Here is a 121,896-nt window from a genome sequence, read left to right on the forward strand (position 1 = left end):
TCTAAAGTCTCCCCAGGGCCTTCTTTTCTCCAAGCTGAACAGCCCAAGCTCTTTCAGCCTGTCCTCATAGGGGAGGTTCTCCAGCCTTCTCATCATCTTTGTGGCCTCCTCTGGACCTGCTCCAGCAGTTCAGTGTCTGTCTTATGCTGAGGGCACCAGACTGGACACAGTACTCCAGGTGGGGTCTCATGAGAGCAGAAAAGAGAGGGAGGATCACCTCTCTCATCCTGCTGGTCATACCTCTTCACCCATTACCTAGAAGGCCACCTACATTTTTTGCACAATCCCTCATCTCCCCCAGTCAGTTCCACTCTTAGGCACCCTGTACTTATTTGGATGATTCTATTTTTATTTCTAGTTATTGACACCAAAAAGTTGTGGTGTGTTGTTCTTTTTTCTTAATATTATTCCAATGGTTTATAACTCAATGGGAACTGTTCTCAGAGCACCTCCATGCAATATGTGCAAGCTTGGTTATCAGGTGTTTAAGGCCAGGGTGGATGAGGCTCTGGCCAGCCTGATCTAGGGTAGGGTGCCCCTGTCCATGGCAGGGGGTTTGGCACTAGGTGATCCTTGTGGTCCCTTCCAACCCTGACTGATTCTATGGTTTGTCCCTGCTCTGTCCCCTGGTGTCTGTGATGTCCCAAATTGTTTTAAAAAGCATTTACATTACATGTTTTGTAATGTTTACATTTGTTCTGACATCCTTCAGATGTGCTTTCCTGCCTGCCTTCCTTTTCCCTGCCCATCCCTCTGCCTGCAGCCTACACTTTCTGCCAGCTATAAAAGGATTCCAGAACTTTAAATATAGCTACTTAAAAGCAACAAACCAAAGCTGAAATGAAATACAGCAAGGAAGAACTGCTCTAGAGAAACTCAGTAAGCTGGAATACACCAGGGCTTTCCTGCAGGGTTTTAATGGTGATTTTCTGCAGTTGCATAGACTTAATTCTGTGTATTTCACAAGCTGAACCATCACTTTGAGAAGTTGGTTCTTTATCTGAGTATAGCTAACTGTAGATTCATTTTGGGAAGAGGAATTCCTGGTATAAGTTTTATTGTTATAGTTTTCTTTTTCCTTGAAATCTTACTCTTCCATCCTGAGTGTTTACAAGTGAAATCTGGATTTAGATGCCTCTGTTCAAAGAAACAAGATGAACAGATTTTAGCCCATGGTATTTAATGAAAAAAAAAAAAGAGAGAGAAAATGCCATGAGGCCTTTCCCTTTAGAAATAATCAGCTGAGAAAAGATTAGTGAAGAGATATTTATGTTCAGACTGTCCCCTGTGGTGAGGTTAGGGAGTATATTCATCACATAGATCAGGATTAACTCCATTTCTGCTGTAGCAGTTCTCTTCAAAATGTATAGCCACTGACCTACTTTGCGGGTGGCTTGGTGGAAGTCACTCCAAATCCCTCTGGCGTTTCAGCACCATCACACTGTAATGTTTGACTGGGATGGAGCATCTTGAAATGGCAAATAATACAAAGGTGAGTCACAAAATGGAATGTGGCACTTTAACAGTGGGAAAACAATCACTTTTGTATCAAACACACTCCAGGAGCGAGCTGACATGGAAGGCCCCTACTAAAGTGCCCTAGAGTTGGTATCAAAGGGAAGTCTCTGTGACATCCTTCTGCTCTTCCCCTTTTGTAAGAAGGTTACTGGAAGACTCACTTTATTTCCTCTTCCCCTCCCCCCTCCAGGGTTTTATTTTTTCTCCATGTAAAACAGTATCTTTACTAACCCTGACATGTGTAGGTACAATTACACCAGCAACATGCTGCACAGCACAGTTTGTCTCAGTTAAATATACTGATTCTGGAGGCTGAAATAACACCAGATTCCTCCAAAGCCCTTGCACCCAGCTAAGGCACAGTTTCTCAGGAAGGTGGTGTTGGAATACTTCCCAGGCCAAGAAGGTCGTGGTGAAAGCCCAGCAGAGGCATGTTCAGCATTCATGCTCCTCAAGCTGTGCACGTAGTAGATGAATGCTGTCAATTGAGGTGGCATAGAGCAGCAGGCCTGGAGACATGGATTTTTCACCCTAAAACAAAGGAATAGCCAACTCCAAAGCCAGCAGAGATGTATGAGCTTATATGGAGCAAATCCTTAATCACTCTCTTAAATGCAAGAAAGACTTCTCATAAATTTAAACCCAAACAGATTATTATCTTAAAGCTCTTTAAGGATTTGCTTCTGATTTTACAATATCAGCCTCAGTGAAAAGTGGAGCAGCATCTTCTGCAATTCATTCCCAACATTTTCGTTAGGAACTCCTAACATAAGTTATTTTATAGCAGACAAAGTAACTGCTGTATCACTACTGCTATAATGGTAAAATGATCTCCCGTGTCCCTTTAGCCTTTCTGAGGATTTGGTGAGGTTATTAGTGAGCATTTTTCTGCCTCCCTGTCTGGCTGTACAAAGGCTGCCCCAGAAAAGAGGGCATAAACCTATCACCCAGGCAGTTCCAAACCCACATTGATTTGTCTTGCCCAGTAACTACATTAATATCTCTGTGGTATGGTTGCAGAGCATAGCCAGTGGGGAAGAGAAGAAAAAGGATCTGGTGAAGGGAAAAAGAGGGCACAAGTCAGCAAACGAGCTGTTACATTGGAGCTTGGAGATGTGCCGGGAATTGCATATTGCTTCTCCATCAGCTCTTCAGTCCTGGTCACCAGTTCAAGGAACTGAGAACAGTATTGAATGTAATCAGCATTTTAATGGAAAATGCTGGAGGATAATTGACATAAAGGCTAGAAGTCAAAAAGTAGTGGCACCAGCACAGCACTGAATGAGGGAGCTGAATGCTTCTGCACTGCTGTGCCTTGCTGAAGCCAAAAGGAAAGCCTCTGTGTCTCTCCTGCTGTGCATTACCAAGTACGTGGAGGGAAAGCTTTCTACACTATGTGCCCCTCTCTCCTCTCCGTCATTTCCAGGCCTTATCCAGGCTAATGCTGGGTATTCATCTGCTGGCATAGCAGTGTTAGGCAGATGAGTCACCAAAGGACAACCACATCAGATACCAAGCAGATCCCCTAGTTTTAGGAGCAGGGAGAATTTCCCTCCTACTAGCCTACCATGTAAATTAGAGATGGGAAGATTAGCTTTTACTGGAGTTGAAACACTCAGCTGACACCCCACAGAAATATCCCAGAAGACAACTCACCATGGAGCCTACAAGGTTGTAAAGGCAGGAGCAGGCTGTGCTACCTACAGCTTGTGATACCTGGAGGAAAATAATGTTTCAAGATGTCTAAAAGGTTTTTGTGACAGTTTGTTACTTTTGCCACCCCCCTCTCCCCCATGAAATCACCCAGACTAGACTCAGCCATGTTAGAAATTAAGATTGAAGCTTTATATTTACAGCTTAGCACAATATACAAGCAGGTATTTACAATATATATACAGAAATGTGTTAAAAAGTAATAAACACAGCAGCCCTCTCAGAAACCAGAGTCCCCAGGAGGGGCTCCCAACCACCCTTCCACCTCCTTTCCACCCCTCTACCTTATCCCAGACTTTGCCTTATACTGAAGGTGAATTTGGAAGATTGTCCAAGAGGGCTGGAAAGCAGGATTAGTTAGACAGCAGGTTAGGGAGAAAAGTGCAGGCAGCCAGAGACACGCATCAGTTGCACTATCTGTGTTTGTGTTCTAGTTTCTATACAGCTCAGCAAGCCTATGAGTGAAGCAGACATCATCATTGTTTCCTTTTCACAGCCTGTAATCTAATTTCTCTCACTAAAATATCCCAGCTAGGCTCAAACTAGCACAGGTTTGCATCCCAAAATTGTTCCAGCTGACACAGGATGACTGCCTCCTCTCTAACAGGTCCCTTGGAAGTAATCCAGTGCTTCCATTGGTGCATTTTCCTTTACACCTGTCCTGTTAGAAAAACATAGAAGGAAAAAGAAAGTAGCAGACGTTTGAGTGTCATGGTGATACAGAGTAGTATCTGCCAGTAGCTTAAAGAGACTTCAGAAAATTGAGGAGTAAATGTCTTTCCTTACAGTAACACTGTGCTAAATCAAAAGCTTTCCTTTCACTGACTTCGAGATAGGTTTAGCTATATAACTGAACAGATAGCCTTTGAGACAGAAAGGCTTTTCTATCAAAAAGGACATAGTTACTGAGTTTGCCTGAGGCATGCTTCCTTCCTCCAGATTGGAAAAGGTGGGAAAAGCAAGTGGAAAAAATCTTTTGTCTGACTTATTTTAAAATACATGCATTACATTGTTTTTGTTTTGCATTGTGAATAATGGTTTGTTTAAATTCTATTCTGGCTGTAAGTTGGTTTTTTTTTTCTGGGGTAATGGATTTGATTTGCTTCTCACTTTACATATACCCCTGTCTTGAGGCACCTGAAGTATGCTTTTCACTCAAAATTAAGCTCTGCCATTTTGATGAATTATGTCTGTATTAAAACTGAACTTCAAGGGTTTGTTTTTTTTTTTATTTTAACTCCTTTTTTTTTCCTTACTTGTAAGATGCCAACAGCGAGGGGAGTTATACTTAGCTATAAAAATAATTGTTGAAGTTCAAAATATATTCCTTTCCCCCCCCCTCCAGGTCTTTCAGGCTTCCCTTCGGATTGACTGGCAATTCAAAGTCATCCAGAGAAGCCTGAAAGAAAAACTATTACAGAAGTAAAAGATGAGGACTATGGGAGCTGGACTCCTGGGTGTCATAGCTGTGCACCAAGTTTGGCTCAGCTCAGCTCTCCTCCTCTTGGGCTGCTGCTGCTTTCAAAGCAGCTGATGCCTCCGTGGGCATTCCTCCTACCTGTAGTTAGGCCTTGTGATGTCTCTTCATGCAAGACAGCCAGCCACAAGCCTGACCCCGTGTGCAGTGTGTAGCCTGCCATGGAACTCTGAACCTTTCATTTGACCTCCAGCTTTCTGGTAAGGAAGGTGGAAAAGGTCAGCCACTTTAGGCTGTAATTCTGCAAACCTCTTCCTAAACGCAGTCAACTGTGAAAAGAAGTCACACATTTCTGAAGCATTTGTCATTCAAATTGAGCATTTGCCTGGACTCCTACCACCCCTCAGGCCCTGAGCCCTCCTTCACCAAGAATGTGAAGCAGTGAGACAGACCCTGTACTTCCCTATTTTTGGTGGAAATGGGCTGCAGTGCCTCATCCACTGATTTCTGAGCAAAGAGCAGGGCATTCTTCACCTGGAGAAGTGTAATTCATCTCCTGCGTCAACAGAGCTCTTGCTCTGGACTAGAACTTCAACCCTTCTCCTTCCTACTCTTTGTATTTTTGTGGTGTCTTTGTGACTAATAATTAATCACTCTTAGCCTAAAGGTGAATAAATTTTTCTAGCCTTTGCAAGGATCAACCTTTTACCTCAGTGTGTGACAGAGGCACTGATTTTCCTTTCAATAATTTGTCTGTCTTTTTTTTTGCAAAAAGCTACTTTTGAGTGTTAATGGCCACAATATGTTCAAGTTCATTACACTTGGCAGGTGGACTATTAATTGAAATGAGCATTACTGAATCCAGAAAAATCTTTCTCAGTTCCTCAGGTAGGTTTTGATTTGCTTCCAAATACTTGCTCTGTGATCAAGCTAGACATTTATAATGGGCCTCTCTGTGGTCATGGCTTGGAATGCTTAGCTGGGGGGTTTGGGTCAGATTTTCAGAAGCACTGCAGCCTCTTACACGTGAGGCAGCAGCAGATCTCTGTCCATATTTAGCAACAGGAAATTGGTCCTTTATTGCCCAAAGCCAGCAGCGTGTCCTGAACTTCTCTGCAGCAGACTGAAATTGTGAGGTTATCACATTTTTAATACAGAATGGGAGCTCAGAGAGACAAAGTAATTTGTAGGTTCAAGCTTGTGACTGTTATTAGAAGTCAGTTTGCCATCCTAGTAATTGCACTCAGATGGGTTTGGATCAAACTCACTTATATTGTTTCTCCTAGAAAATGAATGCTATGGTCCTACATGTCTTGAGTGGCAATTTTAAAATATTGATGGAATTATCACAGTCTTAAAGGTTTTATTTAAGGTAGTGATGAAAAAAAATTACTGAAAATAGTTTAACTGTGAAAGTCATTATTTTTAATACCAGCAACCAATTCTCTTACTGCAGATTTCTAATACTAATCACAGAATCAACCAGGTTGGAAAAGACCTCCAAGCTCATCCAGTCCAGCCTAGCACCCAGCCCTAACCAGTCAACTAGATCATGGCACTAAGTGCCTCATCCAGGCTTTTCTTGAACGCCTCCAGGGATGGTGACTCCGCCACCTCCCTGGGCAGCCCATTCCAATGCCAATCACTCTCTCTGTGAAGAACTTCCTCCTAACATCCAGCCTACTCCTCCCCTGGCACAACTTGAGACTGTGTCCCCTTGTTCTGTTGCTGGTTGCCTGGGAGAAGAGACCAACCCCCACTTGGCTACAGCCTCCCTTCAGGTAGTTGTGGAAAAAGAGAACACCTGATTTTGATGTGGTTTTTCTCAACCAAAATATTTTCTCAATCAGTTACAGTCATTAATTTTCATTTATTATTTTCATTCTCTTTCCCAACCATCATCTGCAATCAATGCTGCAGACAGATCTTTCATGCCACTTCTCCAGCTTCCTATCAGCATGCTGAAAGTCTGATGGATGAAAGTCAGCTAAGGGTGCAAGTGTTTTCCTCTGTCTCACTCAGGCCATTCCTAAAGCTAAAACTAAGTGCAGCAGTAGAAAAGAATGATTTTTTTCCACTAACAACCCAAGATACAAAGAACCACCAAGTGTTCCTGGACAGCAATACTGCAGCACTGTCAGCTGTAGCACTGCCATGCACACCTGCTCACTCTCTAAAAATACATTGCTTGGATTGTGTCACCAGGATTGATGACCTTAAAAAACTGTCATGTCTCATAACAATGAGACTCCTGGCTGGAAAGCTGGGTGTGGAAAAGTACGGGCAGATGTACTGCAGACCTCATTTGGCTCCCTTGTAGCTGTGGTGATAAGGTCCAGTCAAGGTGCTCCAAGGCCGGCAGAGCAAGTCAGAACCAGACCCACAAAGGCCAGCCTGTGGCAGCAAAGACCAGTCATTTGCTAAGGCTGATGGTGGGCCCAGGTGCTGCTGGGCAGGTACAGCAGACCCTTTAACTCCTCTCTCTTTCCTCCTTGAGCAGAATCCTGAAAGTGAGCTTCTCGAGTGGTGCTGTCCAAAGGCCTGGCTTTGCCCGTTCACTAAATGTCTCTCCTCTGGAGAAAGCCCAGGCCACGGCAGTTGTCAGGAGGTAGTGCGCTTGCCCGCAAGGCCTCGGCACTAGCCAGGAGGCAGAACTAACAATGCCTGCTTTGCAGTGATTTGCCACGCTAGGAGCCCTTTCTTTGACAGCATTATTCTATGCACCTCAACTGTAATGCGATTTGTCACCAACTTCAGAGACGTGGCATGTAGCTATCCAGGCTCCTGCAGGATTTCTTTTGGCCTGTAAGGTAGTTCTATTAGATTATTTATTCTGTGCCCTTCCTGACCGAAGCTTCTTACTGATGTGCTCTTTGAATGGAAGCAATGCTTTCCTACCGGCCCCTCCATGCCTCCTTTTAAGCCCCCTTCCAATTTCTAATGGCTTCATGTTCCAGAGGTGACAATACCCTTGGGTCTTTTTGCTCCTTAAGGAAGTAGGACTGCCCAGACCTCTTGAGAACCAGGCTGGCAATGTGCATATAGAAAGGCAATTGTCCTCTCTGCAGGCAGCTCTGGGCAATGTCACAATGCGCTCTGTTAGGTGAGGACACCCTCTCCATCTCTTGTGTTCACAAAAGATGGAAGGGGTGGATGAGAGGCTAGGAGTGAGGCAGGACTGGCATGAAGAAAGAAACTCACATCAGCCTATTCCACTGCCTTTTCCAGTGTGCAGGAAGAGTAAGCTGAGTAAGGATGAGTCTCTCTCCTGTTGCAAAGCAGATGAAGCACAATAAACCACATGAAGTGGTAAGGGTGAAGAACACTGGAAATGGCTTGCTTTAGCCCGTGATATTTCTCTGTGTGGGTCACTCAGGGGAACTTTACACACCTGTGTAGTTTAAAGTTGCATTCTCTTTATAAAAGGTTTGTTTGCGCTGTACACAAATGATAATTAGGGGATATACCTCAACACATCTTCAAAAGATACTTCAGTTGCCCCAAACCATAGAATCCTGCAGGTTGAAAACTCAGATTTTCCCCCAGTTACTTCCTAAACTTCTTTAATGAGTATTTCTACATGAATAAGAGAGATGGAATTAGGATCATGGTATCTGCTATACAAAACAAGTGCGAATTTGAGGATTGCAGCAAACTGCAGTTGCCTGCTCCTGCACAGTATGTGCATTCCTGGGTTAACATGCACCGATTGACCTCTATAGCTGCATCTACAAGCACCTAAGCATATCCAATGGCTTGGTCTTGCCATAAGGGGGAAGTCTTGTTCCTTCTCCTCCTTTCCTTTCTCCTCTAACCCAGATCTATTCCCAGCCAAAGATCTACCTCCTCATCTGTGATGGCTCTGGAGCTTATTTGACTTGCCTGTAGGCTTCAACTCACTGAGCCAGCACAACACTAGGCAGCTGTTTTTTTTTCTGGGTCACGTTTCTGCTTGGTTAGTGACCAGCACTGGTGACTGAAGGACTTCATTCATTCACTGGTAGCAGAGCTGATGAACGGGAGATGGGCATGGCTGAGAACAGAGCCTCCTTGGTTTGTTGGAGGTGAGCTGCTGCCTTAGTGCAAGCCATCCTATGAACCCAAAACCTGAGGCTGTCTAAATATGAGCACTTTGGGTATCTGAAATTGCAGTTCAATAAAACCACCTGCTTTGCACAAGTTCGGCTGAGGCCAATGCAGTGAATCTGGAGCAAAAGGCCGCCAGCAGTGGGGGAAACCTTGCTGCCTGCTCCCTCTGCTCCTCCCCACACTGGCCAGCTGGGCAGTCAGGGCATATGTGTGCCTTCACTGGGAGCTAGGCTGGAACTGATCCAGCTGGAAAATAACTTCTGCACCCAGCTCACTTACCAAGAGTTGCACCAGTACAATGTGAAGCAGCAGAGGGGCTGAACTAGGGACAGAGATGGATGATTCCAGTCCAGACCAAAGCCAAGCTTGTATGTGTCCATCTGCTCCTTGCTGCTGCTCTCCCAAATTCTTTCGAGTCAAGGGCTGTGACCTCCAGCAGTTCATATGCCTTTTCCTTCAGCAAGTACTGTTAGCCTGCTGCCTTAGCTGCACCAACAACAGCTGTTTGGGCAGAGGTTAAATCAGGTGCTTGGTTCTCTCTGGTTCTTGAATGGGAAAAAAGAAAGTCACAGAAGTGCCTCAGATGGAGTATGGGTGAGTCTTACATGTGTAGATTACTCTTGTATGTTTTACACGTGATTATAACCATGAAGATGTGTAACTGGCTGCAATGCAGGCTTGCAAGGCTTCAGCTGTCCTTCCTCTCCTGGTCCCTTAATGCTGGTTTTTGCATTCCTTTGTTGCATTTTTGGCTCGTGCTAAACTGTAGGGCTCTTGTGGCAGTGCCCACGTCATCGGTGTATCAGCACAGTGCCTTGGATAATGGAGCTCTAGCAGTGATGAGGACCTTTGGGAGCACCTGTCACACAAATGGCAGAAGGGAATAGTTTCACTCTTATGGAGTACAGAATTAATTGTGTCTAAGAGTGCCTGATTTTTGCCAGCCTTTTGGAAGGACTTCATCTTTACCTCTTTACCCGGCTCCTTTCCCTACGTCTCTCCTAGCTATCCACTGTCTTTATGCCATGCACCCCCTACTGCCCCATGACTGATGCTTTAGCTTTTGTCAGGAGATTGTGGCAGGTGGCCTCCTTTCAGCCTCTGCATCTCCCTTTCCTTTCCTGATCACTGCCTGTATGCTGAGTAGGGGTCAGTTAATGAGCAAACCCCATTTCCAGAGATTTAGAAGAGAAACATGCAATAACTGTTTTCATCCTAAATACAGAGGAAGATAAATTGAACCAAATGGTATTTGGAGGGCAAAGAGGAGAGAAGAGGTGGGAGAAAAGAAAGAGAGAAGCAAAGAAGAGCCACTTTGCTCCTTTGGAGCTGGCTTTGGCTTTGTTTACATTTGAACAGGAGGACAGGTCAGAATGAGAATATAAATCTTTATGATAATACCCTTTTTATACTGTATGTTACCACTCTTCTTCAAAGGCAAGTATTCGGTTTTGCTTTAGCTCATGTTTTCTGGAAGTTTTTTCAGCTAATTAAATCCAAATAAACTGGAGAATCTGGATGGAGGGCCAAGAATGTCTACAGTAGGTTTAAAGGAATGGAAAGTTCTTGTGTGTTTCAGTACTGGCATGGTTTATGTGTCCCTTGTGAACTCTCGAGGAAAACTACATCTTGCTGATGACACCAAGCTGTGCCAAAAGACATAGCTGAAGGGTTATAGCTGCTAGAACATCAGTTTCCAGTCTTTTTGGTCCTACATGATATTGTTGCTCTCCAAAATTTCCTGCAAAATAGAATGTGATTTCACACTTTAAACTGAAAACTCTGTGAGGCACCAAATGGCTATGTTAGCCTACCAGGGCTTTATAGGACATCTCAGATCTTTGAGCAAAGCCACTGGTCTAAAATGAGGGAGGACAGAGGTAGACAAGTGCTCCATGTGTGCAAACCTTCACTGGCTACAATGACAAGAAACACAATTGGAGGGGAAGAAAGAGTTAAAAGTAATTCAGATAGTTGGTTTCATTGCAGAATCACCATGTGGGATATGAATGCAGATGTGAGTGGTTTCACAAAGCTTGATCTTTACTAATGGAAGGGTTTGATGGGGACTCTGCAAGAACAGGCAAAGGAATCCACAGAATGAAGTCCGAGAAAAACATCATTAGATCAGCTATAATGTGCCAGTATAGTGGCATGTCATGAGCAGAGAAGAAAAGCCACACCAGACTGCTAAAACCACAGTCATAGAACAACAGAGGTTGGAAGGGACTCCCTACCAAAGCAGGATCACCTAGAGAGGCCACACAGGACCATGTTCAGGTGGGTTTTGGAAGTCCTCAGAGGAGCCTCCACAATTTCTCTGGGCAGTCTGGTCCACTGCTCCATCATCCTTGAAATGAAGAGGTTTTTTCCTTAAGTTGAGGTGGAACCTCCCACGTGCCAGTTTGCACCTATTGCCCTTTGCCCTATCACAGGGCACCACTAAAAAGAGACTGGCCTCTTTTTGACACCCATCCTTCAGATATTTGTAAACTTTAATCAGATCCCCTCACAGTCTTCTGAAACTAAAGAGCTCCCAAGTCTCTCAGTCTCTCCTCATAAGAGAGGTGCTCCAGTCTCTTCAGCATCTTTGTGGCCCTCCATTGGACATTCTCTAGTATATTCCTGTTGCTCACGAACTGAGGAGCCCAGAATTGGACACAGTGCTCCAGATATGGTCTCATCAGGGAAGAGTAGAGGGGGGAGGAGAACCTCCCTTGACCTGCTGGACACACTCTTCTTAATGCACCAACAATCAGCTGGATATTACAAAATCTGTTGGGCTACATGATAGAATAACACACACTTTCTTCTAAGAGCCATGTGGGCAAACCAAGGTGGGCTGGACTCAGACATGGACTGTGTCACCCATTGAGGACAGATGTTGTTGGACAAAAAGCTTAAAGAAGACTCAGACAAAGCCAAACAAAACAAAACCCAACCAACCACACAAAACCAAAGACAAGCAAATCACTGGGAAAACTCAACAGCTGGCAATACTGAAAGATGATGTGAAGAGAGGATGAGCTCTGAGGATTCATCAGATGGATGTGCATGGAAATAATAAGCTGAGCCAAATCTTGCCAATGATGAAGTGAAGATGAAAACATTGATGATACTGTTTTGTTGGATTATTAAAAACACAAGCAAGCAAACAAACCTCTCCCTAGTATTTCCCTGCAGAGGTAAATCCTTCTTTGGTAAGCATCAAATGTTGAACCAGTTCTGCTGAGGAGAAGATGAGGGAACTGGAGCTATGTAGTCTGGAGGAAAGGAGGCTGAGAGGATACCTACTCACTCTCTCTGACTCCCTGAAAGGAGACTGGAGCCTGGGTGATGGTTTCTTCTCCCTAGTAACAAGGAAGAGGAAGAGAGCAAATGGCCTCCATTTTCACCAGGGGAGGTTTAGGTTGGATGCAATAAGAAAATTCTTCACTGAAGGGGTTGTCAAAGACTGGAACAGGCTCCCCAGGGAGGTCACTGAATCCCCATCTGTGCAGGTGTTGAAATCAGGCAGAGATGCGGTGCTGGGAAACATGCTTTAGCTACCAGCCGTGGCAGAGAATGGTTGGACTTGATGAGCTTAAAAGGTCTTTTCCAACCAAAAGGATTCTATGGTTTAGGCTCAAACCTTGAGCCAGCCACATATGTGACATTTGTGCTACTGCAGAATGGAGCACGGAGTTTGAATTTGTTCCCAGGAAGTAAGAAACTCAGTGGGTGTTAGGTCAGTCCTTACATCTGGGGGGAAGCTTTAGTAATTATGCAATTTCCCTAAGAAAAAAATCCCCAGAGGTCTAAGTCAGCCGTTTTGCCTTTGCAGTCTTTCCTGCTTGTGGTCTCGCAGTGCTTTTCACCCGCGGTCCTTGCACTTGGCTACATCATGTACAAGACAGTAATTTCTTACAGTAAGTACCACCCGTAACTACGCGGAGGTCCGTTTTGTCGCAATACGAGTCTTCCTCAGTCATGCCCACTTAACCGGGGCGCGGGGCGGAATGACAGGCTGCCTGGATTCATCCTTTCCCCTCTCCTTTTCCAAGCTGCCACCGCAGTGCCCTCCAGCCCCAAATGCAGTAGCCGGGGGGAAAGAGGGGGCTGGGAGGGTGGGAACGGCTACATCGAACCGCTGCAGCCGCGGCCTGCCGCCAGCTTTCCTCGCTGCTCCGCGGGGGGCCCGAGCCCAGGGAAGATCTCCCCGGGGCCACCGACACTGCCGCACGATGCTCAGCGTACCCCTCGCCCCAGCGGAGTTGAGCGATGCGGCGGCAGCCGCGACCCCGCGCAGGCTCCGCCGAGGCGGGAGGGTGTGAGGGGGGCAGCGGGACAGTGCTGCCCACCCCGGCTCCGCCGCCGCCGCATCGCTCCGCACTCGGTGCTGGCTGCGGGGACATGCGCACTGCCTGCGCCGCGCTCCGCGGCCGCGCTGCGGCCCTCCCCTCCGCCTCCCCCCGGCCCTCCCGCCGGGCGGAGGAGGAGGGAGAGAAGGAGGAGGAGAGACACACGCCGCAACTTGCTGCTGCTCCACGTCCCCTCCCCTCGCCGCTGCCCGGCCCCTGCGGGCTGCGCTCGGCGGGAGGCGGCATCCCCGGGCGCGCCGCTCCGCGGGGCCGGCGCCTCCCGGTGAGTTGAGGGCGGTACGTGAAGTTGCGGTGTCCACGGGGATGGGGGGGGGGTCTGGGGGTACGAGTGAGGGGATGCGGCGGTGCTGCGGTGCTGCGCGGCTGCTGGGATGGGGGGGCTGCGGGGCTCGGCGCGGTGCACAGGGCAGGGCAGCTCCGGCAGCCCGCGTTCCATGCTGTGGAGCGGCGGCCATTTAGCTGTTGGACGCTAATATGGCCTGGAGAGGGCACAGGTGCAGGGCAGAGGCTGAGCCGTGCGGAGTCCGGCCCACGGCGGGGGGGTTGGGGGAGGTTATCGTGCTGTTCTCCGGGCGCAGCGCATCCCAAGGCGGCGGGAGCCTCCGCGCATCCCAGATCTGACTGCTGCCAGCCAGTCCCGCAGCTGCGTTCCCATTCAGGTGGTGACAGAGTCCAGCTTGTTTCGCGGAGGCATCTGTGCTTGGTCTTGAGAACTCTTGAAGGAGGAAGAGCTCACCAGGGAGACGTAACGCAGGGCAAAGCAGCGGGCACAGGTTAGCCCTAACGCAGTCTTTGCCGGGCGAGCTGACTGGAGCCTTGTTTTCCCTTCGTGCGTCCAAGGGGAAAAGGGAAAACGGCGTATCAAAAAGTTGAGAGGCTTGAAACGCTGCATGGCTAATGGAGCCAATTAGCTAAACAAACAAACGTAGTGATTTATAGGCGTCTGAACTATGCTGCTTTGAACGATGGAGGTCTTTAACCTTGCCTTCTAATCTGTTCCCCAGAGATTTGGTTTTAAGGAGAGTAATGCATCATCTGTAGTGCTGAATGCTGGAGTTGATTACATTTGTAAAAGGAATGGCCTTTGAAATAGCAGGTTGAGCAATAAACGCAGGAAAAGAGTGAGAGAGAAAAAGAGCACAGAATTGTAGCAGAAAATATTCTGCCTTCCTAGGAGCCATGTTTGATTAACTTTTATCCTAAGTTCTCATTTTCTTGAATTGAGCTTAAAAACAAGTGCACCGTGTGAAGCAAACCCTCCTTGGTCCTCTCGAAGCCTGTCTGCGTTGCAGGGAGTTGATGATCGGGGCAGCATCAGTTAGAAGAATTTGCAGAAGCAGGCACTGCCAAATGGTATGCAGTAGGTAAATGGAAGCATGTCGTTACTCTGTGCGTGTCTCTTAGATGATACAGAAGCAGAAATTTATGATCCCAGAGTTTCTTAATTTACATCTTGAAAAATTTTGCCTTGCTAAATATAATTTAATGTGAGGTGCACAGCTTCAGTGTAGCAGAAGTGCCTCCCTGTACTGGAAAAGTGATTAATTAATTTGTTAGCTTATTTAATGAGGGCCAGATTTGGCAGCCTGTGGAACATGTCCTGGAAGGGGGGGGTGTCTTCTGCCCTCATTGAAAATAGTGATTACAGTACATGCAATGTTGTGCAGGCCAGAAGCACAAGAGCAGTTTTAGCTTTAACCAGTATTTCAGCACAGGATTCTATTAGCATAAAAACAGTATTCAGGTCAGCAGTGGGGATGTGCAATTTTCAAATGAGAAGCTAACCTGAAGGCAACACATTGTTAATGTAAGGGTTGTGGGATCTGACACTTGGCAAGCTCACCCAGCTTTTGTTGAGTTTCTTTTATGGAATGTCATTTAAGGAGGAAAAGAAAACAGGTAATCCATTGCATTTTAAAGCACAGGGCTCCTCATAAGCCTCATTGCCAGACATTTGAGCGTGAGTGTGGCTGTAGCTCATGTATTGTGTACAGATGACTGCTACTAGATAACTTAAGCTCTAAATTTATCCGACTATTAAAGTTATATTGATCAGAAAGTGGCAGCTGGATTTCAAGTCCTAAATAAGAAATGCTCAATAATCTGGAGCTAATGTATATTTTAAGAAGCACTGTTCTGAGAAATCCACAAGAAATGCAGTCAAGTTGTTCTTACTGGCTGTGTGGTGGCATAGAATTAAGGAACTCTCTTTCTGGAGCAGTGAGGGCTATGCTGACATGCCAAGGAGTTAAACCTGTTCATCGTTTAATTGACACTGATGGTAAAGTGATGCAGTGATCAATGTCTGCAACAGGACCCAAGTGTTTTTCCTTCTGCTAAGGATGGGGATGGAGAACAGAGGGACTACTTCAAAGCAGTTCCAACACCTGATCATTTGTAACTGCACAATATAGTGTAAGAATAAGATTAACAGAACACAAACGGCTTGAAAATATTGTTTAACTGAAACAGTACATCACTCAAATAATGTCACTCAGATTCTTAGAGTGATGCCTCTGTTTCCAGATGTTGAGAATGGAGCAAATACTGGGTGCAGGGTGCAAGGGTGTCTCAGCTCCAGAGCGACAGCAGAAAAGCAGGTGTACTGCAACCCAGTGGCTGTGCTGTGGCCAGGAGGGAGCCTGGGAGGGAGTCCAGCTGGGGTAAAGGGACAGATCATGCTGAGAGACATCCTTGCCCATCCTCCTATCCCACCCCCCCCCCCCTCCAGTCTGCTGAATGAGTGGCATCTGCTGGTCCAGGTACTCTGTGAAGCTGGCAGGGGTAACACACTGGATTGTGCAAGCCTATAGCTTGCAGGCAGGCTGTCCTGGGTGCTCGCTGCCTTCATCCCAAGGATGCTATCAGTTGTAGGTGTACTGTGTATAATGATACCAAAGAACTTCTGACATGGGAAGAAGTTCAGGATAGCTTTTCCCTTGGGTAAGTGGTGTGTTTCTAGTTGTTCTTATGACTAAAGCATGGAGAGGACAAGCAATGCAGACTCATTTGTGTAGTAGTGCTACAATGAACTCTGGACCTTGAATGTCTGTACATTCGTACAGGCTCTTGAGGCTCTGAAAATCCTGCTCTGCAGGTGGCAAAACTGAAACCTAAAGACTTGGCTGTACATTTACTGAAGGGAGTTGAGATGCCCTTGATTGCTGTTTCCCCATCTCCATCCTGATGTGCCTCGTGCTCTGAATTGCTGTGCTGCAGCTTCTCATAGGTCTCTTATGGGCAAGTGTGCTGCATCCATCTTGCCTTCTCCCTAGCCCTTCACAACTCCAGAACCCAGTGTGCTGCACAGGCAGTGCCACCCTGCTTGTGGAACAGGATGAACACCAACCAGCACCTGCTTGGTGACTCACTGGGGACCGTGAGGTGCAAACCCCTCTGCAGTTTCACCCTGCTTTTCTTTGGTGGTGAAGCAATCATTTTACAATGCTGTGCCCACAGTTACCTGAGCTAAGGAGGGTGCACTGTGGGAGTTGGGACCTCCAAAGCTTACTCCTGCAAAGGTGCACCCAGCACAGCTGTCAGATGAAACTGATGAGTGACAGGGGGTGTTCCATCACTTGGTGGATGTGATAGAATGAAGTTTTAATTAAAGCAGTGATGGTAGATTATTAGGACAGATAAATACTGCCTTGTTACAGCCCTCTTGGGTCATATGTAAGCAGTATTCATTTCAGAAAGGGTGAATGAATGAATGAATGAATGAATGGGCAATGTGAAGAATAAAGATCAGCATTGTCAATCGCTCTGCAAGTCTTCCGTGGGAAAGTGGAAACTTATGAGGGAAGATGCTCCATAAATGCATTTAAGTATTTGCATAACTTAGGGATGAAATTTTACTATTAAAGGCACACCAGTACCAAGCCACGTTTGGGTTGCTGTCAGCAGTAACTAGGACTTGTACAGCTGGGGTTGGTCAATAATAGGCTGCATTTCTATGTAATACTTTGCTAACTGTTAGGAAGTTCTTCCACACCACTATAAAAAAATTTGATTGTGTTTGTCAAAATGCAGGTACAAAAATCAGAAACTTGTGAAGCTACATTCTTGTGCTACAGGTGGAGTTAACTCTTCACTTCTAGTGTCCCTGGGTAATCCATCTGCCAGTCACTGTTACCTAGAAGGACAGGGAACTACCGGAGAGAGTCCAACAGAGTGCCACAGAGGCTGAGCAGACTGCATTATGTCTGACAAGGAAAAGCTGAAAGATCTTGGGGTTGTTCAGCCTGGAAAAGTGCAGCCTGAGAGGGGATCTTCTCAATGCATGTAAATATCTGAAAGTGGAGGTCAAAAGGATGGGGCTGGGCTCTTTTTAGTGGTGCCTAGTGATAGGACCAATGGGCACAAACTGGGAAACAGTAAGGAAGAACTTTTCTGTGAGAGTGCCAGAGTATTGAACCAGAGAGGTTGCAGAGTCTCCTTCCCTGGAGGCTTTCAAAATCTGCCTGGATGTGTTCCTATGCAACCTGATCTAGGTGAACCTGCTCTGGCAGGAGGGTTGGACTAGATGATCTCTAGAGGTCCCTTCCAACCTCTTCAATTCTGTGATCTAGACTAGGGGTGTGTTCATCAGCTCAGTTTATAGCTGTTGATACATCTTAAGGGTGGTAAGGAATGACTCCAGGTGGGAAGGGGTGATGGTTTTTCTCCTTCCCACAAGTGCCTGGCAATAGTAGGGTATTTTCCTGTGCTGATCCTGGAATTTGTAATCCTCTCAAAAGTTTCTTTTGTCCTTTTCCAGCTCTCAGAATGCAGTACAACCCTTGAAGGAAAATCTGTGTGCTTTCATGTAAATGCAGTGAGGATGAGCCTTTGAAAACGTATCTTAGCTGATGCTGATGAATAAACAAACTTGGCCGGAGTAAATCTTTTCATCTAACTTCAAGAGCCATGCTGTAATGAAGTAAATATAGATGTACTTAATGGGCTTCTTTCATCCAAATACATAACAAACCCTCCAGAGAAATGCAAACAAATCTAAAATGGATTTCTAAGTGGCTTTTTTGTTTGGCGGGTTGGGTTTTTTTTTGGTACTGGAGCAGTTTTGTCTAGCCAGACTACGGTAGGAGTGGATCTTGTTCCTGGAGTTATAGAGCTGCTGAGGCCAGGCTGGACTAAGAAAGCCTGTGCAAGGGCAGGGTAGCTGTCAGTCATCTTTGGAGTGGCCTCTGCATGGCCTGCCACCACTTGGCCAGATGCTGACATGCCAAGGGCACTTGCTCTAGAGGGCACATCCTGTCTGTGCCTCAGCCTGGTTCCTGGGTTCACAGCATATCAGATTTGGTGTTAAAGGTGGCTTTGGGGCCATCATGACAGCTGCTATAGGCACAATCATTGAAGTATGACTGCGGTGGTGGTGTTAACTTTGGCAGCATCTTGTTGGTTGGTAGCTGTGGGAAAGAGGAGCGCAAAGAACAGTTCTGCAAATCTGAATGCTGCCTGCATGACAGTGGGTTTGGTTTCATTTTGAGATTTGCAGGATGCCTGCTTTCAGTGGCAGCATTTGTAAATTTGCACACTTCCACTTGTGGACAGTGTGCCTAGCAAATACAGCTGCTTGGTTTCACTGGCCTTGCTTCATGAAAAAGACCAGTGTGCAGTGTTTGTATTTCCCATGTCACAGAAAGAGCCTTTGTTGGTTTATTTCTTTGAAAAATGCACTTATAAACCAATTTTACTCTGAAGACAAATGCTTTGTTTTGAAAAGGATAAACTCTGTTTGGGAGAAACACTCTAAGTTGGTCTTTTCTTAATAGGAAAATTTCAGATCTGTTTCATTCCATTATGGAAAAAAAAGTCCATTCAAAACTAAGCAATAAGCTCACAAGAGTTTGAATATTAGGCTGTTTAGACAACTCCATCACCATAATTACAGAAATTCTTCAGTATGAGCAATTTCTTTGCTGAGATCTTGATGATTTGGAAGTACTGCAAAGAATAACGTCTGTAAGTGTTGGAGGAATTTTGGGAAAGAGCTTTCAGTCTAGCATGCTGCTGTACTTTAAAAAACCCAGGAGTGATTTACTGAGGTCTGGATTCAACTCACCGTTTGCCACCTTGAATAGCCAGACATCCAATTTAGCGTGTGTCTGGTTGTGTTGTGCCGTGTGTACGGGAGTGAAACGTATTAAAAACTGTTCAGCTGCGGATGTGTTCGTCTGGGGATTTACTCATACATAATTGAAAACCCTCTGAAACAAAATCTCTTCATTACTCCGTGGATTGCTCACCTCTTCCCTCCCACGCTCATTGTTCTCGCGGGGGGTGGGGGCAGCTTTAGTGAAGGTGGATGTTGCTTTCAGGCAGCTACCCAGCATCAGAGTGGCAATGCAATGCATGACAGAAGATAAACATTGTATTGTACCACAGAGATATGTGGCATCAGAGTGGTTTAGAGGAACCACTTAGCTGCTGTATTTAAGACTTCTTTTCATCCTAGTGCAGAAGCAGTGCTTTTGCTGAGTTTACTAAATCAATGAAATGTTTGCATCTGGTGCACTGCAGGATAGGATGTCAAATTAAGGGCCTTTTGATGTGCAGCACAGATTGCAACAGGAATATTTGGGCTTCATCTCTCTCATGATTTTGCTGCAATTAAGTATCCTTGCTCAGGCAGTTGACTGCAGTAGGACCAGTCTTTGTGAGCAGTGGTTTCCCGTTTGAGCAAGGGTTTGATTGAGCTTCTGTTTAGCAGACATGGAAGTGTAGTGATGGAAAAAAAAGAGCCACCATTCTGTCACCACTGACTTAGTGTATCTGAATTGATCTAACAAAATCATTTTAGTGGAAAATATGTCTTAATGTAAGGTCAGTTCATCTTGCTGATGATCTGATTGCTTAAGAGTTATTGGCCAGGTTCTGTAACGGTCTTTAAAGGTGTTAATACTTGCCTCGAGCTTAGTAGCCCTGACTATTGCTAATGTGCAGGAAATGCTCGGATCACATTGTGAAGAGAAACCCCTGAAATATCTTAGAGCTATTTTAATGTGAAGTTTCAGATGTTATTCTTGTTTAATTGAAAGGTGAATGCAATTAAAGTTGTCAGTCTGCTGTTTGCAGATGATACCACTTTGTATGGAGTAACAAAGTGGATCTGGAAGTCTTAGAGTGCTGATTCCAGCTTTCAGCTTCAGGAATCACAACTCAAACTCTTCCTCTTTTACCTTGCAGAAGTCTACATCTGTAGTGTTGTCTGGATTTGTGTCTTAAAAAACAAACAAACAAACCAACAACAAAAAAGAAACCCAAAAACTGATTTCCATCAAATAAAATGAGAACACAAATTCTGAAATAATATTCATATTCTGTCTGATATTGGAGAAAAGGGAACCTTTGCTCCTACTTCTACAAACCAAAAGATTAAGCTTGCTTATAAAGGATTAACAGAGCTCTCTTCTGTTAATTCATAGTGGTGTAGTCGAACTGCCTGATTCTACATCAGTGGAAAATCCATTATCAATCAATGGGAATTTTGCAGCTGAAGCCAAAGGGATTAGACACTCATCATTCAGAAGTGACTGAAAGAGAGAAAGACTTGAACATGCTTTTTGCCACATGGCTGTGAGCTGCCACTGGGACATGGCCGCAAAAGTAAGGGAAGTTACTGGTTGCTTCAGGCAGGCTGTTTCCAGAGACCTATGAAAGGGCTGTTGCCACTGCACAGGGCTGCTGAGAAACATACCTGGGGTGCTGTTGATGGTGAGTTGTTACTCTCATCCAAGCAAGAGGATTTCGAAGTGCAGGAGGTGCACACGGAAAGATGACCTGAAATCCTCTTTTAGGGGTTGTTCCATGGTGGGGGAGAGTTAATAAGGTAATATGTGTGATGAGACTGGGACACTTAGGAGGAGCAGTTTTGGGGGATGAGATGTGCAGAGGAGCACTGGTGCCTATACCAGGCTCTCTATCTGCTCCCACTTAGGCTGCCACCCAGGCATGTTGGTTTAAGAGACTGCAGTATAAGGTAGATGCTAAAGAATTTGCTACTGATGATGTTGAGGGTGATATGCGAATAAATTGCATTACCTGCACAAGTTTCTTCTTTAATATATAATAGGTATTTGTGCTTCTAGTGGAGAGCACAGACCAACATTCAGACTGCTAGAGCCTGCAAGCTATAAGAAAACTAGCAGGTCTGGAGCCTTAATTTAGTAATGGCAATTCACCAAGCACCTTCCAAAATACAATTTAGCTTTCTCCAGAAATGCTGTCATAGAGCTTAGCTTAAAAGCAGCTCTGATCCAGAGCCTACTTGTGGAGAAAATCGTGATCCCCATGACCTCTGTTGCAACATTTGGTAGGTCCTTTCCTGAGATAGAAGCTAATACATCACAAATAGCTATTTGGAGCAAAAATGACACTTTTTTTTTACAAGGATTTGATAAATGCACATGTATTGTTTTAATCTGTTGTAATAGGCAAAATTGTGTCATTTAGTTTTGCAGTTACAGAGATTAATTTCTCTTTCCTTTACTCATGTTAAATAGAAGATAATCGAGCACACACCACAGAACTTTGGGACTCTTGTTTGTAGCTTCATCATTTATTAATCTAAGACATTAGATGAGAGTCTTTTTAGATTTGCTTGCCTAAGGAGAAAGAAGTAAACATTGAAAGGCCAAACCAGATGTGTGTGTTTTGAGGTGCTGCCAAATTCTGGCTCATTTCTAGTATGTTTGGTAGGAGAGACCACTGCTTTTTTTTTTCTTCCCCAGAACGGTCAATTGTGTGCTCTGATGCTTAAATTTTGGGAATGAGCTTGTGTTTGGATAGACACAGTAGCTTGTGCAGTTCCTGCCTTTCATGCTCTATAGAGATATAACATTGTAAGTGGGCAGGCAAAATAAATTCAGATAAGCATGCCATAGGAAGCTACGTTTTGGCACTCTCTTGGCCCCCTTAATTGGCTGTCCTAGTTACAGGAGGGAGCCATTTGTGATCTGCCTTCCTCTGATTCAGGCTTTTCAGAATAGACTGTTGGGCTAATACAGGCAGCAGTGCAGTAACAGCTTGGTGGTGGCAGAAGGGCTTCTTTTTCTTACATTTATGTAGCTGGAGGGGATTTGAAAATTGGATATTTCTCTCCATCTCTGCAGCTCCAAGTAGCCCTGACACTGTCAGTCGTGGATTAGTGAAATAAATCCCTCGTGTTCATAGTGGAGTGGAAAGTATAAAGAGCATTTTCTGCCTTTTTTTCCTCCTTTTTAATGTGTCATTTGCTAGCTGGCACAGTGACCTCCATTTCATGACTCTTGTGATGTGACTTGTCACAGAGCTTTTCTGTATGGATTAATTCATCACTCAAGGGAGTAGTAGCATGTGACATAATGCATGTGGACCTGAGCAAACAGTTACCTCTAGACAACCTATAATTAATCTATATTTCAAATATAATCTGTTAAAGCAGTTTAATTTATTTTTATAATGTGGTTTTCCTTCCTTTTTCATAGAATCATAGAATTGCTTCAGGTGAAAAAGGCATTTAAACTCATCAAGTCCAAACATTCTCAAACTCTACCAAGGCTGATGCTAAACCGTGTGTCTCAGTACCACATCTCTGCCTCTTTTCAACACCTTCAGGAATGGAGATTCAGCCACATCCCTGGGGAGCTTGTTCCAGTGGGCAAGAACCTTTTCAGTGAAGAATTTTCTTCTAATATCCAACCTAAACCTCCCCTGGTGCAACTTGAGGCCATTTCCTCTCATTCTATCACTTGTTACTAGGGAGAAGAGACCAAACCCTGCCTCACTACAACCTTGTTTCAGGCAATTGTAGAGAATGAGAAGGTCTCCCTTCAACTTCCTTTTCTCCAGATTAAACAACCCCAGTTCCTTCAGTCACTCCTCACCAGATCCTCCAGACCCTTCATCATCTTTGTTCCCCTTCTCTGGACCCACTCCAGCATCTCAATATCTTTCTTGCAGTGAGGATCCCAAAACTGAAAAGAATTAGTCTCAAGTATGTCCTTGGTGGTCAAATGTGATGCACGCATACATAGTCAGCTTCTCATGTTTTCATTGTAGCTGAATTTGGGAATGAGTTTGTGACTTCTTGGTAATGATTTTAAGCTAATTATGTAAAGGTAGGGTCCAACAGCTCAGTTTTCTGGGTAGAGAGTCTGTCAAATCTTTTAAATTGTTGTTCCAGTCAATTATATTGACTGAAGTGAAAGCAAAAATGAATCTTTTTTCCCCCTATTCTTAACATAAAGATTTAATTTCATACTTGTGATTTACATTGTGTATTTTAATTTGTGTGAGTGAACCCTGAATCACTCAGTTGTGACACCATCCTTAATCTTGCCTGGCAAGTCCATCTCATTTCTGGCAAGCAGATACTCCAGGAATTGATCAGGGCTAGCAATGGGGTAAATGGTAGGACCAGAAGTGATGTCTGTGTCTGGTTATGGCAGAACTTCACACTCTGGGGTCAGACCAGTTACTATGAATCAGTGGATGCTGTTTTCCAAGTGGTTTCTGTTATCCTACTGCTCAACATCTTTGGTTAGAAACAGTCCTGGAGAAGTACTAGAGAAAGTAAACTAGACCAGAAGCAGAGAATTGATTTCCCAGCAGTATGGGAGATCATAATTATGATGAAATTAACTAAATAATTTACTGCCCCAAACAGTCAAGTAGCCAATAACTCAGCATGTATGTGTTCCTCATTTAATCAGCGCTTGGGCATGGTGTGCACAGGCAACATGGTGTGGTTGGTTCCCACAGGCACTTTGACACCCACAGTTGACCTGGGAGGAAAAGTCCAGTCTGTGGTACAAGTGATGGGACCCCTAAACTCATGCAGGTGTGACCTTGATGGATCTGCCAGGCCATGTCCTAGTTTGCAATACCTGCAGAGATGTTGGCAGGATAGGGCAGGTGCCAGACTATGGAGAAATGGGAGTATTCTCTTTGGGGTTTGCCAGAGGCAGGCACCCAGGGGATTAGGCACCATCCCTGGAGGTGTTCAAGAAAAGACTGAATGAGGCACTTAATGCCATGGTCTAGTTGACTGGATAGGGCTGGGTGATAGGTTGGACTGGATGATCTTGGAGGCCTCTTCCAAACTGGTTGATTCTATGGACCTCAGAGCCTGGAAGTGCTAGAGTCATCCAGCACCATGAAACGGATCCACACAAAACTGAGGTGGCCAGAGGAGTTGGTTGTAGCCACCATGGGATGCTAAAGTCCTGATTGGCAGTTTGGGAACCTGGAAAACCTTGGTTGTTTCTTTTTTTGGTAAATTGCATGCTTTTCCCAGCTGTGGGAATTACTGAAATTCTAGTTCTTGGACAGAGGTAAAATGAGCACAGGTTGCCAACTTAATCAGCAGTAAATAAGGTTTTATTCAGGAAACAGGGTAACTAAGATAACTTCTTTTCCCTTGGTTTTCTGAACTAGGCAGAAACTATGCACTGCAGTGCTGTGATTCTCTGGGAAGGAGGATTTCCAAATCCTTGCAGTGTCTGTGTTCTGCCCAGCATGATGTGTGCTCTGCTCCACAGAGCAGTTGTGTTTTCTGTATTAAGCCTGTATAACTAATTATGCTGGTGCTAAAGAAAAGTAACAGGTTTAAGCAGAAAAGGCTTCCTTCTGCTGGAGTCTAGAGGAATGAGAAAACCTCTAAAAACCCTTGAGAATTTTTGTGCTTAAGCCATCTGTCAATAGGTAGTAATCGATTTTCTGAGGTGTAACTCAGAGATGTTATTGTTCATCATTTAATAAAAATCAGGCTCCTTGCAGTTCATCAGCAGCTGGCACTTAGAAAGATTGAATTCAGAAAAAATAAGTGGGAAGATTGCTGTTGTAGGTAAATGACCAGAGCTGAGAGATTTATAGCTTTAAAACATGTAACTACCCAAATGTATTAACCCTCCAGTGCCTGTGCTCTATGTCTAGATCAGGATGATTTTATGCAGGTAAATGCAAACTCATGCAGAGCAAAAAAACAGTGTTATTGAGTCAGTTGTATGCTAAAGAGTAGAGTTGTCCTTTGACTATTGATGTTGTTTGGTTTTAAACCCTTTCTCTCTCTGTTTGCAAAATAAAGTCTGGAGCATTTTTTGTATCAATTCATGGGGTTTAAAATTCACAAAGAGCCTGCTCCAGTATATACCGGTGCTGCCCCCTAAGTGTAAATACTGTTACTCTGGTGCTGTCCTTGGAGACTGTAGGAGGCTTTCCAGGTCAAGGATCAAGTTTATTGAGGCAAAAGAGGAACAGCCTTAATGTAAGTTGTTTGATTTTCCCAAAGAAGGAGCATTCCCTCCTTTTAAGAGAAGATGAAATCTGAGCCTTTACACAGGACCTTCCCAGTTAAAGGCCTACAGGAGAGCTTAGGTACCATTTAAGTTTTGAGTATACTTGTAATACCAGAGACTTCAAAAGAGAAACAGCTGCCTGTGGGATAGACTGGATAAGGCTTTAATGAGCTGCAAAATGGGTTAAAACTTCTCTTAAAATCTGAGCTGGGAAGTAGAGGTAGACTTGAGCAGGACCAAGTTTAACTGAGAGATGCTCCTTCCTACAAAGAAGATTTTTTGTGGTTTGGAACCTACAGAAACAAATTTCATTCTTAACCAAAAGGTTGCAAAGGTTGACAGGCCAAAGTGTACATGAACCATAGCTGTTGAGATTTCCATGATAACTGAAAAAGTGGACTGTTTTTACAGTGACTTTGAAAATGGCATGTTCATACCCCATTGTGGCTTGAGAGGGATTATACTTGCAAAACCTATGTGGTTGTTTGACCCTGGCTGGATGTCAGGTACCCAGCAAAACTGCTAGCAGCCCTTCCTCAGCTGAACAGGGGAGAGAAATTGTAATGAAGGGCTTGTGGGCTGAGATAAGGACAAGGGAGGTCAGCCTCCAATTACCAGCATGGGTAAACCAGACTCGACTTAGGCAAATTACAGTAGGATAATGAGAAAAAAAATCTCAGCCCCCTTCCCCCGACTCTTCCCTTCTTCCCATTCTCCCGTTTTCTTTATGTCCTACCTCACAGCAGTGCAGTGGGACCAGGAACGGGCGTTATGGTCACTTCACCACATGTCTCTGCCACTCCTTCCTCCTCGGATGGAGGACTCTACACACTCTTCTGCTCCAGCATGGGGTCCCTCCCGCAGCACCTTGTGAAAGTCACATAAGGCATCCGTATGTAAACAAACAGAAACAGTGTTCTGCTGAAAGCTCAGATGTCAGGAGTTAGACAGGAAAGATTTCCTTGAGCATATAGATACCTGCCCCTCATGATTCCCACAAAAATACCCAGCCAGGCTGTGTTGAATTGAATGCAAACTGAGCATGAAGAGCTGAAAAGGACTTTGAGGAGTAAAGAGTATGCAACATCAAAGTAAATGATGAGCTGTGTATCTGTCTCTCAAAAGGTCGATACCTGTAAGAGCACTAGTGGGCACGCAGGGTCACTGGGCAGGATCAGAGAAAGGAGAAGCTAGTTGAACTGGTTATTACAGGGGAATCTGGGGCTGTGCTGTGTTGGGTAACAAAGATTAAAAAGTGTTGCACTGCTGAGAAGTGCTGGAAGATACTGGAGAATTGATTATGGAGGTGTCGCTGTGTGTTGCGCAGAGCGTAGCCAGTGCTGTGCTGAAGAGGCTGCTGACAGAACATACCATGTGCATGGTTGCCACAGCTGTGATTTGTGAATCTGAGCACTGGATTTCACTTTAAAAAACATTGAACTTTTTGGCAGATAGTGGTGATTTTGAACAGGCTGGCAGTTACAGTCCTGGTAATGAGTCAGTTCCCAGGGGGACCATTTCTCTCCTCACCCCATTCCAGCTCCCTCCTTTTGACTTCTGCTGCTTTTCTGGGTGGGCACAGCAGTCTTCTTGCCTTCAGTTCCTGCCATCTAAGTCCATCCTAGCAAACTAGTTCGTTCTTGATGAGACATTCATCTTCAACTTCCCTCTGGTTTGTGCAAGTGGAGAAAAATAATAGGAAAAATGGGTGCTTGGCCTTTTGGATATTTCATGAGAAGGTTGTATTGTTGATAAATAATGTATGACTTTGAAGCTACACACTTTCTCCCTGGGACATGTCTTGTATAACTGAACTGTATGATTTACCTTAAATTGCCCATCTGCCATGCACGGCCAATCTCCATACAGCACCATTTCTCCTCTCCTGTGCAGTCTTCACTCCTGGAGAAGAGATTTGCATAAAATGATTTCCTGATGTAAATGGGAGCGGGCTGCGGCTCCAGCACCTTGTTATAACGTCTGTACCAATCCCCTGAACTGGGCTAGCAGCTACCTCAGTAATTGAATCTATTTGTTTCTTGCCGCGGTTTCAGGAATTAGCGGGCAGCAGGATGCTTGTGCTGCTGTGCTTTCATTGCAGCCTTCCTAGCTTTGCCTTGTCCTAAGGCTTCTTTGAAAACCAGAGCAGACAAGGGCTGGGATGGGGATAGGCAGTGCTGCAGCTCAGGCAGGGGCCAGGGCAGAAGCCAGGGGCTGAAGGAGGCTCCCTGGGGACGCCCTGGTTATCTGCACTGGTCAAGTCAGGCAGCCAGCCCTATGGGGACAAGTCACTCAGGGCTGGGACACCCAACCTAATTAAAATGGTGCATCAGGCAGAGAGATAAGAGGCCCTGCTGTTTTGACTGGTGTCATTCAAGCCGTGCTGGGGCTTGCTAGGGGGCCACGAGGTGCTGGGGTGTGTGAAGCCCCTGCCCCAGAACAGAGAACCAAAGCACTTCACAGACCTTTCCTGTGCCTCTTTCTTTCCAGCAGCCTTAGCCTTGTGTTTTCCCCTCAGTCACTTTTTGTGGCTGAAACTCTTCCTTGGTGGTCTTTTTATGCTGGTCTGACTTTTCCTTGCTCTCTTTGATTTCTCTTCTATTCTTACAGCTCCTTTTGTAGCCATCTCCTCCCAGCTCCTGCAGTCTTGCTGGCACCTCCTTGTCTCTCCTTTACCCGAAGCACAAATAAATGAGATAATGAGACATGGGCCAGTCATCTCACTTATGGTGTGTCTGTGTGTGTATGTGTATATATATATATGCATATGTATGCCCTCACCCACTCCTTCATCTCTCATCCTTCTGTCCTTTTCTCCAGCAGTCTCTGGAGGAGGAGATTATCTTCTGGTGTGTATTTAAGCACACTGACAGTGCCACAATATGAATAGCATAATGGCATACGTATTTTGAAGACCTAAAGCTGGATTGTGGTGTTCATTTGGGCTAGCAATGCCAAACAAATTACCATCATTGCTGTCAAAAAAAGTTTTCCTCCATTCAGGCTGTTGTTGCACAGCTTCATATTTTTGAATTTGAAAGAGAGGAGAAAACTATAGTCAATACATCCTCTAATAGTGATTTAATGCTTTTTATACTAATGTTACGTGTTCTGAATAGTGGTTCATGGAGAAGATCTGCTAATTCAGGCAGTGGTGATAGTGTTTTGATCAGGTGTATAGTAAATTCAGAAGCTGGAGGGTATTTTTTTTGGAGGCTTCTTCATCTTTCTGTAATTACCAGATAGATAATAGGAACTTGCCAGATCCAACATGCTAATGATTGCCTTCCAGCTTTTAGAGAGACAGAAATTATACGCTAGTAACATCTGAACGAGGTTCTGCTTTGGTAGTGTATTAAAACATAAAATACTGTGCTCTCTTGCCATTGTGTAAATAGCTATGAATATGTCCCTGGTCTTTCAATACAGAAAATAACCAAGATGAAGCTAAATCTGCTTTAGAAGTACTCAAGTGGCTATTGACGGCTTGGGAGTGCTGGGTTATCAACAGTCGATGAACTGCTTTGCTGTTGTCTTTGCTTTGTAGGGGTATCTCATGACTTATTTTCAGATGAAAGGTAAATGCCCTTGCTTTCCAATTTTGCTGCTTTAAAATTGTTCAGTTTTTCAGCTTTGTCTGCAGATTTCCTGTGCTGAGACCTGAGGTATTTTCTTAGCAAGATGCTTTTTGGAGCTGGCTGTTAGCTGTGCTGCGTGATGAAAGGCCAGGCTGCTGAGCTCCTAGCACGCCGCCATCATCTGCTGTGCTCTCTGCTCCACAGGCAGCCCAGCACTGCTCTGTGCTGGGCCATTAGCAGGAAGGTAAAGAGAACTGTATTTGGGTAATTTTCTTAAATGCATCACACTCTTGCTGCTTTGCAGCTAGGTGTAGCCTGATGAGGAAGAGAGCACTTTGGCTGGTGCGATTGGCCAAGCCATTTTATTAATTGCATCTTGCTGTACCTCACTTTTAAAGGACTAAATTGCAGCCCATGAATCCCTCTGAGATGAAGAGAGTTCTTTCCAGTACTTATTTTCTTCTAAACTGCAGTCACTATGGGAGATTACTACAGAGGAGCGTGGAGACCTTTAGTCTTTCGTGCTTACTACCACTACATTAGGACTATGTAGGCTGTCTGATAAAGAGGAGACTAAAAAAGGCAGAAAGTGGCAGAAGTGGTAGCAGCAATATTCTTGAATCTACAGGAAATCATCTAATCTGATTAATATAAAACATTCCTAAAATTACCAGAGCCTTGGAAATCAGTTTTTGTGTTTCAGAAGTAAGCAGTGCAGCCCCAAGGCAAGGAGTGGCATGAATTTACTGGGATATTGCTACAGAAAGGTCTCTGCATACAGAAGTCAGTAACCTCAGCTCTTTGCTTAGCTCAGGAGCTTGAATCGGATTGTGTATTGTTGGAGAGTGCTTTGCAGGACATGGGGAAATGCTGAGAGAAAACTTTAAAGGCGTATTCTGACAATTCATATATTAGATATCACTGTTGGTCGTGTATGTTTTATACTGGTCAGTGTTCTGATTAAGAGGTGTGGCTCGAGTTCTCCCGAGCTTCTTTCAACTCTTGCTGGATACCTTCTTGTATCTTGAGTTTCACTATCTGTAACAGTTTGACTTCTCTAGCTAAGGCAAGGACTGAAAAAAATTGCTCCCTGAGGCCGTAAGGGTGATTTGGGCACAGAACCTCCAGTTCACAGGCAGGTGAAATAAGCCTTTTTATAGTTTGGATGAGTGCTGCTTACTTTCTTGCCTCTCCTATCATCCCCCTACCTCAGATCTTCCACTGAACTTGCTCTAGATGGCTATTTGAAATGAGGCTTTGGTGGAACATCTGCATTGGGCAGCAGTGAAGTCCCCCCCACACCCTTATTTGCCAGTAGCTAAGAGGCTGTTGTTGACATCCAAGTGTATTGCTGAGTTGCTTTACAAACTCCTTCCATACTGGGTCATGGGAAAGGTTTCCAGCACAGTATTTTACCCTGATGCATCTCAGCAGCCGTCAGCAGCACCACTTCAGCAGTGTTTTTTGCTAAGGAAATAAATCTCCCATTTTTCCTGGGCTCTGGGTGCCAGTTGCATGAATTAAAATGCACAAAGAGAATAGAGCATGAAAGGAGGGTGGCTGTGTACCTGCCAGTTACCATGGAAATAATTAAGGGCACACTTCAACTGGTAGACCCAGAAGCACTCACATCTGGGTATATGGAGTATGTGAGCCTTTAGGGTAAGACTGAGGCAGGTGTCTCCCCTTTTCTCTCTTTTCCTCCTCTACAGTGTGGTTTCTGCAGGAACAGTGCTTGCATGTGAGATGCAAAGGGAGCTCCATGCCCTTGTGCAGTGCTTGCCAACCTCCAGAAACCTGAGGACAAGAGCACCTGAGTAGTTTGAGAAGGTTTCAGACCTTTGTTTGCCTAATTGACTATTTTTTTCTCTTTCACTCATAAGCAACATCTGGCTTGCTTCTTGTGTGGTGTGCTGATGGTGTCCCTGGTCTGTCCAGCAGAAGTTGAAGGTCATTTATCCCCTCCCATGATTGTATCCGGAGAGCACAAACTATGCTGGAGGCAACGCAAGGATGGGAGGCATCAACACCTTGCAGAGCCGTAGCTGCCTCCTCATAGCCTCCAGTAGATGCTGAGCAATTACAGGGCAGGTCAGTCTGGTTTTCCACAGGGAGTAAGGACTCCCTGTGGCAGACTCTGAAGCTGTTGGCATGTCTAAAGAAGATGGCTTGAACAAAATCCACAGGTCATGTAAATTGGCATCCCATCCCTAATAGGCACAGACCATCATTGTTTCATGATTTGAATGAACTGTCCTGTAATACTAGTCCATTTTATTACTCTTCTGCTTTGTGCTGTTGGTGCCAGCAGAGCTGAGAAGTGAGATAAAGCAAAAGATCTCTTCTAGCCCAGTTGCCCCCAGTTGCTTCTGGCATTCTTTTGACTAGGCCTGTTTGTTTCTTCTGTTTGTCTTTTCCTGAACCTTATTCCTGCCTCTTTTGCTCATTTTTACTTCTCTTCTAGGTGTGCTTCCCTCCACAGCCACTCTTCCTATTTGAGCCATCTGTCCATTTTCTCTTTTTGCCCTAATGGACTTAAATTGCTTCCCTGACTTTTCACTCCTCAGTGTTGCCAGCCTCCTGTGCAACCCTTGGGTCTCTGTTACTGCAGCCTCAGCTTTGTGTCCTCTGGTCTCTGCCAAGCCAGTGCCTGTTTCCCTTTGTACCATCTGAAATGCTGGATGAGTCCCAGCTCAACCTGTTCTCATCCAAGTAGTTCTTGATATCAGTCTCCTGTTTCACACATTTTTTTTTCTCCTTAGCTTTTGCTTAGAGTGACTGACTCACTCTCCTTCCTCACTACTCTCTTTTTCTCCCTCACCATGCTTTTCTGTCTGGCTCCCCAGACAATTTTCCTTGCCTTTGTTCATCTATCATCTTCCCCATGTATCCCTTAGCCCAATTTCCCCCTCTTTTCCTTACTCTTCTCTTGTTTCTTGTTTTCACAGGATTACACCCTCCTCTTTTCAGAAGGCAGTAAAAAGCATCTCCTAGACATAAAGCTTTTTCCTGGGTCATGTCAGATCCCTCCTTCAAAGAGCTGAGATGCTAGAGCTTCTCAAAGGAAAAGGGTGCCAAGACCTTTTAACTTGGAACAGTGAAAAATACTTTCCTTTGGCTTTATTTTCAGCAACAAGTGCATCACTTTAATGGAGATGCTCAAAGTGGCATGCAGTAAGAGGCTGCATTATTTTAGCTGTTGACAGTGGCTCTGGGAAAGGGGACAGACAGCTGTGATAAGCAGCACTGCTGCCAGCCTCAACTCTGGTACTTACCATCAGGAAATGCCATTACAGTCTTCCAAATCCTTGTTCTCAACATGCCAGCAAATACATAATCTTGAGAAGACTTAATATGATTCTGCAGAATATACAAGACTCCCAGCAGAGTCGGTTGAACAAGGAGAAAGAGATGTATGGGCAGTGAAGTGATGCCTGCATTGGGGACCTCTAAGAGTCATCCGGGGAGTGAGAGCCTCACTTTGGAGTTGGACATTGTTTGAGAGCCCACTGATGGTAGGGTTGCACATGTGTGTGTATATGTTTATTTATTGTATCTGTATCTTCTAAACATCTGTGCTTCAAGATTGATTCTATATATATGCATCAGAAAAATAAGACCCTGCAACAAGTTGCCCAAAGTGGTTGTGGTTGCTGTGTCTCTGAAGTTGTTCAAGGCCACGTTGGATGAGGCCTTGAGCAACCTGGTCTAGTGGAAGGTGTCCATGCCAATGGCAGGGGGGCTGGAACTAGATGATCTTTAACCATTCTGTGATTCTATGACATTTCATAAATTACAGGATCTTGTGTCACTGTAGGCTTTCCATTTTATAGAAGGGTCAAACTGGGATGCTGATAGCAGAAGAGGGTTGATGATACTGCAGAGAATTCACTACTGCTGAAATAGATTTGGGGATTTTTAATGGGTAAACTTAGCAGCTTCACCAACCTTATTGTACAAGATATGTCTGTCATGTTGTACATTTTCCCAGATAGTAAAAGGGAGGCATGATCTCCAGTGAGTTAATAAGGATAATTCTTTCATGCTGGGGAAAAAAAGTGAAAGGAAAAATGATCTGCCTAAGATTTGCCTGTGATATTTAAAGTCTAAATCTGAGTTTGAGTAGTTTATCTTTGGGTATTTGCAGGAGGGAGAGCAGAAGAATATGAATGAGTTCATTTCAGTTATGTCTGAACTTTCTGATAGATGAAGAGAAATTTTTGGTGACTCCATCTGGCTGGAAGGTCTATCTGTGTGATCTCTTCTCTGGCAGATGGAAGATAACACTAGGAGGAATCCTTTGATTATCAAAGCATGGGAATTACTCCAGTGCAGTATCACCCTGAGACATCCTTCCCTTCCAGAATGACAGGTGATGTTTCTGGGATGTTAGAGAGAGCTGATTTCCCCCTGCTGCACTGAACATGTGTACACCAGATTTTCTTTGGCAGTGTTGAATCTATCCATCCTCTGTATTTCTTGCTGGTGATGAAAGAAATGAAAATAGAGAATATCCATGTAGAGAACATTAGCAAGTACAAAGGGAACGTATATCAGCCTCATTCATTTTTCTTTTACAGACTGCTAGGATTCTTGGAGTTTCTATTACTACCTTTTTGAAACATATTAGGCTGACATTAATTGAAGTCTTTCCTGAATGTAGAGTTCCTTTCTCCTAGAGCACAGCAATTTTTATTCGCTCCTTCTGCTGCCTTTGTGCTTTCACACGTCTGCGGTATCCTACTGAGCAACCTTGTGCTCTCTCTAGCTTCTTACTGCAACATGCAATATAAGCATGTGAACCTACCAGCAGCCCTGCATCCAGACCTTCCTTCAGTTTCTAGGGTTCAGCTTATTCCTGTGAATACCGAGAGTTAACTAATGGGCTAACAACAGCCGTCTGTTCTGTGAACCACTTTCCATTTTGGTGTGTTACCTCCATGTATCTGTCAGAAGGCAGCTTTGAGTCCTTGCATGGAGGCAGGCAGAGAAAGGACTATGCAGTTATGGAAGCTGTGGATCAGCAGGGTTTCTTCTGGTGCCTGGGAAAATGTGTACTGGGAAAGACATTCTCTACCCTTTTCAGCACTAAGGCATTTTCTGGTCCATAGGAGGAGGGTGCACTTGCTGCATACCACTTCTGGGGATTGCTTCCCAAGAGACAATAATGAAACACAATGTTTATTCTTCAGCCTGTACTTGTTTCTTATCTGCTTAATACCACAGTTGCACATCATGTAAAGTCACTTGAAATAGAGCTGTTTTCACCAGATGTTTGCTGGTGAAGGGGCTGCTAAGGACTTTTGCCTTGTCTGGTTTGGAGAAAAAGAGGCTGAAGGATGACCTTATTGCTCTCTACAGCTTCCTGAGGAGGGGAAATGGAAGTGCTGAGCTCTTCCTCCTGATATCCTGTAATAGAGTGTGTGGGAATTGGTCAAGGCTGTGTCAGAGGAGGTTCAGACTTGAGAAGCATTTCTTTACAGAGAGGTTCATCAGAAACTGAAATTAGCTTCCTAGAGGGGTAGTTGATTCCCCAAGCCTGTCAGGATTTGGATAATGCCCTTGATACCATGCATTAACATGGTGAGCCCTGAATTAGTCAGGAAGTTGGGCTAGGTGACCATTGTAGGTCCCTTTTGAAAGAACTGTTCTATTACATTCCATTTGATGGTATTTTGTAGTCTGAACACTGTGCAGTGGAATTCATTTGTGCTAGTGATACACGGCAGGAGGCTGTGAGGTTAACAAAAGCCATGCATGTGAAACCAAATTTGCCTCAGTCACCACTCACACTCAGGGTAGAGAATTAGTGGTCTGAGTCATATCTTCATCTATAAATATGTGTAGAGGTCATCTTTGTTGACAGGGAATACTCATGTGGAGTGTCCCACTGTTCATCCATATGGGTTGTTATGCCTGAACTTGTGCCTTATACCATATAACTACTGTCACCACATCTATGGCATTAACTTAACTTATGTACAAGCAGTAAGTGTTTTGTTCCTCAGAAACCTGTAGCAAATCAGGAACAGTCAGGTTTCTGGTCAGGGTTTCTGAAATGAGATGAAGAAGTACTTCCCTGTGAAGCTTCCCTGTGTCATTTGCAGGTACATCTTGCTGTCTGCCCAATCACTACTTGTTTCATTTCAACTGTTGCCCAGTCTTGGTTCTCATCATGAAATTCTTAATCATAGCCAATGTCATATCTTCAGAAGATGCCATTATAGTAACCTCACTACTGGTCTTTGGCTGTCTTTTGCTGTTTGCCGGCACTAAACAATACAGAGAGGACACTCTAAACGTCTGAGGTTTCAAATGTCAAACCTCAAGATCCCGTTAGAAAGAACTTAGGACAGCAGCTGGGTTACTCCAGAAGCTTTGATTGAAACGAACATGTTTACTGCTTCTTAAATGTTTTATTTGTTTTAATATTTACCAAACCTTTCCTGCCTTAGGTAAATTTCCTACATTTCCTTTTCTGTTCACACCCTGGCCTGGCTGTGTCTAATTGGCACAGTTAATGGAGTTTTGGTCTCGAATGTGATGCCTTTGGCACTCCTCCTGATTTTTCTTCTTTGCTTCAGACTGGCCACCTGAGACACTCTCTGATTTTTTTTTTTTTTTTGGCATTCCTTTTGGTTTGGTAGTTGATAGTGTTATTGTTTTATCAAATAACCTGATAAATTGTTACAGCAGCAGCCTAAGCACTAATGCTTTCTAATGGCACACTTTGCCTCTGCGCTGCTATTGCTGCCCATTTCATTATTTGCAAGTTGATTACAGCTGCGTTTCTCAGGGGCTATGAAATATTCAGCAGCCCGGACTAGCCTGGGGAGAATCGCAGCCTTTGCAGTCAAACACCTGCCCTCAAAGGCAAAGAGGAGCTGAAAACTTGCTGTTTAAAACTAATGGGGAAATTCCTTCCCTGTTTTAGCTTTCCCACAGCGCTGGCTTGGAGGTGCACACTGATTAAAAATTGCCTCTTATGCTTGTTGTTAGATGAGGGGGGGAGGAATGAGATTAAGTATACAACTCCTGCGTTTCTGCCCTTCTTGGCGTGGCTGCAGCAAAGGAAAGAAGTGCCAGTTTAATTAGTTGCCTGTGTGTCAGTGTGAGGCAGTTGGCATTCTGGGTGGAGTTGGGAAAAAAGGCTCTCCTTTAAGGGCACAAATTAGCTCTACTACTTGTCTTCTCGCACGTGGTCTTTCCTGAGGAGCAGCCAGCAATGATTGACTGAAATGTGCAATATTTTACCAAGTAGGAAACAGATAAGATTTTTATAAACAGGATACTTCATCATTAAAGAAACAATTGTTTTGACCTTGACACTGAATGAGTAAGGCCAGCATTGTGATAATTGAGAATGTAGCTAAGCAACAGTTCTCCAGGAGCTTGCACTGCTTTATTTTTAGTAGACTCCAGCAGTAAGGGGTGGGGGGAGGGTGGCTGAACGAGCAAAGCAACTGGTTAATGCTTACAAAAAACCCAGACATTATTTCTGTCCTAGTTCAAAAAAAGTTTGAGCTGTGATATGTGCTTATGCCAATTTTAATTTGGGGTTAACATCAGAAGAAACTAATTGAATCGGTGTATCCTTCAGTGGTCTGAACAGGCAGATAGCCTGTCAGTATCCCTGATGTCTTAAGCTGGTTTAGAGACTTGAGTCCCTTCCGAAAATTAATGGTGTGGAAGAAATGGCATATTCCTTCAGAAACAGTCCATCCTCGTATCTATTTCTGCTTACTTTGGCAGTAATTAGATTTGCTAATCTTAGTTAGCACTGTACAGCCTAATTTATGTGAAACGTTGGGCAGTAGTTTTAACTAAATTAATGTGGAAAACCCTTTAAATAAGTTCTTGCAACCACTTGCTGTAGATCTGCTCTAACTTAGGTTTAAAGTAGTATTACACTACTATAGCAAGCCAGTTCCCTGTATGACCTTTTAAATCTGAAATAAACATCCAGGGAAAGGAAGGTGCTTTCAATTTACAGGCTGAGTTTAATTGGTTTACTTAAGCATTGGAAAGAAAATCAGTCTGAGAAGTTCAGCATTTTTATTGTGTAGGCATGGCAGGATTGATTGCAACCACGTAGCCACTCCCTTAGCTATAACTCAAAGTCTGTGTTGCAAGGCTGGAGCTAATGGAAGGTTTGCAACCTCTTTACCTTTCCCTGTTCCTAGTAAATCTGTCATCACTGCCTTGGATGCTCTTTCTTTAGATACCAAATCAATACAATTACTAAGTAACAATGAGTTTCTAGTCATAAAACTCAAGCAGCTGCAGAAATCTCTGAAAATGCTGTCACTATGTGGGTATAAACCACCCTAACCTCACATATATGAGCCTTTAATCCTGCTTTGGTCTGTGAAATCCTTATTATTGGCAACATTACATAGGTGAGAGAATAAAAATGTCAATTCTCAGCCTAACTTCTTTATCAGGTCTTTGAAAGAGGGCAGTAAACGGACAAAAACCAATAAAAAAGGAGTTCAAAACTGTTTTAGATACACTAAGAATACAGGAAGGAAATGTTTTATTGAAGTACTTTTCTCTAGATATGAATTTAAATTTGAAGAAAGGGAATGATGTGTATTGTCTGCTATATAGTGTGGCATAATTGAATTAAGAATTGTGAATGCTTTCTTGGTTTTTTCCTTTCGTGCCTAGGAGGAAACAGTTGTCAATACTGTATATCACTTGAACATCGAGCTCCACAGAGACTCCAAGGTAATTATGAGCTGCTTTTTGTTTCCTATGCTGGTCAGCTTGGCTCTGGTTCTGTTTTGTGAAGACCCCTGTAATTTATGAAGGTGTCAGTGCTAAGCAATGAAACTGGGTAGCGGCAGTGTTCCAGGTAGCTTTTACAGAAGCTGTTGCTTACAGCTTCACGATCCATGGTGTGCTGTGTGAGATGCCTCTATGTGTATAAAATAAACTTTGAAAATGCACTTGTTTTGTTTTCATGGCTTAAAAAGCAGCAGTACCAGTCCCAGATGAAAGGTAAGATAAGTTGGATGTGGGTTTGTGTATGGTCATTCGGAAAGCCTTTCCTTATCCCTCAGTGTCCCAGTTTTCCACCTGGTTGTCTTCCTGGAGCGGTTTGAGAGGCACCACCTGCTCTGCAGTGCTGGTACAGGCTTTCTTGCTCCAGATTATGGGAGTTTTGATGGGTTTTGATCAGGCAGAGCAATGACTGGCTCACTGGAAATTGCTGTCTTGGCTCACTTTGCCAAGCTCTTAAAAGCTGGTTCTGCTGTTCTGAGTGCTGTATGTGCTGCAGATCCATACATTCCATCTGCCTGTTTTGAAAGCAGAGCAAGTGAGGTTTTCATTTGATATGGACAGAAACTAAGTAAGGAAATAGACAGGTGAGGATTTTTCATGTCTGAGTTGAAGCTGTTCGTTCTACTGCAGAGGCACAGCTAGGGACTTAGCCTGGGCACACAGGCTGCAAGGATGTCTGGTACCTGTGCACAGAGACCGATCAGCTCCAGTCTTCAGTATGCAGACTGGTGCTGCTCACATTCAGCTACTGGAAGTCTGATGAAATTTGAGCAATGTCAAACTTACTTTGGGTTACCATTTAGATAATTAACATCCCCTGGCAGATGGTGAGTCTTCAAATGTTGCAGGAGACTTTTTCCCAAGTATCCCAGCCCTTGCTGGGTGGCTGTTTCTGGTGACTGATGGTATGGTACTGGACCAGATTTGGTTGTATGTGATGCACTCAGTTTGTGGCTGAGTTGATAAATACTGGGAAAATTTCAAGTCTCTTCCTTATCATAGTAATAGCCTTGAAAATTTCCATGGAATCAGCATTTTGCTAATGTTTACCAAGCACATGGTCTCTACTTATGGTGTGATGAAAAGATGATAAATGAAGAATCTTGAAGGTAACCACATTGCTCCAAATGGCCTGGGGCATGTCCCTGGCTTTTCCTAAAGGAAAGCTGATTTGCTCAGACAAGCTTACTGGTTTAACCTTGCTTTTGCAGAAGTTGAGAACACACCTGTGGTCACATCCTGTTACCACCCTTTGTCTGAGCAGGTACCTCCTAAGCTACAGTGATTAGTTGTATGAGTTTTTGTAGATATACTCTGAGTCTCTCTCTCAGCCTATTTATGCTATCTGTACACACTTAGAGAGATGCTTCAATCACAGATCTTGAGCCTGTGAGAAATGCATAAATATAACTGACACATGATTGATGGAAGCGTTGCTTTTCCATAGCACTTATCTTTAAAATGAACATAGAAATCAAGGAGATTGATCAGACACCTTAAAGATAGAATTAATGTAAAATCAATGTAATATCACACATGCTCCTGCAGTCTTACCTTGTGGAAGCCAGAGGATTGTGATAGTTGTCTTTAAATCTGTCAAAGATAAAGCATTTTAGTTCTGAACTCTCATTCTCTGTGAAAGATACTCAGATCTGGAAATGAAACACCTCTGAAAGGTGAGGCATTTTTCTCTTTCTTCCCTCTTCAACAGCTCATCATTTGGGAAATTCTGTTTGCAATAAAAATGTGTTGATGTCTCTGCTGCATGCCTAAAGGACCTGAATAACCTGAAATCAGAAATTGTGAACAGTTTACCGTGCTATGTAATCCTCCAACAGCATTAGAGAGCTGCATGATGCCATCTGAGCACAGCTATAGGTCCACTGAATTTTTCTTCTGGTTCAAAGGAGTTAGAAATCTTAGACATTGGAGGGGGAAAATTACCTTATTGGATTTTTAGGGTCTTTAAAAAATCTAGAATGACTTTTTTTATCCCATTTATAGTACAAAGCTGAAACAGTTGTTTGGCCTTGAATGAGGCTGGATGGTGAAGACAGGTTCTTTTCAACCAGCTTTGCTGGTGAAGAAATAGTATAAGCTTTAGGCTGGCAGCATGGCATTTTTGACTGTGAAAAACCAAGCAACCCTCCTGTGGATAACCTTATAGCTGCAACTTACAGGACAGAGAAATTACCTTCAGATAGAGATGGAGAAGGCACGTGTGGCTAGTGATAAAGGAGGTGGATTGCCTGAGGACTTCTTTCAGCCAGCCAAGCTGCTGAAGGTCGCTCAGCTTGGAGCCACATCTCCAGGTACTTCACACATGCAAGGGTCTGGGTATTTCGCTGAGGAATTCCTCTTCGGAGATTGATAGGACTCTGCCACATCAAAATTGACAGGTTTCAGCCAGTGCCAGTTTTAGGAAGAAAAAATTACTCATTTAAATAGCTTAAAAAGCACAGGAAAGTATGACAAGTAGTTGTCAGTGAAGTGGTCCTGTCAACCAAGGGCTGGCAGTTATTTTGTAAGAGGCAAAGGAACAGCATTTTCTTGATAGGTGTTGTGGGCTGAGAGACAGGTGAAGGGCAGGACGGACGTCTCTTGGGCAGGTCTCTGTAGCAGGTCAGGTGTGGTTTTTGCAGGCCCTCCTCTGCAAACCTATGTCTGTGTAAGACATGCAGGCGTAGTTTGACATGTGTAGTGGTCCTGTCTGGGCTCTGCAGCAGTCTGCTGTGTTCCCTGTGTCTCTGCTCCGGGTTGTCTGGCCTGACACTGGCACGGCAGCGGCGCAAGACATGTGGCTGAAGGACAGAGCGCAAAGCTGGTGAGCCGAGTGATAAAAGGAGAGGACTTGATAGCATCCAAGGGCTGATCAGCACTAGGGAAGTGCTGCCAGGAGCCTGGCCATGCTGGCTGCTGAGAAGGCAGCAAGAAGGGATGAAGAAGTGCTTCTCTCAAAGCTTCCTCATTGCTTGAGACGTGTGGTTTGGTGCTTAAAATTTATAGCTTGTCTGTGCTGGAAGTAATTCAGCAATGGCTGCTCTGCTTCCAGTTTCCATCCTGCTCATTTGCACAATAACATTCACATGCAAAGCGTCCACTGCCACACTCAGGGGTTGAGGGGTGTGTGTGTTCAGCATGAATACAGAGCCATACCGATTGTGTAACCTGAGCCTTCCTGCTTGTGTGAGATATTGGCAGTTTAGAGGGCTGGCAGGTTGGTTGGTCGGTTTGGTTGGCCGGTGGGGGATTTTTTGTGTCTTTTTGTGTGTGTATGTGTAAACCCCCTCTCTTTAGCACTTCAGGTTGAGTTGGTAAAAGCATGTTCTTTCCGTGTTGATGCTAATAGGCTCTACCGTGTCAGGCTAGTGTGAGCCTCAAGACATGTCTCATCTCTGTTGCTGCCAGTGGTAGCTTCTGCATGTCGGCAGGTTTCCTCCTGAGACGTCAGGTTTTTGCTGTGCTTTCTTTAGATTGCTCTTCCAGATGGCTGGCTCTCCTGCAGGAGTGAGCACCCCCAGGCAAGGGCACTCAGCTGCAGCTCCTCAATCTGAAAGGGTCATAAATACACGAAGTTCGTGCTTTTCATTACACCGAAGGTAACAGCAAGAGCTGTCTTGTCAGCACGCTCCCAAGGGAAGGATCTGCACCGAAAGGTCTGCTTAACAACAGCGGGCAGGGGCTGAAAGAAACCCTGTGAGAGCAGTGTCCCTAGGCTGGATGTTGGCGAGTTGGAGTTAGTGATCTCACAGGTCATCCATGGGTCTGACAGCAGTTTGCTGCCTTGCCTTTACCTCTTCGTTTTCTTTCTCTTTTGCTGTTGCCGTGGCCACACCGCTGAACCTTGGATACCTGTGGCTGTTATGAGGGTTGACCCCTGTCCCAAAATAACCGAGCTACCTCCTCATGGGTGTCTGTTGTGAGGACGAGGTATGTGAGGAGCATAGTGGGAAGGCAGCGTTTTTAAGGAGGCGAGGATCTGTCAGACTTCACCTTCCATGGCTCTCAGTGAGCCGGGATGGGAGGTAATGAGCCCTTGGCAAGTGCTGGGTGCTGCTGCTGCCTGGCACATCCCAAGCTTTCCTGGTGCTGGAGGACACGGAGGTGGAGGGAAGGAGGTGCAGGAGTCAAGCTTCTTCTGGAGCTCCACCTTCAGTAAGGTGCATGAAAACAAGCAAGCAGCAGTTCTTTCTGATGCATTTAACAAAACCTGCCCTTCTTGAGAGTAACGTGAAGGAATTAAAGAACCACCTTGTGACAGAATTAAGGTCATTTGGTCTAGACCCGTCCCGTGGAAGTGGAGTGATGCAAGTATCACTGGTGGGTTTGCATCTGCAGCAGTCAGACCAGCAAACTGCCCTGGCTGCGAAAATAGGCTAACGTTGCAGGAATGATTAAGGCGATTATGGAGCTGCATGAATGATTAATTTACCCTGCTTTTGTTTCACTTTTGATCTCAGGCCCTCTGCCAAAAATATAATAGGGCAATTTTGAGAGAAGGTGTTGTTAAAATAAAGAAGTCAGTTGTAATAACAGCTTTACTCTGCAGATGTGCATCAAAACTGCTCCAAGAGGAACAGAGGGGGAAAAAAATCAGTTGCTGCTGTATCTCTGTGACGTGAATGTTTTAAATTTGTAGATAAGTATTCACCAAACACTTGGCCAGCCAAATACCTCCTCACATTCTAAGAGGACAATGTTGTTATTCTTCAAACAGGATATGCAGGGATGTGTTGGCAGTGCTTTCTTAACAACCCCCCTTTCAGCCCAGTTTAGAAACCATTTGTTTTGTAATTAAAATTACTCTACATATTTGAGACAGACTTCAGCTGAACAACTGCCTAACACGTGCTAGACACATATTGATTTTTTTTTGTCTTAGCCCAATGTTTCCCCTGGGCACCGTATTATTTATTCATAAAGCAGAAATGATGTCTGACAGGCAGTTAGAGGGGTGTAGAGCTGGAGTCCAGAAACAATGTGAAAAGCTTTGCAAAGACCCCAAGAAATCAATGTGCTGATGCTAAAGAGCTGCCTCTCTCTTAATTCCAAGCACACGTTCTTGCAATCGCTCAGCGTGGAAAGGCAAATTTAAATAACAAATAGTTGCTATTAAAATCACAGGCCTAAATTTTCATTCATCTTCATTCCAATTAGCAAAACCAAGGTGAAAGTAGGCAGAGAAGGCAACTAGTCAAGCTCAGACACCTCTCAGCCGTAAAGCAGACTGCTTGCTCTAGCCCTGGTCTGCACATTTGTATGCAGATTTCTGTGGGAAGCAGGATATTTTTATCAATAAAGATTGCAAGCGTGGTTCAGAGAGCCAGATATTTCTCCAACGTGCATGATTCATAACCACTTACTCTAATTGAGTGTTAGACTGATGTCTGTACATCAGATTAAAATAAAGGGGGGGAAAAAGTTAAATCTGGTGTTTTTAGGATGCGAGTTGAAATATTTTGCTAAGCTAGTCATTGTGATAGACCTGCCTGAAAGGAAAATAATAAACCAGGCAAAAGGAGCTTTGTCCTGGGTTAGTTTATTCAAAATCAGATCACAGCATAGTAGCAAGCAGCATTTGCTGCTGGAAGATGTATTTTATTTCCAAAAATATGTTTACTGCTTAACAAAATCAATCTAACTCGTAGGTATCCTTAGGAAATCTTTTGTTTGACCTTATACTTCTCTCAGCAAAAGACATAATTATTGAAGTATTACTTTTGAAATGAAATGGGTGAATGTCTTCTCAAATCAAGTCACTGTGGATTTATTTATTTTTCTTTAAAACAGATAATGTAGTAAAAATAAAAAAGTAGCCTATCGTGATGTAATTAAATATTTCATCTTAATGTACAAACACAAAAGAGCTGAACTAAATTTGTTCCGGCATTTCTTGACTTTCTAGTGCTTGACTTTGAACCAGAATGTTCTTTGATATATAGGGTTGGGAATTTCAAACTCTGCTTTGCATATTTTGAGGGGGGAGAGGAAATGCAAGAAAATAATTTGTTTCTGTGTTGGAGACATGAAAGATAATGCTTTGATTTTGGTTAGTATGAAGGTCATGTTATTTACAGTGAAACAAAGCCACAAATTAACCTCCTGAAGTGAAGAATTTAACACATATTGCTTAAATCAGCCTGCAGAATACCTTATAGTTGTTCTCTCCAGGGAAGGCTTTGACCTCTTAATTCACAAAACATCATAATAACTGCAGTTTTAAATCTCTCAACTGGGACAGCATAATCTGTGTCCACCCAGAATAAGTAAGAATGCTTGAAGCATTTAGACTTCTTTTTTTTTCCCTAGGAATTCATCATTTAAAATAAGGGGAAAATATGAAAGTGTGGTATCTATTGGGAAATCAAATGCATGACCTTTCATATTTTGTGTTCTGACATATGAAGGCAGCATTGAGGAAGCTTGACAGTCTTCTCAGACAACTCTTCTTACATGGATTTGAAAATCTAATTTCACTTGACTTGATCTGAAGAAAGTGTACCTAAAATGACATTTTTCTGGGCTATTGTACGTGCTGCAGTGGACACATTTTTTTGTGGTTGCTCTCTGCTGAAAGCATGAAGTTGTGAAAAGACTTCATTTCTTGGAAGCTGCAGCCTTTTTGATTTACTCCTGCCAATGCTTTTGAATGCAGCTAACTTGTGAGAGTTCCCATGTATTTACATGTAGGTTTTAAATAACAGCTTTACTGTGTAGTGCTAGGGGTGCTTGGATGTTAAATAGTGACTTTAAATGTCACTTTTCCAAACTGCTAGACTAGAACTGTAATACTAATTCATTTAATCTGTTTAGATTGCTGGTAGTCGGTCAGGTAATAAGGTTTGTTCATCCGAAGCTCAACCGCATCGCTCTGAACTCTGTTTTCTTAATTTAGTTCTGTCATTACTGTTGTCAGGAACATAACTCACAGAGTTTGACAGCAGAAGAATACACAGCCCCAGATAAAGCACTAAAACATGAATGCATGCATTTTCTGCTTCACCAACTTGGAGTGCTCTTCAGGACACTCAGAGGATGTCTGCATCATTGCTGGTCACCCAAGGTCTCCCTTTAGTTGGAGGAGGGAAATAGCTGCTTTTATATGACATGGTCCATTTAACTTGTTTTGGAGGCTTGTTTTGTTGCACTTTAAGTTGCATCTTGTGGGAGCCTTATGGGATGCTGTAGAGAGCGTAGATTCCCAGTTGTAAGAATCATAGAATCAACCAGGTTGGAAGAGACCTCCAAGCTCACCCAGTCCAATCTAGCACCCAGCCCTAGCCAGTCAAATAGACCATGGCACTAAGTGCCTCATCCAGGCTTTTGTTGAACACCTCCAGGGACGGTGCCTCCACCACCTCCCTGGGCAGCCCATTCCAATGCCAGTCACTCTCTCTGTGAAGAACTTCCTCCTAACATCCAGCCTACTCCTCCCCTGGCACCACTTGAGACTGTGTCCCCTTGTTCTGTTGCTGGTTGCCTGGGAGAAGAGACCAACCCCCACCTGGCTACAACTTCCCTTGAACCTTGAACTCTTCATATCCAGAGCCCTTCTGGCACATCTATCCATGCATCCATCCAGTTTGTCTGCAATATCAATCCGCTTGATGTGGATTCAAATAAGCACCTGTGGACTTTATTTGTGGCTAGAGCCAAAGCTAAGGATGAGCTGTGAGCAGACAGAAACACACTTAACCTCATTTCCCCCTCTTAAATCCCTTCTTAAAACCTCCTTTCCATAATCTCTACCAAAAAAGTAGGTTAGCAGTACACTGCAGCCGCTGCCTCCTGTGCTGACTGATGCAGTCCCTTTGTTTCCTCCTCCTTCCTTGTCAACCGTTCATACCCATTATGAATCCATATACAACCATTAATGACTTTTTTGTGTGTTGTAATATTGCTCTCCAAGGCAGGAATATTGTCTTTTTCTTTTAATTCTCTCTGAGCACAGCCTTCAGTGTGCCTGTGTCCTGGCCTGGGAATCCTATTTGCTACCATAACACAAGGAAAAGAAAATAACTCTGATGGCTCAGTGTTTCACAACTTTCATAGACACTTTCACAGCACCATGTGAAGAAAATGAATGTTGTTATCATATGGCAAAGGTGAAACACTAAGACATATGTCCTTACTAAAGAACATTCTTATTTCTTGAGTGTCTGAGCTGAAATACAGATATCTTTTTGCTTAGTCTTTGATACCGGATCTCCCAGTACTTCCATTTAATGTCTTATCATAGAATCATGGAATGTTTTGGGTTGGAAGGGACCTTAAAGATCATCTAGTTCCAAGCCCCCTGCCGAGGTCAGAGACACCACCTGCTAGACCACATAGCTCAAGGTCAAATCCAACCTGACCTTAGAGTCATAGAATTGTAGAATCAACCAGGTTGGAAGAGACCTCCAAGATCATCCAGTCCAAACTAGCACCCAGCCCTAGCCAATCATCTAGACCATGGCACTAAGTGCCTCATGCAGGCTTTCCTTGAACACCTTCAGGGGCAGCAACTCCACCTCCTCCCTGGGCAGCCCATTCCAATGGCAAATCACTCTCTAATATCCAGTCTAGACCTTGCCAGGCACAACTTGAGACTGTGTCCCCTTGTTCTATTCCTGGTTGCCTGGCAGAAGAGACCAACCTTCACCTGGCTACAACCTCCCTTGAACCTTGAACTCTTCCAGGGACTGGGCACCTACAGATTCTCTAGACTACCTGTTCCAGTGTCTCACCATTCTCATAGTGAAGAATTTCTTCCTTCCTATCTAATCTAAATCTACCTGCCTTCACTTTAAATCATTACCACTTGTCCTATCACTCCCTAATCAATAGTCATTTGCCATCTTTCTTGCAGGCCCTCTTCTGTATTGGAAAGCTGCTATAAGGTCTCCTGGGAGCTTTCACTTTTCCAGGCTCAACAACCCCAGCTCTCTTAGCCTGTCTTTGTAGCTCCCTGGTCATCTCTGTAGCCTTCCTCTGGACCTACTCAGACATACTTAGTACTATTGCAGATCATGAGCTTGGGAAATGTGAGGTTTGGGTTTGGGGGGGGGACTTTAGTGTTTTCCCACGCATCTGTTGGAGCTCTTTGCCAGAACCTCAGTTACCAGCTTAATCATAACGCTTCCTCAGGTCTCCTACTGTGGTGACTCTATGCCTTCCACATTATGGAATGAAGGCAACATGGTTTGATGGGCTGACAGTACTCTAAAAATCAGTAATACAGGAGCCATCCTCTACATTTCTGTTCATATACCCCTGTTGTGTAGACCATGAGTTTTTGCATAGGGACGTGATGCACACCTGGGTCCCAAGGACAGGCTGAGGCAGGACCACAGGCATTAGAAGCTGTGCTTTTGAGGATATGATTTTATACCAGTAGTATTGAAATATAAGTATTATTTTAAATGAATGTGAATATAAACTCAAACATCTCCTGGCTCTTAAAAACTCTGTGGTATACTACTAAAAGCACTTGCTTTCAATTATTGAAATGTACAGCCTACACACAATACCTGCCAGGGCAGGGTGGGATAAAGTTTGAGCCACCATTTGAGATAAGAAAGTTGTAACTGCCATTGAATCAATCTTTTTAATGTCTCTCCTGGCAAATCTGGGTGTTGTACTCTTATTGCACAGAGTTTGGCAATGTTCCTCTCCTGAAAATGTGCTGAATTTCAATAGATGACTTTTTTTGTGTACAGGAACATCAAGATTTTAAATGTCCCATCTGTGGCATCTGAGACAAGTAGCAGATACCAAGGAGAAACTAAACTTCTTTTTCAGTGCTGTCAGTTCTCTTTGTGATGTCTTTAGGTGAGCCATGGCTCTCTCTCAGTAAGGCAGGTATGGTTGGAAATCCAGGTACTTTGCATTTTTGGCATGGAGAGTATCTCCATTTTGCTTGAGAGGCAAAAGGGATGCATCCATGGCAGGCTGACTCATTTGATGATGGTCAATCAAGGGTGCTGGTATACGCTGCTGGAAGTTAGTGAACAGGAGAAGTACATAAACATCGTTTGCATGGCTTCTGGATCTGCAGGATATTTGTCAGAATGTGTACAGGGAATGCATTTCTAATCCCTACCTAGCTCCTCTGGAGAAGTATTTACACCTTCTGTGTTGACACCACCAGGAATGTGCACTTGGTCTTTCAGCCCTATCTCTGCATGTTCTTATTAAGAGACTGGATCTTGTCTGAAGCCATCAAAACCTTTTAACTTTATGGCCATCTGTTGGACAAAGAAAACTGCAAATATCCCATTGAGTATAAACCTCTTCAGAGCTACCAATGGACTTTTTTCAGAGATAGTGAAGCTGTAGTCTGCAACTTGCTTTGAGGAAAATGGAAGAGGAAATGGGAAGAATCAGTTCTATTGATACTGATAGTGTCACTATGTTTCTATTCATTACCATGTTTCTACAAGTATGGCACTTCAGGACATTGTTTAATGGCCATGGTGGTCTTAGGTTGACAGTTGAACTTGGTGGTCTTAGAGGCCTTTTCAAACTGAAACAATTCTGTGATTTAGAGGCCGTTGCAAGTGATTACCATCCAGCTTTTAATGTTCTTGCACTGCAAGAAGCTGAATAACACTTTCAGTTCTCATTCACAACATATACTCTTGGCATATATTCCTGCAGTCCACATCAGGCAGAAATCTCCCTTGATGTAAATGGGCTTTTTGCCTGACATAGTCTCTCACTCTAAATTAGGAGCAGCAGACCTAACTATAAATTGTTTTTGCTCTAGGCACATTCCCCAATAATTATCCTCTGGTAGTAAATACTTCACTGTATCAGTGAGATACAACAGCTTTTAACTCTTGAAGCTCAGCAGCCATCTCCTATTTCATGGCAGGATCTATTGGAAGAGGAGTTTGGTTTGGTTTTGTGGTAAGAGAGATCACTCTTGAAAACAAGACTGAGTGTAAAATTAGGACATTGCCTTATGAAATTACTACCTTATCATGTGTAAAATGTGAAGTTCTTCACTACTGAGTGTCTTCTGCATTAGAGATTGATGTGTCCAGGTCTAGGAGGGCTGGGTTTTTAAAAATGCTTTCATTTTCTGGGTATTATTTTTAAGTAGAGGCTGATTTGTGCTAGACTTCATTTTTAGTATGGATTTAATCCCACCAGGAATCAGGGTAGTGAAACGTGCTGTATGGCAGCTGGCACAACAGCATTTTTAATCAAATAATAGATTCCAGCTGGTGGGGAGTCAACTGGATTCTGAAGCAGACGTGACTTAATGCAGATCTTCCTTATTTCTACAATAAAATGCATTACCTTTGCATATTAAGCAAATGTAAGTGGAGGAGGGGAAGGAAAGCAGATCTACAGGTTTGCTAGAAATAAACCTAATCATTGTAACCTCATCAAGGGAGAATAGAGGGGTTTGTGTTCTGCTTGATAAATTATCCTGGACTCTTCTCACATACCATGAAATGATTTCTGGTCTGCAGGTGTGCTGGTGATTGCAAAGTTCATTTTCTGTCCTTGAATCCCACCTTTAGAGCTCTTCAGCTACTTACTACTATCCCTACATCAGGCAGTTTTAAGATTCAGCTTGACAGGGCCTTCTCATTTAGACTGTACTGTTACCTAGAAGGGATGGACCAGATGATCCTTGAGGTCCTTTCCTCATTCTGGCACTCTGTGATTCTGTCACCAAAAGTCATCCTCACATTAGTTGTCTGTCTTTGCACAGTATCTGCCTGGATAGGTTACAGTCGGGTGGTGTGAGCAGTTAACCCCAGCAGCAAAGTTGGGAGTCTTTCAGTTGTCACTGAACTGACACTTATTTCAGACAGACTCTTTTCAGTACTGTCTTTTTTCTCTGCTCTCGCTAAAACTGGAAGTATTTTGATGAGATTGAGATAGTGAGTATCTTATTGATATGTAATGCTGGAATGATATGATTGAGCTGCAAAACAAGCTGTAATTGTACTGGAAAGGTCAGGGTATATTGGAAAACAGCAACAGGTGCTGCATTTCCAATGATTTTTCTTGTTAGTTTCTATGGCACCATCTAAGCTCAGTGGTTAGCCAGGATAAGCAGTTCATTCACCACCTGATGTTTGCTGGGGCTTGGTTCACGCTGCCAAAAGAAATGGTAAACCTAACGTTAAAAAAGAAAGTATGTGGCTAAGGTTTTTCTTCCCGTTTTTCTTCCCATTTTCTTCCCATCTGCAAGCTGAAGTGGTACACCAGTTAGTCTCTCTTGTTATTTTGCTACTGGCTGTTCCTTACAGAGCAAAAGTGAAGATCAGCATTGCCCTGCCAGCATCAGCAGGGTCTGGGTGGGAGCAGATATCCCACAGCTGAGAAGTATGAACCTCAGAGGAGCTGATAACTCCCATCCCATTAGCTACAGTGATTGGTATTTTGCATAGTCCAGACTGAGAGTATGAAAAAAACATGCCTGATGTGAGGAGACTCTGTGAGCTCAGTGATCTCCATTCCCTCCCAGCTGCCCTGAGGTTACTTGTTTTAATCCGGGAGCTGCTGCACAATAGCATGATCAAAGCCATCAGAAGCAATCAGACCCCTTCGTGACATCTGCTGAAAGAGCTCTGCAAGGTACGTTTTCCTCTTTAAAATATTTATTTATTTTTACTTTATCTGTGTCTTCAGAACTTCATCCTCAGTAAAAGTCCTATGGAAGACACTTAAGTAAGCTTTTATATTAAAAGTCATGAAAAATTCTTATTACACTTCTGTTGTGCATTTGTAGTTCAGGAGAAGCTTGATGATTGCTTTATGTCTGTGGTTGGTCAAAACCAAGGAGTATTTTTATGTAGGTGGCCACAGTTAATGTAAATCTGTTAATCCAGGCTAGCAGGAAAGTATTGATTGCAGTGTTTCTACCTTCTGTAAGTGATGGGAGGAAAAACAAAGCCAAATTGATCTCATAATTTGAGGAAGTATCTTGAAAATCAAATATTCACACAGCTTTGATTTATTGCTTTGATTAGTTTCATGCCATTTCTGTAGTTAATTGCCTGCTTTGGACAGTGTTATAGTAAATGTTGGAGACCTGTGCTGGGTTTGGGTTTGTGATGTGTTGCAGAGGGGAAATTAATTGATGCTAGATGATATTTTCCAAAATTAATATTGTTTATTAATGTTGCTATTCAGAGCTCTCTGCCACCCCAGACCACCAATGTTAATAATATTTTGGTTCTTACACACTTATGGAAACATTCTATGGATAATATCTGCATCTAATATAACCAGCAAAATATAGAAACATGAATTGAACTGGAAGAGGTTTCCCACGGTCAAACACCACTTGTGGTCAATATGCCATTTGCTGGGCCCAAGCTCTTTCTGCTCTGTGGCAGCAGGCAGTAGAGAATTACAAAGGGGCATTGTGATGGTTTGGGGGTTACCCCGCCCCCCCACACTTTTGTATTTGCCCCAGCTAACTCAGACGGACCCTGGGAATATAGATGAAGCAATTTATTTACAGCTAGCAGAATTTACAAGCAGCTATTTACAATATATACAGTTATATACAATTATATACAGAAATATACAAAGGATAAACAATACAAAAGCACAACTCCCCTCCCAGAAACCTGAGTCCCCAGGAGGGGCTCTCAAACCACCCCAACACCTCCCCCCGGCCCTCTCAACCTTACCCCAGTTCTCAGGAAGAAAAGAGATGCAGCCAAGAGGTTAGGGAGCAAGGTTAGTAGGAGCAGGGTTAATGAGATGTGACCAGGTCTAAGGCCAAAGCAAGAGTGAGAAACAAAATGGAGAAAAAGTCTTTCTTCTTCCCAGAGTTCTCAGCGTGACTGTGAGAGAAGTAGACACAATTGTTTTTCATTTCACTGCCCGTTATCTAGTTCTTTTACCAAAACATTCCAGCTTGCTTCAAACTAGCACAATCCACCCCTTGTCTACTTCGCTCAGAGTATCGCTGAGAATTATCCAATCTAATCTAAACCAATATTTACACTAAAATAATATATACAAATTCAGATCACACTTCAATCAGATGTAGGTGATTCAAAAGCTCAGAACAGGGACTCCCAGGTGATGTTGGGTTCGTGCTCACGTACTGTAGATTCTATTGTAGATTCTCTCAGTGTTGGGCGCCGATGTTACCTAGAACAGAAAACTCCTAACAGCTTGAATTTAAACTCTCTCAGCTAAGGTTAAATTTCTCTGTGGAATACACTGAATTTCACCATTCTCCTGCATTACCCAGTATGTATGACCAGGACCTTCAGCAGAAACCACCCCTCGGACAGGTTTCCCTTCGCCTGAAGGAGAAAATACCCAAACAGTTTTCCCTAACAGATTCTTCTCACGTACAACAGGAACTTTATCACCGTCTACTGTTTGGACCAAATCTGATTGTGCAGGTCCTGCTCTGTTTACTGAACCTCTACTATTTACCAACCAAGTAGCTTGTGCTAAATGTTTGTCCCAGTTTTTCAGAGTTCCACCCCCCATGGCTTTTAGGGTGGTTTTCAGCAAACCGTTGTAGCGTTCAATCTTCCCTGAAGCTGGTGCATAGTAGGGTATGTGATAGATCCATTCAATACCATGCTCTTTGGCCCAGTTTTTCACAAGATTATTCTTGAAATGAGTACCATTGTCTGACTCGATTCTCTCTGGAGTTCCATGTCTCCACAAGATCTGTCTCTCCAAACCAACAATGGTGTTACGTGCAGTAGCATGTGGAACTGGATAGGTTTCCAACCATCCAGTGCTGGCTTCTACCATCGTTAGCACATACTGCTTGCCAGAACGAGATCGAGGTAAAGTGATGTAGTCAATCTGCCAGGCTTCACCATACTTGTACTTTGACCATCTCTCACCATACCATAAGGGCTTGATTCGCTTAGCCTGCTTAATAGCAGCACAGATGTCACAGTCATAGATGACTTGGGTGATAGCGTCCATGGACAAGTCAATTGACCTATCGCGAGCCCATCGGTATGTTCCATCTCTGCCTTGATGTCCAGATGAGTCATGGGCCCACCGAGCTAAGAACAGTTCACCTCGGTGTTTCCAATCAAGGTCAATGTCAAGTTCAGAGTTGGTATCAACTTGAGCAATCTTAGCAGCTTGGTCTGCCTTCTGGTTATGTTTATGTTCCTCAGTTGCTCTGCTCTTAGGCATGTGTGCGTCTACATGCCGCACCTTCACTGGAGTTTTCTCCAGCCGTGCATCAATGTCCTGCCATAGATCAGCACACCAAATAGGCTTTCCTTTCCTCTGCCAACCATTCTTCTTCCAGTCCTTTAGCCAACCCCATAGAGCATTGGCTACCATCCACGAGTCGGTGTAGAGGTAAAGGATAGGCCAATTCTCACGTTCAGCCACATCAAGAGCAAGTTGAACAGCTTTTACCTCAGCGAACTGACTGGATTCTCCTTCTCCATCTTTCGTTTCGGTAACTCTCCTGGTTGGACTCCAAACTGCTGACTTCCATATTCGCTTGTTCCCAACAAGACGACAGGAACCGTCTGTGAACAAAGCATAGTTCTTTTCCTGATCAGAGAGATCACCATAGGGAGGAGCTTCCTCAGCACGAGTTATTTTCTCCTCTGGAGGTTTGGAACAGTCTGTGCCTTCCGGCCAGTTGGTGATCACCTCCACCAGACCAGGTCGGTCAAGATTACCCATTCGTGCTCGTTGGGTTATCAAAGCCATCCATTTAGACCAGGTTGCATCTGTGGCATGATGTGGTGATGAACCTTTGCCCTTGAACATCCAGTTAAGAACTGGCAGTCTAGGAGCTAAAAGCAATTGTGACTCAGTTCCAATCACTTCAGAAGCTGCTTTCACTCCCTCATAGGCTGCTAGAATTTCTTTCTCAGTTGCAGTATAATTTGTCTCTGAACCTCTGTAACAACGTCCCCAGAAACCAAGTGGACGACCACGTGTCTCATTTGGAGCTCTCTGCCAAAGGCTCCAAGTTGGACCATTGTCACTGGCAGCCGTGTACAGAATGTTTTTAATGTCCGGACCAGATCTCACAGGTCCCAGGCCCACTGCATGGACCACTTCTCGCTTGATCTGATCAAAGGCTGCTTGTTGTTCAGGTCCCCACTCAAAATTGTTTCTCTTACGAGTCACATCATGCAGAGGTTTGACAATTTGACTGAAACCAGGAATGTGTAGTCTCCAAAATCCCACCACACCAAGGAAAGAAAGTGTGTCCTTCTTACTGGTGGGAACTGCCATGGTAGAGACTTTGTTAATCACATCCTGAGGAATGTAACGGCGACCATCCTGCCACCGCACTCCCAGAAACTGAATTTCTCTGGCAGGTCCTTTGACCTTGTCTCTCTTAATGGCAAAACCTGCTTGCAACAGAATGTCAATGATTTTGTTACCTTTCTCGAAGACTTCCTCAGCAGTTTGGCCCCACACAATGATGTCGTCGATATACTGGATGTGCTCTGGAGCTTTACCTTTCTCCAGTGCATTGTGGATGACTGAGTGACAGATGGTTGAGCTGTGTTTCCACCCCTGAGGCAAACGATTGAACTGGTACTGGATTCCTCTCCAGGTGAATGCAAACTGAGGCCTGCACTCCTTTGCTATGGGAATAGAGAAGAAAGCATTAGCAATGTCTATGGTTGCATACCATTTAGCCTCCTTCGATTCCAGCTCGTACTGGAGTTCCAGCATGTCCGGCACAGCTGCACTCATGGGTGGTGTCACCTCGTTGAGGGCGCGGAAGTCAACTGTCAGTCTCCAGTCGCCTGTAGGTTTACGCACAGGCCAGATGGGACTGTTGAAAGGTGAATGAGCTTTCTCGATGACAGCCTGACTCTCCAGTTGACGAATCAGCTGATGAATGGGCAACAAAGAGTCACGGTTAGTTCTGTACTGCCTATGATGAACAGTTTGAGTTGCAATTGGCACTTCCAGGTCCTCTATGTCATGATGTCCCACAACTGCAGATTCATCAGAAAGTTCAGGTCTAATAGACAATTTCAATTTATCATCCTCAATCTCTACAGATGCTATTCCAAAAGCCCATTTGTGACCCTTAGGATCTTTGAAACAACCTTGTCTCAAAAAGTCAATTCCCAAAATGCAAGGCGCATCAGGACCAGTTACAATAGTATGTGTCTTCCACTCTTTACCAGTTAAACTGATCTCAGCCTGTATCTTAGTTAACTCTTGAGATCCACCAGTGATTCCAAAGATAGAAATGGACTCTGTCCCTTTGCAATTAGATGGCAATAAAGTACACTGAGCACCTGTATCAACTAAAGCCCTGTATTTCCGAACTCTTGAACTGCCAGGCCACCTAATGAATACATTCCAATAGATTCGGTTTTCTCCACTATCCCTTTCCTCCTCCTGGCTGGAGGCAGGGCACCCCTAATGCTGAACATGGCATGTAGGGTGTACACAGTGATTGGTGTTGTTGCGAGAGGAATTGCAACTGTTGGAACAATTGCAGTTGCTCTCAGGAGCTGAAGAAGTGACAGCTACTTTCCTGGCATTATTGCCTCTGTTTCTGCCACTCTGCAGTTCCCTGACCCTCTTTGAAAGAGCTGAAGTAGGTTTACCATCCCATTTGTTCATGTTCTCATCATATGTGTCACGCAGAAGTATCCACAGTGACGCACGTGATTGCTGCTGTCTGGGTGGAATTTGTCTCCTCCTGGGCTGGAATTGCCTTGCAGGAGGTGGGCGTCTGTTCCTCACTGCAGAAACATGCACCCATTCAGATGATGCAGGAATAGTATCCTTTACCAGATTTTTGAGATCCTCCTTCAGTTCTTTCATAGTATCTTTAATCTCTGTAGTCATAGTTTTTATGGCACAGATTATACCAGAATGTGACAAACTGTCCTCAATCTGCCTGAGCTGATCAGTGAATTCACCAACAGTGAAAGATCTTCCATTATCACTCCTTGCTAGGAATTTACTGGCCAAGATGTTAGCATAGGATGAAGGAGCAAGCTTAATCAGCTTCTTCATGAGACCTGTTCCCAAAGGAATATCATCAGGCTCATGTGTGCCATGATCTCCATAAAGCACTTCCTTCACAGCAAACTCCTTCAGAAGCTTAATTCCCTGCTCAACGGTGTTCCACTTCTTGGCAGCCCATGGCAAATCATCTCGGGAAGGATATCTCATAGCCACAGCCAACAGAAGGCGTGTCCACAAGCTAACCCTACCAAGAGGACTTGCTAGGTGTTTGTCCACTCCACTCTCCTTAGTGAGTGGTCCCAGCTGCTTGGCAGACTTGTCTCCTACCTGCAGAGCATTAGCACCAATGCCACGGCATCTCACTAGCCAGCTTAGGATTGGCTCACCTGATTCCCTTGTGTATTCCTTCCTAACTTCCCTGACCTCTCTGAGTGGATCCTTGGAGCCTTGGATGTCATCTTCCTCCTCCTCTTCCTGTTGTTGATCTGGTGGTACCTGGCCTAACACAATCTTCCTCATAGCATTCCTAAACTCATGGGAACCATCCTCTCTCCTGGCAGCTAACCTCACAGCGCTCCTCTCACTTGAGTATTGTTGTCTCAGCACATCTACAAGGTCTCGCAGACTGACTGTCTCCTCCTCCTCTTCTTGCTGCTGATCACCAGAGGTCCCATCTCTTACATCCTCCTGCGAACCACTCTTTGTCTTAGCTTTTGCCTTAGCAGGTGCCAGAAGGGCCTGAGCAGCAACAGACTTGGATGTGTCTGCTGGAGGATTTGAATCTTTAGGAGTCTGACTTGGAGGGTTTGAATCCTTAGGGGTCTGACCTGGAGCATTTGAATTATTGGAGGTCTGACTTGGAGCATTTGAGTTCAGATCTGCCTTGCTTTTAACAGGAGGATTTTGGTTCTGGTCTGCTGGCTGGGGGTTCGAATTGGCTGAGCTGGTGTCATTAGGATTTGGACTGACTGGGCTAGCGTTACCAGCACTAGTAGTATTATTAACATTAGTGGGATTATTTGCCTGTCCTCCTGGGATGCCTGCTGAACTCTGTGGCTTGTTTTGGTTATCCTTATCATTGTTTACATTATTGGCAGGAACACTGGCTGTGTTCCCAGCACTTGGAGAAGGAGGGGCAGAGGCTGGCATGGGGGAAGCCGATAACTGTGTTCCCTTGTTTTGCTGTGAAAGAGACTGCTTCTGAGACACAGAATTTTTCCTAGCTCTTACAGAAACTAGTTTTGAATTTTTCACACATAATGCCAAAATTAATATGAAATTTAAAACTACAAGAGCCAGTATAATGCCCAGCATCCCTGCCATGCTCTGTTTCGAGTAGAAATCCTTGCATGGATTTGGCATTTCAGTTTGGGGCTGGATGACCCTCATGAGAGCAGTAGATAAAGCAGACTCTCGATTGATTGTAACATTATTGACAAAAACTCTTGTAATATCACTTGTAATATTCTCAGTGACACTAAAACCAGCATAACCAAGAATAAAATCACCCCAGCTCCAGAACATGTTTGAAAGCTTAACTTTAGCCTTCTTAAAAACTACATGAAGCAAGAAATAACCAATTTGATCTTTGATCCAGTTGTACACAAAAAACCAGAAAACAGGCCACACAGCAATCCCCACCAAGTACAATAGCTGCTTGATTAGCTTCATCTTAATTCCCAGAGCTAATTTCCACTCACTGAAATATCTAGCCCCACGTTGGGAAAGCCAATTAAAAAAAAATGTGATGGTTTGGGGGTTACCCCGCCCCCCCACACTTTTGTATTTGCCCCAGCTAACTCAGACGGACCCTGGGAATATAGATGAAGCAATTTATTTACAGCTAGCAGAATTTACAAGCAGCTATTTACAATATATACAGTTATATACAATTATATACAGAAATATACAAAGGATAAACAATACAAAAGCACAACTCCCCTCCCAGAAACCTGAGTCCCCAGGAGGGGCTCTCAAACCACCCCAACACCTCCCCCCGGCCCTCTCAACCTTACCCCAGTTCTCAGGAAGAAAAGAGATGCAGCCAAGAGGTTAGGGAGCAAGGTTAGTAGGAGCAGGGTTAATGAGATGTGACCAGGTCTAAGGCCAAAGCAAGAGTGAGAAACAAAATGGAGAAAAAGTCTTTCTTCTTCCCAGAGTTCTCAGCGTGACTGTGAGAGAAGTAGACACAATTGTTTTTCATTTCACTGCCCGTTATCTAGTTCTTTTACCAAAACATTCCAGCTTGCTTCAAACTAGCACAGGCATTAAAGCATTTACTCACAGATTATTATAATTACCCTTGCAGGGGCTGGCCACAGCCCAGACAGTGCCCAAATGCTTTCAGAGGACTCTGTCTTGTTGGATGTTGAGGCCTGAATCTTCCTGGCTTCTGGGGAAAGGACACAGCCAATCTGACCTCGTTCTCCTGGCTTCCTCTGGATGATATGTGTTTATGTTCAGGGATTCTAGGCAGGACCTTCAGGTGCAGAAGGCAGATGTGGTGTTGTCATGCTGGCCACACAGGCCAATCATGTGCAGATATCCAGGGTCTGCTGCTGGTAACTGGCAGCAGTGGAGTTTAGCAGGCAAGCAGTAAAGCAGTGTGGAACAGCAGCAGGGCTGGGCACAGCAGAGAGAGCAGGCACAGAGCAGGGAAGCAAAAGCAGGTTGTTCACCTGCGTATCGTCTTTTATCAATGTGGGCCAAGATTCACTGCCCTTTGGACACAGAATAGCCAGTCAGGATGGCAGTTAGCCAAACCTTACCATATTAGTCAAAGCCACAGGCTTGCTTTTCCCTAACTTGGGAAAAGCACAGGCCTTGCACTAGGCAGGCACAAGCTCAGTGTGTGTACCTTACACCACAGGACTCTGGGCAGGCCAGACTCTGTGGCTTCAGGTTTTGTGTCCATTTCCCGCGCTTGCCTCTCTGGTGGGGCAGAAAAACATGCCTGGGCAAGGCAGGACATGTGTAAGCCTATTTTGGGCCTATGAGGCCTACCACAACATGATGTCAGTTGCCTTGTTCCTCAGGTAGCTTATTGATGCTGTAAGTTAGTTTAAAATGGTTCTGAATGTGGAAAATGCACAGAAAAGGTAATCTGAGCAATGGCAGATACTAACAGGAGTTTGAAGGAGATACTTAGCTAAGCTTTTCTATTGAATGTTAGGAAAAGTTCTTATTAAGCTTCCATTGTGCATTTGTAGTTCAGTGGAAGCTTGATTATCACTTTTGTGTCTGTGGTTAATCAAAACCCCAAATTTAAGTGCAACATGCCAGATTTTAAGCTTGCTTTTTGTTAATAGAGGAGCAAAACTGGGCCTTTTGGAAGCATTAATGAAACAGAGAAAAGTTCATCCCAAGAGCAGCCAAGTGTATTTTGACCAGGTGCTTTTCCTGTAGCACCAAGAGCCCAGTCTTGTGCCTTACACATCCTGGGCAAACGCTGCTTAATGCAGACAGTCAGCAGCTTTTGGTGAGAAATGCTATCCCCTGCTTTCTCCTGCTCTCTGTTAATCTGGAAATCTTAACCCACAGCTGGGACTTTTTTTAGCATCAACTTTGTTAGAAGTGACATATGACTGCAAAACATTTCAGTTGCCTTCAGTCTGAAACTGAATTTGACAAAATTTAGCACCAGCCCTGGTAATTTAAGCTGGCTGAACACTGCTCATGGTCTCTTTTTCAGAAGGGCCCTATGAGTTCACAGGCTTTACATTCTGCATGGTATGTGCTGATGCACATCAAACAGTTGAGGTTTTGATGACCGAGTTAAAGATAGGGGTTTATCTGAGAGCCTTGCTGACTGGAATGGCAGTACACTGGATTTCCTTTAGATGCATTGAGCTTCATGCAGGACCTGCAAAGATTTGACCAACAAATACGATGGATATGATGAAGTTGTGTCAGACTTGTAGGATTCATTTCAATATGAGCTGAGAAATGAAGGCTAACAGATTATGTATTGGTCACGTAGTTTAAGCAAGCAGCTCTTTCAGAACTAATTAGTCTATTTATGAAATAATAAATATTGAATGATTTGTTTGATTCTTACAAACAAATCCTTGTGCTTGTGGATGCTAATTACATGAGCAGAGCCCTTCACTTTGCATGGGCAGAATCATATTTGTGTTGAAGTGTTTGTTGTATTTGTGCCAAAAAAACCAACCAAAAAACCTCATTAGGATCTGATCCTTCAGACGTGCATGTGCTTAACTTGACTGCTCAAATAATGTTGCTTTGGCAGTGTTGATTTCTGTACTTTGATCATGAAATACCTCATCTAAAAGGGGAGGAAATTAATACAGCAGTAATGTTGATCTCTATAAACAGTTATTAATGAGCACATGTTGCACCCTTCCCTGGAGGCAGAAAAACATGGCTTTGCTAAGCTGGTGAGTAAAACGAAGTTGCTTACCAAAGATACTTGCTATCTGGAGATCCATTTTACTGCTGCTGTCTTAGCCCAAACTCAGACTTCAGAGTGACTGTTTCAGTGTTTTCCTGTGCAGGGATTTCGCTGGGAGTGTGCTAGTTTGAAGCAGGCTAGAATGTTTTGGTGAGAAGAACTAGATTACAGGCTGTGAAAGGAAAACAATGGTGATGTCTACTGCACTCATAGGCTTGCTGAGATGTATGGGAACAAGAAATAAAAACATAGGTAACCTCTTCTCTTCTGCTGCTGGGGAACTGGCTGAGCTGCATCTTACTCTCTAACCTCACTCTCCATTCCTTTTCTAATCCACTTTGCTTCCTAACCCCTGGCCAAACCTCCATTCTTCCTTGGGACTGAGGTAAGGTTGAGAGGGGTAGGGGGAAGGTGAAGGGGCAGTTGGGAGCCCCTTCTGGGGACTCAGGTTTCTGGGAGGGGAGTTGTGTTTCTTTACCTTTTTACTTTGTATATTTCTGTATATCACTGTATATACTGTAAATATCTGCTTGTATATTGTGCTAGCTGTAAATATAAGCTTCATTCATGTTTCCAGAGCCGGCTGAGTCTAGTCTGGGTGATTTCTAAAGTGTGGGGAGGCAGGGAACACCCAAACCATCACAGGGTGCTGTTCTGCAGTGCCAAGGCTCTTACTGCTATTCACTTCCCCAAGCTGGACTAGTGACTGTACAAAGACATTTATATAAAGATAAACAAGAATATTATTTTAGTGTCATTACAAATTACAGGAGATAATTTGTTTGCCCAGTGAAGGAAGAGTGTTTACTATCTAGCAAGGAAGGAAAAGTACTTTCTCTCCAGGCTTTACTAAGTAGAAAAAAAAACCACTGCATCTTTAAGCTAACCAGAGTCCCCGTGTTAGCTAACAGCAAATCCTCAGTGAGGGTTTAGGGATACAAAAGAAGAGTCCTAGGATCTAGCAGGAGGGGCTGAGGCAAGATTAAGAGAGAAATACAGGAATAAAAATTAAAATCTATATAAAATTCACGAGGGGTGGGGAAAGGAGATCAACACGAAGATGACAGAGGTGGATTTCTGTGATTGTTGCTCCTGAAGGCTAGCTGTCAAACTCTCCACCTGACAGCATTTCCTATGCCTTTCTGCTTGGCCAAGATCTCATTTATAATTATAACAAGGTACTTTAATTTCTTCTGCAGTGCTCCTGTGTGGTGTTCTTCTGCTTTGTTTGGCATGTTTGTTTTCTCAAAGGAGAAAAAAATTTTGCAGACTCCCCCAGTACTCCAAGAAGAAAAGCCAGCTGTTTATTTAAGCTGGCTCTCAATATGCAGAAAGTTGCCTCCAAAAGAAAATGCTAATGTTTGGCTTTAGGCTTTCCTGGGAACACAAATAAACTGTTTATTATTTTCTCTTTGGAGGTTTCATAGGTGGTTTTGTTTCTTCCTTCCTTTTTTTTAAGCTTTTTTTTTTTTTTCTGCTACTTATCTAGCAGCTTGCATAACTTTGATAGTTATCTTTGCAATAGAGGAATTTGCATGGAGACATGCAGGGGTTTGTGAGGTTTACCAGCAGACAGAACAGGAAGTTTAAAATCATCTGTTCTCCATTAGGTGTCTATTTTGCTGTTCATGTTGAGACATACACTGCTGCGTGTGTGATGAGGCTAATTCTGCCCGTGTCTTAGTGGAATCCTTCATACTGAGGTTTCATTCCGATTAATTAAATGATAAATTATGGCTAGATTAACAGTGGGTTCTCGAGGGAGTGATCTGTCAAAGCCAGGAGCCTGTGCTTCTTGCTCAAAGTTGTGTGAAACTCAGCCAGCCCCAGGTCTACCCTAGCCTGCTGCTGCTACTATGTTGCTGCTCTGTTTGTGGAGGGTCATCCAAAGGAAGCTAAGGCTGACTATATGCTTCAGGAGGCTTCAGCACTGCTTTGGATACAGCCTTGCTGTGAAATTTAATATTGGCTCTTGGTAAACCAAGAAGAAAATCATTTAGGTTAGACTATCTCAGTCTAAATAGTTTGTTTTCTGGGGCTCCTGATGGCACTCCTGGAATCTTTGTGCCACACAAACTTGTGAAAACAGAGTAGCTGTAAAGGGGAATGTGTAAGTTCATCATAGAATTGTGTCATTTGAGAAGGACCTCTAAGATCATTGAGTCCAACTGTCACCTTAAGACCACTGTGGCCATTAAACCATGTCTTAAAAATGCCACGTTCACAAGTTTCTTGAACACCTCCAGGGTTAGTGACTCCACCACCTCCCTGAGTAGCCTGTTTCAATGCCATCCTTGACTCCTTTGCATTTGCAAATGGCCCAGGTCAAGGATATTGCTGAGAGTGTTCTGTGGCCAACCACATGGTCATTTTGACAACCCACATCTGAGTCTTGGTGAATGGCATTGAAGGATTTCTTTTTAATGACCATCTGCAAAGGGACAAATTTAGTTTTGTCATTTAAAGTAATTTCTGATACAAGTGATTGCTGGCAAATGAGATGTTAGGTCTACTATAATTTGGGTCTCATTCAAGTTTTGTTTTGCTCTGTATGCAGCTGTGCTCTTTAGTACTTTAATGTAGATGAGTGGTTGTGACCATGGTGATGAGTGCAGTAGCTAAACCCCCTGTAAGTCAATAATAAAATGTCCCTGCCATCACCTCCTTAAAAAAAACAAACAAGATGAAACTCCAGTGTGCTTGGCTCTTATTTTCATCCATGGCAAGTGAAAAGTGAATTAAACACATCTCTTAAAGCTCCTCATGAGCATTTTTAATGCAGAGCATAGTGTTACTGTGGAATACCTAAAAATATCACCAAAGTTTTTATTACAAAGAATAATGAAAAATAAGCAAAAAAACCCTAATCCAGTATCAAAGTAAAGAAACTGTGCTGGGGGAGGGATAGGCTGGATGTTAGGAGGAAGTTCTTCACAGAGAGTGATTTGCCATTGGAATGGGCTGCCCAGGGAGGTGGTGGTGTAGCCATCCCTGGAGGTGCTCAAGAAAAGCCTGCATGATGCACTCGGTGCTATGGTCTAGTTGACTGGATAGAGCTGGGTGCTAGGTTGGACTGGATGATCTTGGAGATCTCTTCCAACCTTGTTGATTCTATGATTCTATAAAGCTAAGAATAATCCCCTCAGTAATTAAGTATATTCTATTTTATACAACAGTCACAGCACATAAAATATTCTGGCAAAAATTCCCACTTCAGGTAGTTCACTGCACGCTGGGATGCTCACAAACAGTTCTGTCCCAGCTTTACTGAGCTAAGGAGAGTAAAATTCTAGTAGAACCTAAATGTGCTGTGCTTGTAGAGTAGAAATGTCTGTCACGAGATTGTGCTGCATTTAGGTTCATGATGACCTGTCTTTTCTTTTTACTTTGATTTTCCCCCAACTTGTAGTTACTGAAGTCCCCAAAGATTACAGAGGCAGAGTGGCTAAAAGTGCTCTTTAACGCTTGGCAGCAAGGCTCTGACAGCATTATACACACATTTTAAACATGCTAACAATTGAAGGATAATGCTGCACGCAGTCTAGAGGATTTACAGAAGAGGCAAATAGGGATTTTGTGGTTTATGATGGAGAGCCTTTGGTATAACAGTTTCAAAAAAATAGATTAGGGTGTATATCATCTGAAACTCTTTTTTCACTTGTGCTGTAAATTTAATGACAAGGTTTTGTTGAAATGAGCTCTTGTGGCCTGCCTGGAAGAAAATCAATCAGTGTGCACCTTACCATTTTTCGATATCCTTGGTGGGATGCAATTAAATTCAGTGCAAAAGGTCACAGTGTAGGGTATACATTAACCTCAGGCTAACCCTGTGTAAGATGCTGCCACTGAGAATGAGTTAATAAAGAGATCAGTTGGAGCTCTACATTCCTTTCTCTTTCTTTTTTTTTCCCTTTCTGAGTCACACTTCTAATTACATCTCTGTGCATAACATTAGCAGATATGTCGAACGTTTGCAGTGCTGTTGATTAGGCTGTGGGCTAGTGTACAGTGGAATCTACAGCACAGTTCCACAGTTGGTGGCAGAAAACACTTAAACTCATCTGTTGGAGTTGATGTTAATGCAGGGATATCTCAACAAACCAAGGCTTTGAGTCTTTTCCAGAATCTGATGATGTTTGAAACAGCACTTGCAAAAAGTGGGTTTAATTCCAAAGTGCAGTGGAGAGTCTGAATGCCATTTGCATTATTATACACATTAGCTCCAGATGAGAGAAATGAAATTTCTTCTTGAAAATTGGACGAGCACTTTGGTGGTGAAGAGAATCCTGACCTTTTTCACCTTTTAAATTGAGTTTATGGGGAGGTATTTGATTTGTAAGTTTGATTTGGGAGGCCTCTTTAAAAAGGAACCACATGTTTCCTGTATTAGCTATTAAAACAAAACCCCAGTGCAGTGAGACTTTGAGAACAGAGAGGCATTTTTAGGGGCAGGCTAGAGAAACATAATATCCAGCACTACTTTTCCAGAGACCAGCAGATCATCAAATTTTACTTCTAAAGCCATTTCTTCTCCTCCCTGGAAAGGCATTATTGTTATATGGGGATTGCAGAGTTTTAATGAACAATGGGGCATGAGAATGAGAAATGTAAAATTTATACTTTGAATTACGAGTTAGAGCCAGGGGGAAGTGGATTTGGGCAAGTTACAGCCTGTTAGGCCAGCCTCTAGGGTATGTGGTACTTTAGAGCAAATTTTGAACAAGATAATAAAGACAGGGAAGCAAATGGAAAATTGGATAAAATAAAGAATTAATAATAAATACTTTGTGCCCCGGGGAGCTGTTTCGTCTTCTTCGTTTCTGTTGCTGAAGAAAAGCAATAGATGTAATCCATCTCAATTTTGATAAAGAATTTGAATATGGTACCCATCATGGAGATTTATCAGTATGGGTAGAGAAAAAGGGGGAAAAATGTGGCTTGAATAAAGAGGAGATGGCAACATTAGACTTGAAATGGGAGTGCTGGGCTGACTAATTAAGTTCCTCAAAGGAGATGAAACTTAATATCTTGCTATCGTTGTCACAAATAAGCAGTAGGACACTTAGGAATTTACAGATGACTCAAAGGTAAGAGTCACTGACATTTCAGTAGAGGGTCATAGCATCATTTAAGAAGGATTAGATTTCCTTTTGAGCTGATGTAATAGATACAGAATAAAATGTAATTGTGCAAAGTGCAAGGCCATACTTTTAGAGAATAAGGATCTGAATTTAGTCTGGGAGCTGGGAAGTCATCAGCTGAAAAAATAAATACAGCTAGATGAGGTCATCTAGGACCAGGATTGAAGATCTATGGCCTGCTATAGATCTAGCATCCTAGGAACTATCCTGTCTAAGATCAGGCTACCAGTGTGCTGCTGCTGTTTGCAAGACAGATACATGCCTAGAGGACAGTGGGTGAGATGTTTCTCTCGGGGAAGGAAAGTATTAACGACGTGTTGACAAAAGACAGTTAAGAACAGTGTGTGCCACTGACGTTACAGAAAGATGAGTTCAACCTGGAGCAGGCTGACAGAGAGGCTGTCAGGATGATCAGGGGTGGTGGCTCACATGTTCTACCAGAAGGCATTGTAAAACCCTTGGCTTGTTCAGATAATAAAGCAGAGGCTGAGACACTGCTGTCTTCAGGAACATAAATATACAGGAGGAGAGTAAACACCAGGAGATGAAAAGAGCTACATTTTAGGTTAAATGACAGTGAGCATCAGAAGAGTAAGCAGACCACAGGTGAAGCAAGTCCAGGTGATAGAAGACAGTCCCTGGTTATCTGTCAGAGTTGTGAATAGCCTTTACCTGGTGTAGCAGAAGTAAAAATAAAGAGCAGCTCTGGGATGGAGCTTCTTCAGTTGATGGAAGGGACTCGAGAGTCTTCTCTCAGTCCTGTGCTCCTGTAGTTATTTGAGGTGTTTCTCCTGAGGAAGGGGATGCACGCATGGCTTTCTGTGCAAGGATGTTTTAATTAAATTGCTAGCTGCTTGCCTGTGTTTGAAGTGTTCCCTGGTGGGGTGTGTGTCTGTGCACTGCAGGCAGCAGGAAGGAAGATGCGTTCCTGTGTGCGCAGCTGCAGCACAGCGGAAAAGTAGAGCAGCAATCTGCATCTCCTGAAGGGATGGCTCTCGGTCACGGAGGCTTATCTCTGGTCCTTAGCTGCTGTGCAGATGAGCTCAGGTTCTGCCTCTCTTGGGGTGTGATTAGTGACCACCGCTCATGGGCACATTCTAAATATTGATCTGCCTGCAGAAAAGTACAACAACTGCCTTTCTACAGCATGTAGGTTTCCGTCCTGGAAAGCAAGTTGTGCTGTGAAGTTTCACAGAAGGCTTGAGGTGGGAAGGGATCTCTGGAGCTCACCTACTTGTGCAAAGCCACCTAGAGCAGAGTGCCCAGGCTTACAACTCCAAGGATGGGGATTCCACTACCTATGGAAGTGGGTTGAAATTATGCAGATAGGCATTAGATGGGAAGATTCCCAGCAATTGCAGGACATTTTGGGATGGAGTGAGGTTTTGGTGGGTAATAGACCCAACATTAAAGAGTGCTGGAGTGCTGCATCCTGTGTTTGCGTAGTTCCCAAAGACAGAGAGGGGCTCTTAAGTTAGTTCTGGTCAACCTGACTTTTCACACCAGGCATATTATGGGCAAGTACTAGCTCTACTGTACCACCTTTCAACAGTGCATGGTGTCAAAAGCAGGCATATAGGTACCCTTAAATACTGTAGTTGTGCCATCAGTGCTCTTAGCAGAGCATGGCTTCTCCACAGCCTTTGGGACAGGACCTTGGACACATGGAGAAGGGAGCTCAAGCACGGGAAGTGGATGATTTGCCAGGCTCCACGGTCTGCCTGCAGCTGTATGCACAGACTTGGGTCATGGCAGCTGACTGCGATGCTTGAGTCAGAGGGTGCTTCTGCTTCTCCGCTCTTGTCACTGCTCATCTTCCCTCTGTGCATGTGGTCCTCTAAGGTTTGTAGATCCTCTGTGGATATTGGGAGAAACCATGTTTCATGATTTCTGTTCTCCCTAATCTTGAAAAAGCAGAACTTAAGATTTCACAGGAATTACAGACCTTTGTTTTGTTCATTCATATGCACATGCTCATGTTTCTCTAACTGCCACACAAGAAAGAAAGTGGAGATGACAGTTTATTCCACTTAGGACATGTAAAGCCTGCTTTTTGGATGAGCCATAACAATGAGTCGTGGAGTTGCATTGTCAGGCATCTGCTTAATGTTTCTCTTTTAAACGATTGTTCTCACTCAGTTTCCATGCTCTGTTCACCCCTAACATGAATGACTACACCTTCCAAATGCATTAAACATATTAATCGTTTTCAGGGCTGAAACAGGTTTAAGATGCAGTTTTAGAAAAGTGTTGGACAGATTTCACTGTTGTGATTCCAAGAATTTTACTTGCTGATTTCCTCTGCTTTGAGAGTAAGACAGTCTTTTGTGTCAGACGTGCAGCATAGCAAGCCAGCAAATGTGAGAATCGAGAGTGGCTCGATGCTGCAAACAGGAACGTGTGGTTCTCTTTCCTTCATCTAGTACTGCTTAATACCAGTGGCAATGGCAGCTCTCCCACCTCTGTGCAAGTACAGCTTCTGCATTTCTGCAGTGAATCTAGAAAAGCTTCAGAAGGGCTTTCCCCAAGGGGACAGAGGAAGCTGTGGCACTGTCCAGCAAACCCACTGCTTCTCTGAAAGCTGCTTAAGCTGCTTCACATTCCAGATGAGTCAAAGGGTGTCTCTCTCTTTTTTTTTTAATTTTCTGTGACATGAAGACCTATGAATGTGCTCAGGAAATGTACCCTTCACTGCATCATTTTCTGGTTGATGATGCCTTGAGGAGCAATTAATTGAATTTTTATGTAGGAGTATGGTAAGAGTCCAAGAATACTACTTAACCAGCGTTGAACTTTACTTTGAGCATTGAGGTTCATGGGTTTATTCACTTAATATCTCTGGAATTCAGTAAAGGGTGATAATCACTGCAGGCTTTATCACTGCCTCCTATTGAGGAAAGCAGAAAGAAATACAAATGAATGAGGCACTTAGTGCCGTGGTCTAGTTGACTGGATAGGGCTGGGTGATAGGTTAGACTGGATGATCTCGGAGGTCTCTTCCAACCTGGTTGATTCTATGATTCTGTGAAATAGTTTGTTGAGATGTGAGGGATGAAGTGATGGTGATCCTCGTAAACTCACTACACAAAATGAAGAAAACTGGCCCAAAAGTTCATATCCTAATTAGTGCTGCAGTTATTAAATGCTGTGGGAACTATTTGGTCTCAGGGAATAAGGGAATACTTGCTCCTTACTGGTTTATTATTACTATCAGTATCATGATTCTGCCAAGTGAAAATACATATCCAGACATTATGTGACCTTCTGCTCTTCACAGTTCATTTTTCCTGTCTGTTGATGAGTGTAAGTTCTCTCACCACGATTTGGAACTTCTTAACAGTGTTGACAAAGAGATGTCCATTCCCACAGTGTTAAATGAGAAATCCATGGCTATTCTTACCCTGGGATTGGGAGAGGATCTAAGAAGATTATGGGACAGAAGATTGATTTCAACTCTTCATGCGAAAGGGAAATCTGTTTCTAATCTGGTTTGAGATAAGAATTGATTGTGACTGAGATAGGAATTCACAGTAACAATCTATGTGGAAATGTTACCCATAGGAATTTAATTTAAACCAAATCTGGCTCAAAATCTCAGCTGCCTAATTTTTTCCCTTTTTTCCTTTTTTTTTTTTCCTCCCTTCTTGAATTAGTTTTCCCAGTCTAGCAGCTCAAGGAAGAGCATGTGCCTCAATGACACCTTTGCAAGTTCTGGGTTATTGCTCTTCACCTTTTTTAACTGTTTTTTCTGTCATGGTGCTGCATACAGCCAGTAAGAAATCTCCAACTCTTGTGGGCAAGCTCTGTTGTATAGACTTTCTCTAGTTTTGTCTGACTTCATTAGAGATGAACTGCACTTCACTCCTTAATGTGGATCTCTCTTTATCTCTTTACCCTAAAAAAAAAACAAACAACATTTTGACATTGGGGTTTTCTTTTGTTAGTCACAATTTTGACAGGCTGTTTCTGCTAGAAATGAGCATGCATCATACCTCAGCCTATTCAAAAGGAAATTACATCTAATACTTAGAAAGTCCAGTCTGTGCTTGGATTTGTTGTTATCTTTGATAACCTGTTTAGAAATTCCTGTGTTTCTAAGTTCTAGCCCAGATTTTCAGTAGGTCTCAGTGAGACCTACTGAACCTGGGATTTACAAACACTTCATGCTTAGGCTGTGTCCTATCCCCACAGGAGCTTTTATCAGCTGGACATTCAAAGAATTATCCATTATGCACATCAATACTTGCACAAATATTTAACATTCACATTACACTATATAATGTGCTTGCATTGATGTAATATATTGACATTGCTCTCAACACAGATGTAAGATGTTAATTGCAGGTGCTTGCACATTCTCACCGCAGCACTGTCTTAGGTTAAGGCTGCCACCGGGTATCAGAGGGGAGCGGCATTCCCAAAACTCCTTGACCTGGTTCACTGCAAGAAAGCAGTTAAAAGCCAAATGAGAAGATGAAAATATCTTTCACAGCTGTGACAGCACAACATATGTTACTACTTTGTGTGAAAATGAGCAGAGACAATTTAAACTCTGCATTTGGCCGATTAGTCTTGTGGTGTCTTTTCTTTGACGATAAAGATGCCGTTGGCAAAGCCTATCCAGAAAGGATGGAGTGGGTATTCCTGCCGAGACTGCCTAATAGATTGGGATGCTTCTGGCATACAGATATTTGTAGCAGATGTTTCCAATTAACTGTAATAATTCTGAAAAATAAATGAACTTTCTTCGAGATCTCCTCTATGAATATTGATGTGGCAGCAGCCTCCTCATCCTGGAGGGGCTCACACTGTCGTTGGAGAAGACAAAAAACTGCAAAGCGACAACTTGGCTCAAAAGCTGCAGGTCCAGGTCCTTGTATGGGGGGAAGAATGAGGAGAGAACTTCTGTCTCTGTTTCTCTGTATTTTCTGGCTTTTTTTCCTCTGGCAAACCCTCCCTCATGGTCAGCTCTGAGCACCTGCCCAAGGAAGGCAGCCTGACTCCTGAGGCAATGCCATCACCTGTCCACAGCGCACTGTGCTGGGCTGTCACATGCAGGAGAAACACTGATTTCTGCAGGCCAGTATGGACAATTGTTAAGCCTCTAGATGTGCCTAGTGCTAAAATGGAAGGATGTTTTCCGTGGGTGCTGGCACTTCTGAAGATCGCTCTGTCCATAGGGACTGGTGACCTCCTCAAGAGTCCAGCAGCTTTCCATGGGGACCCACACAGTTTACTCAGAAACATGTTCAAGGATGCATGGAAACCTGAACTTGATGTGGTTTTGCTATGGAACACCAGAGTGAGCATGGAGGTTTCTGGTATGGATCTTCCCTGAGCTTTGGGATGCTTGCTGTCTGCTGGCTACAAGCTAGATGTTGGTCTCTTTTCCCTTGTAATAAGCAATAGGACTAGAGGAAACGGCCTCAGGTTGCACCAGGGCAGTGTGCTAGTTTGAAGCAGGCTAGAATGTTTTGGTGAGAAAAACTAGATTACAGGCTGTGAAAGGAAAACAATGGTGATGTCTACTTCCCTCATAGGCTTGCTGAGAGGTATAGGAACAAGAAATAAAAACAAAGATAACCACTCTCACTTGGGCTGCTGGCTGAGCTGCATCTTACTCTCTAACTTCACCCTCCATTTTGGACTAATCCACTTTGCTTCCTAACCCCCTGGCCGAGCCTCCATTCTTCCTTGGGACTGGGGTAAGGTTGAGAGGGGTAGGGAAAAGGTTAAGGGGTGGTTGGGAGCCCCTCCTGGGGACTCAGGTTTCTGGGAGGGGAGTAGTGTTTCTATATTAATTTTGTTTGCCTTGTATATTTCTGTATATACTGTAAATATCTGCTTGTATGTTGTGCTAGCTGTAAATATAAGTCTAGTCTGGGTGATTTCCAAAGTGTGGGGGGGCGGGGAACACCCAAACCATCAAAGGGAGCTTTACATTGGATATGAGAAGAAAATTCTTCACTTGAAAAGGTTCTTAACCACTGGGACAGGTTCCTGGGGAGACAGTTGAATCCCCAGCCTTGGAGGTGTTTACTAGAGGCAGAGATGTGGTGCTAAGGCACATGGTGTGACACCAGCTTTGGTAGAGTTAGAGAGCGTTTGGACTCAGTGATCTGAAAGGTCTTTTCCAAGCAAGACAATTGTGTGATTCTACTTTTATAAAAAGGCAGTGGGTCTTTTTCAACTTGCACACACCTTCCTGTTGCCTATGGCTTTATTTGAGCACAGTTACATATCTTATTAAGTCCATGTTGCTTTGCTTTCTTCCTTATAGGTGTATTTGTTTTCACATCTGGAGCTGAGTCTATGTTTTAATCTGAACTTGATGACTTACATGTTTTTCATAGAATCAACCAGGCTGGAAAAGACCTCCAAGATCATCCAGTCCAACCTATCACCCAGCCCTATCCAATCAACTAGACCATGGCACTAAGTGCCTCATCCAGTCTTTTCTCGAAGACCCCCAGGGACGGTGCCTCCACCACCTCCCTGGGCATTTTGGAGTGCACCAGTTTAGGTTTGGGTTTTTTTTGCCAGTTCTATTTGTTGCTCTTTTCATAGCTCTGTTGCAAGACACATCTTTGCTCTGATTTCACCTAGTTCTTCCTACACTCTTGAAAACTTGTTTTGGTTTTGCTTTTTCAGCTCGTATGGTAGATTCCACTCTTTGGCAGTGATTGCAAACACCCCCAGTGCTGTTTTTCTGCATTTATTTTTGCTCCTTTCAAAGGTTAAAGCCGTGAATGATAGTAGTGGAACTAGGCATAATCTGTTTTAAGATTGCCAACTCAGGCTCCACCTCAGAACCTGACAGCATTGGCCTTGTGGAGCTCCTGAGCATTTACCAGGCAGAAGCAGGAACTCACTGGACAAAGGGAGCTGGCGCAAGGTTATCCTGAGATTTCTCAACTTTCTGTTCTGTTAGAAAGATAATTAAATCTTGTTTCAGGGCACTTTTTCCTAAACTGTATCTGAAAGGCTGCTGGACAGAAAGCTCCAGCCTAAGAAGGATCTCGGGTGACCATGCAGCCTAGCCACCAAGTGCATTGGTTTCACCACTTGCCGTTCTAGCACAGACACCCATCTAACCTGCTTATCTAGGGCTACCTCTGCATCTCCAGAGGTTTGGAGGTCCATCTTTCTCCTTTCCAGCTGCCAGACTCTCATGCAGTGCCACCCCCAAGATGTGTTTCCATGCTGCTCATGAGCTGGTCTAATGGCCAGAATCAGGTAACCTCAACCAACAAGGAGAGTGCTGCATCCTTTTTTTTTGTTTTCACACTCAGGTCTCTGAAGCCACCTCAGCTCTTGTCCTGCTTGTAGAGCTGCTGAGTGTAAAGGTCTCAGTTCAGAGCAGGGAGTAGCCTAGCCACATGGAAGAAAACTTCCAGGCTGGTATTAGCTGTAAAAGCCACCAGGAATTAATCTTCCCTTTCATTCCTGTTTATCACTCCTGCCCTTTTATGCAGCAAGGGTATTAGTGCAGTTGCAATGCAAACCCTTTGTGCAGGACCCTGCCTGCTGCTGTCCTTTGACATGAGCCTTCAGTTACCACATGCTCCATTTGCCTTCTGGAAACTCGTCTTCAGAAACTGCAAAGGGTCCATGTAATGTTTCTTTAGAGAAAGCCCAACTGGCTGTGTATAATCTTAAGCCACTTCATTTTCTACTGCTTTACTTCACATTATTCACTTTCAGTAGGGAGCCACGTGTTTGACAGACAAAAACCTTACCAAATAGTTCCTTGCAAGGCATTTTCTTCCTCACTGTTTCTCACCACTGGGGAGTGCCTGCAATTTACTGCAGAGTCAGGAAAACACAGAAGATAAGGCCTCTGCAGTGATAGGCATCCTTCACATTGTGAGTGTGCCACTCTGTTTAGTTTTAAGGCAGTCATCTGTTCTTCAGGCACGATTAGTAAGAGCACAGAATTGTATGGTGGGGTAGGGCTTTTGCCTTTTGTTGTTGTTGTTGTTTGGGGTTTTTTATGTTAAGGCATGATTGAGGATAGCAAAATTCTGTTGAGTCAAAAAAATCAACATCTGTAACTTCTAGGGCCAAAGAAAGAAGGAGATCTGGCGAGGAGTCTTGAGCAAACAGAAATGATAAAGCTGGAAACACAACTGTTTGTGGGAGCACAGGGGTTCCTACAAACTCCAGCTGTAGTGGAAAAGATCATGTCAAGAACAGGGTTTAAATTTTTCTGGCTGCATGCTTGCATGGGACAGAATGTAGTTAAAACAATTCCTGTGAAAGCTTCATCCTGAGCAGGCAGATGTCTGGAAGTATAAATGACTGACTTGGCCCTGCAGGCTTGCGACAGGTGAAGCAGTGGTGCCCCTGTACACAGCATCAGGTCCTGGGCTTTTCCAGCCGCACAAAATCAAAGCATTGCTGACGATTTCAACAGAGCAGCACAAAAATTTACACAGGCAAAAATAGGATTTAAAGTGGGGAACATGATGGGAATGCAATCTTTCAGATCACTGGTAGTGGTTTTCCACTTCTGTTTTAACCACTTTCTGATCAGAGTGCAGACAGAACAAAGCCTTGGTCATCTGAAATAATTTTGTAGGTGTTTTGAGAGCTGCTCTTGCAGCACAGATGAAGCATTAATGTGGCATTGCTTGGGCATGCCTGGAGGATTTATGTTGTGCTGATTCAGTGATGGATCAAGTAAGGAATGGCCAGTGCTGTGAGTGGTTCTGCTAATAGCCAGAGGAGGGGGCTGGAGCAGCCGATGGCAGAAAGAATGGAGATGCAGCAAAGGGGTGGTTGAAGAGCAGAACACCAAGCAGAATTCAGAGACAGTCACAGGTAGCAGCAGATCTGAACTGGTCTGGTCTTTGTGTCTATTAACAGTGGGTTGGTACATGCAGTTATACTTACTGTAAATCCATACTTTGTCTGGGGACATGGCTTCTGTTGCTTAGCCTTTTATGCCCTTCTCCCTGTTAAAGATTAGCTGTAAGACCACAGAATAACACTGTGAGTGTTTGGTTTTGGTTTTTAAGAAGAGCTTTTGGCAATTGCTGTTATATCAGTGCAAAGCAACATGAAGACCAAAGCGTTTGACACATCCTGTGCTTACTGACAGCATTACCAGCATGCAAAGAGTGGCCTCTTATTTAAATGAACAAATATGTACATGACTGTCTAATTTAACTGGGTTTTTTTGCAGTAATCTCTTTTTGGCCATAAGCTCACAAAAGACAAGCTCAGTAAATTTAGTTTTATCAGAAATGGGAATTAATGGAAAGACTGAAAGAAAAGCCCTGCTTTGTAAAGAAAACTAAGGAGATTTTTCTGTGTCTGCAAGACCTGTAATTTTTGAAAGGGTATCTGCCAGCCCAGTTACATCCCTCTGCTAATGAGATCTCTTGAAGGTCTTTATGTGGCTGGTATTTCACATCCTTAATGTCTGTGGTTAAGTTTTAAAGGGGTCACACATGTGAGATAACCCATCCTTATTTCAGTTTATCTTCTATAAGATTAGGAAAGCAGAAGAATTAAGAGATCTGGTTTAGTTGGCCCAATTGGGATTATCAGCTCTGATGCTTCCAATGGCAGGGAATAGAAACTGGTTTCCCAGGGCATGCTTGAGTAAAGATTCAGGTTCCGACTCGCTGTGAATTCTGGTGTCTAATAGAGGGAGGATGCTAACAGCCACCTGAAAATCTGTTGGTAATTGAACTAATATCTTGTCTTGCCCCTCTTCCAGCAGTAAAAGCAAAGGTGGGGAGGGCACAAGTGTCATTTGTCTTATTCCTGAGACCCTTCAGAGAAGGTGAGGCTTTCTTACACATAGAGCATGATTGATTTGTTTCCTTTGGCCACTGCTTTCAGGGACATCTCTCCTTGCTTGCACTGTGTAAGGCACACTCCTCTTCCCAGCTGTAGGGTGAGCAGTGCTTTGTTGCCGGGGTTCCCACCGCAGCAGCAAGCAATCTAAGCTGTCTTCTCTGAAACTAAGATGTTCTCCATCATCTGCTTGCTGATGTCTCAGGGGCAGCAGTCAAGGTCTCCGTGGGGATGTTCACAGCTGGCTGCAGCTGCTCCGGCACTTTCCTTGCAGAGGGAGGAATGTGGATGAAGAAGAAAAACTATAATGCAATCCATTAACAACTGCTGGGAAGGAAACAGGCTGAGAAAGATGAATCTAGTAGAACAAAAACTGTTTATGCAAAGCCACCTTCTGTGTTGCTGTAACTGACAGCTAGGAAACAGGATGGCCTCTCTTCCCAGGGCTGTGCTGGATGGCAGGGCAGTGGAAATAGGGAGCCCCATGCTTGCTCCCCACTCTGACATGGCACAGAGTGTCCCAGGAACACATCTGAGTTGCAGGTGGAGGTGCTGGCAGGAGTAACCACCCAGTGGCTGCCAGCTGCTTCGTTCTCCACACTCCAGGAAAGGGAGCCCTGTGAAAGCCAGGCTGTCAGAACAGAGGGCTGTACGTGCTTGGAAGGAGGGGGTGGGGTGCCTTCATGAGGGCTTCTTTACTTGTTCAGCTCCCCTCAGGCTTAACAGAAAATGTTTTTCTCACATCCCTGTCTGTCCATCTGGCTGCTTTGGTGTGGGAGAAAACACATGCTGAAGCCCATACGATTCCCATGGAGTGAATGCAAATACTGAACAAGAATTTCAGGATTTGGTTAAGTGTGGAGATTTTTCTAAAGGTAGGCCAATCTGATCCTCTGTGGTGTGCAGTTACATCTTCTGGCAGAGTTTGCTTGATCAAGCAAATCCCATCTCTGATCCCTGTTTTAGGCATTTGTCAGCATCTTTCCCAGTTCAATAAGCTGGTATAGGCAATTCTGTTTACTATTTTGTCCAGGGTTTTCTGTCCAGCATGGAGTCTGGAGATGGTGAATAGGTTCCTGCTAACCAGTTGGTTGTTTCAGCAACCTCTGTAAAAAAATGACAGACATCATGTTCAAAGGTTAAAACAAACAACCCCTGTTATTCACAAGTTAGTGCAGGATTCCTTGAGCATCATGTTTCATCCCACTGGCATTCCCACTGGAGTGGGTTATTTTCCAAAGACATAGGCAGGACGCTGGGAAGTCCCTGTCTGAGCACTGATGCTCTGCACTCTGCCCTTCAGTCCATGCCAGCCATCCAGTATTTGAAGGGGGATGCAGAAGAGCTTGAGAGGAACTTTTTACAGAGGTATGGAGTGAGTTCAGAGGCAGGTCAAATGGGGCCTTGAGTAGGTGAGTCTAGTAGGAGGTGTTCTCCCCATGGCAGGGAGTTGGAACTAAATGAACTTTAAGATCCCTTTCATCTCAAACCAGTCTGTGATCTGCCACCTCCCACACACAGGAAGAAGGTGGTAGGTGGTGGCACATAAACAGCAGGTAGCTGCAGATCTCATCCCCTGGAAGGAAGGCACTGTGGTAGACACAGGCTTGTTGGTGATCATCGCTCTCAGCAGCTTTGATCTAGCATCATCAGCTTTATTGAGCTGTGATCCTGTAGAGGCTTGCTTAGTAATTACAGGGTAAATGAAGTCTCCATTGAAGATGGTGGCTTTTATATATCAAAGGCTGGGGGAGACTGATCCTCTGCTTGCTGGCTGTGATTGATCCTCAATGCTCAAGATACTTTCCATGATGTTGTTACTAGTTACTTTAAAAAAAATGACAACCAACCAGCTTCTGTCATGTCTTTATGAACAGATTCTTTCAGAGAGCTCCTCTGGTGGCCAGGCACCTCTGGCTTACTGGGCCACATCATCCTCGGAACTGTTTCTTGAAGGTATACTTGAAAAATAGAACAGGGTCCAGTTTATCAGCACCCTTGCATAAGCCTGGCTCTGTCAGACACTTAAAAAAACCAAATCTTTCAAGTTTCCTTTTTCTTAACTCTCTAAATTCCTTGGGTCCAGCCCTGTGAACCGTGTTTGGGATGCTAATCCATCCATGGTTTTGTCCATGGAAGAACAGAGTACTGAAGGACATTAAAATATCAGCTATAAACCAAAGTCTGATCTCTCATAAGCAAGTGTGGAGTCCAGACAAAAAGCATGAAATCCCAAGGCAACAGAAAGAAACTGCAAGAACTTTCTCTTACTGATCTATTATTCATCTGCTTCAGGAGCTTTAGGAATTTGAGGAGCCAGCATCTTCTTTAGGCTCTCTTTTTTTGTTTTATACCAGTAACATAGGTCAAACTTCAGGCATTACTGCCAGACTTTGGGCTAGTGCCATGTGAAGCAGGTGCACAGGCAGCCATCTCTCTGTTCTGTTCTGCACTCAGGAGGATAGTACAAACAGCCTTAGTTGCCTTGAGAAAAGTTTGATGTAATTAACCAACTATATTTATGTTTTAATGAAGATAAAGGCTGTTAATCTTGTTTTTCCTGCTTTTTAAACTAGTTTTCACTGTGAAGTATACAATGATAAGCAAAGAGACCAAGAACTGCTAGCTGACAATCTGCATCCCAACCTGCTTTTCCTGAAATGAATCTTACAATATTAAACATTATCTTGATTCACTGTGGTTAAATGGAAGTTTCTGAGAGAGGGTTCTTCTTTTCTCTGTTTTTGCCTATTCCTTGTAAGATGAATAAATAAATGCTGCAGATTTCCTTACCACTGATTCAATACCTAAATGTGCTTCCAATAGTTTCTACAGAGCAGTAGCTCTGGTAGAAAGATTTGTGTGGTTTGTGCAAATGCTAGCAGAGAGAAAAACTGCACAACTGCCTCTCAGGAATGACTTTGCATACAATGCAATTTCCTGAATGAAACCGGTTGTATCTGGTGTGCTTTTGCTGAGTATGATGCCACCACTTCTGGCAACAAATCTGGCATCATTCAGATGGGTCCAACAAGATCAGGACTTGGAAATGCAAGTTGGGATGCAGAGCAGTTATGACTGGTGATGAAGTGGTGACAGTGGTATCCTCCTTCTCTGCTGTTCTATCCTAGCTTGTCAGCAGAAGGATGTTATTCCATGTCTTGCATTTATAATCTCAAAATTAAGTCCTCAAATCATAAAGAGTTCTATATTTTCTGATTATTGCTTTACTCATTAGCATAATGTCTCTTCCATTTCCAGAACCTTTGCCCACTAGTGTCCTTATGGTCTGGTCAATTTTTTTGAGCACACTTCAATCAGATTTATTTTTTTATGTGTGTGTGTGTATATATATATATATATATTTTGCCTTGTGCATTTAGTCTTCAGCAATGTGATTTAGATAATCAGATCATGTCCATATGGCCAAATAATTCAGAAGAGTTTCTCCTGGTTAGCTATGACAGTACAGGATAATGGATTTGCACAATTCTTTCAACTGAATCTGAAAACATTTGAATGTCATGAGTCAGAAGGAGCTTTGACCAGAAATGTAATGAAGGAGTGGAAAATAGGAAGTGGGAAGATGTTGGGGAGGATTAAACTACAAACAAACAAACAAAAAATATCCCTGGTCATTTAAGACCACTCCTGTTAAATAGTCTAAAAAGCTCTTGACATACAATATTTGGTTTTATAAATGGGGTAGATTTGAAAATTGAGAAGAGTGGAAAACTTTGTAATGTAATTTATTAATGGGCAGCAGGGAAGAATGAAAGGCAAGCTCAAGTTGAAGGAAGCACATTTGTAGCCATCTATGTTCTAATGAAATAGCATTAGGAAACCATATGTAAGTATTTAGTCTTGACTGTAACAGATTGAATACATTTGGTGTTGTCTGGACTTAAGCAAGCCCAGATTTATCAAGTATTTCTGTGAAAAAAACAGTTGGAAATTGTGGTTACTACAAATGGAAACCTAAGAGTCATGCTCAAATGCTTGGTAAATGCTGGAAGCAGATGAGGTGGTAGTTCCAGCTCCATTATCACTGCAAAACAGACATGTGGAAGGAGGAGAAATATATTTGCAAATGACATCAGGTGTTCTTAAAAAGCAAACAATCAACACACACACAAAGTCCAAATGAAGGGGAAAAAAATGAAACAAACAAACAAAAAAAGCCTAAAACCACTTTACTGACTGCCTGGTGTCTGTAATCACTGTATTGCTGCAAAACTGCCATTAAAAAATAGATGTATAATTGTTTGCATTCTTGTAATAACTTGAATTGCATTGGTACACTTCAAATCTTTGTAAGTCTTTGGCTTGAGTTTAGACACAGGCTAGATCCACATGGCCATAAGTCTTCTGTAACTTGTGTAGATGATGTATTCACCTGAATTAGTCAAAAGCTTTTAACAGAGAACAGGCCATAGATCCAATTGCCTGTGTCCAAGGAAAACGCTGCAATAAGACGGCTCAGCATGAAATACAGCCCTCTTCAGCAGTGGAGACAGGCTGGTGTATGCATAGGAGATATACAGGTGCTTCTCTGGACTGACAGGCACTGAGATGCAGTGAACTGTGATGCTTGATTATATGTAAAAGTGTTTTTGTTCTGTGGATCTCCCATAAATGGAAAGAACCTAGCACAATCCAGCACTGGGCTCAGGCAGGTGGGAGGACCAGATGAGGTGCATATACTCATGTTGTTCAGTGCTACAAATGTGAGGCCTGAAAAAAAGACAAGGCTTTCAAAAATCAAAGAGCATCACAGAGATCCATAGAGAATGACCTCCAAGGAAAAAAATATGAGCTATGCCATTTAAATGAGATATACATTAATGGTAAACCTCTCTATGTCGGATGAGCAGTGTAAATACTGAGTTTTGGGTTTCAGACTTCAGTTCATGTAGTTTAAGTATGGTATGAGCCTGTCAGTAAAATCTAAAGGTGCACATTGCTAGAGATTAAATGAGGTGGCACAGGCAGGCTGTATTGCTCTCCTCCACTCCAGACCCAAGATTTCCAGGAGAAGTAACCATCATTAATGTTCTCAGCTGCCTCCAAACCAAAGTATACCATGGATTAGACATTTTCCATTAGGCTTCATGGTAAAGTAGAAATATAGTTTGAGAAGAGCAATGCTGAGGACCCACTGATTCATATGGACTAGAAATTTAGGAGAGAAGCAGGAAAGGAAGGAGGGAAAAAATAGCCTGTAGGATGTTGCTCTTGATTATACTTGACCTCTTTTAGCTGAAGTAATTCTGCTTGCCTCTAGCAACAAGCATTTCCTAATGTATTTTACCATTCAATGTGTCATCCTTTACTAGCTATTGAATGGTGTGTGCAGGCTGGTCTCCCTGCACTTCTCATTTAGGGCATCCTTTTGACTCTAAGTAACTGCCTCAGCACTTGAGGGGGTTTTAAAGATAGAAGTCTAGGAGTTCTCTGAGATTACTTATGTAATTCTGCAGAGCAAAAAGAGATCACGTTTGAGATCCATCAGCTGCAATACAAACCCTGGAAAGTCACTCTGAAATGTGGTTTAGATGTTTTTGATGGTCTGTCAAAGAACATCCAATTTTGTTTATTGCTGTGCAGTCTTGGGGCATTCCTGATCCTCTTTAAATCCATTTGGCAAGATGCTTAAGACAAACAACTTGATCTTATTAAGAGATAAAATGAGAAAGAACTGTTACTAAGGAATAAAATTGGAAGAAGTGGGGGCTTATTTACAGTTCTCCTTTCTCAGTGTAGCTTTGAGTGTGAGATGCAGTCTTACAAGGCTGCCTCAACTGCTCAGCTCTCCTATAAACAATTGGAGTGTGGCCTTGGCTTGGAAACAAGTTACTTTAGAAAAAAAAAAGTTTATAAATTCCTTCTAGAAATTTCCTTCTTGTTTTTCTGTCTCATGTTACAAACTCATATACATTTATATGGAAATGGCCTATCTCTGATCTTTTGTAACTGAGGATAACTCCTGCCAGTTCCCCAAGTATTTAACAGCAAAAACAAACCCCAGGAGCTGGGGCACTGGTGTTGACTGCCTGGCTCTGATGCTGATGCTCAAACCTGACCTGGTGGACCTGCTAAAAGGGTGAAATAGGGCCCGTGGGGGCTTGCCAGCAAGTAACCAATTAATACTAATTGCATGGGAAATTATTGTAATGATGGCTCATCAGGGACCTGGAATGAGTTCATAGTTGTGCATGTGTTCACCCTCAGGCTGCACGTCCCTTGGGGTTTCCTCCTAGAAGGAAATGCATTGTTGCTTGCCACTCTGGTCAGCTGCAGTGTGGTTTAAGATCTGAACTATGAGTAATGTAGAGGAATCTGGAGCAGCTACTATCTTTGGTAGACTTTGGCTTGGGGATATTTGAGTTAAACTGTAAAATTCTAACTGGTTTCAGCAAGGGATAATCACTTCTCTGGAACTGGGCCAGATTGTGTCTTGTTCTCTGATGGAAAACAAAAACTTGACGTTGGGTGAAATGTGTGCACCTGATGGGCCTTTCAAAACCAGATGAATTCAGATGTCTGGTTTTTTAAAGGGCTTTCTGCTTTACCTCTCCCATTTCCTAGAGGAGCTTCGCAGACGAGGTTTAAGGTGCTGCTATCTTCCCTCTTCCTGGTGGCAGCCTTAAGCACCTGCTGAGGATGTCAGTCATTGTCTCATCCTCCAGGCGCACCTTGAGATCGTGAGATATCGTGTCGTCTTGGGAATGAAACCGGGGAGGGAGCGAGTAGCCAGCGTGCTCGGAGGCTCTCCGCCGTGTGGTTTCCGTGCGGTGCAGCAGAAGCTGCTACATCCAGGCTCTGTCCCAGGGATAACGCCTGGGCAGGGCCGGCAGTGGGGGCAGGCTGCTCTGTCCTCATGCTACAGTTCTGGCTCCTTCGTCCTGCTCTCGAGAAGGCAGCCAAGGCTTCAAGTCACCAACTGCGTTTGGTGTAACTCCTCCCCTATTTCGGCTGCTCGCTCCCGCAGCCACCCGCGGACCCGAAACACAAACGTGCGAAGCGAGGGAGGGAGCCCTCCCTTTAGGGCAGGCTGCATCTCCCATCGAGCGCCCACACCGCCGCGCTCCTCCTGAGCTTTGACATCGCTCCCATCCGCTCTCACCACTGTGCACCAAGACGGAGAAGAAAAAAGTGCGGGGCTGTAGAGGAGCGCGTCTTTGTGCCAGGGCTGGCTCCGCAGGCTGACAGAGGCGGCATTGTTCGCAGGCTGCGGCCGCTTGGCAGCCGGAGAAGGTGGGGATCTGTGCCGCGCATACCCAATCGGCCGGCGGCCCAGGACGGGGGGCAAGAAACTCTTAGAGCTGCGCTAACGGCAAGAAGGAGTTTCTGAGCAGCATTAATAGCTACTCCTGGGGTCTTCTGCACAACGCACACGGGGGCCGGCATAAGGAGTCCTTGTTAATGGAAGGTAATGTTATCTTTCTGGTAGCATGGTAGTAATAGCTGCTATTCAATTATTAGTTAAAATATGGGGGTTAAGAGAGGGGTAAAAGTTGTGAAGTCTGCTGTGCTCCTAAGGAGAATAAACCTTCATGATGGCATCGTGCTGCAGCTGAGGATTATCGCAGTTTGTTCCCCTTTCTGTGGGTTTAGTTTGCATTCCCAGCAATAAGAAAATCTGTATTCCCACCAGAGGAAGAAAAGAGCATTTGGTCTTCTCCTCCAGCTTTCTTACTTTTTAAGCCAGAAGCTACTGTGTATATGCAAGAATAAATGGATTTTGCTAATAGAAATATGCTAACATGTAGCTATTAAGCAATGTAAATACTCCTTCCTATTGCCAGAGACAGTTGCTCATCCCTACAGGTACTCCCTGGGGTATAAAACATCCTGCACAGTGGTAAAAAATTAACACTGTTCCACCTCAGGATAAAGAAAGATTGTCGGTGTGTTTATTTTGCAGCCTCTTTGTAACAACTAAGATTACACAGGCTGTGAGCTGTGCTGAAGAGATTTTATATTGTTGTGCAGGTATTTCTTCTGTGTTCTGACTACTTCAGTGATATCTTTAGTAGTTTTAAAATGACTACTCTATTCCTGGGTTTAAAGAATTTAGTCTGTATGTGTTCTGAGCAGTTCTCCAGGTCTTTTCCTGTTCTTATTGCTGTTGCTTGTAATTGTTGGGTGTTTTTTTGAAAGTGTATAGTGCTGAGTGGGGACGGTGATAAACATGGCCTTAAATGTTCAAGCCATGGCAAGGCAGCAGTTGTTTGTGTTGAGTGCCCAAGTTGATGTGTTTTTGGGCTTGTGGCTGCACTACTGCAGCTTTAGGTACTTAATGTCATAAATGACACTCAAAAGATACTGGGGACTATTTTTCTAAGAGGAGATGAAAAAGGAGAGAGTCGTATGTGCACTCATGAGCCTCACTGTGTTCTTCAAGTGTGTTTAAGTAGCAGCAGATGTAATTCGGCAGCACACAGCTCCTACCTCCTGTTTGCCCGGTGGCGCATAGCAACCTCAGAGGACACACGCTGCTTTTGTGCTCCAGTTCAGTTTTAATCTTGAGGGAGCAACTGTTTCAAAGAATAACACATTGACTTGTAGGAGAAACTCTGGAGAACATCCTGCTAGGGACAGCGCCAGCACTACCCATCTTGCTAGACATCCCTCTGCCAACCAGCCAGGCTTTGCTAGCTGGCCAGCAAAAGGCTGGGAGTTGCAAGTTGTTTAGCTGCCAGGGTGGCTGAAGGAGATCATGTTTAAAGGTGTTAGACTAAAATAGCAAGGCTAACTACTTGCTCAGAACACAGTATCTGGGTTTATTGTAGTCCCCAGCCCAGGAGTCTGCAGCATCTCCTTTGTGTAGCAGGGTCCATCCCACTGCATTGTGCTCAGCCACCTTGCTGCTCAGTGGGGCGACTCTGTGGGTAGGTAAGAAGCCTGTCCCTTGCATCCACACAGGCTGTCCCACTGCACTCCTTGACGAAGGAGAGGGAAACTGCAGGCTTCAGTGTAGGGGAGCCAGATCTGCCCTCCCCAGCCCTCTCAGCCAAGCAGCAGGGCTGGGGGGATGCTGCTGGAACCCCCCATCCTGCTCTTTGAACATCAGCATCTTAATGATGCCTTCCTCATCAGGGAGAGGTGTTCCAGACAACACTTGCTACTCCAAGGATGGACATTTAAAAGCAATAATAATCCTATTTAGACCCACTTAGTATTATTTTTGTTTTAGTCTGTCAAATGAGAGATATTTATGGTTGTTACCTCCCTGAGAGAAAGAAGAGAGATCATAGATTAGATTCTATGTATGTCAGAGATATTCTTGCACCTACTGAGGACCAGCAAGTGTGGACATCTCAAATCACAGCTTGTCCACACAAGCCCAAAAAAATTAAATCAGAATAATTAAAGAGCTTGCATTTCACATCCATTTCTCAGTGGAAGCTTTACTGTAGGCCCTCTCACCAGGAAATAAAAATACATATGGATCAACGTGGTTAAATCAAAACTGATCATCACTGTGAAGTCCCTGCCTTACACTGGAGCCCATTACTTTACTTTTACTGCTTTATTTTAATGGGCAAACACACTGTTTCATTTGCCTGTAGTTTAATAGAAGTGGAACAAGTACATCTCTCACATTAAAATAATCCTTCCTAAAGTTCATTTGCTAAATGCCCTGTGTCTTGCTTATACAGTGACTTTTACAACCTATTTCCTCCCACTTATTTGACACCAAGCAGGCAGGGTCAATTTAAAATAGATAGCTTCTGCTTACACAATCAACTTTCATCTATTGTATATGTTTCTGTAAACAGACAGATGCAGCAGAGCTTGTGATGGGCGTAAGCACAGGCAGAGCCTTTGTGGTAGCTCCTTAACCAGCTCTTCTTCTTCTTTTCCAGCGCAGAAGCTTTTGCTGCCTGGCTGGGAGAGGCTGTATGAAGACCTGCGTGGATGGTGTTGTCAGGTAAGGAATGTACCCATTGAGAGATGAGGCTTGCAAGTTTTTCTTCCTAATTTTCCATTGCTGTGGAGTTCCTGTGTGAGAAACTTTTTCACTATGCATCTGATTTCTTCTCAAAGGACTTCCATATGGTGGTCTTTCCTGTAACAAATACAGGACCAGAATTGTTTATGATGTAGATGATAACATGTCTTCAGTGACGTTGGATTTCACTGTTGTGTGAAGCTTTCTATCCCTACTCTTTCTCTCCCACAAGCTTCAAGCTCCCACTTGGGCTTGGTGATTCTGAGGGTCTTTTCCAACCTGAATGTTTCTGTGATTCAAACAGTCCCCTTGTGGAGCTCACCCCTCTGTGTGTTTGGTGTACCTCTTGGTGCAGCAAGTCTCTGCGCAGCATCTTGTACAGTCTGTTATTCAACTTGCAAGTGCTAAATTAAAACAGGAGAGTCCAGTGTATATTCTGATTCCCAGAAATACCATCACTTCATGACCTTGCCCTGCCAGCTTTAGTGTCACCTTTCCTTCTCAACTTCACTTCTCTCTTCTCCTGCTGGGCAGCAATCCCTATCATCTCTGCAGTGCTTCAGACACACTGCACTTGACGCTTTTATCCACAGGCTGATGATCAGCATCATTCTTACCTCCCAAGACCTATGCCTGTCATGTTTTACTTTACCTCCTGCACCAAGTGAACAAGTAAACAGTCAGTAACTGAAGAACCTGTTTGAAATACGATGAGTGAAAATCGTGAAGCTCTTCTGATTTGAGGTCTTTAAAAGACAGACAGGCTTTCCTGTAGTGCCAGGTTGTTGCATAGCCTGCGTGGCTATCCCAGAGCCCAGCAGTACTGCCATAGTAGAGCTGAGTGCTGCCATAGTAGAGCTGTGCTGCTGGTTTCCTTAATCTGCCTGTTTAGAGACACCCAGAATATTCATCTTAATCATCTCTTTCCGCTCCATAGTAGGTATGGGAGGAAATACCACAGAGAGCCCTGTCACTGGGAAAATGCATCATTTGAATGTGCAATGTAAATATTTTAACTAGCCAAATGTAAACACTGTTTTGCCTTTAGGATGGGAAAAGACTGTCACAGTCGAAAACGAGCTGACATGAGAGTGACCCTGTATAGATGAGATACTAAAATTGTGTTCACACATTTTGGTAATCAAAACAGAGCCCTTAATGAATTGCTCAGTGTGAAAGGAATTACAAACACAATGTGCCTGGTACAAGGCAATAGGAAGTCACTGCTGCCTTAACATTAGAAGGAAGGGCTTTCAGGATTCATGAGAATCCAAGGTCCATTGCAGGGATGAGATGAGATGACGAGAGATGTAGGATGGTGAAAACTACAGAAAGGCTGGAGACTCTGGAGGAGAATCTAAACTATAAGTATGCTTTGAATATTCATTCTTCTCTATGCCTCTTGCTATGGCTTGTGTTCATCATGCCACGACAGAAGTTAATTCAGAGGCTTCCAAGGGTCAGGAGATGATAGAAGCAACAAAGATACTAGATACAACAAGAACCCCTTATTTTGTCCACAGACATGCTGCAGGTTTTTCAGTGGGTGGGTTCAAAAGAAAGCAGGGCTGGCCGGGAGCACAGAGCAGTTGCCCTGTGTCGGCTTCCTAAATACTTGAAGGCTTATTGTAAAGTGGTACTGGATAGAAACCAGATGTGGGGTTTAACTTTTTATGCTGAATATGATCCTGAAAAAACTGTGCTATAGCATAGGATACAGAATCCTTCAGATCCTGCTTGACTTTATTGTGCAGTACATGCTAAGGAGTAGAGCCCTAAATGGTCTTCAGGCTTTTGTCAGATTGCTAAGCTGAAGAAACCTCTGGATGTTATTTTGTTCGCTGTATGTTTTTAGCTTGTGGATTGTTAGAAGAGAAAAAACTGGCACAGAGGATTTGACTACACTCCATGGACTGCAAAAAGCCAGTTAAATCTTGTTTCTGTGGGCACAGGCCATGTGTAAATGCCCAAGCAGCTAGGCTTTCATTACTGGAATAGCTGGGGGAATTTTTAAAGTTGATTTTTGCTTGTATTACCAACAATGGCTAATGTATTAACATCTGCCTCACATTTGCTATTTCTTTGTTCTAACAGCTGGAAATTTACATTTACACATAGGGAATGACATCTTTAGCTCTCAGGCCTAGGTTAAAAACACCACATTGATTCTTCTCATTCTCCTTCTTAGGAAAGGAGGACTGGAAACACAGGGGAAAGATAGGCAGGACAGCCACCAGATGATAAATGCTTTCAGTTGGGAGTACAGATTAATCATGTGTAGTGCATCCTAAGAGTGCCATTGTCTGCCAGTACTACAGCAGCTTAGCTGGAGCCAAATAAGCAAATCTATTAAGAGTAAAAATTACCCAAAGAAAACAAAAAAACAAAGTACTGAAGTCAACAGTGAAGAGAAAAATACAATAGCCTTTTTTATTTCAGTATTGAGTAAATGAAGACCCTGTTTGGTGTGGATGAGAGAAATATTTTACATGGATGAGGATAATGGTGATGTTATTCTTGCATAAAGCTTCTGTTGCTAGAAAATTAAGCCATCCCATGAAATCACTTCTTGTAACTGTTCTCTTGAATACAGAGAATCGAAATCTTCTTTACCTCCCAGACAGATTAATCATTTTCCATGGGAAGGCATGAATGTAGTCAAAAGTATGAACTTCTTTCTTGCCCTTGTGGAACAGAAAGCTCATATGCTTTTGCTGAAGTGCTATATTATGCATTTCCACACACCCCCAACAAAAGCCAAACCCCAAGGAAAAAAAAAATCTGTTTTAGCAGAGGGGTAAAGGTAGGACCAGATTACTTTGTAGAGCTGAATTCATAGCACTTCTTTTCTGAAAGAAAATAGCTTTATTTGAAGAAGGGTTTGAGATGGTTATAAGAGATAAGGAATTTCAGAGGAGGGAAGAGAAGTGCTGTTGAAAAATGTTTGGAATGACAGTGTAAACTTCAGGGAGGAAGGGAATTAGATAAAAGAATCTCTGAAAGTGGGAATAATAATGTGAAGGGGAACAGATTGTGCTGGTGAGATCTTTTGGCTTAGGTTTTGAAAAGGATTCAGAAGGTGAATCTCTGCAATCTCTGTCCTTGTTTGAGGGGCAGGGGGCAATGAGAGGTTTTCCATTTACAGTAAAGTGGAGTAATAATGTCATTGCCCCAGCTGTTAAAATATTTTCATCTCCTTCAAGCTGGTTATTTATTGTAGTGCTAAAGCATAGACCGTTGTGGTCAGAAAAAAGAGAGAAACTGCAATCACTACCAAGAAAGTGGGGTGAAAGCATGATTCATGCTTTCCTGAGAAAGGATGGGAGCAATAGTCCAGTCCAGCCCATTCTTGCTCAGTTTGGTAAGAGATTGGTTTTCAGGAAGCGTCTTTGGATAGAGCTAGATGTGAACAAATCTCAGCGTTCAAGTAAGCAGGTGAAACTTGAAAGCCTCCATCAAAGCCAGGAATAAATAGGATGCATAGTTGGAGTCCAAACGTGCCATCTGAAGGTGGCTTTTCAAAGCACATGAGGGCTGTGGCATCCCAAGCATTCCTGGCATACACTTGAGAGCAGCCTTGTGTAAGGTGGTGTTCCCGCAGGAAGTGCAAGGGCTACACGGGAGCAACATGCCTGCAGCTGCCTCAGAAGCCACGTTGTCATTGTCACTGTCACACAGCGTAATGTGGGATCTTTGCCTCCTTAGTCACAGTCTTCAAATTCAGATCTACCTATCACCTATTCTGGATGAACACAGACAACTTCAGCATTAGGTAAATCTGTCTGAGACGTATGTAGCCCTGCGCTGTCGTAGACTGGCAGGAGCCTTAGCCAGCCCTCTGCTGTACGAGTTCTGCTCTTGTGGCACAGCCAGCTCCATTTCAGTGTGCATCAATTAAGGAAGGTGTGCTCTAATAATATTTTGCATTCACACAGCACCTCTCATGGCAGAGTACTTTATAAATCATGTCTGTTCAATACTGCTGACCTTTCACAGTCCCTTGAGAGCAGGAGAGCAACTGTTTTACAGAAGTAACACAAACCATAGGTTCCCCCAGGGAAAATAAAACCACCACTATTTATTGCTGAATTAATTCTATTTTCTCTAAACTACAACCTCAGGTTTTAAAGGCCTTTATTGAGAATTTCCTCAAGATAAGGTACACAATCCTACATTTTGTGTGCACCATGAACAAAGAGCTAATCTGTCTTTCCACTGGTGAGGCCACACCCCTAGTACTGGGTTCAGTTTAGGGCCCTTGCTTCAAGAAAGATCTTGAGGTGCTGGAACAAGTCCAGAGAAGGGCAGCAAAGCTGTTGAAGGGTCTGGAGAACAGGTCTGGTGAGGAGTAGCTGGGGGAGCTGAGGTTGCTTAGTCTGGAGAAAAGGAGGCTGAGAGGTGACCTTCTCAGTCTCTAACTCCCTAAAAGGTTGGAGCTCTCTACAACTCGCTGAATGAAGATGGGGTTTGATTTCTTCTCCCAAGCAACAAGTGATAGGATGAGAGGAAATGGACTCAAGTTGCCCCAGGGTAGTTTAGGTTGAATATTAGATGCAATTTCTTTACTGGAAGGATTCTCAAAGACTGAAACAGGCTTCTCAGTGAGGTGGTTGAATCCCCACATCTCTGGAGGTATTTCAAAGAGGCACAGATGTGTTGCTGAGGGACATGGCTTAGCACCAGCCTTAGTAGAGTTAGAGAATGGTTGGATTTGATCTTAAAGGTCTTTTCTAGCAGAAGAGATTCTATGATTCTGTGACTCCTGGAAATATTTTGCTCTTGCCTTTTAAGTGACTGTGAAAGTATCACTACTTCTATACCTTGGTTGTCATTTTATCTATAAATTGTCACCTTTTCTAGCAAGATCTGCCCCAAGTGCTATAGTTTGCATTGCTCCTCAGCTGCTGAGGATACTCCCATGCGTCAGAAAATCTGGTTTATTGCTTTTGAGGGATTCAAACACAATTGTATCAAGATGAAGAAATTCAGTGTGGCAATGCGCTGGGCCAGCATCTGCAAAGGGGAGATGTGCAAGGCCAAAGGAACAAGGAAGAGGAAGACAATAGCAATTAATTAATCTTTCTGGCATTCTGTGGCCCATCCCATAAACATTAAGAGGATGATCCAAAGCCTGCTGAGATCAGTTGGTATCTGTCACTGCAGCACTGAAGCCTTTCTTTGGTGGGGCATCCTCATGATGTGCAGAGGCTCAGCTTACATGCAGGACTACCTTGGTGGGGTCAGATTTCCTCTATCTAAGAGGAAGAGAAGCTTTTTTTTCCTTGCTTTTAAAGAAGCAAAGAGACATGCAGCCTCTTCTGGTCCAGCATTAGCCAAACCAGCCATTGTGGAGGCTAATCTGATGTTTTAAGCAGGAGGACAGCAGCATTTCTATTTCAGTGGTACAATTCAGCAAATGGGTTGGAAAGACCGCAGTTAACTGTGGGTGCAATGGATGGTAACTCATTTAATAGTAGATTAAAAGAATCTTTAGCTTTTCAGAGTATTGTTTTGCTATTTATCTCCCTTCGTGGCTTGTCTGGCTTTAATGCAGTTTATTCCATTCAGGGGCATTACTGAGACAAACCCCATTAGAGCAGGCATTAGAGTCCTTGTCTTGATTAGCAATCAAGGCCAGTAGATAATGATGCTTTACAAAAAAATCTTGTATTTCTCTGGTGGTCATTAGCGCTGTGATCACCACCAACCTTTCTACAACAGTCTCTTTCATTTCTTTTCCAAATCCCAGAGCCAGTTCTGGACACCTTCAATACGGTCTGCAGCATTTGAACTGTAACATTGATCTCAAAAATAGCAGTTTGTTCTCTTCCAGTGCTCATGCTTGCAAGAGATCAGATCTTTGTGTGTGAGTCTTGTGGTCAAAACCTATCCTAGCTAATATTGTGCAAAACTGTTTTACTGGGAAGGAGGAATTTTCTTTCACTTTGCTTCATGGTGAAGCTTTCTAAACATTTGTGTGTGTCCATGTTCTTCTCAATCAACATCCTGACCAGATAAAGATGTTTGCATCCTTCCTACCAAGACAGCAACCCATACAGGATGATTTCTGTCCCTGGACCTATAGGGGCAATTAAAACAATTTCTTCATGTCACATTTAAACCAGTGACATGAAATTCTAGGACAAAGCCTCTCAGTACCTCTTCCCAACATTCATCTACACTCAGAGGATGAGCAGCTGCTACTACATACTAATGTCTTTTGAGGGTGAATGGCCATTTTAGGGCATGTTATTAACGCTCTGAAAATGGGCACATTTTTCAGCCTAGTATACAGAGTTCACCTCACATGCTGTCGCCTTCATAGGTTTTAGTGTTGTTAATCAACAGAGAAAAATAATTAGTTCATTGAGTTGAGATTGGCATCCTAAAGGATGGGGAATGTCTATCTGTAATGTTGTGTTCCAGTCGGAGGTACCAGACCCCTCGCTTTACAGGTGTGTGAAGTTGCATTCTGTAGGGGCAGAAAGCTCACCAGGACAATTCACACTGCTAAGAACACAGCCTACTTGCTTTACCAGTCTTGCTGTAGATGCATTTACCTGAGAAGAGGATGAAGACTTGGGGGAACCCCTTCTTACAGCCCACAGCTGCCCTGTTTTCTTCACTAATGTGTGAGAGCCCAACAGTCTGAGTTCTCTGAGCTGCTCATCAAAGCCTCGGAGCAGGGAGAATGCTTGTTTTCATGAACATATTTCTATACAAAGGTAAAACTTGACACTTTTGTCCTTTCTTTCTCCTGAAGAGGTAAAAAACATGCGCAAAAGTACAGCATACAGAGCTTCATCACAGGATTTGCTTTGCCTTATGACTGCTGACTGTGGCCATGATGGATTGTCCCCTGCTCCAAACTGTAGGGCACTCATGGGGGTTGAGTGGCTAGGAGTGCAAAATTAGTAAAATGCTAACTTTTGTTGGACTGTTTCACTATTCTCTAAACCTGAGCACAGAAACCCCTTTTTCTCTGTTGCAGCCCAAGCCACCTAATCTGTACTCCTTTGTTGTGGGCCTTTGTGTTTAGATTTGGGGGAATTTGGGGAATTTTCCTCACTGGAACATCCACTTGTGTTCTATTCCAAATTGTTTGGGTTTTTTGTTGTTGTTATTGTTGAGGTTTTTTTTCTAGGCTTGTTCAGAGTAGATAACTAATGCAGGAGGTAAAATGCCATCATGTTAATGTTCCTTTAGCAAGGATCGAAACTTGCTTGCCTCAGAAGCAGTTACACATGATCGAGCTGCAGAGTGGAGTAACTCTGGCTTTATTATTCAAGCAGTCACCACACTAACTTGATTTTTCCTGTTATCATTTTTACCTAGCTACTTGCTAGAGTTGAATTAAAAGGCATCTCCCAGCTCCTTAAAAACAGCAGAGATCTCTGGAAGGCATTATCTTAATGAAATCCATTTGAAAAATATGTAAATCCTCACTCGTTAAGGCCTGATAAACGCAGAATAAATTCCCCCAGTTCGTGCTTTCTCCTTATTTATTTAATTTATATGCCATTTATAACTTGAATGAGGCTTTACAAAACCACAGGGACGCAATCTTTGCCCTAAAGAGATTGTAGCTGAAATTAGACACAACATATAACCAGTGGCTTCAATAAAGAAAGCAGGATTACACCACACAAAAATGGTTCCTATCATGTACATTGTAAGCTTGTGATAATGCAGTTATGTGGAAGAGACCTGTTTGTCACCCTTGAATGTGGTGAGTATTAACAAAGCTCTGGAACAAAGCCATCGTTAAGGGTTTGCTGGTTTGAACCAGAAAACCTGAGACACTAATGACTAATCATTGCTTTCCTAAGGATGATTTAATTGAAGAGCTGCATTTAATGGAGGGTATATTTGATGGTGTATTTGACTTACTAGTGGTTGTGGCCTCACAGGATCTTCACTCTGTTTATAGACCTTTCTTCTAGACTAATAATCTTGCTTGCCTTGTGTTTCTTATTGCATGAAGGTAGAGCTTCTTGGAGGCTCTTAATGGGACCTTCATGTTCTCTTCACCCTTCATTTTGGGTACGCAGCAGGCAATAAGATTTCTCTGAACTTTAAGTGGAGTATCTTACTCCGTACACATAGAGCATTTATTGTAACTATTTAGTTACAAGCAGCTGTGCAATCTTTTGTTTCAGGGACTAAGCCATAATCGTGCAGTACATCCTTGTTGGAGCGTTGCTCAGCAGAAGAGGCCACCAGCCTCACGTAAATACTGCATGCGCTTGCATCGAACCCTCAGGTTTAGTTTTGACATTTGAAGATCTGGACCTTTTGCTTGGATAACAAACTGAGGTTTAGCCACTGTTTCCAGAGCCCTGATAACAGAATTCTGCTCATCTGCTCTCTGGAAGAAAGGAGCACATAACATGCCAGTGGTGGGAATGACACAGGCTGGGCGAGGGGTCTTAAGGCTGGAAACCTCCCCGGGTTGAGGCTCTTCTGCCCAGCAATTTGCTCAGATATAAAAAGGGGTTAGTGTACCTGTTCATCTACCCTACAGGACTCCGGTGTGGCTAATTAGTCAATATTTGCTCAGCTCTGTGAAAGTGCTTCAGAAGTGCCAATTATGAATGATAATTATCTTGTGAAGATGATTTGGAGTCCACATCAGCATGTTGATTCGGGCCACAGGAGTAAGCCTTTAACATAACGGCTCTTCTTTAAATAACCTCCTCTTCCTTATCTCTTGTTGTGTGGGGCTTTTTTAAAAGATTATGAGGAACATCAGTTTATCCTCAGGAAGGACCAGGTCTGACTGTTTTTAATAATGAGTTATGTACTTAGACACAGTAGGTAAATTTACAAACCAAGCAGGACACCCTCAGAGATCGATTCTATCTGTTTGGCAGATGGTTTTATGCAATAGGTATCAGGATGAGCCTGCTGAGACTTTAAAACAAATACTTCTACTTAACATTGCCATAGCCTGTTAATGCAGTGGCAATTCCTGTTTTAAACTCTGCAGAGCTCCCACCTTATTTATATCCCATCTATTTACTTGGGGAAGAGATTCAACCTCAGAAGATTTGCACCTAGGGCTGGCAGTTAAGTTTCAACTTACTTTCACAAAGTAGAAACTAATGCTTAGCACTAGCTGCAGGACTCAGCTATTTGTCATAGCAGCACACCAGGAGCAGCCTGCAGAAGAAGCCTATGGCTTGACTTATATTTTTTAATTCCTGGGAGCATTCTGTGGCAGCAAGAATTATGTTTTTCTTGAGGACTCTGCCTTTTCTTGTCACTTTTGAAATGTTGCCAATCTCTTTAACTGCATAGTGCAAAGCTTTCTTACTTATTTAACTTCTGTGTAGAATTAGTTGGGTAAATAGTGGCTTCTAATGCAGATCGAATATTTTAGTGTGGAGATGTGAATGTGAATGTTTGATTTAATGAAAAGAAACCTAGGGTTGCACAAAATTCCACAGAGGGGACGCCACTCTGCCTGCAGTCGCTCTATGAGGCAATTGGGAACAGAACTGGGGCAGAAGCTCCCCACATACCTCTCTCTTTGCAGTGACATAAAATTTTAATGGGGAAAAATTACAGGAAAAATGAATATTTTGTTTAAAAATGTTCATAAAAGGAGAAGAGGATTTTTTCCCCTTTATCTCCCCTGAATATGGGTCTTTTGATAGTTGTTTGCTAATTTTATGCTTACACTTGTGTTCTGTATCTGTACAGAGAAGTTTAATGCAATGTTGGTATGAGCCCACCCACTGATGCTGCAGTAGAGGGGTCTTAAATATTCATATGATGACTGGGTTCATGTGGTTTTATTTGCTTCTTTTCTTCTCTGCTTGGAGTTCTAGGCACCACCACATAATTAAACATTATAGAGTCTGTGGTAGTGAACGTTTCTGAAAACCTGGACCTTCATTTTGTTTGTCCTGCCAGCTGGCTGCAGTGTGATGCTCTGGCATTGTTCTGCTTGGAGGAAAGTGGTCTCCTGATATTAAACTAAAATGTTTCAACCCTGCACCAACCCTTCAGGCTTTCTGGGAGGCATTTTGTGCTAAGAGCATTCAGCTTTGTGCAGGAGATGATTGTAGAGGAAGATGCTTTTATCCATGTAACAATTAAGTAAGACATTACTGGTACGAGATGCAACTGCACATGAAAATTCCTAAATTAGGCAAGTACCTGCAAGGCACCTTCTGGCCCTGTTGCAGTCAGTGGTGATCAGATGCCCCTTCTGCTGCCCACCCAGAAGCAGATGGTGCTATCTGAGATCCCCTGAGACATTTGTCATAGTCTCTAATGGCTATTTGAGAAGCACAAGGTTTTTTTCTGTAGGTCCTGTACCATGTCTGCTGACCATATCCAGATGCAGGTTTCATCTGCCTGAAGAGAGAGCACTTAATGCTGTTTAAATGCCATGGGCTATGCCCCTTGGCCTTCAGCTGCCATTTCAGAAGGGCAGAAATCTCTTGCAGTTGCTGCATCAAGTTGTTCATCTCAGTGGACACACCTGCATAGACATCCAGCTAGCTTGGATGTCCTCAGGCAACTCAAGTGGTTTTAGCTGCCAGTGTTTAGGCAACTAAATGGCATCCCCTGGAGCTGATCAGGCTCCATTGCCTGGTAGCCCCTGGGAATATGGGAGGCTCAGATACATCATTCACATACAGACACACTTGGGCATCTCACGCATCTCATAATGGGTGGCTGACTCCCACCCATCACATCACACGTGTGACATTTCACTGAGCCTGCAGTGCCACCTGGGACTTTGTTGTTAGGAAGCAAAAAAACTGTGGGAGGGCTGAGAGAAAACTGCAGTTGCTGCCCATGTTACTGCTCTGCTGTGCTCTGCAACTCATCTGAGATCTGCTGTGGATTTGACCCATGGTCTCCCAATCCTGCAGTCTCCTCTGCAGAGCCACAGAACAGCAATGAGGGCAATCAGACCGAATCAGGAAGCTGCACGAGGGAAGTCAGTGGCCTGAGGCTCGATCACTGGGCAGCAGCAGCACAGTGGAATAAGCTGGAAGTCCTAAAATGGGTCAAATTACTGTCCTTACAAGACAGCAGTAGGTACTCTGTGGTAACTGGCTTGTTTTCTCCATCTGTTTGGACTGATCTTTGAGTTTCCCATCCTCATTTTGCCTTATTTCACCTATGTTTGCCAGCAGTGCTGTCTTTGCCTGTTAGCAGTTGTGTACCAGCTGCTGTGCTTTTTAATCTTTTTGGCAGTTTTCGTGCAGATTTTGCCTTTCCTTTCCCCCCAAACCTTTTTTGGTGCACGTCAGCATTTTATCTGTTCAAATACCCTAGGGAATGATAGGAGCCATGATCTATTTGGGTCACTGCATGTCTGTGTGTAACCATTCCAAAATGAGGGGGTTTCTAAGAATAAATTCTCCCTCACCAACCTGGTTCTCGTTCTTGCCTGCTCCCTTCTGCTATTTTTAGACTCATGAAAGTGGAGTAAAGAGAGCGATGAGCATTTCTGTTGGTTTTGCTTTCTAACTCAGTCTTGCATTGCTTCTTTTGGCTGAATGACTCATGGCAATACCTAAACAAGCAAGTAGTTCAGCAGCTGCCCCAAACAAAGGTCTGCAATCCTGTGTTACAAGCAAGCCATTACATATAAAAATGAACTATGCACCAACATAACTGAGGTTTGTATGCAAATTAAGAACTGGGAGAAACTAGAAAAGAAATGTTGTCAAGACTGGCACTTCAGCCTAGAGGCCATCAAACTGCATAATCATTGTCCCTACCTTTAAGTTTCTGCCTTTCATTTGCTATTTACTTAAGGTATTTGTATTAAATCCAAATGCTCTGCAGGTATAAGATGAAAATGGGTTAAGCTAAGGGGGACTGTGACTGGTTAAAGCAAGATAAATGTCGTTCCTTAACATGTGTCAGGGAGTGCATCCTCTCCTGTGTCTGGTACACCACCAGCACAAAAATAATGCCTTCATCCTGACTGGAGTGAGAAAAAGGTATGAGAAAAAAATGTAGTGTGAACAACAGTATCTGTGTTTCTAAACCCAGGCACCTGCAAAACCAAGGCATGATGGTTTGGGTGTTCTCCACCCCCCAACACTTTTGAAATCACCCAGACTAGACTCAGCTGGCTCTGGAAATATGAATGAAGCTTTTATTTACGGCTTAGCTCAATATACAAGCAGATATTTACAGCATATACAGTTATAGACAGAAATATACAAGGTAAAAGGTAATACAGAAACAAACACAACTCCCCTCCCAGAAACCTGAGTCCGCAGAAGGGGCTCTCAGCTGCCCCTTCACCTTCCCCCTACCCCTCTCAACCTTACCCCAGTCCCAAGGAAGAATGGAGGTTCGGCCAGGGGGTTAGGAATCAAAGTGGATTAAAGAAACGGAGGGTGAGGTTAGAGAGAGATGCAGCTCAGCCAGTTCCCCAGCAGCAGTGCAGAATGCCTTATCTATGGTTTTATTTCTTGTTCCTATACCTCTCAGCAAGCCTATGAGGGAAGTAGACATCACCATTGTTTTCCTTCCACAGCCTACAATCTGGTTCTTCTCACCAAAACATTCTAACTAGCTTCAAGCTGGCACACAAGGCTCTTCCAATTAAAAAGCAAAGCCTCCCAAAGCCATTTAGCACATGTCTTATAATTACTTGAGACTGTGGTAAGGAGGTATCATTGTAACAGCAGCTTGTTGGGAAAGGCTTCTCTAAGAGGATGGCGCAGTTGCTCTTCTGGAAGCAGTGCATCAGTCTGGTCTTGTGCCTGAGCGCTGGACGACCTCTGCTCCTCAGGCAGTTTGCCAGCTCTTTATCCTAGCAGAGAGAATCTTTCAACAAAATAAAAAACCTAATTTGCTACTGCTGCCATCAAATTAACCTGGAAATGTTTCAGCTTTGAATACCTAATGGTCACCCTCTTGATTTATGAATGGCTTCTTTGAAAACTGTCCCATTGAACTGTTGCCTTCTGGAGAAACCTGATTGCTTTACACTAGAAGTATCTCCCTGAGGAACAGAAAAGGACAACGAGGGGTTTGTTCACCATGTAGTGGTAGGTTGTCCTTTCAAATGAGCCATGTTCAGGAGGGTATTACAGCAGGCCTGAGCAGGGCAAATTTGTCAAAGAATAAAGCAAAAGCAGATGAAATCCAGGCTGCTGAAAGACAGACCTGAACAGGGTATTGTAACAGTGAGGTAATGGTAAACTGTAAAAGGTAATTAATTACCTGTTGGAGTTACTGGGAGGACAGGAGTGTATTGTAGCTGTATACATCCTTAAGCATAGATGAGATGCCAGCTTATGTCTTGTATACTGTTCAGTGTTATTTATCACACTTTAGATAAGCAGTCCTTTTGCTTTGTTCCTATCACTTAATTTTCTCTGTTTCATATACTTTTGTCCGCTGCCTCTTGCATTTCTGACATGCCCTGCCTTTCTCACCACTTGGGCATCCTAGTATTACTAGGTCATAAGTAATCAATAGGTGTTGGTATTACCAAAATAATCAATAGATGCTGGTGTCAGTTCTGGGAATTTTATAAGGAGTTTGTGTGAGTAGGCTTGGCTGCTACTGTAGGACTGAAAAATAATTCAGGGAGGAAGAGGTGCTAAAACAAAAGCGTTGCCCAGGGTGAGAAATACTCAGCTAAGGGCAAGGATTGTGGCACCCTGCAAAAAAGGCCAAGCCTTGAGGCAGGTGAAGAAGTGATGACAGCTTGTGGAAGTCCAGTGATGCTGGCATGACCTCTGGCAAGGAGGAAGAGGTGTCTGCAAGGAATGGCAGAGAATGAGTGAAGGTATCAGGAGGCAAAACAGCAGAGGTGGAGGCCACCCAGCCATGTGGGAGTAGAGGCAGTAGCTGCCTTTGTGGTGTGTGTGCCCCCATGGACCTGGGCCCAGGCCTCTGGTGCATGTGTGTGTGTGCTATGGAGACATCTGCACGGCTGCAAGTCTCCTGAGTGAGACATGCTTACTACTGACCAGGCGTACAAAGTTTTGAGCTATCTGCTCTTCCTGCCATACACCTCCTCTGTAAGGCTCTTCTAACCTTGTCTGTTTTGACTGTTTCTCCTGTCCCTAGAGAGCAGTTACCCAGTGAGGGTTTTTACCAAGTTCCAGTCTTATTCCTCTCTGTCAAAACCTTAACAAGACCAAGTTCTGTGGGGAAAAAACAATAATTTGGGTCAGCACAAACCTGACACCTGGAAGAAGAAAAGCCTGGCTGGTTATTGACTGTGTGAAGTGGTGTGATGCTCTGCTTGTCCTGCCTACCAGTGACTGCTTCTCTGTCATCATGCTTTGGCAGCTCATAACTCAAAGCAGCAGCACAACTTTCTGCAGGAGGCAGGCTGCATTTATCCTTCAATCTCTGCAGCGCTGCTCATGTTGTATAGCGCTTCCTGCTAGAACGGTGCTAATGATAGTAACATGGGAAGGCACAGAGGCAGGGGAAGTCTTGCAGCATTAGTGATGCTTAAGCTGCAGAAAAACTCATGCCAACAGGCAGCAAAAAGAACATGCTGTAGGAAAGAGGGGGAAATATAGCATTTTTTTAATGCTTAATGTTGTTTAATGATTTGCTATTCAACAAATTCAAGTTTACAAGCTACAGGCCATATTCTGGCTCCAGATTCTTGCTTAGGTACAGGAGGATTGTGTTTTAATTGGAGAACATGATTTATTCATGTTGAGGAACTGTTCAGATTGCAGAGTGGTAGTTAGTAGATGACAGTCAGGCTGGAGATTTCCCTTGAAGCAGCATGAGAAAGTATTTGTTTTTTGAAGTCCATTTCCATTCACAGATAGTTTCCTACCCTTAAATATCCAGCAGTCAGGAAAGGAAGCCCCAAAACTGTGATGGGCAGCCATGTTTGCTGGTTGTGTAAATTCATACATAGCTTTATGGAGCCTTTCTTTTCCACAGTGTCTGAACCAAGCATCTCAATTAAATGGAGAAGGGGAAGACCTGATTTTCATTAGCTGCAAAGAGTTTCAGAATTACATTAGTTGCAGTTCATTAGATCTTATAATTGTATTTGCTGTGTGTCGTGATGAGTAAATGAGGGGTTTGGGTGTGCATGAGGGGAACCCAGCTTGTAAATCATTCCCAAAGGATCCATGATTAGCTTCTGATGCCTCAGTCAATCGGAATCAAGCCCAGAGTTTTGTATTTCCCTCTTCAGAGCTGGAAAGCAGGCAAATCAAATACACTATATGCCAGGACGTTGATGTGGGGAGCAGGAAACAGTTGGGCTTCTTTTGCCTTACCATCCTACATTGCTCCAGCTGGCAAGCAGGGCAGTGCCTGCACTTTGGTGAGGAGGTGAAGCCATGGGTTGTGCTGGACTATCTGAAGCAGGTGATGCTTTCTTTCATTTGCCTCAGCTCTTCTTCCAACCAAAAGGACAGAATGGCATCCTTGTGTTCATTTCAGAGAGAAATTGCAATGAAATGGTTAAACAAGGTGAGGCCATGAAAAGACCAGGTTTGTCAGTGCTGCTCCCCTGCAAGGCTTAGGCACATCACTGTTCTCATGTGTCTGCCCAGGAGTCAGCTCAAAGGAGTGAGCCTCAAGACCTTTCCCACTGGGTTACCACACATTAACCTCCCCTGCTTTTGTCCATGATTTTTACATGTCTCTCCTCCTAATTCTAGGTGTCTGAAAGTCTGCTGGCCTTTAAGAGGACACTTGGTGTGGCCTTCATAGGTCACCTACCTGTGATCTGTGAAGCTACCTTTGAAGCTATTCCTCTCTCCACGTACAGAGTTAGTCTGTACTGCCCATGTGGGAGCATACAGGCAGACAGTTTAGATTACTTGTAGATGGCTGAAGTTAAGGAAGCACACCATGGTTATGTTGCCAACCCTAAGAATGAAAGGATGATCATGTAGATGTGGCACTGGCTGGGGACACCAGGGATCAGTTCTCATCTCTGCTTTTCAAAGACCACTAAATCCTTCTGTGCCTTGGACTTTGTTTTCTTTCTTTCTTCCCCTTCTTCTTCCTCCCCTTCTTCCCCTTCTTCTTCTTCCCCTTCTATTTTTTTTGTTTGATTTCATTAAAAAGAAGTTATTTACATAGGGAGTCTCTCATGTGCTGCCTCAATCCGAACCTTAGTAAAATGTAAACTCTTCAGGACAGGGACCACCTTCAGCAATGAAGGCAGCTCTACATATATGCACTAAATATGTAAGTAAAGCTGACATTCCTAATGAAATACAAATGCTGAACAGGTAAAACTCACTTCATTGAATCAATTAGAATGAGTAAGGAGAAATTTGAGCTTGAAATAGCTCTTCACTTTTACAAAGCACATCACAAGGTGATGGTTGTTTTCTTAGAATGGGTCTGTCACCGAGTTCAGTGACTGACTGCTGCCTCCCTTGCTGTGGGGTGTTACACAGATCAATTCTTACTGATTCCTTCTGCTTCAGGCTTATTTAATCTTCAGTGTAACAGGCCCTTCTGATGTAATTTGTGCTCTACTTCCAAGGACCGTCACTTAGCTGCCCTGAAACACTCCAGGGGTGTGTGGCTGTAGTTGCTATGTTAGCAGTGGCACTCATTGGGGCTTTTGACATTTAAAATTTATAGCTTATTTTTTTTTTCCCAAAATGTGAATGATTTTGGTGTGCTTCAGTTTGGGGGGATCTCACTCAAGGCACTTATAAAAGCTGTAATTGTCCTGCCAGTTGCTAGAAGGCGTTTTTTAAAACTGCTCCTTTTGGTACAGTTGATCTCACTGTGAGCACTACAATTTTAGCAGTTTAGTAAAGAATGAGTGGAAGTCATTTAGCTTTCTCTCGTGATGAGAGGTGAGATCTCTCAGGCAACAGCATTTGGGCAAACAGAAGCCTGTTTTCAGAGGTGGAAACACACAGAAGTTGAATCCCACTCTAAGTAGGAGTCCTTTCAGAAACAAAACAAAACCCACACTTCTTCAGCAGCACTTCACTGGGGACAGTCAGAGCAGAGCACTGTGTTTTGCTGCTGCATATTGTGCAGTCTTCTCTGTGTTTTTGTAAGTTCAGGACCCTTTGGAAGTAGCCTCTGGAAAAGGACTATCTGTCTGTTGTGTTTCATGGGCCTGATTCAAATGTCAGTTTGAGAACAAGTATGATTGCCATGGGTCTTAAGAGGGCTTTTAGGTCAGGTGACAGGCAATCTCTGTGTGTGCTCACTTCCCAGGCTAGGGGGATTTTCTCTGCTGTGAAAAGGTTGGATGAAATGTTGCACTGCAAGGACTGGGGACAGGGGACTTGGCATGGCAGAATTACATAAACAGCAAAATGCAATTATAAACAGGCTGTGTTTGAGATGAAGTAGCATCTAGTTCCAGGAAAAGCAAAGCTATCAGGAGTAGTTGTGTCAGAGCTGGAAAAGACTTCACAAAGGCAGCTTTCATTTCTGTATGCTCTAAAGCATGCAGTAATCATTGTCTAATTACTTCTCTGCAGCCAGAAAGCAATATGGGATATTGTGGGGGTGTGGGAAAGAACAAAATACGCTACAATTAAGCTGTAATCTTTGGCATGGTCACTCATCAGATAAAGCTTTTCTGCTGTCGTGTTCAAGACAGTTATTATTTGGCTGCTAAAGCCTGGGGAAAATATGTGGTGGTGGCGTTCAGAGGAGCTGTTTCACAGAGGCTTCATTATCAGCTTCTTCCTCAGCAGCTGGCCAAGTCCAGGCAATGCTCAGCATTTGCAAGCTGTGTCCGCAGCGCTCTGCTCTTCCCTGCTTGTGCTGCTGGAAGTGAAATGAGGGTAATGTGGTTATTACCCACTGTGCAATGAATTGGTCAGCTTGGAGTTACTGGGTTACAACCCTGTTTGCTGAGGGCTCGAGTTCTGATGCAGGATAGCTTTGGCAGTATGGCTTACGCGCAGCAAGCCCCTGCGAACGCGGCGAGTGATGGCACTAGCTGTCTGACAAGTGTGGTGCGTAATTATGCACATGCATTAACCCCAGGATGCAGGCTGTGTGTCACTGGGACATAATCATGTTCACATGCAATTATGCTCACATTCCTTTGAGAAGCTAGTTTCACAGCCTGCTAGGAAACCTTGCTGGTGACATCTCTTTACATTCTAAAACTCACCACCATTGTAATAGGAGCTGTTCTGCCACCTAGAAGCGTGAATTCACACGCTTACTTGTTAATACAACTTTCCTGATTCTTCCCAGTTTTCCAAATGTCTGTCTGAGGAAGAGAGGCATCCTGCAATGCAGGCTTCTGTGGAATTACTAAAAAATGCATGGCAAGCATGGAAGGAGAAGTCAGGTCAACTTTGAATATGTTGACCTTGAGGTGACGTTGCTGGCAAGGCATGAATTAGTTGATTGGCATATGAATGTGGAATGCAGTGTGGCTCAGCATCTACTGCTGCAAAGCCTTTTTCAACTTTCCTGGAATGCCACAGAGATGGTTTCAGAGTGACTTGGTTCTCCTTAGGAGGTGTTAAGTCTTAGAAGGGGTTAAAAGTGACCAGTAGTTTGGGACTGTTTAGTTTTCTCTTAGATCTGGTTTTGTGTAACAGAGCACACACATCCTTTGATAAGCCAGCTATGATTCCTGCAGAAGTAGATACAGCAGGGAATTAGATCAAAACCTCATTATTCTGCTGCTTCACAAAGCAGAAACATGAACTGTTTTCAAGGCTTACAGCACACATGGTCTCTGCAAGGCTGGTCTGACAGCCTGCAACTGCAGCAGCCCATGTCAGTAATTTCTTCCAGCACCAGGATATCAGGACCAGGGCTTAATTATGTGCACATCTGGTCTCCTGCAGCAGTTTGTCGCTGCTTGGAATAAGACACGTCTGTTCTTGTTCAGTGGGTGGTGCCAAGCCAAGCAGCTCAGAGCACAGCTGCAGCAGGATAGCTTTAACCTGTTGCATGAAAAGATTTGTCCTGATTTGGTGCACATGCTCACCTCTCTGCTGAGCTTCAGTTACAGGGCTTAAGGAGCAGCTAAGGCTGCTAAGGCTGCTCCTTCTCCTACTGCACTCTCCTTCCCACTCCCTCTCTCTTCCCAGCACCTTCAGTTGTCCACTTCTAAACTGCAGAACAGATCAGTCAGATCACTTGGTTCAGAAGATCCCCAACAATGCAGACTTGGAAGGGAAAGGGCAGAGCAGGGAAGAAGGCTGTGATTTTTAAAGGAGATTGTTACTGCTCTGCTAGCAAGCCCCTAGGGAGCTGTCTTAAACCAGAAAACAGTGAAGTGCGAGGTATGCAAACCCAGGAACTGGGACAGAAGCTAAGTATGAAACGAACATCCTCTTGTCTACATCCAGCTGCAATCACTGTGATTCAAACACAAAACCAACAGCAACTTGGGCTGCAACAAACAGAACGTGTCAGAAACAGTCCTACAGCTGTAACATCTGAATGCTTCCATCTTTTGTTCCTCCAGATATGAACACAGACTTCCTCTATGAGGCTGCAGTCCTACAGGACATCTAATGCTGCTTGGCTTGGCACCACCCACTGAACAAGAGCAATAGAACAAGGGGACACAGTCTCAAGTTGTGCCAGGATAGGTATAGGCTGGATATTAGGAAGAAGTTCTTCACAGAGAGAGTGATTTCCCATTGGAATGGGCTGCCCAGGGAGGTGGTGGAGGCACCATCCTTGGGGGTCTTCAAGAAAAGCCTGGATGAGGCACTTAGTGCCATGGTCTAGTTGATTGGTTAGGGCTGGGTGATAGATTGGACTGGATGATCTTGGAGGTCTCTTCCAACCTGGTTGATTCTATGATTCTATGATTCTATGTGAAGCTCCTGGGCAGTGCCCCATTAGCTGAATCTGGCCTGACAGCCCAGGACAGGGAGTCGCAGTGTCGCAGCCCTCCCCGAATCAATCCTGTCCTGTCGCGTTTGGCTTCTCACGTTCAAAGTCGCTCAGTTGTCAGAACAATTTCTCCCCTTGCCTGCACTCCATCTATAATTCATTGGGAAAAGCAGAGAGGTGAAGCCGTTGGCTTTTCCCACTCTTTCCCCTCTGGGAAACGTGGGCTGAGTGTGCCTTGCAGCAAGGCGTGAATGAAGGCTTGCAAAACCCAAAAGCCGTGGGGAAGGTGGTGGGAGAGGGACACACTGCCATCTCCTGCCAGGTCTCCTGGGCCATAGCACATCTGTGCCTTTCGCTCTAAACTTGGGCGGATCTTTGCTCAGAAAACACAGCACAGATTTGGGACCCAAAGCACACCAGATCTGTCCATTTCCAGGCTTCAAAGGAGTTCAGATCTCAGTCTAGGCTTTTCCTCACCAGCTACCATTGTTGTTCCATGTGCTCCCTAAATCGGCAGCCTGCATCCTACCCACGAAACTGCTTCGCCTCACTTTTACCCTTTAGCTTGGCAACAAATTAGCAGTTGTACATCCTACGCTTCCAGCGTCACTGGCTGGGGCTGAACTGCTTCAGCTCTGCCTGCAGCAGCAGTAAGGAAGGTAACGCAGGATTCAGTGTGAAAGCAGGGGTGGTGCACTGAACTGCCCATCGTTTGGAAGCTACAAACAGCATTGTGAAGTTCAGTGCCATTCTGAAGAACTGACAACAGCTGTTACTTGGCATTTAAGTTCCACTAATGGCAGCTATCAGTGTCGAAACGGTAAGAGGAAGTTGACCCAAGAAGGAGCTGTTTTGAATGTAGTTATAAGGACTCGTTTTCTGAATGGATAATGGCTTTGAAGTGCGAACATGAACCACAGTTTGTGTTGTGCCTTAGATGAAATCACCAGTTTTCTCATCCAGGTATTCCAGGCCTGTCTCTCTTATCTGGTTTTGGTGTTCAGTGTCACAATCAACTTGTGTGGAGATTTCTGTGGAATGGGTACAACAGAAGAAAACTTCACCTTAAAAAGATCATCACATAAAAAAAAAAACAAACCCAAAAAGCAATTCAACTGCCTGTTGCTCTGCCTCAACAACGTGTCTCTGCAAGGTTAAACTATTCAAGTCTGATAGTCTTCAAGAGTGGAGGTAGAACTTTTTTCAAGCCCAGCAGATGAAAGGCCCCATCTCTAACAGCCAGGTTTGCATTCAGCTCCAAAGCACCCTGGCAAGAGCCACAAATCCCTGTCCCAGAATGGAGAGATTCACCAGAGGGCAGCACAATATCACTTTTTTATCATAAAAGCAGGAGTTAACCATTTCAGCTAAGCTTTTACATTTAGCTGCTTGCTAACTTCAGTTAGCATAATCCATAGTTTTTCCTCAAACCTAGCCTCTGAAGCAGCTCCAAAATCCATTCTCTTAGGCATGTGTTTTAGTGACCAGGCATTCACCAAGTGGAACCAGAAAGAGTCCAGACAGTTGTATGTTCAGTGTTCTCTCTGCCACGTCTCTGTCCAAGGCTGGTCAGGGCAAGCTCACACGTGTTCGTCCTACTTCAAGAGCTCTACTGTGTTAAAGGCATCAGCCCAAGTGAATGCTGTTTCGTCTTCATCATTTGGGAAGCATTAAACAGCAGGAGTAAGCCCTCCCATGGCACTTTGTGGGAAAGTTCCACAGAGAGTGGATGTAGACTTGCTTTGTTAGGTATTGTGTTACTTCTGGTTGTTCTGTATGCTGTGCAGCTTCTAGGTCCTCTAGCACTTAGACCAAGCTCTTGCCATTCAAGGAACTAAGATGAGTCAGTGGTTACATTTTTCCTGCTCAGCTTCCCTCACACAGGGCTTCATCTGTTGTCAGTCTGTTCCAGTTCACTACTCTATTCTGCTTGCAGAGGTACCTGATGTCTCCAGCAGCTGCCTGCACTGGTTCAAGTGCCACTGTACTTTTCCAACCTTTTCTGACCTCTTTCTCTTTAACTTACAGTCAAAGCTTTGGTATCAGAATCTTTGCTCTTTTGCTGCACATTAACTTCTGTCCTTGATCATTCTCATTGCTCCGTTTGGCTTCTGCCTGGTGGGATGTCTCATGCCTCGCCTCAGTCTTGCACTTCACTCCTGACATTCACATGTAGCTCTGCCTTGACTATCTCCCTCTGATCTCACTTCTTTTTAACCTCAGCCTCAACTCCATCCACTTCTGCTCATCCCAATACTTCTTATCTCTGTACTGAAGTCTTCAAAGATGCGGCTTTTCTATGGGCCTGCTGCCCATGTATCCTTAGCTTCCCTTGCTTCAAACAGCATCATTATTTAAAGGCCAGCAGCCCAAAGAATTACATGTGTAGAATAAAACATTTCTTTCCTACCTTATTAGCCTCTGGTGCATTATTTTGTCTTCTGAGAAGAGTGCAGTATTGTTCTTCAGGGCAGGTAGTAGAAACCTAGTAGTAGAAATAATTGAAATTGTATCTTTCAAGACAAATTTGTGTCTCCTTAAAAAAAAACCAACAATCCCAAACATTATTCTATTGTAAGAAAACAAAAACCCAAACAATATTTTGAAATCCCTGACCTTCTTTTTTTTTTCCTCCTGTTTTTCTTTGCCTAACATTTGAAATAGAGAGAAATGGTTTCTTTTCCATACACATTCACCTTTTCTTTTTTATTTCTTGGGAGAATTAAGGAAGTGAAGATAACAAAAATACTGAAAAAAGGTTTGATTCAGTTTTCATGTTTCAAGTCTGTACAAACCACTCTGCCTACTTTTTTTTTTTTTTTTTCCTCTTTAGACATAGGTGGAGAGAGGCAAAAAAAAGAAAGTTCAGTCTGAGCACTCTCCAGACAAACTATTAAGAAGCATTTCAGACAGGAATAAGATTAGATCTGAGGGGCAGCAAGAAAGGGGTTTGCAGCACTCCTGTCAAAGACTTACCCAGCTTTTTGGTCACTGCTCTTAGCACTGAATTGCATGGAGACAGGAGAGGCTGAGGGGGAAGGAGGTTGACACATGCTGCAGCTTGACAGCTTTGCTGAAGTTGTAGCTGGTTTTGAAAGTTTGCTTTACAATGAAGTTAACAAACATGACTGCAGAATAGATTGTTCTGTCCTTCAGGGTGGATTTATAAACTTCTTCCTCAACATGCAAGCTCAGAGCTCCTGTGCTACTTTTTCTTTGGGCTGGGATTGTAGATAGGTAACAACTTGTGTTAATATTTGACAAGGTTTGCCACCATCAGAAATGCAGCTGAAAATCTGTTTGCCTGGCTGGCTCATACTTGAGACTGATGTGGTTTTCTTGTAAGGTCTGGATTTTAATATCTCTCCTGCTAAGATTTGTAGCTGTCAGATTCACTGTCTTCAGAACTGATAGTAACCTCTAATGGTGTTTTGCCTCCTGCAGAAACAGAAGGTCCATGCAGCACAGATGCCAGTCTTCTCCAAAGAATAACCTCTTCCTTCCCAAGTGACACCAGCTCCTGCTACTACCATGGGGCTGGAGGGTGGTTTCTTAGGCAGTGGACAGGTCCACATCATCCTGTGGGGAAGTTTGGCAGCCATGACAACACTCCTATTCCTCACCTTCCTCATCTTCCTCTGCTCCAGCTGTAACAGGTAAGGCTCAGGAGCTTAGCAGGCAGTAACTATTCTTGCATCAGATATTACAGGGATTGAAATTATCTTCACTCACAATTAGTTAGCAAGAAATACAGAGGACTTAGGTACAGAAATGTAAAAAGTACAGTACAGAGTCTGTTTTCAGAGCAAACCTGTGTTTGAACAGCTCTCTTATTCTAAAATCTGATTTTTTTCCTTCTGCTATGAAGGGAAAGCAGTGTTGTGTTTGTTTATTGTTAACTCTAAGTGGAATACTGAGTGGGAGTAGGCTGGATTGTCTGTGCCTGCCTTAGTTCTTTTATAGACTAACGACCTTTTACTGACACAGTTTAAGGAATTCCCCAGGTGGTGTGTCACCAAAACATGTATCTCTGAGCATTTCTGATGTGATTAAATTGAGGATAATAATATTTTGATATTCATCACTTACTCCTTACCATGATCTTACACTGAGTGAGGATTTGTGTGTGTTTGTTGTAAATCACCACCCTGTCTTGGTTGTGACCTTATAGAGAGGTCAGGCCAGTCCTCATGATGATTTTCAGTTGCTGTTTTCAGTATTACTGTGAATCACAGTTCTGAGCCCTGTGAGTCTGTAAGGTCTGTTAATGATTGGTAATTCAGGTTGCCCAGGGAAGTTACAGAAGATCCAACCCTGGAAGTGTTGAAAGCCAGATTGGACAGTGCCTTGAGCAACCTGCTCTAGTAGGAGGTGTCTCTGTCTGTGGCTCTAGATGATCTTTAAGGTCCCTTCCAACCCAACACACTGTGATTCTGTGGTCTGTACATTAGCATAATCTGTACTAACAGTTCATACATCCTTTTTGTTAAGGGAGAAGAAAGTCAAACATCAGAATGGAGATCATGAAAACCTGATGAATGTTGTAAGTATTTCTTTCTGGCAGTTCGTCTGTCCCACGAATGGCTTGTACCAAGCTCCTTGTAAAAGGTCAGAAAACAGCTCAGGAACTAAAACTTGCAGGGCAGGAAGAGAGGAACTTTTGTAGACCTTGATAATATGCACTTTCTGATGCTCTTTCTGCCACTGCTGTGCTCTGGATCTCCTGCCTTTCAGTGCTGTCTGCAGCGCAAGCAGAGTGCACCCTTTGTCAGCCGCTCTCTTCTCATGGATTTGAGCTATTTGGAGCTATGCAATGTCTGTTGTCATAGAGGCTGGAGGGGAGCTCAGTGTTGGACATCCTGGCATTTATACAGAGTGGGTCCAGACGAGGGCCACAAAGATTATTCAGAGGCTGCACCACCTCTCCTGTGAAGATGGGGTGAGAGAGTTGGGGTTGTTCAGCCTGGAGAAGAGAAGCTGTGATGGTTTGGGGGTTACCCCGCCCCTCCCGCACTTTTGAATTTGCCCCAGCTAACTCAGACGGCCTCTGGGAATATAGATGAAGCAATTTATTTACAGCTAGCAGAATTTACAAGCAGCTATTTACAATATATACAGTTATATACAATTATATACAGAAATATACAAAGGATAAACGATATGAAAGCACAACTCCCCTCCCAGAAACCTGAGTCCCCAGGAGGGGCTCTCAAACCACCCCAACACCTCCCCCCGGCCCTCTCAACCTTACCCCAGTTCTCAGGAAGAAGAGAGGTGCAGCCAAGAGGTTAGGGAGCAAGGTTAGTAGGAGCAGGGTTAATGAGATGTGACCAGGTCTAAGGCAAAAGCAAGAGTGAGAAACAAAATGGAGAAAAAGTCTTTCTTCTTCCCAGAGTTCTCAGCGTAACTGTGAGAGAAGTTGACATCAATTGTTTTCATTTCACTGCTCGTTATCTAGTTCTGTTACCAAAACATTCTAGCTTGCTTCAAACTAGCACAGAAGCCTGTGGGGAGACTTTACTGCATCCTTCCAGTATTTGAAAGGGCTTCAGGAGAGCTGGAGAGGGACTCGTTACAAAGGCATGGAGTGACAAGATCATAGAATCAGGTTGGAAGAGACCTCCAAGATCATCCAGTCCAACCTAGCAGCCAGCCCTATCCAGTCAACTAGACCATGGCACTGAGAGCAATGGCTTCAGACTGGAAGAAGCTTGATTTACATTAAACATTAGGAGGAAATTCTTCTCCATGAGGATGGTGAGGCACTGGAACAGGTTGCCCAGACCAGCTGAGGAGGCTTCAAGCCTGGAAGTGTTCCAAGCCAGGGTGGATGGGGCCTTGAGCAGCTGAGTCTAGAAGGAGGTATTCCTGCCCATGGCAGGAGGTTGGAGGTACATGATCTTTAAGGTCCCTCTCAACCCAACCCATTTGATGATTCCATGAGAAGTTTTAACATGCATAAACACAGGCAGCACAGTCTTTGATCAAAGTCCACATGGTTTGACTCTCCCGCCAATAATACCTGTGAGTCAGAGCTCCCAAGGTCAGAATGAAATTCATCACATGTCTGTACAAACACTGATCCAGTGGTGATTAGATCTCACCAACTTGTGTTGCAGCCTTCTGACAAGGAGGTGTTCAGCCACTCGATCACAAGCTCAGCTACAGAGCCCCCTCCAAGCAGTGACCAGAACGGGGCACTCAGCAACGGCGAGGGTGAGTAGCTCAGCCCCTGCATGTGGGATCAAGGGCAACACAGTTCCCTTTTTCTCACACTTCCACCTTAGCTGCACCTTGGAGATCCTTCAAGTCCTAGGTTTTTGGCTGCCAGCTTTCCAAGCACACAGCCATGCGATCAGTCTGAATAGGCTGCCTTTCCCTTTGCTCTCCTTTGAAGGTCTGACCCCAGACTAGCTGCTGTGTCGCAGGGCAGTGGTAGGGCAGACTGTCCTCTCTGCACAGGATAGAACTCACACAAGGTTGATTCGAGGTGACAAAATGCACTGCACACATTTGCTTGCTGGGAGGTCAGTAGCCCATCCCATGGAGATCTTGGTCTTTTAGGCTACATCTCCACTTACCTCCCAGATGTGCTCTGGCACAGTGCTGCACCCTGCCTCCCAGTTCTCCACACCAGCCAACACTAGGGAGGTGCCACCAAGCACACTGAACAGGCAATCAGGCAAAGACTGCCAATTCCTCATCTTTAGCCAGCTACAAAGTTGGAATGTGAGCAGAACATGCACTTGTATCTCAGAGTCTCACTGTGTGAGGGTGTGGAAATACTTCAAGTCCTCCTCTAGGGACTGCAGTTTTGTGTCATAGTCCTGTACTGTCCCACTGCTTGTAGTTTTGTATTTTAGAAAACAGACAACTTAAATGGGCTTCCTTTTTTTTTTCCTTAGTCTTGTCTTTGCTGAACACTCAAAAAGATTTACAGTGAGGAATCACTGGAAAATATTTCAGTAAGCTGCACCTGAAAATAAACTGAGTCTCAGGTTAGAGCTGCTGGGAACCAACTGTTGTCTCCACACCATGGGCTGCACTACTCATCTCCTACCTCCTCATCTCACTGTGCAGCCAGGGACTAAGCTATTCAATCTTTACTCCTCAGAGACAGCAATTCAAAGGAATTAATCACCTTTGGTTCTGATTGCTGCACCTGTCCATTGGCTTTTTGCAGGTGTTGGTGTGTAGAGCCCTGCAGAAGGGAAGCACTTCTCATTGTCACAAGTCACTGCACACATAGCTGCCAAAGCTGCTGCTAAAAGGTCTGCTGTCAACCAGTAGACAGTTTTCAGACCATCTGATATTCATCAGCTCACCCTCTGTGTAACAACCCTTCTGAATAACAAGAACCAAAGTGCTTTAACTTCTTATTTATGCTTTACATGTTTTTTTTGTTAATGGTTCTGTCTTCTGCTCCTCCTGCTGGTCTTTTAAGCAGGGGCAGCATCAGATGGAAGCAGCAGCATCAGATGTTGGGGCTTGACTTTGCCAAACCTGCCCACATTGTATTTATCTATGCCAGCCCCTTCTGTGTCACTACCCATAACCATAGGAGCATGGAAATGTGAGCTCTCGCTACTTCCGATTATCTCCTTCCAGGCTGAAGAGGGTGGGCGCTCTATGGAGCCTGCAGCAATGCCTCTGCACAGCACAGAAATCCCTGACAGCAAGCACCAGAAGGCAAAAATGTGTTTTGGCTCCTCCAGGACAGTTCCTGACATTCCTCAGGAAGTCTGCAGGCATCCTGAGTGGTGACTAGGACACCTTGAGTCCTAGTCAAGATGCAGGAGGACACTTCCTCCTATTCCACCTATTCCTCCCCAGCTGCATGTAGGAGCCAAGTGAATAGAGAAGGATATTTTCTTCTCTTGTCTCACATCCAGACAGCAATTCTCATCTCATACCAATTCTATCCCTAGTTTTGCTGCCAGGGAATGGTTACTGTGGGTGCTGACTGCATGAGTCTGCATGCCCTGAGCTCCAGAGAAAGCAGTGTCCATGCCAACCACCAAGTCAAGGGTATTAATTGCTTCCATGGCACTTTATGTCATCATGTCAAACACACTGAAGGAAATGGACAAATGGGTTGATTGTGCTGATAGTACCATAGCAACTCTGCTAAGAAAAAGTAAAGCTATGCAGAAGGAGTTTCTCAAAAAAATGGAGTGAGGTAAAGTTTCAGACCATGTGCTACCTGGAATGTGCCTGTATGTGCCCATGTCTGCATCCCTGAACAGAGGCAAAAGTCATGCATGAGTGCTGTAAGATCAGGTGTCCCATCAATTTCAGTCCCTAATACTCTGTAGGGACAGCAACATGTGACCCACTCCTGGGGCTTAAAATAATGTGTTCTGCCTGACACTACCTCCTGAAGTCTAGTCTTCTCTCTTGTGCATATGGCTGCCTCGTTAGTAGGCTGTCAACCTACATTATGTGCTGCGAGACTAAGTATGGCACAGCCCTCCAGTGAGAAGCTGCTGGCATAGCCTGCAGTGAGGCTGTGTGGCAGGGCTCAGCAAAGCATGACTTAGACCAGAATTTGGCCAGTATGTTCAACGAGATGGAAAGGGAGGAAGGAAGAACACTTTCCTTTTAGATTCCAAAAGATGGGGAATTGGAAAGAGGAGAATCTAACAAGGCATTTTTTAAAGGTTTGAGGCCTCTCACCAATGTTCCTTCATCTCAGACTACTGAGCAGTCTCTAAGTGTCTAGTATGAGTACAAGTGAACATCCATGCATACCTACATCTGGCTCCCCTTACTGTGCATGCTGTGTGAATGTGACTTGGGAGTGCACAGAGTATTTAAGATGTTGTGGAAAAGGCATTTTAACATTGAAGTGCAAAAATCCCTTTAACCACTGGACATTTTCAGACATTAGTATCCACTGGACATTTTCAGACATTAGTATCTACTGGACATTTTCAGGCATTAGTATCATTGACACAAAATCCAAGTGATGTAGAGAGTGCCAAACCACACTTACCTTATAGTCAGTCACTGTTTTAAATATTTGTTGTTTCAAATACTTCAACCTTAGTGTTTTAAACACTCCTTTATCATTTTCTCTAGTACTCTCAGAGGACAGTACAACTGCCTGTATCCAGCCCTATGAAGAAGTACAGACATCTGTCTCTGATCTGCTAGATCCACAGGATAGCCTTGGAAAGTCTGTGAAATGTCACCAGAGCAGGGAACTGCCCAGTATTCCCCCTAACACCACCATGGAAACCATCATCTCAGCTAGGCATGCAGAAAATGATCAAGGTCTGGGCATGGAAGGGCCTTACGAAGTCCTGAAAGACAGCTCCTCTCAGGAGAACATAGTTGAAGACTGCTTGTATGAAACTGTGAAGGAGATTAAAGATGTGGGAGCAGCACCCAGCATGGAAGGGAGCTGTAACAGTAAATCAAAGGCCTTGCTGGTGGTTTCTGAAGGCCAGACTCAGGTGCCTGAGTGCAGGATGGAATCAGCAGAATATGCATCTGTTGACCGAAATAAGAAAAGTCGCCAAAGCGCTAATTCAGAAAGTCCTCTGGACAACACACCAGATGTAGAGGATGAGCTTCCCCCACCAGTACCCATGAAACTTCTTGATGAAAATGAGAATGTGCAAGAAAAAGAAGTGGAAGAAGAAGATGTGACAGAAGGAGCAGGTATACCAGAGAAGGTAAATACTGCGGGTACTTTTCAACCAGACAAATAATGACAGAGAATGTATGAGTGGGAGAGCAATATTATCATTATTATTTTAATAACAACAACCAAAAAAAGCCAGGGGGGGGGGGAAAACAAAACGAGGTGACAAATACAACAATATACAGTATAGTTTTTGCATTATAGGCCTGCAGTCATTCTTTTGCAGCTGATGTTTTGGACTGCAATTTGTACGTCATAAGGCTTTTCCCAAGTCTTACCCAGACATTGCACAGGAGGCCTCTGCTGCATCGTTTAATGCTATTATACTTGTGGGAGTTGCTCTAGCTATCTCTGTCAGCATCACCATCTTGTTCAGAATCCTCTCCTTGTGTTTTTTTGTAATTAAATCTCAGGTTACAGAAAGAACATTTTTTGCTGAGAGGCCTCACTTTAGATGTGCTGCTTTTGTTGGGCCACATTAGAATCATAGAATCACCCAGGTTGGAACAGACCTCCAAGATGATCCAGTCCAACCTAGCACCCAGCCCTATCCAGTCAACTAGACCATGGCACTAAGTGCCTCATCCAGTCGTTTCTTGAACATCTCCAGCTTAGCTGTGCAAGTGTTAGGCATCTGCTCAAAGCCATTCGTCTTGTCTCTTTCTGCAGGAGAGAGGGATGGAAAAAGAGAGAGATTGCAACTCTAGGCTTTTATACCTGTCAAATTCTGTGTGTCACATGTAATCAGAGTAATGGATTTCTGCCTGCTGAAATCATGGCTAAAAGCTGGATTTGCTCAGCAGTTCATTATCTGGGACAAGTTAGTAGTGAACTCCTTGAAAGACAGAATGATGGTATTTTCAACAAACTCTCTTCCCATTTTCAGTTTTTCACCAGGACTCTCTCAGGCCATTGCACAAAGTTTTCCTAAACTGTGGAGTTTGCATTTTTCAGAACTTGTTTAGATTACTTATTAATTGTGAACTGTGGCTTTGGCAGATGAATACAATTTTGGTGTCTGAGCCATCAACTTATTAGATACTGCTCAGAATTTCCACAGAATCACAGAATGTTAGGGATTGGAAGGAACTTTGAAAGCTCATCCAGTACAACTCCTCTGCCAGAGCAGGATCACCTATACCACATCACACAGGAACACATCCAGGTGGGTTTTGAACATCTCCAGAGAGAGAGACTCCACAACCCCCCATGGCAGCTCATTCCATATTGACATTTCAATGTCAATATTAACCTGAAAAATCATAGCAGAGCTGAGATATTGTTTCTTATTGTTCTCTTATTTGAGGTATTTCAGTAATCTAGGCAGACAGCAGCAAAATACCTGGTTAAAAACTACCTAATTACGTACCACACAAAGCACTGTAGAGTCCAAAGGAATAAACTGAAGACTACTAATAACATAAAAGTTGTTTATCTGGACTCTTCAATGCACATTCTTACAAAGAATGAGCTCGTTAAGTACAAAATTAAGATGTGACTCTCAGTAATAATCCACCAACACTCCTTTCCCCCTCCCACCCCCCCAGATTCAAATCATATGTAATTTCTAATTAAACTTTTAGGGACACAGCTCTCTGTTACAGTGGCATTTTCCCTACCAGGTGTGAAAAAAAGACTTGCAGACAATCATTGTATTTCCCAGGCGCTGATACAAAGGAAAAGCATTTGCTGCTCCCCAGCACACCCTGTATACCGTGTCAGGAGTGGGAATTGATTCAAATGGTTCAGGTTTTAAAGGATTAATCAAGAGATGACACATGCAGTCCCTTAAGTGCCAGGGGAGAGGGGGGAGGAAAGGAAAGCAAAAAAAAAAAGATGTTTGTCTAATTAAAATGTATTCAGAGCTAAAGCCATCCTGAGTTAAAGCTCCAGCAGCAGCAGATCATGCCCGCGTTCGCTGCTAGGGACATGCATTATGCATCGAAGTGTGTGCCTGTCCTGTCCTTGAGAGCTACAGCTGCAGCAGAGTTGGAAATGGTAATTAATGGAATATATAAATGTCATTATTGTTGGCATTGTGCGGGGAGATGGTTGTGGAGTTGTTTTTTTGTTGCAATGATAATAGTTCCCTCTAGTTTGTGGCTTCAAACAATGCCTCTTTTTCCCTGTGTGGCTGCCCAAACCAAGGTGTTATGGAAATGTGCATTCTATTGATCACTTTTTAGTTCACAGAATTAACCACTTCTGAAAAGACCTTCGAGGTCATTGAGTCCAACCTATCACCTAACACCTTCTAATAAACTAAACCATGGCACCAAGTGCCTCATCCAGCCTCCTCTTAAACACCTCCAGAGACGGTGACTTCACCGTCTCCACCAGCAGCCCATTCCAAAGCCAATCATTCTTTCTGTGAAGAACTTCTTCCTAACATCCAGCCTAAACCTGCCCTGGTGCAGTTTGAGACTGTGTCCTCTTGTTCTGTCACTGGGTGCCTGGGAGAAGAAGCCAACTCCCACCTGGCTACAACCTCCTTTCAGGTAGTTGTAGCAAGCAATAACGTCTCCCCTGAGCCTCCTCTTCTCCAGGCTGAACACCCTCAGCTCTCAGCCACTCCTCACAGGGCTGTGCTCCAGCTCCCTCAGCCCCTCATAGGAGGAGAGGACAGGCTCCTTGTTCTGGTGCCTGGGCCAGGAGCAGCAGCTGAGGCCAAGAGCAAAAAAAATGAAGTTGTGTCAAGGAACAAAAAGAATGTGGCAGGCAAATAAGGCCACATGCCGTCTGTGTGGCTGCTGCTGAGGTTCCAAGCAAATGTACAGAACAGTTAGGAGCAAGTGGTTTGTCATTAGTTTGTTGTTTTTTTTCCCAAGATGACAATATCCTTCAAACTTAATGTATCACAAGGTTTCTCATTTAGAAGAAAGAAGACTGGGTTCCAGGGAGGAAAGAACAGGACTGCCAATGCCCTGGGGTATTTGTCAATACTTGAGTGGGAAACTGCAGAAGGAGTTCTGACATGTGATGCTTTCTGGACACACTGACGAGAGAAAATAACTTCACTGAAGGCTTTTGCAAGCATGTGTTTGTTTTCTTGTGTGAGGATGACATTAGTAACTTACTCCTCCATAAAAAAGCAGCCTGCAAATAAGGAAGACTAAACTGAGCTGCTGAAGGGAAAGGTCAGCATTTAATAAAGGGTCAAAGTCAGCTTGAACTTCTTTTTCCTTTGTGTGCGTGTGTAAACACAGCACAGATTGGAGTTCATTCTCCAGGCAGTGAGAAGGAAGCAAGGGAGTTGTTAGGTGTGTGGGATGCCCCCTCCCAGGAGCAGCAGGTGGACTTCAGTGTGCTTGGGGTCAGGGGTTTGAAGCTTGGTATATACAAGAAGTAAAAACACCAAGACAAGTGTAAATAGGAAAGACTCTGTTGTAATGAGCTTCTGTGGGGAACCAGAAACAGTCCTTTGTGTGTAGTACAGGCCTGGAATTGATATTTGATTTGACTGATTCTGCTTTGCCTTGGTCTGAAGTATTTTAAGTGGACAGTTTGTGTGAAACTCCAAACTGTGGCCCATGACAATGTTGGAAGTTGCTGTGGAGCAGGAGTCCAGCAAAGCTTCCTGGCCCCAGCTGGGAGGAGTAGTCAAATGGGCAGTGTGTGGCAGCCAGGGTCTTTGTTGCCATGAAGGTCCCAAGACATTTATCCTAAGAGCAAAATGCTTTCCCCCAGTGTTTTGTGATCTGATTTCTGTGTCATACTTGACATGGTTAGACTTGATACCAAACCAAGCCCTTCACCCTTTAGGAGCTTTGCTTTGTGAACTGGGACCAGCCAGACACTTAGAGGGCTGAGTTGCCCATTTCAGGATGGGTTGCTTTGGGTCCTTTCCTTATCCATGGTCTGAGCAGTGTGTCACAACAGCTGACTTTTTAATTGGTCAAAAGCCTCTGCAGACTTTGTCTTGCTTCACTAGAAGAGTAAAGGCATGGGCACAGCAAAGCAGAGTTTGTTTTAAGCATTACATTATTTTCACTTTTTTCAGGTCAGGACAAGAGCAGATACATTAAAAAGCTCTCCTAAGCTCCAGGCTGTTATCTCTAGAGATATGTTCTCTCTATTAGGTGTATTAGCTATGGAAAATGGAACTGGAGAGCAAATGACTATAAAATATAATGGTTTGGTTGTAATGGGAGGGGGGTTTTATAGGTTTCACACTGATGACTGATAATGAGCCCTTTTTTTGTTTTTTGCAGAGGCTTAGTTCAATGTCTTACAAGTCTCGAGAGGAAGATCCATCTCTTACAGAAGATGAGGTAGGTTTCTTGCAGGAAATTCAGTAACTAGCTAGAGACCTTTCTTCAAGCAGAAATTAGCATAAGCTCTGCATGATCAAGCAGAATCTAAGAAAGGTGAAATTTGGCTGAAAGGAAAGCAAATGCCAAAGTTTCTCTGCACAGAGTTTGTGCTGCCACATCCCTAAAATAAGAAATATTCCAGCATGTGGCTGCATCAGGCCAATAGGGTAAAAAATTGTATCAGAAGAAAACAGGAACCCACAATTAGCTGATTGTTAGGGCAGCCTCTTGGTTTGGATAACGAGGTCTTCTTAAGAATAACAACCTTTTGACAGAATAAAAGCCTTTTGGAAAACGCTCCACCTTCCTCACACTAAGTGTTCAGGGCTCTGGGAAAGAAAGAGAAGCACAATAAAGGCACCAGAGCATAAACTGTTCTTTTAAATGTCTGTTAGACAAATAAATTGAGGAGATTGAAACAAAGGCAGAAAAGTTAAACAGAAGTAAGGTTGGTTTTGATCATCTCCAGTACACTCATGCAACTGATAAATATGTTCTCTGGACATAAAAGTAAACAGAAAGCTGAGTGAGCTTCTACTGGGAGAAGTGCTCCCAGACATTAATGAATAAATTGATCCTCAACCTGGGTTCATGTAATTTAGTGCTGGAGAAGGTTGGAGTGCAGATGAGCGCAAAAGCCATTTCTTGTTTGTTTGTCTGAAATTAGTCAAGAGTGAGAAGCATTGCTATGAGCAATGGGATGTCTCTAAGAAATAAAAAGATAAATAAATACAGAATTAACAGAAGCAATCTGCTTCACCTGCACCAGTTCAGTGTGACTTACTGGTAATGGACATTGTCATCCCAGTCTACTGTTTCAACTGAATTGATACAAACCCAGAGTGGCCTTCCTTGGGAAAGACTTGAACTGTAAAAACAGAGCTAGGTTGCAGTTGTGATATTAGGTACCAGCAGTGGAGTGAATTTCAGTGGTTTGCCTTGAGCAAGGGATGGTATCCACTTGGCTCAGGAGAAGGAATCAATTATCACTTGGTGCCAGCCTTGGAGAGCCATGAGTGGACACTGGCATCTCCCTCCCCCTCTTCGTTAAGAGCCACCTTTGTGCACTTGTTTAAGCATAAAACTTCCTCAGCTAGGAGTGAGACTGAGAGTCCAGCTCCCTCCCTTGTGTGTATAGCAGTTAAGAGGCTTCAGTCTCTAGTTTTTAAGTTCTGATATGCAGTGTCTAAGAGGCAGCTCCTCTTTGCAGGTAGAGGTTTAGTCAACAGAACAGACCTTGTGTATCAAGGCCAGCACTATCTCTTCTTTTCTAGTGCAGGTAATTTATCTCCTTGTATTTAATGTTCTGTTCACATGACTTGGTGCCTCCTTGGTCCTGCTTACAAACACATTGAATAATTAACTCTTCTGTTGAGGTGTTTCTAAAAGCAGGAAAGTAGCTGCTACCATTAAGGGAAATTAAAAAAAAACAAGGATCAGAGAGCTTCCTTTTCCTACCTTACAGCAGCTAAGCCTCATCATCCCTTGACACCTGTCTCCCCATTAAGCCCAAACTGGCTGCAGGACTACAACAAAACTTGCGGGAGCTCCTCTTCACAAAGTCAATCCCTTTTGTCCCAGGTCTATTTTGCCTGCAGGGTGTTTATGTACAAAGAGTTTTGACACTGATAAACTTCCTGTATAAAACATTCCCTTCTGGAAGAAAATCATTCTCTAAATGCAAGCCAGAAAATAAAGGGTTTGTCAGAAATCCTTTTTTTTTTCCTTAAGAAAGGATATGTTTGTGCTGGAAGATCCAACATCCTTGTGGTGGGAGTGGTACAAAGCTTTATGCCACACTGAAATCTCATCAGGTGTTTCCTTCTCCTAGATCTCAGCCATGTATTCATCAGTCAGTAAGCCAGGACAAGCCATCAAGGCACTGGATTCTCCTTACACCTGTATTCAAGAAATTGCATCTCAGAGGTCTCCATCTATTTGCAGTGGCCTCTATGCAAGTGTGAAGGACTTTGAAAACACCCTGAATACTACCACTGTGCCTCAGTCAACAGACAGACCAAACGGGGAGCTGGAGCCTGACTATGAAGCTATCCAGTCAGTGAGCCAAGAAGATGACAGAACCTTGTCTGTGCCTAACACAAACCACATTGCTCTCTCAGGAGAGAACGACTATGAGAGCATAGGGGACTTGCAGCACCACAGGGATTTCACCAGGCTTTAACTACTCCAGCAGGAAGATTTCTCCACTGGTGTTTTCACAGGAACATGTGGAATGTGGAGAAGGAAATGCTTCTTCTCTTGGGGGAACAAAGCTAAGTAGTTGTGAAGCAGCAGCGTACATTTCAGTCAGGGGGTCACACCCGCTAGGTGATGCTGCGTGGTGCATGGAAGCTCACGGGAAGGGCTACATCAGGTCAGACTGACGGCCAGGACAACGTAAAGGCTCCTTTATTATTAGCTTGGGAGGAAGTGCCCTGCTTGTCATCCCTGTAGGATTCCATACCAAAAAGACTGCCTTTACAGCTTTTCCTTTTCAGAGGGTATTTTGTGTTCTTTGCTTCCAAGTGTTTTCCAAACATCTTTTTTTTCATTCAAGTTGAGCAAATCACAGACCATAGTACCTCAACTCAGACTCACATTGCAGGGCTGGGGAAGCTGTGCTCACTTTGATGTCTTCAGGGGAACACTGTCCACATTCATTGCAACTAAGGTGCAAATAACCACACTTCACAAGGGACTTACTCCAGATGTGTTTGAATAAATTCTGTTGGGTTTTTCTTTTTCCTTTTTTTTTTTTTTCCACGTCAAGGGCTGTAAAACCTGACTGGCAATATTTGAGTTGTGTACTGGTACATGTAGGGTTTTTGTTTGATTATTTGTCAAACACCACTTTTAAATGGCACCCTTAGCATTCGTGCTCTGTCCCTGTCAGGTGCACACACACACACACGCACACCAGACAACTGCCATGTGGCAAGAAGTTGTGCAAGTGAATGGATTTGCATAGTGTTTAGTCTGACCTTCATAGTGTTGAGTCATTTTTGGGAAGGTTTTGTCCTTTTTATTTTAAAGACTATAAATATTTTGTTTGTCTGGTTTACTATAGAGGAAAATCCATGTACTGGGTTGAGTGGATGGTGTGTTTTATTTTTACAACATATTTTTCATTTGATTTTCCTTTCTTTTTTTTTTTTCTTCCTAGTTCAGAAGTATGTACATG

The 121,896-nt window shown here is 43.8% G+C and overlaps 1 protein-coding gene across 3 annotated transcripts; it reads left to right on the plus strand.

Annotated features, from left to right (window-relative positions):
- The first annotated feature begins 13,233 nt into the window (after positions 1-13,233).
- Positions 13,234-121,454, plus strand: PAG1 (phosphoprotein membrane anchor with glycosphingolipid microdomains 1). 3 transcript variants are annotated; one of them, XM_064154601.1, is made up of 9 exons: positions 13,234-13,360; positions 37,625-37,684; positions 84,889-84,953; positions 108,198-108,409; positions 109,245-109,296; positions 110,873-110,969; positions 113,835-114,433; positions 118,614-118,673; positions 120,547-121,454. In XM_064154601.1, exons 4-9 carry the CDS (start codon positions 108,285-108,287, stop codon positions 120,895-120,897), a joined length of 1,284 nt encoding a protein of 427 aa, XP_064010671.1. In that variant the 5' UTR covers positions 13,234-13,360; positions 37,625-37,684; positions 84,889-84,953; positions 108,198-108,284; the 3' UTR covers positions 120,898-121,454. The 3 variants fall into 3 exon arrangements, with proteins under 3 accessions (XP_064010671.1, XP_064010672.1, XP_064010673.1); XM_064154602.1 differs by having other exon boundaries at positions 84,894-84,953; XM_064154603.1 differs by lacking the exon at positions 13,234-13,360 and adding an exon at positions 37,314-37,353.
- Positions 121,455-121,896: the final 442 nt, after the last annotated feature.

This window comes from Pogoniulus pusillus, chromosome 14, assembly GCF_015220805.1.
Source record: "Pogoniulus pusillus isolate bPogPus1 chromosome 14, bPogPus1.pri, whole genome shotgun sequence".
Taxonomy (NCBI): Eukaryota; Metazoa; Chordata; class Aves; order Piciformes; family Lybiidae; genus Pogoniulus; species Pogoniulus pusillus.

Bases quoted from the DNA above. Each gene is read 5' to 3' on its own strand.
- PAG1 (XM_064154601.1), top strand. From the start codon at position 108,285: ATGGGGCTGGAGGGTGGTTTCTTAGGCAGTGGACAGGTCCACATCATC. The intron at 110,970-113,834 runs GTGAGTAGCTCA...CATTTTCTCTAG, and splicing joins GGCACTCAGCAACGGCGAGG to TACTCTCAGAGGACAGTACA. The intron at 114,434-118,613 runs GTAAATACTGCG...TGTTTTTTGCAG, and splicing joins GAGCAGGTATACCAGAGAAG to AGGCTTAGTTCAATGTCTTA.